This window comes from Teleopsis dalmanni, chromosome X, assembly GCF_002237135.1.
Source record: "Teleopsis dalmanni isolate 2A chromosome X, ASM223713v2, whole genome shotgun sequence".
NCBI lineage: Eukaryota > Metazoa > Arthropoda > Insecta > Diptera > Diopsidae > Teleopsis > Teleopsis dalmanni.
The window spans coordinates 30,823,449-30,967,627 of NC_051848.1; the positions used below are offsets into that span (position 1 = coordinate 30,823,449).

General features: G+C 28.4%; 4 protein-coding genes and 1 non-coding gene across 5 annotated transcripts; 4 read left to right on the forward strand and 1 right to left on the reverse strand.

The window, feature by feature from the left end:
- The first annotated feature begins 5,656 nt into the window (after positions 1–5,656).
- LOC119662757 (ATP-binding cassette sub-family G member 1) lies at positions 5,657–74,472 on the forward strand. Its single transcript, XM_038072503.1, has 12 exons — positions 5,657–5,959; positions 29,388–29,751; positions 29,900–30,017; positions 39,220–39,415; positions 41,869–42,014; positions 52,307–52,545; positions 52,704–52,838; positions 57,274–57,557; positions 61,299–61,467; positions 68,153–68,253; positions 73,765–73,923; positions 73,988–74,472. Exons 2-12 carry the CDS (start codon positions 29,472–29,474, stop codon positions 74,330–74,332), a joined length of 2,172 nt encoding a protein of 723 aa, XP_037928431.1. The 5' UTR covers positions 5,657–5,959; positions 29,388–29,471; the 3' UTR covers positions 74,333–74,472.
- Positions 66,393–66,472, reverse strand: Trnal-aag. Its single transcript has one exon. It is a non-coding gene; the product is annotated as a tRNA-Leu (tRNA).
- A 3,657-nt stretch (positions 74,473–78,129) lies between the features above and the next one.
- On the forward strand, positions 78,130–78,750 carry LOC119662759. Its single transcript, XM_038072505.1, has 2 exons — positions 78,130–78,368; positions 78,424–78,750. The coding sequence occupies exons 1-2, from the start codon at positions 78,222–78,224 to the stop codon at positions 78,604–78,606; spliced, it is 330 nt and encodes a 109-aa protein (XP_037928433.1). The 5' UTR covers positions 78,130–78,221; the 3' UTR covers positions 78,607–78,750.
- Positions 78,751–79,669: 919 nt separating this feature from the next.
- Positions 79,670–81,934, forward strand: LOC119662758. The gene is made up of 4 exons (XM_038072504.1): positions 79,670–79,706; positions 81,135–81,201; positions 81,280–81,375; positions 81,455–81,934. The coding sequence occupies exons 3-4, from the start codon at positions 81,298–81,300 to the stop codon at positions 81,821–81,823; spliced, it is 447 nt and encodes a 148-aa protein (XP_037928432.1). The 5' UTR covers positions 79,670–79,706; positions 81,135–81,201; positions 81,280–81,297; the 3' UTR covers positions 81,824–81,934.
- A 7,549-nt stretch (positions 81,935–89,483) lies between these two features.
- On the forward strand, positions 89,484–137,849 carry LOC119662756 (ATP-binding cassette sub-family G member 4). The gene is made up of 9 exons (XM_038072502.1): positions 89,484–90,140; positions 130,943–131,060; positions 132,463–132,652; positions 132,718–132,863; positions 132,926–133,164; positions 133,301–133,435; positions 135,421–135,954; positions 137,005–137,261; positions 137,329–137,849. The coding sequence occupies exons 1-9, from the start codon at positions 89,507–89,509 to the stop codon at positions 137,671–137,673; spliced, it is 2,598 nt and encodes an 865-aa protein (XP_037928430.1). The 5' UTR covers positions 89,484–89,506; the 3' UTR covers positions 137,674–137,849.
- The last annotated feature ends 6,330 nt before the right edge of the window (positions 137,850–144,179 follow it).

Here is a 144,179-nt window from a genome sequence, read left to right on the forward strand (position 1 = left end):
TAGTTGAAAAATTGTGAAGGATTATGATGTACTGTAAGATGTCTCGTGGAGGATATTTGGATAATGTTAAAACTTACACTTAATTGCAAAATTCATACAAATCTAAATACGTTTTATATTCGAACCACAGAATAATCCAATTTATTATGTCCACGTGTGTTTGAAAATCGCTTGTAGCTGTTGATGTCCGATATGCTCGCCGACATTAGGGTTGAGTTCTTGCTACAGCAGCAGATACCAGACATAAACAAGAAAAAAAATGATCGTGCTATACCTTTTAAATCAGATCTAAGACAATATGCTAATATGCGGCCCGATATGCTCGCCGACATTAGAGTCGAGTTCTTGCTACAGCAGCACACAGCAGACATAAACAAGAAAAAAGTGATCGTGCCGTTCCTTTCAAATTAGATCTAAGACAATATGGTAATATGCGGCCAGATATGCTCCACGGCATTGGGGTCGAGTTCTTGCTACAGCAGCACACAGCAGACATAAACAAGAAAAAAAATGATCGTGCCTTACCTTTCAAATTAGATCTAAGACAATATTATTAACCTAATCCTTATAATCGTGCTTTATGTTAAAATTTATCTTTTAGTTTTAAGTTGAAAGTATCATGATTCGTGTCTATAAATGCTTTCTCTGTAGTGGATATAGCAAATAAATTTAATATAGGCATTTTCGGCCTGTGAAATAATATTAACTGTGTGTTTGATAAAATAGTTGCATACAAGATCACAAAGTGCAATCAAAATCACTTTCTTTATTTAGTTCTAGCAAACAAACTTTAGTGCAGATCTCGTTAAATATTGACATGGTAGGAGTTGAAAGTGAATGGAATATTTTGCACACTATTTACACATGCACAGTAAGCAACATTAGGTAAGACTTATTTTTATTATTAGAATAACAATTTTTTGTAAACATTTGAATGACTATTGAATGACTTCTAAATATTTGTCATACCTTTGAATCCGTCAGGTATTAAAAAATAGTTCTAACCTTTAAAGTCTTTATAAATAGTCTTTATTAGTTAGTGTTGACTGGAATACTATAGTAGGATACAGATTTTCCTTAATATTAGATGATGTTAATATTAGATGTTATATGGTGTTATTATATTTATAATTATATTTATTTTTATTCTATTACATTATATATATGAAAGCCTCATCAAAAACTTTCTGCATTTGTAAAATCTATTTTAGTATCGCTTGGGTGAAAAAGTTTTAGTCTTCTTTTAGTCTTCTAGCAATTTTCCCATTTAATAATATAACTATTATATTTTTAGTTTTATACTATTAAAAATAATATACCATATATGAACAATTGTGTTTAAAACATTCATAAAATTCCTTTAAGTCAAAAGTGCGGTGTGAACTCTATAATGATATATAGCGTTTATTTCTATACTCGTACACATACAATAAAAAACAATATATATTATTCAAAACATTTCTAAAAAATATTACAATCTGTGTAATATATCTTGTTTATACAATGTGATCTAATCTCATATAATTGTACCTAACAGAGAATACTGAATTAGTGATTTTGATTTTTATTAATCAATTACAGAAATTAAAGATTTTTTTTTTTAAATGTAATAATAATTAATAAGCATTTGTATATAGAATAATAACATATAGAGATTAAAAGAACATAGTTCAAACCCATTGTACCCTTCAAGGGGAATAGATTATCATTTGCATTCACTATGGAATGATATATAAGACTGTAGGGCACATATTTAGGTACATACATGTTATTAGATCAAATGGAATATATTATTACTAACATTTTTAGACATTATTGAAATAAAGTTTTTGATTCGCGTATTAGAATTGCAATGCAATTAAGCAATATTATGTCATTCTTCACTTCACTTAGGAGGCAAATACCTATAAGAGACAGGTTACAAATTCTAAGAACTATATCATCGATACACACTTGAAAATATGTAAACATTGGAATTATTTCTATATAATACTATAAATTTTGGTGGTAAGCATTTATAAGAGACAAGTAACAAGTTCTAAAGACGATATCATCAGCATACAGTCAAATATATATGTAGACAGTAAAGTTGTTTCTATGTAAAATATTAACTTATTTCTATTTCATAATTATTTATATAAAGCTTATATTATATTATTATTTATGTTACTTATGTGTTTGACATTATGAATATTTGTTAAAGAAGTATTAAATTATATATACCGCTAAATTATACATCTTCTGCTAAATATGCAGATAGTATAAAATAATAATGTAAAGTTTATCAGAGTATTTTTCACGATAAATTCTTGAGTAATGTTCCCATCGAAGATGACAGGGGAAACTTACGGAGAACAAAACAAGTGTGGCTTCATTACTGGTAATAAAACTTTTAACAGTGTTATTCCTTCATCAACTTCACTTAAATGGCTACTGAGAAATAAAAGCTCGGAACAGTCAAGTGAAACTTCAATAAAAGAGGTTAGTATCTTCAATAATGTTCCCATCGAAGATGAAAGGGGGAACTTATGGAGAACAGAACAAGTGTGGCTTCATTAGTGGTAATAAAACTTTTAATAGTGTTATTCCTTTATCAACTTCACTAAAATGGCTACTGAGAAATATAAGACCGTCAAAGCCAAGTGAAACTTCAATTAAAGAGGCTAGTAACTGTTCTACACTTACCTACACTCGACAAGTATAGAACAGTTATTGTGATATATTATTTATATATAGCAGTCTAAAATACTAAAAGAATATCTGTTCACCGAAAAGAACATATTATTGTTAAAATTTTAAAGCAGGCAACTAATGACTAGAGGGGAAAACATCCTACCAAAAGTCATAAGCAAACTGTTCAATAAATTTGTGTTAAGCCGCATAGTTCTATTAGAACAACTTAATGTTAATTAAATATTAGTTAGTGTTAATTAAATATGCAGATAAAAAATAAATTGAAATAATACGTAACAACGTTGTCTTGCCTATCTGTTATAAGTTTGTGCATATTAATTTAATCCCTTTGAGTGCATATTGCGAAACAGTACAGTAATCCTATTGGGTGTGGTTCAAGATTAAGATTTTAAAAGATAATTATTGATTCACAATATAATTCTTTAAGTGAAGCAAATACGCAGGCAAGTTCATTTAGTAATTAGAATATTTTCAAAGAATAATTTAATTCCTTTACTCTTAGTATACGATTTTGCAATTAATTATTATTCTATATAGTAGAATATTATCGCATTGCTTTAAATACGATTGTTACTCAAAGAATTCTATTAGCATTAAAAATTATGCATTATAAATGTTGTTAATATTTAACTTAAAAGTATTTTATAGGACATAAATGTATATATATGCGTATGAAGACTATGTCCTCTCATTTATATAGTCAGGGGCCAAAAGAATAATGTGCTCCCCTAAAATGTATAACAAATATATAATATTTAATTTATATTTAAATATATATTTAATGCATATATATAAGTAACACAAATCAATTGTTACGTTATTTAATCTTGCATTATAAGAAGAGTGCTGGTGTACCAAAAGTCTCTAAAATATAAAAAGGGAAAGGAAAGGAATGGAAATAAGATTTAGCCTATTTTAATGCAATGAAAATAATGAATTTTTCGTTCTGTATGTGATATGAAATGAGTGATTTTAAATAAAGATCGTTTTTTATACTGCGTGTGTGTCTTTTTTACTTTTATACATTTGGTTGGAGTTTAATCAACTTGTTCACTTCACCAGAGATACGGTCAATCTCTATGCCTTTTTCTTTCAACTACAGCTTTAAATGTCTCTTCACTGGATCATCTTCATCCATTCTTCATCCATGACATGAGCAAACTAGCGAATCTGCAGAATTTTAATTCGTTGAAATATATCAAAGTCGTCTCTTTAAATGTCTCTTTCACTGGAGCGTCTTCATCCAGTCTACATCCATGATATGATCAAACCAACGAATCTTCTAAATGTTAATTCGTTAAATTATATTCAAGTCATCTGTTTCATGTCTCTTTCACTGGAGCGTCTTCATTTATTCTTCATCCATGACATGAGCAAATAGCGAATTTGTTGAATGTTAATTCGTTGAATTATATCAAAGTCGTCTCTTTCACTGGAGCGTCCTCATCCATTTCTCAGCCATTCTTCATTTATGACATGACTAAACCAAAAGTTCGTACAGCTTGTGGTTAATTCAGATACGACAGTCGTCGCCAACTCGTAAAGGCCACGGATCTTACGAAAAACTTTTCTCTCGAAAACTCTCAGTGCTGCTTCTGTGTACAGCATTCTTCTGCGTTTTTTTGTATGTAATGTGTAATTTTGTAATGCATTGTGCACAATTATGTTTACATTATGGATTTTTAAATTCTAACGTTTAAAGAAACTTTTCAATATTATTATTTTACTGTTTATTTCCGATTGAAAATATCCTGAATAAAAAAAATATGTTGATTAAAACTAATGTGTGTGTGGGGTTAAGCAGTGTTCAGGTTTCTGGTTATGCAAGTTGCTTTCTTATGTTCTTTTTTATTTGACAGCTGCCGTGGGTTTTTTTTTTGTTCAAAAATTAAAAGACAGAAACAATTGATTACCATTTTCAATTAATACAAACCTCAAAAAAAAACCCTTAATAATTCAAAATTTTAATATTGTATATAAAGAAATATTAAATAAAAATATTTGAATAATAAGTAAATAAACAACACTGTAATGCACTCCGAATTCACCGAATGCCGTACTAATAACAGCAGTTGCATATTAACAACACAAGCGCTGCACGTAAACAGTAAATTTTAAAGAACGCATCAGAAAAAAACGTAGCATACAGAACAGAACGATCCACCACAACGTAAACAGAACTAAAACCGTTTTGTTTAATTTTTGTTTTCTGATTTTTGTTTATGTATTTTTATAAACAAAGTGAAGTCAATGCTTGGTGGCTCTTGTGCTGTGCGAGACTCTGAATATTATAAGAGAAACAGCAGCAATATATTTCAGTTTCTCAGCGGCAATTGGCGTGTTAGCATGGTTCAAGCGAAAGAAATAGTTTTGTAATAAAAAACAAAAAAAAAATCGAATAAATCGGGGAAAAATTAAAAATTTAAGTATACACCATGCGTAGAAAATAAGTTCAATATAATTTAAAATTAAAACGAAATTTTTAATTAAATGCAAATGAAAATGCATTTGTGTTGAATAAAAAAAAATATATATTTCGAAAAAGTGCTACAACAATAACAAAACAAGAGGAAATTTCAAAAGGAAAGAGATGTTTAATTTTTTTTTGTTTAAGGAAATAATAAAATTTGAAGTATAAAATAAAATTTAATTATTCTTCCTACAAAAACAAAAATATTTGTAAAGCATTATATTCAAATAACAAAATAAAAATTGTGATAAGTGTTATTATTGTTTTGCTCCTTAACAATAAGGAAAATATGTAATGGTATACAGTGTGTTATTGTTTTTAAAATTTCTCTGTTAAAAAAATGTAAAAAAGCAAAAATAAGTGCAATTTGAATTTTTTTTTTGTAATAATAAATTTACATTTCTCCTGCGAGCCCTTATTTTATTGCATTTTGTGTGTTGTGTGATTGATTATCAATTTTTTATATTTCTGCGCAAAACTGTTGCATACAAAAACAACAACAACAATCGAACACGCATCGTTGTTTGAAAGTTTATATATGTATCTATGTATATATAAAAATAAACGCACCGCAAGCAAAGTGAAGTAAGAACAAATTCTTACCAATAACAATAACAACAACTCACAGCAAGAACAATTCGCTGTAAGAGCAGGAACCACAAAGTGCAGTCAAGAAAATAATTACCGTAAAAAGAAAAGTTGTTGTAGTAGAGAAGAAGAAGCAACATTAATAACTTTTGATATTCTAAAAGCTACAGCTACAGCTACAGCAACTGCACAAACAAAAACAAACAGGTTAGTTCCTTATCATAAGTATTTGACCTGCATGTATGTATGGTATATAACAGCTTGAGTTTTTCATTAGGGCTGTGAGGGAAGAAGCAAATGCCTAAGAATTTCTCCGCATTCACATGCGCAAATTAATCAGTTCTATATGGAAAAATGTAGGGCACTAAGCATAATTTTATGTTTTGTGTTTGATTTTTTTTTGTTTTTCTTTTTGTTTTTCTCAGTTGATATTTAATTGCTGTTATAAGTGTAAAATAAAAAGCAAAGAAAATATGAAAATGTGCATGTTTCTTGTGAAAGTTTGTGTGGAGTGTGGAAAAATTTTGTTTTAATAGCTGGCAGACAGTCAGGCATGCCTGCTTGCTTCATAGTACGAGTATCGAAAGAAATATCTTGGCATATTTGTAAAACAAAATAATAATGTAAATAGTTTAACATGTGAGTAAGTTTGAATAAATGTCAAGGTGAATTTTTCTAGACTTTATTTGCTGTTCTAATTATTTACTTATACATATATAAAAATATATAAAAACTTGCAAATTTAAATTCCTGAATAAATTATTTTTTTTACGTTTTACAAATTTCTTTCAATTTATTAGAATTGTCATATTAAAAAGTAATTTATTAGAATTTTCATATTAAAAAGTAATTTATTAGAATTTTGCAATTATTACAATTTATTTTGATTTCCAAATAAATTTCCAAACATATTTGGAAATTGCAATAATTGCTTGAATTAAATGAAATAAATTTCAAAACTTGGAAATTGAAATAATTGATTGAATTGAATAAAATTCTACAACTAAGTATCCAGTTCAGTATTGTCTATGGTACAATTGTGTTAATGATTATCAACTCCGAAGAATACATTTTCTCTCTATGAATTTTTCGGAGTCGCTAATAATTATATTATTATTGACAAAGGAATAAATAAAGAACTTAATCTATTTACATAGGATTTCCACAAATCTTAATTTCTAATTATATGTCTTAACTCATTAAGGCCATGTGCAAGTTCGAGTAAATTGGTAGTAAATTGAGGGAAATAGTAAATTATGTCGGTACGGCAGCGAATGTTGGTATTTACCAGAATTTCGAGTAGGGGAAATTAGGTAAATTACGTAAATTAGATATTTCCATTGTAAAAATTTTATAAGATGTTTAATAAATAAATAAATAAATTTAAAAACTTTTAACAGAAAAATAATAAATAATTGTAAATAAGTGCAGTTCATGAAATCCCTAAGAAATTTCAATTTACTTTACCTCAATTTACTCGAACTGTCACACAGCCTAAATGTTTTATTCGTTTCCATATTAACGTTTCTACGCCATATTACTTTGGGGCGTCCGCTTTTTCTTGCACCTTGAGAGTTCCATTGTAGGGTTACATGTACTATTTCGTTTGCGTCCTTCCAAAGGGTATGCACAATTCACTTGTATTTCCTACGCACTATTTCTTTCTCAATAAGAATTTGTTTCGATATTTACCACAAATGAGCATTAGTTATCGTACGGGGCTACCAAATACGGACTATACGTCATAAACATCTATTTATAAATGTTTGTAATTTACGAATCGCCTCTTGTTTTAAGTACCATGTACCGCTGCCGTAAATTAGCACAGATTTGACGCAGGAATTAAGTATTTGTATTTTCGTTTCTCGTTTTTTGGTGTTTTTTTGACCATATCCGAGAAAGACCGGAGAAGGTACCAGTAGCCTTCACTATTCTTTTCTTTATATCTGCATCTGTTCCGCCTTCAGTTTTTAGTGTGCTTCCAAGATACTTAAATCCTTCAACGTCTTCTATGGTCTTCCCGTATATTTTAAACTGATTGTTGTCACGTGAGTTCAGGCGCATGGGTTTAGTCTTTGAGGTGTTGATTTGAAAGGCGATTTGTACAGAGTCGCTAGCTGCAGTCATAAGTCTCTCTTGCTAATAATACATCCTTAATCAATTTTGTTATATAGAAAACATTTTCACCAAAATATTTATTTAGAGGGCTGCGTTGGATGGTCAGCCAAATTTTAATAAATTAACTAAATTTTTTGTTCTACTCTTTTCTTTGTTATTCAAATCCGTTTAACTTTTAAAAAAAAAACTTCTTTGTCATTATAAGAAAGCGTAGCTTTTTCGGCAAATCTAATTAAAACTTTGAAATATTTATTACTAAAAAATTTTAACTAAAAATATTTAATAATAATTTTCTATTAAATTGATTTTTAACGTCCGTTTTGACAAAAATAGTTGTTAAAATATTTTTATTAAATAATTTTGACTAAAAAATTCTCAATAAATAATTTTCTATTAAATTAAATTTTTAATGTCCGTGTTGACAAAAAAAAACTAAATTCTTAATATGAACTATTGTTTTCAATACAGATGTATTTTGAACAGCAGTAAATTATTAAAATAAATTTTTTATTATTTATTAATTAATTGAGTTTCTGACTGACCATACAGCTGTTTTGAATATTGACAAATAACATACCTATCTTTTGTGATCTTAGAATAATTTCTTATATTTAATTAATTGCAAATAGTTTTTGAGTAGTAAATAATTTTCACAAATTTTTTTTTTTGCGGTTTTTAACTTCAGTTATGACGAAAGTATCTATTTTTTACTAAAAAATTTTCACTATAAAAGTTTTCATTAAAAAATTTAGATTTACTTATTTGTATATAATTGTTTAGAATGCAAATACTAAGGGTTGAACTTGAACCCTGTCTAATTTGAAATGCAGTCTTACGAGCTAGTCACCCAAACCAATACCGTATCTTGGTTTGTGTTAGTCAAACTTGGAATTTCGTCAAACTGTTGTTATTGCTTCATCAACATATGCACTTGCTGTGTTGTTTTTAGAACAAGCGTTTACAACAACAGTTATATGTTAGTATACTAAATTATTATTACATTTATTGTACTGCCATATTTTATTTTTTAAAAGTATTATTTTTTACAACTAATTTAACTTGTCTATAACACTCCCGAAGGAGAAAGACAAAAATGTATCAATTCAGGTGTAGCACAAGGATCTATTCTGCCTATTTGCATATTTGAAACTAGACTTTAAGTTGACCTATCGACCTATTGGACTGCAGCACTTCGGGTAGCTTCTGCTTATTAAACTGTATCCGAGCCAGCAGTTCTGGTGATTAGTCGAACCATCCCTATCGATATCCAGGCACATGAACGGAGAAAACGCTAGGAACAGCGATCGACAAACAACTCAACAGGTCTTCAAAATATAAGAAAACAAACTTTCCAGAAAACTTTGATTTAAGAGGAAGATGGACGACAATGTTAATTCCGAATATAAAGTCATGGACGGAATGGAATTTCGGCGAGATTGACAATTATGTCACATAGTTCCTACCTGGTCATGGATAGTTTCGAAAATATCTATACAGAATGCAAAAAGCAGAGCAGCCCAACTGTATATACTGCGGCTTAGTTAAGGACAATGCTGAGTATACTTTTATCAACTGCGAAAGATGGCATCAACCGTCACTTCATGGTTGTGTATATCGTTGAAAAAATGATAGAACGAGCAGAAAATTGGAACAAAACCATTTCATTTCATGTGCTAAGGAAAAAGAAGAAAGACCTGGGTGCAAACTAATCTAAAACGAAGAGCAGTCTGATGATTTTCCAATTTGGATGAAGAGTGTGAGCCTGCACGCAGGTTTTGCGAAAAGCATATGGCATGGATGGCCAACTTATAAAGGATCCTCTCAGAAGTATTGCGAAGTGGGTGTGTTTTAGTTCGTATACTACAAAGTAGAAGTCGTACACACCATTCCAGCGACGGTCGGTTTAATGGTGCATAAAGCATTCCACCTCATCCCCACCACAAAAATAAAAAAATCATTAATTTAAGTTATATAATTAATGACCGTTAGAACGATTTTTTTATTTTAGATTATAAAGTGTATGTAACCTAAAAAAAGTCGTAAAAATGTCTCTTGTTATTTATTATTTGGACTTCAGTTTTGTTAATCTGTATAACAATATTGTGAAATGTTCTTAACAATGTTGTAAAAATAAATTCATAACAATTCAGTTTATTACACCTCATCGATATGTGCAATAAATTCAATATAGGAATTTATTGTAAGTATACTTAAAATAAACTTATAAATAATTTATTATTATTTAATTCATAAGTACAATGTGACTTTAAATTACAATTCAGTAGAATTAGGTAATTTTTTAATATGGGTTATCCATACATTTCGTAAATTTCATTTTTATAATAGTTTACAATCTTTTTAAGTGGAAAATATTTATTGATAGGTAAATAATTATTTTTTTATAATCTGTCAAAAAAGTTAGGATAGACTAACCAAATCGGAGATAGACATTTTGTTCCATCACATATGGAAGTACTGCTTCACACAAAAATTTTTTTGTGGGTTTATGATTGTGCAAAGCTGGTGTAATATTATAGTTGGTTTTGCAAATTGCATATGTAAGATATTGCATACTTTGGGAAAAGTTAAAGTGAAATTTCCAAATACATTATAAATCAAATACACTATTTGTTAGGAATTCCAAAATAGTTAAAAACTAATTACACCTGAAGAAATATTTTCGCTGTTACTTCAAAAATTGTAATCTTTTGTTAATAAGTATGACAAACTAATTTTGCCCAAATCACTAACTACGACAGCTACTAAAAACTTGCATTTTTTTGTGGTTTTTTATTTAATCTTTAAAAAGTAATCTTCAGTTATTACAATAATAAAAGTTTTTCTTGCTTGTTTTCGAGTTTTCAGTAAAAACAATTTACTAAAAGGGCTACGTAATCTATTCGAATATAATTAGTACATATATAACGTTTAAGTATTATAGTACAAAGTATTATTAAATATTGTATTAAATTATAATTGCACTTCCAAAGTATGGAAATAAAATCATTGAAATTACATAAAATCAGTCTTCACTTTTGTATATTTACAAGCACTTTATTTTTGGACTCAATGCTTTTAGCATAGATGCAAGTAAAAAACTCTTTTTCAACGATCATATTTGCTCATAATTATTGAAGCATACACTTAAGCACAAGAGCAGTCATCAAGGTATACAATTACACATACACATTAGAAGAACTAGCACCTGATGCTCGTGAATTGCTCATAAGCGTACGCATGTGCTATTCATGAGTAAATGCTGGCTACGAGTGCATAAAAATGATGCTCGTGAATTGCTCATAAGCGTACGCATGTGCTATTCATGAGTAAATGCTGGCTACGAGTGCATAAAAATATGTTTTTAAATTTATTCTCGCCAGCTCATTTCGTACACAGAGCGGACTTGGTAACGAATAGCTTAAGAACTTAAGAACTTTAAGCTTAAGAAATTTTTTGGAGTGTGCGGGAGCGTTTACTTATACTGTTCATAATTTAATCGAATTGTATATTTAATTTCTTTTATTTCTTTTTAAAAACATAAATCAAAAATTTCTAAGATTAAGATTATTTAAAACTATACCTTAAGATTACAGTACTCTTTAAACATCTATTATATCTGTAAAAATGCCGTTGGCATGCAGTTTCCAATTTTTAGGAAGTAAAGTTCATAGCGAGAATGGGACCTAAAAGAAATCCGGTCAATATATTTAATGCTAATCCGATGACAACAAGGATTAGAGGCAGAACGAAGCTGAGATGGAAGGAAAACGTGTACGAGAACACCAGGAAGCTCGGAGTTCTGAATTGGAAAACAACTGCACAAGTTCGAAGCAGGTGGAGGCAGGTTGTGAAGGAGGCCAAGGTTCACACTGGCCTGTAGTGCCGAATGAGAAGAAAAAGAAGATAAAAGTTCCTTACGAACTTCTCTAGAAGTTTCTTCTAGAAGAAGAAGATTAAATATAAAAGTTGTTACTTTATTTTTTGGTTGTTCATGCAAAGATATCATCTTGCATATAGTATATGATAACTTCGTTTGCCTTTGTACATCTATAAGAACATGTTTTTACACATGGATGTACGTTGTCTAATAAAGACGTTAATTGCAAGGAGTATTACAATAAGAATGAACGGCAAGTATTGCGGGCTAAGAATCTCTGTTCTAGGACAACAATATAATTCAAAAGTAATGATGAATGATGAGAGCTGATATCTTCACAGCTGAAATTAAACGCTATAAAGAGTTTAACAAATACGAAATTTTACTGAATAATTTTAGTCAGTATAGTGGAATATTTATTGTTATGATATATTTGTATAATTCTCTGCTATTTAGATCTGAGTGAACTAAAGCTTGTTAATGATTTTTCCTAGATTTCTCAAATACTCTGTAAATAAATAAAAGGTTTTAAAAGGCTTGCCTTTTGTTAACAGATAACACTTTGGTATGACATGACTTTAAGCACAATGTAAAACTATTTTATGGTAGTAGTTCATCGTATGATACATTATTTAATATTTTTGTTGATTACAATAACATGTGTTATTGTTTAATGAATAAACTCACTGATACTTATGATGTCTATAAACTCATAATCAGTGACAACAAAAAAAAAAAATTCTTACGTCAGTTGATTATTGGATTGAAATTTATATACTAAATATAACATATGTATGTGTATCTATCAGTTTCTGCTTATAATTCACTCAACTTTTCTCCTGTGAAATATATCATCAATATGCAATTCATTAACTGTAATTATTTCACATAACATTATCTCAAAACACACAATTAAACGTCTATGGATAAATGTTTAGGCAGTAACAAATGTATCTTTCTTCGATAGCAAATTACATATGCAAAGTATCTTAAATATAGCTTTGGCTAAATAGAAATTAGTTTGATTTTCTTTTACATTACGATTTGAATGATTTTTTTAATGATTTTTTCAATGATTTTTTCAATGATTTTTTTTGTTATTTTCACTAAATGTCGATATTGCGAAATTGTGTTATTTTAACTTTTTTAATTAAATTATTTTTATTTCTTTAGCTATAGCGTTGCTTAAGCAAACTTAATAAAATGCAAAAAACAATTGACAGCAAATTTAAATTCATTAGGTTCAATGTAGTCAGCAACGTCGCTCTGAAGAAAGTGAGATACAAACATGAAAAATTCAATATTAGTTTGCAGATACATGAATACGAGTTTATTTGTATTTACAAAGTATTCGCTTACGAGTAATTATTTTTTATTTGTTGGATTTGTTTTGTATGAACTGCCAACTTTTTGCTACCACATGTGGAACTAACCTACCTTAAATTTTTTTCACGTTCATATACATATATCTCAAAGACTTCTGTTTGTAAGCAAATTGCAATTATATTTATTATGACAAATTTTATATGAGATTTATTATATATATTCGGTTTTTTATGGTGTTTTCTTTAGAAATTTTTCTACATTTTTCTACATATATATATACGTAGAATTTTGATCTTGCATCACATATGTATATTAACATATTGAATGATTTTTAAGTAGAATTATTTGAAATTGAAACTAATTGACATCCGACGAACTTTGCTTATTGTTAAATTTTTTTTTGAGTTTCTTATGTTATTCTTTTACGAAAATCATATAACTTAAGTTTTTACTATATTTATTTTTATAATTGATTATTTTGTATAAATGGAGAGACATTTTATAATTTAATTGAAACTAAATAAAGAAACGACAAATGAAAGGTCGTTAACAAATGTGCTTTATGTGAGAATTATTGCTTTAAAGTCTTCGAACATAATGTTATTCTAACATAATACTAGAATTCGAACATTTGGATCGAATGCTTTAAAAATGCTTAAGCAGTTCGAGTTATTCGAACAGCAATTCTGCTTCAAATTCGTAAACATTTTCTTATATTTAAAAACAATGTACGAGTTTTATTATTATTATTTATTATTAATTTAAGGAAATTCGTATAAAATTTTGCATAACTTTTCCTTAACATATAATTCTAAATATGTAATTTAGATATTAAAAACCTTTTGTAATACTCTTCTCCAGATGACTCTACCGTTCGAGCATTCTCTAGGCCCATGTTATCTAGAGTGTCACGTATACGTCAAAATCAAAATTGTTGTTGCTTTCAATGCAAGTTAAAAAATTTAAAGTGAGAGAAAAAAACAAATGTCGGTTTTAATTCGATCATGAGAGCCGAGTTTATCTGTACCTCGCCACTTAGTCAAAGAAGTATTGTATGTATGCATATATTTCCTTTAAAAGTTAGGCACAACAAAAAAGTATATAAGTAAGAGTATACGAAAATACGAAATAGCCAAATTTGACGTGCCCGTGACATTTTACATAACATGGGCGCTAGTCTGCTTAATTATTTAAGCAGAGATAAAGTGTTCTCTCATGTTTTCTTTCTCTAGCTGCCTCTTCAAATACTTTTTAATACAATATCGATTTCATTTGTAACAACATAATTCCCTGAATGGTATCATAATAAATCTCATATATGTATATTTATTAACCATATATATCCTATGGTAGATTCTAAAATAAATATCCTTTAGCTTGTAGAAAACTATATATCTTACGTAGACTTATTGCCTGAATAATCACACTACTTCATCATTTTGTAGTATCGTCTATGCTGTAATATGATAATAATATGATTTAAATTCCAATTAATAAATTACTGAGTAATATCAACTGAAACTAATATAATTAGTAATGATAAAATTATTACAGTTCACATATCAAATGTCTCATTCCCCCGAAGTGACAATTTTATGAAAGTTAATAATAGTCTATTCTCATGTTGAAAGTAAATCACGATCCCGAAATCTAAAAGAAAGTGCTATTCTAACAACATTTCTCTAAATTAATCAGTACTCGTAATGAGAAAAATAGCATATAGAGAAACTTTTAATGTCACAAAAAACAATGTGATATTGAAGAACGGGCATTCATTATTATCAGTGGTCTTAGGAAATATTCGAAATATTTATAGTCCATATATAATTTGTTCGGGTTGCAAGTGTCAGGTTTAGAACTCGTGCCTGTCAAATTAAAAGCGATGATTAATCGTTGTAAATAGTTGTAAAACTATTCATATATCTAGCAAAAATAAAACTTTTCTCAAGCTGGTTGTATATTTTCGTCATTATGCTAAAGTATGAATTCTGGCATTGTCTTTCTCTTAAGAAAATACAATACCCTTACATTTATATTTTTACTTTGCATATACAAAGTTGAAGTACTTCAGCGTTTTATATCTTCGCTAGCTGGCGTACCACAACTGTATCTGGCACAACTCTGTTGTAACAATTATGTATATTTCTTATATTTTTTTGCCTTTATTTTTTTTTTGCGATTCATAGAAAAAGCCATTAAATAAGAGATAAATAATTTCAGTTCCATTTTGCTTGGCTGCATAAAAACAAAAAAAATATAATTTTTTCGCAAGTAGTAGCACAAAAATAGAAATAATTTTCTATAGTCGAGGTCTTGATCAAAAGATAAAAGAAATTTATCCGTTCATGGTAATGATTTTTTCACAATTGAATGAATTCTTTATTTATTATAAGATTTTTACTTAAATGCATAAATCAAATAATGAAATATGTTTGGGTTGAAGCATCATAAATATTTTAGCAGAAAAGTGAAAAGTAGTAAAAATAATATTTGCCGAAACTATAACCATTTCAGAATTACCTATGATCTTTTCATAGATAGTTTTATCTGTGATGTGAGTACTTATTGTGATTATAACTTTTTAAAGCTGTTTTTGAAATTTAATTGTAATAGTCTTGAAAGAAAGATGATACTAAAGTAACCCTAAAGCTAAATCGTACAATTGCACGATTAGATCCAGTTTTTTCAAATTGTTTCCAAATTGAAATAAGGTACATGGTAGTTTATATAGTGATTTTTTGAATTTTTCGAAGGTTATTAAATATAGGAGTATCTTCATCTAAGAGTTGCAAATTTTATTAATCTCATAATCAATTTTATAGATTAATTTTATATTGCATTTATTAAATAACAAATAATAGTTTAATTATATACACTATTTTTATACCAATTTGCGTCTGCCATTGTTCTTGAAGGTCTTCCAGCATAATTTACAGAAAGACTGACAGCAATAGGTGAATTTATGCAGAGAACCTTTAAACATAGCCTTATGTAGCCTTACGCCTGAACTGAGCAAAAAGGTTTCGGAATACAATTGAAAAAATTGGGTGGCGTAAAGGTTTAAAACCTACACTGACAGAAATATCCATATTGTGAAATTGTGTCATAATAAGCGAGTTGATTCAACGAACAAATTTCTATTGAAGAACTTTTCTTCTATTGAAGAAAATTATGCGTTTCTGGTCTTAATACTCTTATGGGTAAAGTTTCTTTATTTGTATCTATATTTCAAATCAGGGCGAAGGACCTATAATCCAGTTTCTTATTCTTAATAGAATAGAATAGAAATAAACAGGGTACCGTCTCCTAACGAAGTTGATCTTTTGTGCTGCTACAGACCCTAACCGACATTCCGCTCTTCGAATAAAAGTCAAAATGTCAGCCGTTGAGGACCTCCTAATGCCAGAAGAGGAAGTAGTTCTCTATCCTGTGATCTACTCCCGGCTCAGATCAAGACTGGACAGTCTTAGAGAATGTGACTGGAAGTCTCGTCTGCTTCTAAGCAGAGTCAACAATCTATCTCTTCGGACAGATCCATTAATTTAAGCTTATAACGTAGTCCGTAGTAACCCGTTAAATATCCCACCACCAGCAAACCCAACTCTGTTCTGCTGAGAAATGATACCTTATCATAACTTTAGGGACGAGCCAGCTCTTATTCTTAGTTAACTTTAAAATTAATTTTAGTGTTAACTCACAAATAATTTTTAGAACTTTTTTTTCTAGCAGGAAGAATAAATATGAACTTTGTAGTATCAGAAAATAAAAGTAATAGTGTTTATTAATCACATCAGGTAAACCACCGGTACTAAAACATACAGAATAATTTATTATTTTACAGCTTCTTAATATTACATATTTATTTAGTCGTAATTGTTTTTTGCTTAAAGTAAATAATTGCTTATTAAATATTGATATAACATAATAAATTTTGTCAAGAAACCACAAACGGCTATTCGTAACTATAAATGAGTCCGTAGGAGGTAGTATAAAATTAGTACTTTTTCACTTAATTTTAATAATTTATAATAGAATTTTATAAATTAAGTTTATTTAATTTTTATTTTTTATTCAAATATTTACTTAGTATACTATAAGCAAATATTTGTATATTTACTACTTAGTATACAATTATAGTATACTATAATTGTACATTAAAATGTTCTAACTGCTGATTTCATATATTTGTCTTTTAATTTTGAAATTTTTTATAAATCATTACAACATTCGGTAAACACATGTAAAGATCACATTTCCATATTTCCAATATACTTAAATAATAAATTAAAGTGCTATATAAATATAAAATAAAATTAATAATTATTAAATTAATAAGTTAGATGCCTAACTAAATTTTTTTGGATATACTTTGAAAATTGTCAAGATAGATAGATTAAGAGCTTCGAAAAAGAGTTATCATTGTCAATAAATACTACTATGTACTTGTAGCTGTTAATGGCACGGTGGCAAGCCCACTATGCTTGCCGGAATTGTAATTGAGTTCTAGCAGCACACAGCATATGTAAACCAAGAAAAAAAATGATCGTTCCATTCATTTTAAATCTAGATCTAAGACAATACCACACAATAATTATTAACATAATCCTTCATTAGTCCTTGTTGGGCCAGTCCATATGAAACGGTCCTCCCTTTCTACCTATGATTTACGATGTGACTTAAAGCGATTTATCGTAACTTCCTTAATTCTTGATTGTCTCGTCAGTATAGTCTACATTTATTTTCGTCGAAACAACGTCTAGTGGAACACTAGCACCACTAATACCATTAGCAATTTACTATAGGTATAGACATGCCGCTAATTGAATAATGTTCACAACAAAACTTTTTTTTATTCAGTTGTTTTTAATATATATAATATAATATAACTATGTCTAACTAAATTATTCGGTCTATAGAGTTTGGAAAAAGAGTTATCATTATTTATATAGGTAATACTGCGAGCTCAGAATTCGACTGGGATATAGAACTTTTTCTCAACCAATAAAACTTCTCAACTGATTCTAGTATATGTTAGATTAATAATCCTATCGGTGCTTTCTTATGACTCAGTTACTGGTACGATAACACAGCATATTAAGGCAGTAAAAGTAGTGCACAAGAGAAAATTTTCTTCCCACGACTGCTGTATACATAAAATTTATTACCTGTGTGGGTCTTACTACTTTTTTACCATACATGTCATGAGGATAAGAGAGGTTTGTTCATCATATTAAGTTATATTAAAAAGACTTAATTTTGGTTTTTTTAAATAAGACAGGCAAGAGAGAGGTTTTAGGTCTTGTTTTATATTACTAAATAAATAAAAAAAAGATTTATTCACCTATATGCTTATAAAGTAGGTTTTAATACATATAAGATTTTTCAACATATCAATCCGTATTATTAGAAAACTTGTAACTTACGAAGGTTAGTAGATCGAAATATTTCTTTAAATTCATATGCTTATGGTATGACCCAGTTGAAATCAGATAAGAACGAAGAACGTATCAATTGATTAATTTAGATTACATTTCAATAGGAGGACTCATACAATAGTTACTGTCGAAGTTATAAATCATTATAGGATAAGAAATATATTATTTACTTACAATATTCTGCCAAAGTCTATGGGTATTAGTGACATTATTCGGTTTAGTAAAGCTGTCTTGGCATAATTGTTGTGAAGATATGGTATGTCGTTCAGACTAACTGCCTTCTTGACTTAAAAGTACTATATTAACCTCCGCCTACACCGTACCTTAGCTTCAAGTTGTAGATAAATTTGTTGTATTTCATAGAATTTTAGAATAAATTTGAACTGAAAGCAAATGTGTTGAGTTGAAAGTAGACTGAATTTGATTACGAATTAACGTTGAATAATTGAACGTTTCGTTGGCATAAAAACCTAATTCTGATTTTTAATATATAACAAGTGAGCAACACTAAGGAAAAAATAAAACAGCAGATCCACTATTTGCTGATCCACATAGCAAAGCAAATGTGAGAATTAATAGAACACGTAACAAAATACTAATTATTTATATGAAAAATTGAAAAAATATGTAATTTCAAAATTTATAACTTTATATCATATAATTACGCCTTCTGTTTTTTAATTATAGGTTCGATAATTAATCACTACTTTGAGTTAAGATACATAAAAATGTATCTAAATGTCAGCACCTTTTCTACCGTAACTGCTTAAGATTACTTTATTTAACGTTTTTATGATTTTAAATAATTTATTTGTTTGTAAAAATTAAATAAAATTTGTTAGTTAATATTAATATTAAAAGTTTAGTAAAATCATTTCAGTGTCCAATTATTTATTTAATAAATTGATTTATTCATTCGTTATAAATATTCATTCAATAAAGTTATTAATCGTTTTTCTCGTTTTTGGCGTTTTTTTTTTCATTTTTGACATGAATTTTGGTGTTATAAAATTCGTGGCTCCATCATCAAAGATACTGACCTAACCTACTAATTTTGGTGTTAATCTATTGCTATCGCATTGTATCTGACACATTTTTGACTATTTATAATTTGGATTTCTAACTTTTAATTTCATGCAAATTGGTTAGTCACAACAATTAATTAATGTTAATAATAAACACATAGATAAATGCAAATTATCATATTATTACTGCTCATGAATGCTTTCTGTTGATGATTGAAACAAAGATGGTTTTTTTTTTAAATTATAATATATATTACTATATATATATAATTTATATTATACATTAAAAATACTTTTAAATAATTTCCACAAAAGGTCATCACCGTTCTGCTGTAATTACTTTTAAGTATGGTATGAGAGATATATATGACAGTTCACAATAATATATCTATAAGATATAATGTATTTTTATTTCTTTGTTTATTATTAATAAATTTCAATTTTATTTAATAAAAATAATTTTTAACATTTGTACTTATATCATCTCCATCCGTTTGATAGTAAAAATACATAATAGCTAATCTATATAATTACGTAATAATCTATACTGGGCAAAGGCTACCTACAAATTGTCTCCATTTTTGACTTCTTACTGCGACTTCTCTGAGCTCAACAATATTGATCTGCCTATGATCTGCCAAAATGTGTTATCTGTTGGTTTCGTTTAGTATTGATCTGCGCCAGATAATCTTAGGCATTTTTCTTCTTGTACTGCTTCGCGGATTATACGTAAGGACTTGAAAACAAATTTTATTCGATGGCTTTCGTAAGGTGTGACCAATACAGTCAAACTTTCTTTTGCGGATATTTATGTTGTTTATCGTAAGATATAGAATAAAAATTATGTCAAAATACTAACTTTCGTAAAATTCGAGTTTATGCGAAAATCAATTTATTTTTTCACCACTATGTTAATTGTTGTTGCTGCACTCCATAGAGATCTATTAAGTAGATAACATCAAAGTAATTACAAACACGTATACATAGGTTAGAATGTGGATAGGCGATGATGGTGCGAAATGGGATGGAGTTGTTTGGTAGTAAGAATGCATTGGAGAGAAATAATTAATTGATTGGTGATTTTTGGAAGTCCATTTTTTAATATTTTCGAAGGAATTAATAAAAAAAGTTATGTAAGTAGATTAGAAACTTTTTTTGTATAAGAAAAATTGCTGTTGAACAACCAACAAACAACTTGGTTTATTGGAATGATGTTGGTTTAAAGAAAATAGTTATTATTAATTGGTATGGTGAATTTATACAAAACCTCACACAGTTTCGCTCTGTTAAACACGCTGGTTGAATATATAAGGTTGTTACTTCGGATCACAGAAAAATATATAGAATATATTTTATATGAATTTTTGACTATTAGAAAGCTGTTCGCAAAATGGGTACCGCGTATTTTTCAAGAGAAGATATTGTTAATTATTAGATTCTTTAGTAGCTATTTAAAGAAAGTAAATAATAAATGAGTATAAAGTTATATTGAAGAAAGTACTTAAGAAAAGGCAACTCAGAATATTAAAGAATTAGTAAAATTAGAATTAGTAAAATCAAAAAAGTTAGTGAATTAAATATAGAATTTTTTTGTGAAGAGTCGGAAAATATCAGTTTCATAAATTCCATTATAAGCACAAAACAAACGACAAACTTTTTTAATAATCCTAAGAATAAACACATAAAGCAAATCAATGATTTGATAATTAAAAGGGTCCTCTTAGATAATGTACATACTTTCCTTTGATCTCCTTTGAACAGTGCTTTCTAATTACCCGGATAATATGAAATGAATTCGGAAACATCGAGCGAAACTAGGAAACTAGCCAGGACCGAAAAAATCGCGTTAAAATCATATTAACAGTTTTTTTCGATTATCATGATGTGGTCCATTTTTTGGTTTTTGCATCACAATAATGTATCATTTTAGACTACAACAATTCTTCGGCACCATTTTGCCAAAAATTCAATTTATATTGTTTTTCAACCATTGGATTTAGCATAATGTGTCTTCTAATCGTCCCCTAAGTTCAAGAAATCACTCCAAGAACACCATTTCAATATTATTGAGGAGTTAAAAACTTGATCGTTCGGCGTTTGAAAGCGATTCCGAAAATAGATTTTAGCATTTGTTTTAAGTATTAAAAAAAGGGAGTAAAGCAGTTTGAGAACGATGAAATAGATTTAGAGGAAAAAAAATTTACAGAAGGCTTATGTGTATCTATAAGAAAAATGTTTATAAATTGATTTTTGTTTTTATTTTTGAAGAATTATCTGTAATTTTTATAAAGGGATGTTTATACAGATAACTATGTAAACATAAAAATAAAAGTAAAAACCAATTTATAAACTTTTATTTTAAAGATTCATTTAAGTGTGTTTTAAAACCAAATAAGTACATAAAAATAAATAAGCACTATTCTAAAAATTTAAAAATTATTAACAATTTCATCTTAATTTTTTTATTGTACTATTACGTATTAACAATATTATGAAATAAAAATTTTTAACTTGTTATATGTAACGTCCGCTAGTAACAATACTTAATTCTGGTAAAGATCGTCAAAAGTCTTTCGTAAAATCTTTGTAAGATCGATCTGGAAGACCGTTTGTAAAATTTTAGGTATTCTGTCATTTTCATATGCCTTATTTTTACATCTTTATTTTCGAGTTGTTAGTTTTGTGAGTAGACCATGGAATTCTTCACACTCTACTATAGATCCACATTTCGAAGGTCTCAATCTTCAGTCTGTCTAATTTTTTTTTTGGTTTACAGCGCGAAATTTTGTAGATTTGGTTATAGTTTTATCTTTCTATATTTTTATAAGTTTCGTTGTTGCAGATCTTGCCATTATTATATACGACGTTTAATTTCTTCAGATCTACTGCAAGTGTTAGTTATGAGGGATCTCAAGTAGTTAAATTTATCTACTACCTTGAAATCTGTAATTATCGTTACATTTGGTTGGGTGTTATTTTGTCTATCAACTATCATAACTTTTGTTTTGGAAATATTTATCCCTAGTTTAGGGAGGCCAAGGTTCACACTGGATTATAGTGCCAAATAAGAAGCAGAAGACCCCTAGGCTATAACGCCGACTTATGGATGTCAATTTCTTCATTAATAGGGTGAGCTCATTTTTATTGGATACCAAAATGAGTGTGTCGTCCACACAACGCAAATTATTAATTTTGTTTTCCTCCTATATATGTATATACCGCTGTGGCGTCTACGTGTCTGACCTACAACATAAATTATTTGAACATCGCGTTCGAACATCTTGTTCGAACATATGAATGATTGAAACAATTAAAGTAAATATTGTAAATAAGTACTTGAAATGAAGTACTACTACTTTCTGGAGTGTGAACGAACAACGAATTACATGTTATTTGGTTTACTCGCACTTTTGCTTCATTATTATCAAAAAGGATTTTTATCAGATTGAGCAGGTGGTTTGGTATACCAAGCTCTTCTGAAATCGACTATAAGTGATTCTACTTAAGGGAATCAAACGCTTTAGTGTAGTCCACAAAACAAAGCTATATTCTCTTGACTTTTCTTTTATTATTTGCCGGATGTACTCTTGTGCTTTTTTCGGAGACAAATCCACTTTGCTCTTCTGCAAAGTATATACATATTATATATATTATATATAAATAAATATGTAAAATATGTATTTTAGGATTTTTATAGAGCCAGTATAATAGTATATCAATACATTTACGTTTACGTCGTATTAACAACGAAGTTAGAAATAATTGTTCCATTTTCACAAATTTTAATTAATTAAATAATTTTTAATTTTTATTTTAATTTTTATTTTAATTTTTATTTGAATTTTTATGTTTATTTATTTTACATAAAAAAAGTTTATACACGAAAAACACAAATAAAATGTTAGCTCATAAACGAAAGATTCGATCAATAGCAGATCTTTCATTTGGTCTTTAGAAAGACGGAAAAGCTTGCTGTCTCGCAAAAGACCGGTACCAGATTACTAAAGATCTTTCAAACGATCTTTTTTTGAATGTAGTGAGCTGAAAGATTGTTGCCAGAATTGTCCTGTTAGTTTAATAAACAGCCAAAATTGCAGTTATAAGAGATAATATGGTAACCAACTACCTAAGACCAACTACTTAAGATATTAAAAAATATTTGGACTTAATGGTTTATTTTCCTGAGTATTCAATTTTATATAATGATTATCGCAGAACCTTTTTTTGGATATATTTTTTGTAGTATTTGAATAAAAGAATTTATAAATAAAATAAAAACAATCAAAATGTAAACATTGTAAGTGGCAATTAAAATAAATATTAAACAGCACATTATTAAAAACAAATTGTTTATATCAACAACAATAAATATAAAAATAAATGAAATAAAAAACTTAAAAAATTTGGTTTGATGCGTTTTTTAAATATTTAATGGATTTATAAACAAAATTGCTCATTATTATTAGAATTGAATAAATATTTGTGTTGTGTTTCCTAGGGAAACGTGACAATTTTGTTGACAATATATATTCTTAAACTTAGAAATTTTTTTTTTAATTTTTTAATATGTTAATTTTATTATTTGACACTAAAATATAATAAAATTTGCATTTTATATTGTACATGCGCCGTTAGTGACTTTATTTCGCTAGACATCATCTGTTAACTTGGATGGATGTTTTTTTGTTTGTCACTCTTCAACAAAGATACTGCCATTAAAGTTAACTCATTTTCTAGTAATAATGACTTGGCAATATGTTAATAGAAGTATTTCACCAGTTGAAGGGCTTAAATGATAATACGCTGTGTATATTAATTTTATGAGCAAACACGCAGACAATCTGTTCTACATTTTATCGGCAATTTCTTTTTCTTTGCTTTTTTTTTTTTTTTTTTTTGTAATATGTTATAAATTATCAACTCAAATTATACAATTTCATAGTTCAAGGAAACATATATGTAAATTTGTAGACTTCTCTTATATTACTTTTATAATAATATGATATGTTTCTAATATATATATATCTATATATATATAGAAACAAATAAATATTTTTCTTTATAATTGTTTGAATTAATTATTATGTTATTACACTCAATACATTCTGCAGGAATTTTCAAAATTTCAAAATGTAACCCTAAGAAACATATTCTATACTCCCTGCTGTTGTGGTGTGGTTAGCATTCATTTAGGAAAATAGATCATCATTTCAACAATTTTGTACGTTCTCTAACATAAACACAAACGATGAAATGAAGATATGACAATTTCCTTCATAGTCTAAAACAAAAATGGGTTTCACATTTAAAGTGAGGTAGATTACCATACGTCGATTGTATTACATGACCTATTAGAAATAATAAAGGTAGTAGCTGTTAACAACTCCATTAATGTACAATTCATAATTTTTCTACTTAATAAAATAAACTTACTAATACGATTGTTTCTCAACCCTATAACTAATAAAATTAGTGCAACTCTAAAATGTTTTGACTAAACCAACTTACTATGTTTTAAATATCCCTGTGAAGGGGACATTGCTCTGACTGTGTTGACATCCAATCCAATCATTCAGTTAATTAAAATATATGGACAAATTTTTTATCAAAGTGAAATTAATATGCCATTGTACTTTGAAAAATCGGAGCAAATTACAACTGAACATAAAACCTAAAGATAACATAATAACTGAGATCCTTACCTTCAAGCTTCATTATATCTTCTTCAATTGTTGTTTTGAATTTTTTCAAATACGAGAAAACGTCATTTTTAGGTTTTTCCAAAACTTTAATCAATTTTCGTTTTCGTATAGCGCCGTTTTGTGAACACGTGCAAAGATATTCCGGGAAAACACTTTACATTGAAGGCTATAAAAAAACACTGTACATAGTACTTTAGTACATAGTACATAGTTTCCAATAAATTCTTTAGTAAAAATTTTCAAAGTTTTTTCTAATGCCTGCTTGTTTACTAATGACTTGAAGTTTATATATATTTTGTTTTTTATTGACGACATTATTTCTAAACGGCACAAATTACTAGCTGCAGAGAGACCCCTTCGATTCTTGGAATAAGAAAATTTTTTACGTATTAAAATTTAATTTTATCTTAGAAAATTAAATTAGGTTAATAGGAATTATGGAGTAAATGTGATATGTGAAATTGTTGTTGTGTTCTATGTAAATAAAAAAAACCTTGATATTGACATTAGTATCATCATTGTGACAGTGACGAAGTTTTCTAAACCATGCCACGTTAGTTATAACAGTGTGGGTCTTTTTAATTTGCTTTTTACTAGCAGGCATATGAGCAGATCCATACACAAAAAGTATTACCTTTCAGATATAGGCACAATTAAAAAGTATTACAATAGTTGTAGCAGTACGAAATTGATAATTGAGATTTGATTGGCTATATAGACGAATCACACAAATTTATCGGGACCTTAGGATATTTTGGTAAAGAATGAAGTAAAAAATATAGCCAGAAAATATCATGAAAAAATACAAATTCATTCCAACTCTCTAGCTTCGAGTTTGATGTCCTTCTCAAAAATTTTTACGAAGCTGAAAAGGAAAACATTGCTTCAGATGTTATAATAAAATCAGATGTTAAAAAAAAGGAGTAGCTTTCCACAGAAAGAATTACCTAAATTGCAAATTATCAGGTGTCAAATTTTATTTATCAAATAATTGTAAATGTGAAATATCACAACATGAATCAAGATAATATTTTTTACTAATTGTTAACTCGTGTGTTATTAATTGATTGAAAAGTTAACTGTGAAACTATTTGCTAGAAGTAGCTTAACTATTAAAAGTTTTAAATAAATAAACAATTAAAATCTAATGTATATATCATTTTTATATGCTAATGAACTTTTATAAATCAATTATTCACTTGTGTAAATACATCGTTTGACAAAATTATTACATTAAAGTACCAATAAGTGAATTTATAATATTAGTATATTAGTATATAATATATGAAAATTTTTTTTTTGAATTTAGTATAGAATTAATCATATCCCATGTATTATTTATAATTAATTATATGTAATTTATTATGTATAATTAATTAATTATATATATATAATATTATTATTTATAATTAATTATATGTAATTTATTATGTATAATTAATTATATATAATTAATTATATATAGTTAAATATATATAATTAATTATATATAATAAATTCATCTTTTTCATTATTTATACGTTATTACATCAATAGTCAATTTTTGTATAACAAACAAAATTAAGTTTTACTGTTAATAGCAATTATTTATATAAATTTATATAAATTTAATTTATATAAATTTTTAAATATCACATTTGTTATTGAAAATAGGCTTCATACATATCTTAAATAAGTACTTGCTACAAATAATTATTAAAAATGTCAACGTATACTTTATGTAATAGAATTAATTATATATGCTCACAAATGTTAAATGTTAAAGAATAAATAAACGGTTTTACTCTATAATTATTTATACATTTTATGAAAAGATTGTTGCCCATCACAGAAAAACTGTTAGGAGTAATGGTTATAATTATATCTCGATTAGATCTATTTGTTTGCTTTTGAATATACCATATATAAATATACACATGAAATAATCTTTAGATTTCACTGACAATATCAAGTAAAAAATATTAATATACATATTATAGTTATATATATATTATGATTCACACTTTTATTTACTTTGGCAAAGTGTTTTTGTTGCAGTATAATTTATTAAATATGTATTATATAAACCATACAGTTATACCCTATTGCATATATAATTGCACTATTTCAGTAATAATATAGATAATTTGTGTAGCAGATAATAACATAGCTATGTGGGGCGTTAAGTAACAACACATATGTGATTCTAAACAAATAATCCATAAGAGTTTTGTTTCAATATGCATTTTTTTTACCATTTACGAACTTTAAATAAGGGTTCGCACACACACACATATGTATATCAAAGAATATTGGAGTATTTCCTAGAACGACTATAGCGAAATACTATAATAACACAGCTATGTGGGGCGTTAAGTACCAACACATATGTGATTCTAAACAAATAATCTATAAGAGTTTTGTTTCAATATGCATTTTTTTTACTATTTACGAATTTTAAATAAGGGTTCTCACACACACGCATATATATATCAAAGAATATTGGAGTATTTCCTAGAACGACTATAGCGAAATTCTATAATAATAAAGCTATGTGGGGCGTTAAGTAACAACACATATGTGATTCTAAACAAATAATCCATAAAAGTTTTGTTCAATATGCATTTTTTACCATTTACGAACTTTAAATAAGGGTTCGCACACACACACACATATATATCAAAGAAGAAATATTCTCTACACAATCTTTATATACATTGTGACCGAAAAGCTTTCGGAAATTCTCATTTAAAATTCGCGCGCTGTATATTTTTCGATATTTTAAGTTTATGTAGTTTGGCAGCACTGTCCTTAATTACTATGCCAAAAATGAGCGCGATCTGTCAGACAGTTCGTTTACGGCAGCTGTTGAAACCAGTTCACCTCAGTAGTGCGTTGCGAAAAAAACAATGGAAAAAAATATTGAACAAAGAGTTTGCATCAAATTTTGTTTTTCGAACGAAATTTCGTGTGCAGAATCGTTGCGAATGCTACAAAAGGCTTATGGGGAATCAGTTTTATCGAAAACTCAAGTTTATGAGTGGTACAAAGCCTTTCAGGACTGTCGTACGACCGTCGAAGACATGCCGCGTTCTGGACGACCTTCGACCTCTACCACCGACGAAAACATTGAAAAGGCAAAGGAAATCGTGTTCAAAAATCCTCATGTGAGTGTTAGAGAGATAGCACGAGAGCTAGGCATCGGTCGTGAGATGGCTCGTTTGATTTTGGTGGACAATTTGTGTATGCGACGTGTCAACGCCCGGCTTGTTCCGATTCACCTCAATTTGTTCAACATTATCAACGATTTTAAGGCCAAACATTCAATAAATACCATCGAACAGCCACCGTATTCACCTGATCTTGCACCGTGTGACTTTTTCCTGTTTCCCAACCTCAAATTACCACTCAGAGGAACGCGTTTTGAATCCATAGAAGACGTAAAACAGAATTCGCAGAGGGAACTCAAAGCCATACCGGAAAGCGCCTATAAAAAATGTTTTGATGATTGGAAGAAACGTTGGCATTTGTGTATCGCTTCTAATGGAGCATATTTTGAAGGAGATAAAATAAATATTGATGAAGATTAAGAATTTTGCGTTTTATTTAAAATTTTCCGGAAACTTTTCGGTCACAATGTATTGGAGTATTTCCTAGAACGACTATAGCGAAATTCTATATTGCGGTTTTTATTTTTTCAAAACATGCGGCTATTACTTTTTTGTATTCACATTTTTGATATTTAATTTGTTTATTAATTTTATAATTAATTTAAAATAGCAGTTTCATTTATTTTGAATATTACATATAGGCTTTAAGTATTCAATATTGCATAAGTTGGATGAGATCGGTGTTTGATGAATTGGCTAGAAATCATTCCATTATTCATAGAATCTAAATAGATTAACTAGTCGTTAAAACTTCCATTGCTACCCACAAATAAATTCATTGAAATCCCATTAAATCCCATACAGATACCCTTAATCTTTATGACAATATATTTGCAATAAACTATAAATGTTAAGAAATAGTAAATAACTAATAAAATATATAACAAATCGTCAGATTACAAAGTGCAATTAATCATGATTGTTGTTTAATTGTATAATTTTCATGATATGTTTATATGGTGGAACTATAAAAACTGATAATAAAAATATTCTCATTTTCCAGACTAGTTGGTTAAAACGCAGTTGATTGGGAGGCTCGTGTTAGAGATAATCGTAAAAATTTATCGTATAAAGTGTATAAAGTGCAATGACTCTCCTGCATCACGATATTAAGACCATAGATGGAAATGGTACTGGGGGCGGAGGTGGTGGCGGAGGAGGAGGTATGAACTGCTGTTCAAGTGCAGGCAGTTCTGAAATATCCATTGATGAAACTGTCAACCCACAAGTAAATAAGGATTTGCTCCAACAACAAACTAAATATGAAAATATTGAAGCAAATTTTCCACGTTGCAATGAAGTTGATATTGAATTCGAAAATGTTAAATATACAGTGAGACGATTTTCATTTGCAGAACGTAAATTTGGTAAGTAAAATTATTAATTAATTAGTTGATTAATGTGGATAATCAATAGAGATTATTCGCAGTTACTATACATATTTTCTTGTGTTCTGTGTTACCATAATAGCTACATAGATATATATTTATAGTATAAATATTTTTTCAAATATAGTTACAAAAGAAATTCTACATGGCATTAATGGAGCTTTCCGTTCTGGAGAATTAACTGCTATTATGGGTCCATCAGGTTCTGGCAAAAGCACACTTTTGAATGTTATGACTGGATTTCGGTAAGTCTAAAATAACATTTTTTGCATTTATTAAAAATATAATATATGTATATATATTTTTTTTTGAAATAGTTCTCTTAAGTATTAATATACGAATCTAGTTCTTATTAGAAATAGTAAGTTTCCACTTTAATCATTGACTGTGGGTTATGTTCTAGTGTTTATAGTAGTCATAACAAATTTTTGATGCAGCTTTGGCATGGCCTTATGCCAAGAATCCGAGAAGGGTTATATTTTGTGGCCGTAAAGGCTAGAGTCTTATCGAAATGAGTATAAAACTCAATTTTCCAGTCATTGTTTACTTTCTTTCATTTAAAAGTTTCGTTATCCACAACTTCAATACACTGTCCATACCTATTTTTGTGTTTACACCAGAGGAACTAAAGCATTAACCTTAACGCTACGGTTTAAATACTCTAACGGAGAGCGATCATCTAGCGTTATGACTTCTAAATTTTTGTTCAATCTTTTTGTCAAGTAAATTTAATTAACTACTTTATATAAAGTAGTTGAATAAAACGATTTGAGATAAGTTTTTGGTATGAATGCTTCTTTTTTTAAATATGGTATTTAAGTGATTTTTAAATAAATTAATAAATTTACTATTACTACACATCTATTGTTACTTTTAGCAGTTATCAATTAATATAATGAATTTGGTTTTCAATTTAATCTTTTGAAATTCATAAATGGTTTTAAGTATACTTATAATTATCGCTATCTTCAGTGTAAACAGCTTCTGAAATTTAAATTATATACTTCCAATACAAATATTTGTCCACTAATAAACCAACTTCAATTTTTATTTATTACCATACAATCAAATCAATACAATACAATCCATTTTTGGCGGCGACACCAAGTAAAAATGTTATTCAAAAATAATTTTAAATTAAAAGATATAATTTTTTTGAATTATTAAATCCATAATAAAAATTCTTAACTGTTTGTAAATTACGCACCTCAGAAGAGAAGAACAAAAGTAATTAAAATTCTGGACACGTTTTGAAGTACAGATACATTTTGAATTTTGTCTATTCTTTTCTTTTTTTATACTCGTATCGCCAATATAAATCGTTTATAAATAATCCAAAAGAATGTATAAATTGAGGTATTAAAAACATTTTAGGATAAACAAAGGATTTCAAATGAATCCAAGAGAATATAACGTGACGAATTTCTTAATTTTTAATAATGAAATAATGAAAATATACAATATATATACAGCAAAACTGCGTTACTCGGGATCCATTATAATTGGGATCAGTCCGGATTACTGAGATCAGTTCGGATTGCGGAAATCATATTAAAACTCCAGGAAAAGTTTTATGTATATTTATGCATATATTTAAACAACAGAGACTGAATTAAAACTGAACAGTAATACGTTGCTAATTAAATGAATCCATTAATTAAATGACACACTCAGGTGATAATTGATAAAGTGTATAAGTAAATAGCAAACAGAGTGAATAAAAAATACAAACGTATATGTATATAACCCACGAATGCAATTTAATGCATAAATCTATCGAGCAACCATGTTTTTTGACATGTGATCCGAATTAGTGAATCAGTGCTTGATCCGGACTTCGTTCCACATAATGTATGTTTTGCAATTTCTAACTTTGTTCAGATAGTAGTTAGTTTGCGTTGAAAATGAACATCATAAGGCCACTCGTTATCATTTAGTTAATAATTTATCTTGCCTTTAATCAGTTAAGCTACAGTTAATGTCTAAAATTATTAAATAATGACTAAAAGCGACACTAAAATGACAGAGCGTCTTCAGAATTCAGAACCTGAGATATATATATTATTTACATCTTTAATGCTTCAAAGGCAATTTTTCTTTTTAAAACTTCAATATAGAATATGCAAAAAGTGATAAATGTGTATAAGATTTTAGTTATTAAAATTATATTATTGCAATATTAAAATATGCATAAAGTTATAGTGTGTATAAGACAATATTTAGTAGTCCTAGTTAGTTAGTTGTGGTGGAGAGAAAATCAAATCCTCCTCAATTAGCTAAGAAAGCCATCTTGAATCCAGAAATCCTTGTTACAATAGATTAAAAAGAAAAGGTCAAGATATGTTAGAACCAGCTAGAGGCAATAATAAAAACATGATTCTGTCCAATGCTAATGCTGGAGATATCGACGAGTGTATTAAAGAACGGTGACATCAGAAAATTAAGCCTGGTTCTGGCCAACCCTGAACATAGACACAGCAGGTGTTCTGGTATTCTTTCTTCAAAAGCTAATAAACACATATTACAGTAGATACCACAGGGTAGGCCAAGCTTAGCTTCATAGCGTCCTATGATCCAGTGTCCTGTAAAGGCAGAAACCTCTGAATTGCATTTGCGCATCAAGTCAGAGGTTCTACATTTGGAATAGATTGACCATGTAGTCCTTGACCTGACTGCTGACGCGGCATGGGCCCACTTACTATTTGCTTGTCGCAAAATATATGCTTGTCGCAAAATATATGCTTGTCACAAAAATATAAATTAACCTCCGATCGTAACTGGCAGTGGCAGGGATTGAAATAGGGGTATCTGCAGAACAGGCGCCCAATCTAGCAAGTTCGTCTATGCACTCATTTCCTACTATTTTAAAATACATTTAGACTTTTAGTAGTCTTCAAATTCACTCATTCTATTCACTAAATTCTAAAAAATCGACATGCTAGTTCCGATGTTCACGTACTTAATTTTAATTTCCCATAAGAAGACATAAAATTTTCTCATATTTCTTAGAAAAAATGTAAATGATATCTTCTTCAACTTGTTCCAGTTCGTTATTACATTATCTTAGTTATTACTAAGATGGCCAGTTTTTATGACTTTCATTTTGGACTTAATTACTAGGTTGCAATAGTATCAGCTGATGATTGATAATTTTCTCATTAGTAAAACATTTTTTTTGCAAATGCTCTTAGTATATACTAATCTGTATCGATTAATTCCCTAGAAAATGATAAACTAGCACCATTATATTAATTTTTGGATTGAAGAAAAGGTATTGAACATTTTTTAGTAATAATTGACATTTTTGTTTCAACAAATATATTATTGTTTCGCATATTACCCATATTTTTAACTATCAACACAGTTTTTTAACTTGACTTTAACTAAATTTCTTGAAAATAGGATGCTGTGGTTTTATATATGAAAAATTGATGTGACAACTTTAGACACTCTATTTCTGAGATTACTTTCACTTTAGCAAGAGAATCTTTAAAAAATCTTTATATACGTCAACATTATACGTTAACTGTATTTGAAACTGGACCTTAGTTTGTTAGTTTGTCAACTTCTGTCAGTTTACCAAAGTGGATTGGCTTTGTCATAATGAAACATAGCACCTTCTCTCTTTATTAATTCCGCCCTCTTCATTTAATTTCAATATTAATTATAATTGTTAACAGTAGACACTCGAATCAAAAATTTTGTGGATAGCTGTAGCTTATGATAGATACTGCTCTTTCAAACCCATTAAAGACACACCATGACCTTACTTAGTCGTCAATTTTGGCGTTGCAACAGTATGTGACAGTTTTTATTTAGCAGTGCCGTATCTAATATACTTTTAACCACTTGTTATTATACTTGGCATAATCATAGAGGTTGTAAAAAGCTGTCCTTACATTTTCATATATTATTATAATTATTTGGTTTTATGATTTCTAAAAATGTTAGAAAATATACGAAGTCTGGAATGGGCAGGCAGCACTTGAGAGAGAGAGAGAGAGAGAGAGAGCATTGTGGAACACTAACGGCGCTTTATTGACCCTGAATAGTTTATCTATAAGTGTAAATGTTTCGCATTCGTTTCATACCCAGTTTAATTTATTTGTTATATATTTTATATTTTGCTGTGTGCAAAAAAAAAAATAAATAAATATTTTTGCGTCGTTATTATTTGTGTGATAAAAGTTATGAATACCACATGCTGATATATGGTATAATATTTTCTGTGAAGAACCTAGCTTTTTTGTTTTTTGTAAAAAAAATCTATTTTTGATTATTTTTCTATTACGTACAGTAAATTCAACAATTGTTTTTATCAAAACATCAGTACCCCTCACACTCTTTCCTTTTCAGTAACAAATTTATGATTCAACAATAAATTCCATGCTATGAGTAAAAATTTCTTCTAGATATTTACTTCGGATCAATCCATTACATTCTTATTGTAATTTGAACTAATTGAGTAGGAGTCATAGAAAATGGATACACAATTACTGATATCGAAACAGAATCGTGAATCATATCGTCGTGTTGATTGGAAATATGTTATATAGGTATGGTAACCGATGTCTATATTTTTTTATTGAATACATTTTTATAAAGCTTGCACACAATTTATTCAAACAATGTTTATTTAATGCATAACAATTTATTAAAAATATTATTGCAATAATATACGCCGTCAAATACGCCCTCAAATTTGGATTAAATGAATAATACATGGAAGTAACTTGGGAACCAATAAACATTTTCAATTTGGAATCAATTTTATTTATTTATATAATTTTGATGTTAATTTAATCACTCTGATGCCTTCTCAAGATAGGTTTTTTGCTTTCGATAATCACATATTATAGAAGCCGAATTTTTTCTTTAGTTCATTGGTTCTTTGTCTGCAAACAAGTAATAGTGATTGCTTGTAGCCAGATCTGTGAAATTTGTTGGATACAGAGAAGTAAATAAAAGTGCAATACATGCAATTTCGTCCGTGAATGGCCATTCTTATTATTAAAGTCTAGGGTTTCCTGCATATGGAGTAATAGTTGTTTGTAACTAAGATTACTTGTGGAACTGTGTTAGTAATTACTTACGTTGCGATGATTTACACATTTTTATTATCCATCGAGTAAGGAAAAAATATAGTTAACAGTTTGTTGACGATTGAATTTCTAACTGCTTATAGAGAGTGAAGCATCACTTTATCGTAATTGGTACTGATGGAATATATAGTTTCTAACACTAAATAGTTTTGGAATTGTACTGGCAGTAGATTTAAAAATATGACGTTTGTTTGAAGTTCAGTTTCTACATGTCACGTACCTCAATGTGATAATGATCGTGTAACTTATTAAAGTCCAACAACCCGATTATAGATAGAGTGTCTGAACGCAAGAACTTGTAATATCGATTAAGTTATCAATGTTAAAGGAATATTGCTTGCTACTAAGAAATCTTACAGTATTTAATCTAATATTAAATTTTTTTGTGAGGTATTAGCAATCTGGATTAATAATGAATTCTTTATCAAAAATAATTTTTAAAATGTTTCAACAGATTACACACTTAATAATTATATTTTTCAAATTAAGATTTGGATTATTATTCTAGTATATACTGGTAAATATACACGATTGCACACATATATATATGTATACATACATATATGATCAGCTAATTGTGCGATAATGATTATTACAGTGATTAACAGTGACTGTGTTATACTATAATCTACTATGTAATGTAGACACCATACTTTTCGAATCAAATTTATTATTTCGAAAAGTATAGTGTGTCTTTAATATTACGTAGTAGAATATAAGACTGTACTAATCAGTGTTATAATCATTACCGGACAATAGCTGATCTTATTTATTCATTATCATCTTAACTGTATGAATATACGCCAATCGATTACATATAGTAAATTTGACCTGAGTGAGATTGACAATATTTAATTATATATATGCATATAAAAATTTAATATAAAAACGTGTTATAAAGCAGTTTTTTTTTACCAAAATTAAAAAGAAATATTCTGAAAAAAAAGAATGATGATAAATTTAAAATGAAAGCATTTCGTTCCAATTATTTTTTCTTTCAAATTTAAACACATTATCTATTTTTTTGTTGTGTTATTGTTTGATTTTACTTGTATTTTGAAATCTACTAACCTGTGAGGTCACATACGTTTAATGGGTCAATGTTAACCTTTTTAGTTGCGATAATTGCCAAGGAAAGTAAAGTAAATGATAATAAAAACGTAAAAAGAATTTTGGAAATTATATTCTTATGGAATAATTTATAATAAAAATTTTGATTTTGCGTTGTCAAAGGTAAACAAAACCATTTTAAGAAAAAAACAATAATTAAGAAAACGATATTTTTCTAATTAACATATAATTTATGTGATGTTTATATTAATATAATAAATTTTGATATACACTTAAACCGACTCTACATAAATCCAAAAAATAGATTGAAATAGAAAGAAATTGAATCAATCTTTTCAAATTGTGTGCTCCATTATTTGATGGATTGTCTTGATGGATCAAATATTTATTCCTAAAGGATCTATAAATTCTCCACAGATTTCGTATTTAATTGCTTATAAATATAATTTACTCTTAATAGAGTTCTGAAGTCTTCTTCACTTTTTAATGTTATGTACCTTCTGCTCAAAAACCTCCTGCTCCGGATTTTGTTGTTTGTTAACTACTCCTTAAGTAATAGACCTTTTTCAAAATTTTTTTTGTTATGTTGTTACACCCTTTCTTGACATATGGTACAAATTTGAGCGCCTTCTGTCAATTAGTTTGTTTACTGCAGCTGTTAATGTGAGACTACCTCATGTGCATTTAGTGATTTTTACTATGGAAAATTCTTGTTGTACGCGTTTTTTTGACCAAACATGGCACCACTGTCATCGTTCAGGTACCATATTCGTCAGATCTGGATCCGTGCGACTTTTTCCTGTTCCCGAAACTCAAATTGCTCGTTCGTGGTAAGCGTTTTGAGTCGATTGAAGCGGTAAAAGAGAATTCACTGATGGAACTAAAAGCCATACCTTCACGGGCCTACGAAAAGTGTATTGAAGATTGGGTTAAGCGTTTGCATATGTGTATCTCTTCAGAAGGAGCATATTTTGAAGGAGATAAAATAAATTTGGAATAAATTTTAAATTTATGTGGTTTTATTTACAAAATCCGGATGCTTTTTGAACAGAATGTATGACTGTTGAGCTATATAAATCTATAGAAATAATATTTTGGAATATTTTATTAATAAAATTTAAAATAAATTTAAATAAATTCTCTAATTCATAGCTGTAGTGAATACGATAATTGCCAACTTCTAAACGAATTTGAACCAAATATCTATTTCAGTACTTAACATACGTGTAATAGTAGTTTTGTTTGCTTTGAGAGTCCATACGTTGCATCCATACGTCAGTACTGGTCTAATTAGGCATTTAGATATACGCAGTTTTTGTTGTCTTGATAAGATTTTAGATTTAAAAAAGTTTCATATATAGGTGATATTTCTTATTTGCTGCCTGAATTCTATTTTATATCGCAGTTGATGTGCCTTATTTATAATTCAGTACCACTCAAAGGTATTTCATATATTTTGTTTTTTGATGATTGACTTTTAGCCTGCTTTTTTAATCTAAAAAAAATCTTAACTGTTGGGTCTCTTTCCTAACACTCTTCCCTAAATACACCACTGTATACAAATATGATTTTTTATCGAGTCGGGATATTTTAATCTTAATTCTTATAACGTTGTATTAAGACTATTAACAGTGAAATAATAATGGAATAATGTAATTTAAAAATAATAATCAGAATGTGTTTTGAGGTATGAGTTCTTGGTTAGGGTGGGATGTTTCAATAACTAATCTTATAATGATTAATTAAGATTATTAACAGTAGAATAATGTAACTTAAAAATAATAATTAGGAGGTATTTTTGTGTATGAGTTCTTCATCAAGGTGGGATGTTTTAATAACTGATCTTATAATAATCCTATGAAGACTATTAACAATGGAACAATAATGGAATAATGTAATTTAAAAATAATAATTAGAAGGTGTTTTGGGGTATGAGTTCTTCATTAGGGTGTGATGTTTCAATAACTAATTTTATAATAATCTAACTAATTATTAACAGTGAAAAAATAATGTAATTTAAAAATAATTATCAAGAGGTGTTTTGTTGTAAGAGTTGAATGTAGGTAGTGCTGATACTGTCAGTATATTCCTTTCTGCTTGTTGTTCTCTTATTGCTCTCTAGTGTTAATCAATTGTTGTGAGTTCTGACTTTATGTATTATTTTAACGTTGTCGAAAATCCCTGCTTATTTCGTATGTGTTATGTGTTAGGTTAAAGCTGTTAATTCTTTACCTGTTTCGGTGTCGTTTTTGTGTATCTCTACTATATGTGTGTACTTTTTTTTATTTTTATATAAAAAGTTCACTAAGAGTCTTACACAAAAAATTATTATTTATAAGAAGTGAATTCAAAAGAAACAAGTAATAATAATTTATTGTTTAGAAAGGTGCATAATTAATTTTAAATTAATTGATTTATTTGGGGATTATGTCTCTATAATAACTGTTATTTTTAATAACTGTAGATGTATTCATGAAATATTCTTTATGGCATTGCATCTGTGGAAAGTTTTTTAGCATAAACTTGTCTCAAAGTAGTTGCATAAATGTTTTACAGTATATAATTTTGATATGTAGCTCTTAAACATATGTTCCTACATAATTATACAAATTATACAAATTATACTTTAATGCTTCCTTAATTCAAGCAAAAATTTCATTTAATTTAAAAATAAAACTGCATTGAAAGAAATCATACTACCTTGCACTCACAATACACGTTATTATGCGATTATTATGTCCTCTGCAGTTCATCTCATATTCATAAACCTTTTAAATATTTTGCGACTTTGACATCCAACCCGCGTCAACCTTGAATACGAATATATATTTATTATTAAATAATCCCAGCAAAAGTTTATTAACTTGAGCAGTTATGAAAAAACTCTTTGTGATTAATTTCCTGATTTGCTTTTGTTTCATGAGCCATCCATGTTATTTGTTGTTGCTATTATTGAACTGCAAATATACAAATTATAGTATAAAAGTTGAATTCGAGATAAGATTGTCATGGCGACTACGCACAATGTTTGCACAGAAATAATAAAAAAAAATGCTCACATTATTTAAATGCCTTTAGTAATATATTGAAAGTTTTGATTAATTGTATATATATTCATTAAATATGAAATAAAAATAAAAATTGAACACTTTTCAGTCGTTTGATTGTAAACTCGAAAGTGTTCAGTATAGACATTTAACCCTCAACAAAAGTTCTCTAATTTATTACCATAAATTCTAAGTATTCATTTTATAAATATTTTTTTTTATTTCAGTTCTACTGGCGTGACTGGTTCAATATCAGTAAACGGAAAATCTATATCTACAAATTCTTCCAAATTTCGTGAGCTATCCTGTTATATACATCAGGATGATTTACTACGCCCACAGTTGACTGTAGGCGAAACAATGATGCTTGCCGCTCACTTAAAGTTGGGATATAACGTCACCAAAGAACACAAACTTAATTTGGTAAGCATTTTTAAATTATAAATAATTAAAGGCTCAGTTAGACAGTACATACCGTAAGAACTTAAGCGAACGTAAGACAAAGCGAAATGCACAACCAACCATACCTAGGTATTTCGCTTTGACTTAAGTTCTTACGCTACGTACCGACTAACTGAGCCATAAATCTTATAAAATAGTGAAAATGAAAATAACAAAAATAAAAATTTTTGTCAATATTCATCATTAGACAACCTAAGTTTGTTCAAGAATGAGGACCGATCAGTTGATGATGAATATTCAGCATCACCCAACCTTTGTTCTCTAAAGAGTAATATTCACTCAAATTGGATTAGATATTATTAAAAAAAATCGGTTTTAGAAAAATTGTTCACCAAAGAGGAATATTTATTAAGAGAATTTTCACCAGAAAACAGTTGTAATATGAATATAATGTAATATATTAGGTGTAGTCAAAATAAATCCATTATTTTGTCAATAAATAGCTTTAGTTATCCGTATTAGTCCGATCGGATTAACTGGATGACGCTAGAGAGATGAGATTTCGTACTAAAAAAATAAAAAAGTAGACACTAGCAAAGAAAAAATACGCCATATTTTACAGTTTTTCTTTGATAAAGGCATAATAGTGATAACGCAAGCCAGGCGGCTGAAAATGTGAATAGTATTTATGGTCTTGTAACAGTCAATCATGCGCAATTTTTGTTTAATCTACTCTGTTCCGGTAATTTCTATGCCCAAACTCACAACGTACGGGAAGGCCAATTTTTGAAGTTATCGATAAAATCATGGAAATTGTCGAGTCCGACAACCTATCGTCATGTAAACATTGTTTCGTTAGCTTAAGAGCTAAACCATTGCATGTTTGGAACCATTTGAATAAGATTGAATACAAACAGAAGCTCGATGTCTGGGTTTCACACGAGTTAACGCAAAAAAAACTTCATGGACCCAATTTCCATCTGCGTATCGCTACTCCTTTATGGTAAAACTTTTAAATCGAAACTGTATTGTTCTTCTGAATAATTAGACCATCTAAAAGAAATTTTTGTCCAAAGACGGTCAGCTTTGGATAATAGGAGAGAAATTGTGTTCCCTTAGGACAAAGCTAGGCCACACATATCGATAATAATGTGTGCTCGCCAAAAGTTTCGTAAGCTTGGTTGGGAAGTTTTTATGTATTCACCTTTAAGTTCAGACCTGGCACCAAGTTATTACCATCTGTTCCTGTCCATGGCGCACTATGGAAGATTTTTCTGGTGAAAAATTCGCTTTAAGGAAGGCTTGTGAAAATCGACAGTCTCAATTTTTTGCCAATAGAGACGAGGACTTTTATGAAAGAGGTATAATAAAATTATTTTCAAAATGGTGACAAGTTGTCTTTGTTCGAGAACTTCCTAACTGGGATAAATAAGACTTGAATTTCATGAAAAATTATGGATTTACTAGACCTATTATTATAACGTTAAATATGAACAATTAACATTATAATTAATTAAAAACTGTTTAAAAGTAAAAAGGTTTAATGTTATTCAATTTTGGCATGTTTGAAAATGATAAACTATAATTTATTTAATCTGATTATAGTCTGAATGATGACAGTGTCACAGTGTTACCCGGTGTTATTGATATGTGTATATGTTCACAGTAAAAGCTGCTTACTAAATAGTTCCATTATGAATAGGTGTTTAAAAAATTTTTTATCCTGCTAACATATCACTTTGTGGAGTCCATAACTACTGGTAATTCTGCACTTTAGACGAGATCGTTCAGCCAACGTAGTTTTAATAGGATTGTAATCTATTTGTTATTGTTATTGTTACATTTTTATCTGTGAACAATAAATTTTTATCTGTCAAATCACATGATTTCAATATAATCGAAAGAGTATCTTATATATGTACCACACTTTGAGCAAAGGTCGAAAGAAATTTATTGATGTACCACAACCGATAGATTCCATCATATATGTTTATCAAAATGATTATTTCAGTTTTTTTCCTTGAACTTAAGTAAATATAAATGTCTCGTGCGATAAGTTTAAGACTAAACAAAATTCTTATATACATGTTAGAATCTCATCTAACGTACGTCCAGCATTCTTAATTTTTTTTTTAATCGATGATTAACTAAACGTTATCAAACATCAAAGTCACAACCGGAACTGTAAAATTGTGTAATAATGAAAAATATATGCCGGCAGTTAATTTATTTTATAATGAAATTAAATAATTAAATATATATATTGTTCATTCTCTAATTTTTTGTATATATAATATTAATATAAAAATGTAAATCTGTGATTTAATGTTACTGCAACCATTTGACATTCACTTATTTAATATCCGTTTACGTAGCGTGACTAAATAAGCGTGCTGCTCTTTTCAGCTATAATTATTTTTATGCATTAATATAACAATAATATTATATATTATTTTCATTATTCTTATTTTTAGATTAAACACATTTTAACACTCTTGGGTTTAGAACACCGTTACAATGTATTTACAATTAAATTATCTGGTGGGCAGAAGAAACGTCTTGCAATTGCTTTGGAACTGATAAGCAATCCACCAGTGCTATATTTAGATGAACCAACAACGTAAGTACAAATTAATAATATACATATATATATATATATATGGAACTTGTATTATAATCTGTTCTTTTTTTTAATATTTGTATTGGGTGAAATTGAAAATTTACGACTCTTCTTTTAAAACACAAAAACTTATTTTAAAATCTAATAGATACATTCATATACATTGTGACCGAAAAGCTTTCGGAAATTCTCATTTAAAATTCGCGCGCTGTATATTTTTCGATATTTTAAGTTTATGTAGTTTGGCAGCACTGTCCTTAATTACTATGCCAAAAATGAGCGCGATCTGTCAGACAGTTCGTTTACGGCAGCTGTTGAAACCAGTTCACCTCAGTAGTGCGTTGCGAAAAAAACAATGGAAAAAAATATTGAACAAAGAGTTTGCATCAAATTTTGTTTTTCGAACGAAATTTCGTGTGCAGAATCGTTGCGAATGCTACAAAAGGCTTATGGGGAATCAGTTTTATCGAAAACTCAAGTTTATGAGTGGTACAAAGCCTTTCAGGACTGTCGTACGACCGTCGAAGACATGCCGCGTTCTGGACGACCTTCGACCTCTACCACCGACGAAAACATTGAAAAGGCAAAGGAAATCGTGTTCAAAAATCCTCATGTGAGTGTTAGAGAGATAGCACGAGAGCTAGGCATCGGTCGTGAGATGGCTCGTTTGATTTTGGTGGACAATTTGTGTATGCGACGTGTCAACGCCCGGCTTGTTCCGATTCACCTCAATTTGTTCAACATTATCAACGATTTTAAGGCCAAACATTCAATAAATACCATCGAACAGCCACCGTATTCACCTGATCTTGCACCGTGTGACTTTTTCCTGTTTCCCAACCTCAAATTACCACTCAGAGGAACGCGTTTTGAATCCATAGAAGACGTAAAACAGAATTCGCAGAGGGAACTCAAAGCCATACCGGAAAGCGCCTATAAAAAATGTTTTGATGATTGGAAGAAACGTTGGCATTTGTGTATCGCTTCTAATGGAGCATATTTTGAAGGAGATAAAATAAATATTGATGAAGATTAAGAATTTTGCGTTTTATTTAAAATTTTCCGGAAACTTTTCGGTCACAATGTACATCTAATTTTAAAATATTTTAACTTATAGTAAATTAAAATCGATTATTTATATCAGGGCTGTCCAGACCATATAAGATCACAAGCAAATTCAATCACTGAATAGATTAGAGGGCCGCAGAAATAGGTACATACATTCAAAATTTTGCTGGAGAAAAATCAAAATACTATACGAAAAATATCTTATTTCTAATGTAGTCATTACGAGGCACTGGATACGAGTTTTTTGAACCAGTTGTACAAAGAAATATATACTAAACTCTTCGTCAATTAAGTAAATTAGCACAAAGTGTGATAAATTATTTAAAACATTTTATTTCATTTATTTGGAATACCATAAAAATTAAATAATGTAATTACTAAAATACAACAAATTTAAATATGCCTAATTGTAATAGATTAGAAATATGTAGCGGGCCGCAAAAAGATTAGCGACGGGTCGCATGAGGTCCGTGGGCCATGCTTTGGACAGCCCTGATTTATATGGTCAAAATAAAGTTTTATTTTTTTTTTTAAAAAGGCATATTTGTTAATTAAAAAAACTCTGCAAAAAATTATGAAATACGTCGATACATTTTTCTAAATACTCAACACGTTACGCAGTATGGGTTCAAAAAAAATTTGCAGAGCCTAAGTATAAGATTTTAAGATATAGATAAGATTAGATTAAGACATTGTTTGTATACATTTTTATACAAATCACATACTATACTAGAAGTAGTTTGTTGTTTAATGTGGGAGATAATAATAATAATAATATAATATACAAACAACAATTGCATTTCTATATTTAAGAATCTAATACGACATGGTTTTTTAGAACCGTTTATCAGATTTTAAGTATTATTTAATACGAATGGTTTTTTATATATTTGCCTTTTTTTACAAAAAAAAAGGTATTTACCTTTTTTAATTCTACAAGACTCAAACCATATAATACATCAACCATTGAAACCATTGATACATTGAAATTCTTTTATTATTGAACATTTTCTAAAAAAATATTATAGATCTTCCAGTTCATTAAAATTAGTTCAGTATATTTCTATTAGATAATAGATTATAAAGCTCGAAAGTGGAAAACTTAATTATTATCTGGAAGTTTGGATGTGAAAAATTTGTTTCATTATCTTTAGAAAAAATAAATAATACTTTTAGTGTAAACTAAATTGTTAAAAATTATACAATTGACGTTTTTTGGGTTTAGTCGTAAATTTTTTAATTTCTTATATAAACGCTGGCTCAATTTTAATATATCGCAACTATGTCATCTATATGGCACTCGACAAAACAATGAATTGCTTCCTAGATAATTGATACTTTCTCAGCTTCAAGCGGCAAATGTCGCAAACTAGTAGGTTAGAAATAGATGAACGCAGGTAATATGGAGGACTAGCTTAGGTTTGAATATTTTAGTTTAACAAAATTCTTAAGATTGGAATATTTTATTTTTCGTAACAAAACTTTTAAGTTAGAAGAAAGCGTCATTGCAACTTTTGCAGATGATACAGCAATCCTTACTACTGGAAATACCATAAAGGAATCAACAGAAGCAACACAATACTCCATTAAACAAATTATGAGTTGGACTAAAAAATGAAAAATTGAACTCAACTAAACGAAATCTGTCCATGTAAAGTTCATAAACAAAAAAATCTACTATTTGCCGATAACTATGTTTTCAGTGCTGGAAAATCATACTCAAATACAGCTAAATACCTTAGCATGAACTTAGGTGCAAAGTTGAAATGGAAAGAATATTTAAAAAATTAACGAGTTGAGCTAGAATCAAAATATAAAAAATATATTAGCTTCTTGAGAAAAAATTACCCATCTCTCTAAGCAACAAATTAATGATATAAAAACAAGTCTTAGCTCCAGTGTGGATATATTGAATTCAGTTATGGGCTATTTTAAGAAATAAGTTTTAATAATAATAAAAATTTTAAGAAATTTAGTCGACGCTCCGTAGTTCATTAGGAATACTGACTTTCATCGGCACTTGAAGATCGAATCTGTAGATGCAGTGATACAAAAGTTTGTGGCAAAGCACCAGAAACGGTCACAACAGCACCCAATTGAGACAGCCCACCATCTGTCTAATGTCTAATACATCTGGCCTGCTGAGGAGACTTAAACGAATCAAGTCTTCAGATCTACGCCCGAATTATTAGTCGAATAATAATTTAGATGGAGTAGTAATCTAGCACGAAGTCTTTGACAACTTGACAATTGTAAAACTGCTTGATTGTTCTCTGCACTTGAACTAGTGTTTCAAATAATGAAAAAAAAAAATTGTTGAGGTTGTAGAGAAAATCAGCTTAATAACTGGAGATAATTAAGGAGAGAAAATCAATCTTTTACTATTTCTGTTGTGTTTGAGATTGTATTATTTTCAGTATAACATATAGCATTTGTGTCTGTAACTCATTGGAAGATTTAAAGCTACGTAATAAAATTATTAAAATCTATAGAGAAAACCAGATGGTTTACTGGAGATGATTAAACAATCCTAATGGGATTACAACAGCCCATGGATCAATAAAATTCCCAATACCTTTTCTAGTACGGGTTGGTACTGTTATAATATTAGTTTATTCTGAGAGGATAATAATTCTGAGAAGATATATTTCTCTAAATCCTATGTGGTTGTCAATTTCTTTTGTATTACTGTCAGTATAACCGATAGTATTTGTATCTGTTAACTTATTGGAAGATTTTAAGCTACGTAATAAAATTACTAAAACCTGTAGAGAAAACCAGATGGTTTGCTGGAGATGATTAAACTTTCCTACTGCGATTACAACAGCCTATGGATATATAAAATTCCCAATACCTTTTCTGGTACGGGTTAGTACTGTTATAATATTAGTTCATTCTGAGGGGATAATAATTCTGAGTAAATATATTTCTCTATGAATGTTACCTAAATTGTAAGACATAAGACATTGTTTAACTGAAGGTCAATCGATTAGTTCTTCTATGAGTTTTTAAAAGTGTAAACTTTATTTCTTTTTGATACTGAAGCCAAACTAACATTTTCGATTGTTATTTCCGTAATTATAGAATATCACCTATACATATTTCTATGTATGTAAATTCATGATGTAACCTTAAGACTATTTTATTCAGTCGCATTCTATAAGTCAACTAAACTATACAGCACATTAGTCATTTAATCAAATTCACATTTTTAAGTAGCAACAACGTGGTTAGAAAACAAAAAAAAATCTATATAAAAAAAATTGACCTATTCGAAATAATAAAACCATTCGAACACATTTGAATATTAATTTTATTTCATTTGAAAAACTTTTACAAAAAATTTATATGAATCGACGGCGTAACAAAGTTCAGTCCTCTACGTCAGTGAAAAAATGTAAAAATAAATAAATTATAAAACTATTTTTAAATAAGAAATATTTTCATGATATACAAGTATATATGCATATGAACATGTGTATATAAATATGTTTATATTACTTTACTATAATTTTAATTTTAATTTTAATACGATATATACGTATGTTAAATATGAATTATTATGTAAAAAATGATTATTTTGGTTGTAAAAAAGCTGTAAACGTTTCTTTTAGTAATAATAAAATATTTTATAAAAAAATGCTTATAGCGGTGATAATGACCAAGTAATTAATTATTTGTTTTTAAATCTTTAGAAAATTTGCGATTAAGTTAATTGCAATATTAGTGGTTTGTAATGACATGAATTAAAAAAAAGTAATTAATGTGAGCAAATAATTCTTCATGTATATTAAGATGAATATCGGTTTTTGATATTATTTTTTTAAGCATTATTCAATTTTATTTTTTATTTTTTTTTTTTCAGTATTGGCTTTAACAATTAATTTCGAAAACCTAATTGTTTTGAAATTAATTCGTTAAAAATTAAAAGTTTTTAACGAGTTCATATAAACAATAATATTATTATTAAAACTATGACGTGAAATCGCCCAGCAGCCGGTACTACAGCCAGAAGAGTCCTACTGTACCAATTTCACTATTGATTATTTATTATTATTATTATTTACTGATTCAAAAAAATTCATACAGCACTTGCAAAAATTATAGAATTTTATTATAATATATATTTTATTTTATTATAATATATATTTTATTATATTAATACTTTATTATACAATTTTAGTATTGATTACACAAAGCTCAGAACTAAATCTAGAGAAGAGCTCTTAATCTGTTCTTGTGACAGAAATTCCACATGAACCAAGTTTCTTCTGTGTGTTATTAAAGCTGGACAGTCACAAATAATATGAATAGTAGTTTTCTCATCTTCGAGGCATAATCTGCATTCTGAATCAGTAGATAATCGTAGTTTATGAAGGTGATATATCAGACCTGTAATGAAACCCATTAGCAACCTTAAATCACATTTTGAAAATTTAAGAATGTTTTTGTAGATGTACGGTTTGATCAGTGCTTTGCTTTATCTAAGTCCTAGGAAATCTTCCCAGTACACCAGCCACAAACGATTCTTATTTGTTTATTTAGACAATATAATTATTAGATAAATTTATAACATTTTAGATATTTCATTAAAAATTATATTATCAAATTTATTTATAACAACTGTTATGTAGGTTAATTTTCAAAATAATCACAATGAAATTGCTCTGTCTATTAAGAAAAAATTGTTAGCTATTTCTAGCAGACGAAAAACATCGATGTTTTTTTTCGTGGTCTTGAGAGCAAGGGTTTCTATTAAAAATATTTATTAACACCTAAGAACTGTAACAACTTATCCAAAGATTTTTTTTCTGATGAAAATGGCTTATGAAATTATTTTATTTAGTTTTTAAAGAGGTTTTTCGAACAGTAATGAACTACAAAAACAAAAATTTATTTTTTATATTATTTTAATTAATTGAATTTTTGGCTGACCATACAGCTGTTTCTAGTATTGCCAAATACCCATCATCAGTAGTCTTGGAAATAATTCTTGTATTTAATTATTCGTAAATAATTATTTTTGAGACTGCAAGTACCAGAAATCGAACTCGTGCTCTGCCAAATTTGAATCTCAGAGTCAGCGTTCATTAACCAAGTGATCTAAAGCTGTACTTGACCTCTTTGTTCGCATATTTTTCTGGAGTTTTGTTACTTATTTATTTGTTATTTAGTTTTTAATTAATTTCTTTATTGTTTAAAAATATATTCAATTTTAATTTTTATATAAATTTTTTTTATAACTAATTCTTTATTAAATATTAATAAAGAATTCAATAAAATTTTAAAAATTTTCTGAGAGATAATCAAATAAACAGTAATTAAGTGACTCACTAAAAGCCATTCGTAGTTTTTTAATGAGGTTTACGTGAACAGATTAGACACACTTCGAATTGCGTGCAATTTATCTTTAATTTGAAACACGGTTTTCTAACAAACTCAAAACATATTAAACTTAATAATTCTATATAATTGACTTTAAGAGTTAAAGTTTGCGCAAATATGTACTGACCATTACAGTTTTGTTTGAAGATAATCTACAATTGAATAATAATTTCATTTAGATGATTATATCAGTTCAATTTGATGACTAAATTATTTGATTATGAAAGTATATATAAGCAGTTTAATAAGCAAGAATAATAGAATTTGAAAGACTTTCATAAAAAGTTTTAAAATCAATTTATACTTTTTTTCTACACCAATTTAATTATAGTAATTATTTATTTATAATAATTGCTGTCTCAAGAAAAGAAGTATCTACTACTAAAGAATCATAATTAAGCGGAAAAATATATAAAAAAAAAAATAAAATAAAAATAATAAACCTTACTCGACGTTAATGATTTCGAGCAGCCTCTTATACAGCCTATGCCCAGGCTGTCTATAAGTCGCTCCCACCTTTCGCGTCGGAACGCTACGTCCTTTATATCAGTAATGTTACTTATTCTTCTTTCTAGGGGCTGCAAAACGCTATTTATATCATTTAACGTTGATCGACTTTCTCAATATTGTTTTTATGGCGACCTCTGCATCTGCTACCTTGAGGGTTGTATACCAACACCTGTTGTCAAATTTTGGTATGAGCCTTTCGAAGTGTATGCCCGATCCATACAAATTTTATTTTGCGAATTCCAAGGTTGTCATCCCTTACATTTGTTCTGGTCTAAAAGTGTTGATTTGATACTCTGTTTGGCCAGAAAATACGCAAAATTCTGCGGAGACAGCGGTTGACAAATCAAGTTTCGCAATCATACAGAAGAACTGAAAGAACGCATGCTTTAAAAGGTTTTATCTTTGTGCGTAAACTATATGTATTGGAGCTCTAAACTTTACGAAGCCTTGTAAAAGCGTCCATGGCTTTTTTTATTCTACATATCACGGAGAAATATATTTTAGATGAAGTTATTTCATTGAATACTCGTAATATTTTTTGGTTGAACAAATTGCTGTTTCAGTTATTTTCCAAATATCTGTCAACAGCAATCTTTTAAACTATTTTTTGTTTATATAGTTTTGATATGGGTGCTAGTGGTATGATCTTGAACTTTTATAAATCTTAAGTTTTATTAATTATTCCATACTTATTTTCATCGCATAAATCCCCGGATCATATTTTAGCAGATGTCAAAGGCTTAACCTTAGAAATTATTTTTCGAATTGAATGTCTAATCCATTAATGTACCAGATCTGGACTTTAGTGATTGACAATGGGTTTTGTTCACAAAGCTGAAAGTGTGATTTAGACATAACCAAATTTTTATTAAATAAAGCAGTGGAAGATTTCAAGAAGTTGAAAGACTGTTTCAAGAGTGTAATTAGAGATTATGTCGAAAAAAAAAAATTAAGTGAAATATATTTCTCAATATTGGGTGTAAAACTTTTTGAACATATATTTATATTTATGCACATATGTATGTATTTTATTATTTATATATATGGATGGATATATATGAACGCTACTTTTACTTTCTATGTGACCGGAAAGCATCAATAAGACAAACTGAAATGGAATGAAACTAAATGAATAAGAAAAAACTTTAATAATTATTGTGAAATCAATGCAAATGTAATTGCTATAGAAAAGCAACACCTTACAATTACTCAGAATAATGACTAAGTCTTATCTCAATTACTTGAAGTGACTAAGTTACTGTACTGTGTAATGAAAAAAAATACTGAAAACTGAGATTCGGTTCAGGTGCAAAATTTATTGATATTCTGATTGAATAGACTTTTCTTATAATGTTATGCATTTCCATCACAATATTTTATTTCAAATGTATTAATTAATATAGTTTATAATTACGTTTTAATATGATGAGTTATAATGGAAAATAATTGTGGGAAAATTTATATATTGTAAGCAGGCACGAGAAACGTCAATTGTACCCATAGTCTTAATTTTTTTTTAATTTTAATTGGCCACCAAATGATTAAGTAGCTTTGATAAATGAGTGAGAATTTTTTCTAGGAATCTCAAAGGTTGAATAAAATTATAGTAAATTTTATTCATATAACATTTTAAAATATATAAATTTTAATTTATAGTTTAGTAAATCTTATATTAAATAACAAACAACGATTATATATGGTAATATATAAAAAAAATAAGTTTAATTATAACATTTTCTGAAAAAAAAAACTTAATTTTTTGTTTATAATTAGTTTGCGAAACGCTATCTATTTGTCAATAAATAAACCAAAATATCGAAAAGGTTTTTATACATCATCCTTCATCATGTTTTATATAATCTATAAAAAACAATAAGTTAAATTTAATCGTTTTCTGTAAAAATATTCATTTTTTGTTTACACTTAGTTTGCAACACGCCATCTATTTGTCAATAAATGAACCTTTAAATGATTTATTAATTTATTATATCTGTAGGAACCATTTGATGTTAAGTTTGAAAGGATAAAAATCAGTTCACAAAGAGATTTAATAGCAAATAAATACTTTAATTATAATCATATTAATTAAATAACTCAAAAACAACAATAATGATTACGCAAACGATGACATGCCCCTCACACGCATGAAGCGCTCCAACTTTAATCACCTATTTCTTGAGCATAGTCACCTTACACACAAATATCTTTTTGACGAGTCCCTTTTATTCAGATGTCGGTTTTGTAACATAGAACCTTCTACGTCAATTATTTATATCCTTTTCACTTGTCCTCATTTCTCCCGTCATAAACACAATAATTTCTGTTATATCTCAATATCGAAACCCACAGGGAAAACATTAAAAACGCAATTAACTTTCTCATAATAGTTAGCGTATACTATCAAATATAACAATTCTGTATCATATTTATAATGTTATTATTATAGCTAAAAATTAATGTACAAAGTAAATTTAGTAGCAATGAGGTCTTATGCTATTGCTCCTATAAGGCCTTATATGTAAATAAATAACTCTGTTTCCTTGAAAATAATGGTTTGCAATGGTTAGTGGGCTAGTGTAAAAGTGATCGTATAAGTCTTTAATAGCATCAAATTGAAGGACGTACAAAACTATATTAATACCAAAAATTATCACATATAGTTTTGGAAGCTAGTTGATTTACCAAAAGAGATACAATAAAAGCTTTAGGCATTTTTCTAGAAACATAGGTATAGTCAACAAAAACGATTTTTCAAAACGACAATTTTTTTCAGTTTTACTCAACTTCAGTTTCTATTTATACTTTTCGTCAAGAGAAAAAATTGAATTGTGACATGGAAAGTAATTATCTATGTTATGGTATATATATGGCTATATATGAGCCATATCGCGATGCTCCTTCCAATTAAAAATAAAACTAGTGAAACTATACTTATTGCTACAACAAAGTAATGGTGGCGCTACCTATATGGTACGCCACTTGCAATAACATATATAACGACCGATTCACCAACTTTAGTTCCCTCTAATTTTTGGATAATCTCATACCTCCAAATATTCTTCAGTGGAAAACGATTTGCATTTAACAAATATGTATTAATTGCAGTTGAACTACAGATATGTAATTTATGAATTGGATGATTGTCGATATAAGTGCATTGAGGAAAATTATACAATCCTAGAAATAAAGTCAATTCAATTATAATTAATTCATTTCTGTTTCAAGAACTAGTATCTTGATAGTTTATGAAACCACATTTAAGATATGTTTTATTTTTTGTAAAACTTAAAAAAATGTCTTCTAAAATTGTATGCATACTTTCTTTCCAGCGGTTTAGACAGCTCATCATGTAGTCAATGTGTTTCACTGTTAAAAAAATTGGCATCTCAAGGTCATACGATTGTTTGCACCATACATCAACCTAGTGCATTGTTATTTGAAATGTTCGATAAGCTATATACAGTTGTGGAAGGAAATTGTATCTACCAAGGCAAGGTACGCGAGCTGATCCCATTCTTAAGTGATCAGGGTTTAATATGTCCAAGTTATCACAACCCAGCAGATTTCTGTAAGTATAAATATTCGATCTTTTCTACATATGTAAATACCTTTATCTAATGTATAAATGTCTATTGTTTATAATTTAATTAAGTACTTACTTAAGCCTTCATGTCACATATATAAAAACACATTTTTATCATTTTTTTTTATTTATTCCATATACAGTATTGGAAGTTGCTGTTGGTGAACATGAACGTGATTTGAATAAACTAATTAATGCGGCGAATAAAAAGTATTACGAAGACGTCGATTTGAATCAATTAAATAGACGCGTAACGCAACTTATAACCAAAATACAGGGTATGTATATTTAAGTTAAGTCTCTTTAATAATGCAAAATAATATTCAGAACTGCAATATATATTATAGATATATAATTGAACTTGCATTCGGCAATAAGCGCAAGATAGATTTATGTCTTAGATAGATTTATGACATTTCTAGCTCCTGTAAAGAGCATATACAATATGTACAGCAGAAATTTGGTTTTTTTTATATGTATCACTTGCCGACAAGTGTTTTGAGTTACTTAAATGGCCTTTGGGACCATTCAGCACTCTACGTTATTTTGGGTCTTTGGATCTCTTTTAAAGTCTTGCGAATTCCAGTGTAGTATAATTTTAATTATTATTATTTTTTTGGTTGCATATATCTAATCCATTGCAATTATGATTTTTTGTTTTCATTTCTACGATAATTGAAATGTGCTTACTGGCTGTTGTTATTGTATAGAAGAGATATTGTATTTTAGAATTACAGTGACTACTTAAGTCGTATATAGTAGTATTAATACGATTTTTGTAAGTTTCAGTTCATCATCAGATGTGTAACTATTTTAAACTTTTTTACATTTATGCATTAGTATATTGTAGCTCCCCCACAAGTTCTTGACAGAACTTGCAAATTACATCAAAGACGATATCCAGTATTTTTAATAAATATTCTTCGTTTTCGATTTTGTCGATAGCTTGAATATGGTCTTGAAATAATTTTGAGTATCAAAAAATGTCAAGTAGATAATTTAACACGATTTCATTTAGAAATTCTGTACAGATTAAGGTTTCCATCTCTGGAGATTTGTCTGATGATAAGTAGACGTCTAATAAAAGGATGGAAAAAAAATAAAAGTTCAGAAACATTGTAGGGAGACTGTATTTTTTAATTGGTGTGTCTATGCCTTTTTGCAGACCTTTCAATATTTAATGCACTGAAATGAAATATTTGTTCACAAATCTCAAGGTTTATTGTTCCAGAGTTTACGTGGAGATATGTCTGATGATAAGTAGACGTCTAATAAAAGGATGGAAAAAAAATAAAAGTTCAGAAACATTATAGGGAGACTGTATTTTTTAATTGGTGTGTCTATGCTTTTTTGCAGACCTTTCAATTTTTGATGCACTGAAATGAAATATTTGTTCATAAATCTCAAGGTTTATTGTTCCAGAGTTTACGTGGAGATATGTCTGATGATAAGTAGACGTCTAATAAAAGGATGGAAAAAAAATAAAAGTTCAGAAACATTATAGGGAGACTGTATTTTTTAATTGGTGTGTCTATGCTTTTTTGCAGACCTTTCTATTTTTGATGCACTGAAATGAAATATTTGTTCACAAATCTCAAGGTTTATTGTCCTAGAGTTCACGTGGAGATATGTCTGATGATAAGTAGACGTCTATTAAGTACAAAAACATTTGTAAGAGCATGAGAGCATGATTTTCACAAAAACAAAAAAAAAATATGAATAAACTTTGAAAAACTTTTATTAACAATTTCAAGATAAAGAATTATTTTAGTAAGTTTGTATTTAAAGTTACAATTTTTTATAAATTTATTATAAATATTTTTAAACTACTCAAATTCAAAAAATCTTGTTATCAAAGCAACAAGTTTTTGAAATATTATTCCACTGTGATCATGACTACGTATTAACAGAGCTATGAAGCGATGCTCAGCAATTTCAGTAATTGCTGGGAAGACTTATATAAAGTAAATTAGTACATCAAAAATATAATCTTAGGGTTTTTTTTATTTACTTTTTAACTTCAAATTACAAATTATAAGATATTAAACCATTGAGACTGTAGTTGTCGATGGCTTGTCTTGTGCAGATTGTATTTTCATCATTAAATCAAACTGGTTCACAGTTTTGTTTATTAATACTTTACCCAATCTGATTTTCAATAAAGACAATAATCAATTTCAAGACAATAAGTGTAGTTAAGGAAGTAAAATGAGATAATATTGAATTTGCTCTACGAATTTTACAGAATAAGATGCTATTTTAAATTTTAGAATCAATCAAATTCATCGATAATGTAATAACGTAGAAAAAGGTTAAAAAATTAAATAAAATGATATGTCTAAAAAGATATTATTAGATAAAAGATATTAACATATATTATTTAAACAACACTTCAATTCAATGTGATATATAATATGTACTCTTATTTTCTTGTTATGTGATTTAGATAGCCTAAATACCATCTTTATATCATCTTAATAATATTATTGCAATACTTTTCGATAAACAATATTTTTGGTTGTTTTATTTTTAGAATAAATAAATACATTTTTTAGGGCCTCCATTCTTCAGTAAATGATTTGAAGAATATAGATTTTTCATATTTGCTCTAACACTTATTCCTTAAGCCAGTCAATAGCATTATCAATATTTTTAAATTGTTCTTGGATAATAAAATGCGTAATTAATTTTTTTTGCTATTATTGTAGTCTCATAACAATTAAGTCTATACGACTTTCATAAAGTTCATTCCTCTTAAGTATTTCCTGATTTCTTAGCAAAGCCAATTACACTGTTCTGAATTTGCTGTAATAAGATCTGTACCCTGTCTTACTATGAAAACTCGTTTTTTTGTGGAATGCATTGGCTTGCTCTTTTTTCTGGATCTGTATAGACGCTGACTTTGGCGCCCCTGATTTAATAATTATAAACATTATATAAACATTATAGTTAAAAAATTATAACTATAAACAGTTTGATACTAACTGTTTATAGGTTTGATTATTTCAATAGCGTGAACATGTCTTGTATATATAGCTAACCTTTCTATTTGGAAAATGTTTTGATATTTTTTTTACTGGTGCTGTATATTTAATTCTTTGCACAGTATAGAACTAACACAGTGCAATATGATATGAGGATTATTATTATTAAAAATAATGTCATGAAATCCCCCAACATCTGGTACTGCAGTCAAAAGAGTCCTATTGTACCAATGTAATATGAGGATACTATATATAATACAACCGATTTTAATAGTAGATTCATGCAGCGAAGAAAATAATATAGAGTTGTTATTTACATAGTTACATAGTTAGTATCATTTAAATAATTCACTTTTAAGGGCAATTTCTTGGGCCATTTTTTGAGAGTTACCGGTTATTTTATCAGCAGAACAAAATAATTGGTTAACAAAGTTTCGCTATACTTTACAATTTCTAAAGAAAACCATTGTAAAAACAATTTCAATGTTGAAATATAGATCTATTTTATTTTATTTTTATTTAACATTTTGCTTCTAATTTGAAATTTATTCTAATTAGCCTTCTTATTATACATTCAGTAATAGAAATAATTAATTTTTATAGCTTAACCAATGCTGTATTGATATAGTGTAATAGAAAAAAAACTTTTTCCAAGTTTTATATTGTTTAAAATTTTTTGAATATTATAAAGCTAATTTATTATTCTTTATTAATTTTAAGTGTAATATTATAAAGCATGTTAGTTAAAATAATAAATTTAATGATTAATTTTAATTATATCAAAATAATTAAAAATAAATATAAATAAATATATGTGTATAAATAAATACAAATAAATTAAATATATGTACATAAATAAATACAAATAAATAAATAAATTAAAATAAATACTTAAAGTAATAATTTAAATGATTAATTATAATAAATTTAATTTTGATTTTAATATTTTTATTAATGTATTTTAATATTTTTTTTAGATAATAATTTTAATGATTAATTTTAATTAATTCATAATAATTAAAAATAAATATAAATAAATATTTGTACATAAATAAATACAAATAAATAAATAAATTAAAATAAATACTTAAAATAATAATTTAAATGATTAATTATAATAAATTTAATTTTGATTTTAATATTTTTATTAATGTATTTTAATATTTTTTTTAGATAATAATTTTAATGATTAATTTTAATTAATTCATAATAATTAAAAATAAATATAAATAAATATTTGTACATAAATAAATACAAATAAATAAATAAATTAAAATAAATACTTAAAATAATAATTTAAATGATTAATTATAATAAATTTAATTTTGATTTTAATATTTTTATTAATGTATTTTAATATTTTTTTTAGATAATAATTTTAATGATTAATTTTAATTAATTCAAAATAATTATAAATAAATATATGTACATAAATAAATACAAATAAATAAATACATTAAAACAAATAAGTAAATTAATAATTAAATAATAATTATAATAATAATTAATAATTAAATAATAAGTAATAATTAAAATAATATAATAATAATTAAATTAAAATAAATTAAATTAAAAATAAATACAAATAAATATATGTACATAAATAAATACAAATAAATAAATAAATAAATTAAAACAAATAATTAAATTAATAATTTTATTGATTAATTATAATTAATTTTATTTTGATTTTAATATTTTTATTAATGTATTTTAATATTTTTTTTAGAGAATATTGAACACAAAAATTGTAGCAAAAGCAGCGGAACTAGCAAAAGTTTAAAACCCTTCTCATCCGGTCGTTTAGCACAATTTGCAGCCTTCGACTATGTAAAACCTAATGTGGATGAAATGGCTTTAGAGGAAATCAAAGCACTAAATGGAACGGGAACAGGTGGTAAACAGATAAATAATATCGAAAACATTCATCGGACTAATATGCAGCAGGCTTCGTTTCTAATGCAATATTTGCTTTTATTAAAGCGTATTTTCGTGTGTTCGCAGCGCAATTGTGTAAGTAAATTTTTAAAAGTTAAATTAAAACTAAAACAATTATTAAATTAAAATTAATGTCGAAACTAATAACAAAACTAAGTAATTAAATATAGCAAAAAATTAACTGCATTCAAACGAAACTATCAAGGTTTTTGATTGCAAAAACTAAAAAACTGAAAAATATAAATGCGAAAAAACATCAAAACTTTTTTTAGCAAATATAATACTGACGTGCCTGAAATGCCGGTCGAACGGTCGAACGGTCAACGATCAAGTTACAAACACACAACTGGTTACCGAGCTACCAAGCTACCAAGTTACCAAGTCGTTGGCCAAGATCAGCGACAACTCCACCATCAAATTCAATAATTCGTATTAACCAACTAACTAACGAGTACGAGCATTTCATGTATATCCAAAATTGGATTTATGGGATTTTAAATGCGTTCACATGACGAGTGGCTTGAACATTTCTCAATGGTCTTATTTTCAAACCGGCGTTTTAGCAGCGGCGTTATGGTGCTAAAACGCTGTCACGGTAATACGTTACGCTATTAACCAAGAAGTGTGTACACAATACAATTTACTATTATTGCCAGCATAATATCTGCAATTGTTTTCATTTGTTTACCTCTACCTCTGCATATATATTTGTCTACAATCGTGTTTGCGCGAATTTTTAATTCAATACGAACCATTTTGGAGTTTCTTCATTCAATTATTTTATTTTGTATCTTTTTTATTGTTTGTATCTTACCATTAAACTTTGAAGTTTAGTCATAGAAAAATTGCCTTAAAATTGTCCTCTTTTACATTGCCACAAACTCTAATGGTAATAATATCAACGCAGCTTAAGTAAACGTAATTGCGGTCTTTAGATTTTATAACCATGTTTCATCTTTTTTATTACCTTCATAATTATTGCGTACTATACTAACTAAATATGGACATATTTAAACCTTGTATTTAGGCAATAATTAGCACATTAACTTCTATCAATTCGCAACTGTCATTGCATGAGTAATGAATATTCACAACTACTCTGAGTACATACTCGTACCAATAATATTAATATAGTAAGTAGTAAATAAGTTTTGAAGATGTAAGATAATTACTATGTAAACGGCTTTCAGTGAAGTAAAACACTACAAAAATAGTAGATTTTTTTTATGCTACAATTGACCCCAACGAAAGTCTATTCACAGTGTAGGATTTCAACTGGTCTAAAAACTTCTTGTGTCCGGATGGAGAGCTCCTTTAGTAACAACCATTAGATAATGCGACTGAAGTGACCCCAACTATTGAGCAGATTAGAATATCTTGTGAAAAACCCTGCTTTATTAAAGCTATAGAATTTTATGTTAAAAGACAACAAATACAACAAATATAACTTAAGAAATTGATACAAATAGGTACTTTTTAATTCAGTTAGTAATTTTACGTTATTAAGGATCAAAAATAGTTTCGATTAATTGATTTTCATGGTAACAAGTTCGAAACTACATCTTAAAACTAAAATTTAAAAAAAATATATCGAATAACATATATAAGACGATAACTCGCAGAGGCTGCACTCAATGGTTGGTTTTAAGACTGGTTTCTTTTTTGACTTGACTGTAACATACCATATATACTAATCACTTAAAACGCATTTCACACCACAGCACCATTTCTGGAGGTAATATAAACATCGAGTACTGGTCTTAACTAACACAGCACCATTTCTGGAGGTAATTTAGACATCGAGTACTTGACTTCACAAACCATTAATATTTCTTGCAATAATATGCTATATGCTTAATAAAAAAGACATACAAAGCATATTTACCCACACATTAGAAAATAAATTGTTATCAAGGCTCTAAACAGGGCGCCATTGACGGTGACGATGAGTACTCAATTTTCTTCATTTAAAAAAAAAAAAAGTGAAACTATGTTGTCAGCCTGTTTTCTTCTTCTTTGCTTCATCAAACGCGAGTCAAACGCGAGAAGTTTTTCTCAGTAGTGGCTGTTTACTCCACTGTAATAAGAGCTTCGTTAAATTCTGATAATAAATTATTCAAATGATTTTATATAATGTATATAAATATACTTTGAAGACTAGCATACTTTCCTGACGAAATACGAATATATATTGCATTAGATTTAAGATGATACATTTCCGAATTAGTGTGCGCTTCCACAGAATCGAACAATTTCAGTGCTTGGTCTTTGATATATTTTTGCACACTCTCGACTTTCAGATCTTTGTATATGCCTTTATTTCTGATGTACCGTGGAGCTTTTAGTAAACATCTCAGTACAAGATTCTGATAAGTTTGAAGTTTTCTAAGGCGCGATGGAGCAGCATTGCCATAAGTAATACAACAATAAAGTAGTTTGGGTCCAAGTATTTTTTTATAAAGAATTTTATTAAGTTTTCTTTTGTTAATGGTTTAAGAGCATTCAGACTTATATTACAAGCCGGTCTGTAAACAGTACTTAACAGTGTATTTTTTAGAGTGTATCGAAGCGCCTTATGTCTTTTTTTAATCAAATTTATGACTATTTTTTAATTAATGGAATTATGACACTTATAGGCTTTGAGTTTTTTTCGTTAGCATAATGGATCAATAGATCTGTGCATATCTACTAAGATAAGTAGAGTTTTTACTAAGATAAAAGTTAACTTTGTAACTATTATGGAGCTTTTGTAAATTAATTATTTCTGAAAAATATAATATAGGGCAAATATAATTATTATTTTTTGACTTTTATTTTAAAACGCTCATATGACTTATAAGGATGTAACTTTCATCGATGAAAACGATGGCAAAATTGAACAAATTGAGCTACGAATTGCTGCCGCACCCACCTTATTCTCCAGATCTGGCCCCCAGCGACTACTGGCTCTTCGCAGACCACAAAAAGATGCTCCGTGGTAAAAGATTTGGCTCAAATGATGAAGTAATCGCCGAAACTAACGCCTATTTTGAAGGCAAAGAAAAATCGTTTTACAAAGGCGGTATCGAAAGATTGCAAAAGCGTTGGAATAATTGTATCTCTCTAAAAGGGGACTATGTTGATGAATAAAAACGAATTTTGGCAAAAAATGTGTTTTAATTAGTTAGTCACACACATTATTGAACGAAGTGTTAATACCAAAATTTTAGTAATTTTTCTTGATTAATACTTCGGTAAAATGAAATTTTTCGAATTAAAACTACATCTGCCTTCTGGCTTGAATTGTCAATATCATGTGATGATCGATTAGTTCTTTCTCTTCGTTTTTAATCCAATGAAAATTGCATAAAACCTGTATGAAGTATTTTTTTTCCCATCAGTATTTTGAGCTAAGCGTAGAACCATATTGCAGAAAAATCTGCAATCAATGAAATTTAACTATGATAAAATTTTTTCATAAATTATGTTTTAATTTATTTAAAATGTTGACAGTTCATTAAATCAATATCGACACAGTTTGGCTAACCTTCACACAAATTTCACTTGTGTCAATTTTGGATTTTAAGAAAAAAACTGGTAATTGGACTTGCATGTATCGCCAATAAAGTGGCATTGCGTATTTTTGTCTGCATCAGATCAAATGCACCAAGCACTTGCAGTAAGCAGGCCGTCAAGCGTGCATAGTTTTTATCTTTAAGATACTTTAAATTTTTTTTGCTTTTTCACTTAGCTTTGATTACATATAAGTTCTTAACTGATAATTCACGATATTCTATTTGGTAATTTTTTATCTTTTTTTTTATCTTTTATTTTCAGTTTTTGCTTTTGGCCCGACTTCTGTCGCACATTGCTATTGGCGTCGTCTTTGGTTATTTGTATCTGCAAGTGGGTGACAAAGCTTCCACCGTTTTGGGTAATTATGTTTATCTCTATGGTACGATGTTATTGCTGGTTTATACAGGCAAAATGGCTGTGGTTCTTACATGTAAGTATCGAAACTAATTATTAACTACATATTTTTCAAATATTTATGGATCGTAAACTTAAAATATTGGTCAAGAAACCAGTTGTTATAGGAATTAGGTAACATACTAACTACTAGTCACACTAATTTTTGTGTTTAACTTATATGTTATAGATGCCGAATATGTAGGAGTGCACTAAATACTTAATACTTCAAGTTAAAAATATTGACGAAATTTTTTTAATTAGTTATTGCATAAATGAATTTTATGTTTTTTAAATTTTTCTTATCTTTAAAATCTTAGTATAAAAATTTGACTTAGAAATTGAGTATTGTTTACTCGTATTATTTTTATTTTAAATGACAAGCATTCTATAAGATCTATTGTGCTCTCCCCTTCAATTTCAAACATTTCAATATCCTCTGATTCATTCAACTTTTCATAACTTTTTGGATTGAATGAAAGCCAAATTAGTGTTTCAATTTTAAAAGATCGTTTTAGTTGTTGTGTTCACAATATTTTATCCATTCCTGAGGAAGTTCACTTCCTTATCTTCCTTTCGTATGGAACTTGTCACATGTGGGTAGGTAGTTCTGTAACACGTGAAGGTAGTTAATAAAACTATATTTCTTTTAAGATTTAGTTATTAATTTAAGTGTGTCGCGTATAGCAAAGCTGCCGACTCTACTATTCAGAAGCTGTAAGTTGCTCAAAGTCAGGTTCTCCGAAGACTCTTCAAAGTGTCATGGTACATCCGCACGAATGGCATGCTAAGAGACCTTAGAATAGATCCGGTCAACAAATACATAAGGGACAGAGTCCTGAAGCTATATGCGTAAACCAACAGGCTGCCCTGAAGCACTAGCTAATCTCAGAGTAATCACTAACCGAACGGGGCGGTACGCAGATCTTAGATCAGTCATTGAATAATGACGAAGCTTATGAGGAATACACATATAAGTCAGTACGATGGGTGGGACTCTGCAGAAACCCCCAAGCCATCAAAGAGTAAAAGTGCCCAGATGCACTAACTCAGAAGAGGCTCAACATTAGACATTAATCTGAATGAGTGATCTCAGTCTGTAGTATTGGCTGATGTTATGTAGACGTCATATCAGTATAGCCAATTTCACATTTTTACTACTTTTCGGTAGACATACTCACTTTCAATTTGGTATCAAAAATAATCAGCAAGAAACTTCAGAGAGCCTTTAAAAATGTTTATTTTGTATTATATTTTCTTATAATAATTGTTAATACTACTTACAAAATTACAGACCTTTCCTTAAAATCGGAAAGTGTAATAACAAACTAGGTTTATTGGCTATTGTTTGCGTTGCTTTCTGATATTGTTTCTTCCAAACGTATTAAAATTGTAGTAATTTGCTTGTAAAAGGCACAAATTCTGACATTTATTACTGAACTACATTGGTTTGCCTAAGTGACGAGGTACAGATATATCCTTGACTTTCATGACGGAATCTGAATCGACATTTTGTTTTTTCTCTCACTCTCAATTTTATAATTTGCATTGACAACAACAACAATTTTGTTCATGCCGTACCAGTGACACTCTATATAACATGGCCCTAACAGGTTACGTTAAGACTTACTCTCCTGGTATTATTATAAAGATATTCATAATCCATTACACATTAGGTCTGTTACATGAGCTTCTCGTAGTAAAACTTAAGTAAAACACAAGTAAAGTGCAAACTGAGAGCGTAACACAAATAAAGGTCCAAATAACGCTCTTTTCATAGATTTTGATGGAACAGATTTGTGTGAATTATGAATGCCGCATAAATAAACTATACAAAAATTTAAATTCAAACCAAACAGCTGATTCACACATCAACACAAATTTTACTTGAAATAAAATGTACGAGAAAAGTCTGTGTAGCATTTTCAAATTTCGACAGGGATGTTACGCTCTTTCTCTCAGATGCTCTCATTCTCTCGAAAATTTGCTGGTGGAACGCATTTGTGTATACATAGTGTTACTCAAAGTTACTACGAGTAGCACGTGGAACAGGCCTATTTTGTTGTCTAATTGATCACCATTTTAACGACACCTTAATTTCATCTTAATCAATAAAAGATACATAACAATATAAATTAAGATTATCTTATGTCATTTTAGGAAAATCACAAAAAAAAAGTAGATAATACTTACAAAGCCTGCTATCAGGTTTATGAGCAATGTTAATTTTAACCGTTATTGGTTTTTAAAAGGCAATTGTTTTCTACACCTCAAGAAAATGATCGTCCGGTCACAGTTAATTTATTCTGAACAATTGCTTGTTGGACAAGATTTCTTAACAAATGCATTTGTATTTTGTATTTTGTAAATAAAAAATATTAGTTTTTCTGAAAAAAATTCGGTTGCAAGTCTCTTAATTAGCTGGTCTCCGAAACTGGTCGTGTTTACATTTACTAATTCTGAATTTTCGGCTAGTCAATTAACTACGCTCTAAGCTCTTGTGATCTTGCTACCTTGATCGATTTCGTGAGTTCAACAAACTTAACAGATGTGATAGAACATAGGTTGACTGTGCTTTTGTGTGGTGTGCATCGTTAGTGGGGCTTCTAGTTTCTTAACTTTTGTAAATATTTTCTACCAACAATCCGTAGTTCGCATACACTTATCAAACGCATGGAACCGCAGCGAAAGTATGTCAAATCGCAGCTGTTTTCTGTTTTTGAGTTGTTTTTCTCAGCTACTTTACAGTATTTTGTTTAGTTGTTTATCACTTGGCATTTGGCTTTCTTTTGTATGGTAGCAACTATGTTGTAATAGATATTTTTGTTGAATCATGCAAAAAAAAAGAGAATGTCAGCTCAAGGGAATATATGGACGCGGAGTCTATAATAGGAAAATTGATCATAAGAGATTACAATTACTCCTACAGATTATGAAAAAAGATTCAGAAGATTCAGCCTTTGTATCTATATAAAATAAACCGCATTAAATCAAATATATACAGGCACGTAGATAGGGCAGGGATTTGAGGAGCGGAAGTTCTTTCCGTATTGATTAGTAAATCTGGATTCCATCAATATTTACTCTGAATTTGTCAAATTTTGTTGCACAATCGAACGCTTTCAGAGTATTCTAACATCGAGATTTATTAATCGAAAATAAAAATTGCACTAAAAGTGCAATCTGATTTACCAAATACAATGGCATTTAAATATTGTCTACAGTGAAAATCGAATATAGATTTCGATGCAAAAAAATCACAAATATATCGATATATGTAGACATACATTGATAACTAATTCTCAAAGATTGGTATACCATATATACCAAGGTTTTGAGATTAATGGAACTAATATTTTAGTAATATAATATATCCTGACAACTTGGGCTACTCTATTAATCATAATATTAATAATAAAAATTATATTAAGAAATATATTGGCTCTAAGGGACTTAGTTCCTTTGTTTCAAAAAAGCCTTTTTCGTAACAAAATGCAGTGATGGAAATCAATATATCTCAAAAATAGTTCGTCTTAAGCACATATCTTATATCAACTTTTTGTCTATCAAACATCCTTTTATTTGATGTCAAGTGTACTTCAAAGTTGTTTTTTGTTTTGGAAAGGATTAAATATTTTTTGCGGAATACCTTAGTTTTCTCAAAACTCTAATGATCCTATTATCTGATATCTTATTAACATATCTTACTCGTATTTTTGGTAAGGTATTCTTTATTTATTACTTATCGTTTACTTACAATCGGACTCTGATACAAGATACTCTAATGTCTTAATCTTTTATACTGATATATACTGGTATAAGTATATATTTGTGCAGGTTGTAGTAAAATAGTTGGATAATATTATTCGACAAGAACATTCAAAAGTACATGACGGATAGAGATCTTAAGTTTTTAGAAATTATAAATATCAGAATTCAGAGCGAAACTCATTGAAGACTACTAACTCTTTTGTCAGCAGTGGCACCTGATATTCCAAAAAGAAAAACAATTTACTTTACTTAATATAATCCAAATTACATCTATATTTACCAGTTAATTACACAAATGATCACCTCCACAAGAGACGTAAATTCGATCGATTTAGACCTAACTCTACGATGTCTTTGTCGGAAGTTTGAAATACTTTACATATTCTACATGTGATATATACTTTGTAAACTAATTTTTTTACTTTTTACTTATTAAATTGTTTAATTATATTTATAATTTATATTTAAACATAAAAATTTTGAAATATAAGCTTATTTTCAGCAATTATGGTATATGGTATGTGCATAACATGATAGAATCAGAGTGAATCAGTTTCCACTAATAATCAATTTGATTTGTTTTAAAAATTAAGAGATTAGTTTCTATACTGAACGGACACACATTCGTACAAATAGATGGACATCTATCTCTTAACTGATGGATTATGAAAAATTACAGTCTCAGACATCTGTTTGATTCATTAACAATATAATTACCAACATATTAGAATACATATAGACTAAAAGACTATTTTGTACATTAATTGACGAACAAATAGATATTCACAAAAATAGATTAATTAATAGCTAAATTTAACGATTTCATCAGGAGTAAAAATATTTTGATAAATATAATCACAATAGAGATGCATTCACAATAGCATGAAGAGTATAAAATCAATATTTATTTATTAATATATTTACAAACTAAGAGACTGGACAGATTTTCACACAAATAGATTGACATAAATCTATTCATATTATCAACAATTGAGTCTCAGATAAAGTCATTTGATGAAAACAGTCACAATAGTAATTAATTCACAATAGCGTGAAATGAATAATTATATCCTATATATTATATCCTTAATATAAATTGGTAATTTGCTGTTTAAAATGATTAAGTTTATAAAAATGTTCATATATACTTGTATATATCCTGTGTATAATAAAAAAATTGTAAAAAGTTATTGACAGTGGTGGGATTCGAACCCACGCCCTTTCGGACTGGTGCCTTAAACCAGCGCCTTAGACCGCTCGGCCACACTGCCCGACAAGGACGTTTGAAAAAACGATTTATATAAACAACACTTCAAGCATTGACTTGTTCTTTCTATATCTATGGAACCAATTTCAGTATAATATACTGTTATATATAAATAACGTTAAATTTCTATATAAATTTTCATAGATATTTTTTTTAGAATTTTATGTACTTGATACTTGGATATAACGAGCTATATAGCTATCACATTTCACCGTTCACCGTTCCTACAAGTAATAGAGGGGGTAATTCTTAGCCACTTTTTCTGATAAGCCAATAAAAATTGATCAAAAATACAGAATATAGGTTTTTAAAATCGCACTATAACTTTACTTACGGAATACTTGTTCTTGTGAAATGTTGTCTGAGACAGAACAAAATTCTTAGAAACCTGGAACTCTTTTTTATGATCATAACTAGAAGTTGGGATTTATTCAAAATTCTGAAGTAGATGAAGGGATACAAGTTTCTGATATGAGGTCAACTGAAACGTTGTCATACTATCTTTACAGAAGATGCTACAGATAAAACAAAAGCAATATTAGGTGACTTAGTCAATAACATCATCATAAATATAGCCATTCAGAACCCTAATGTGGTTATGAGGAAAGCTGTGGACAGACTTTTAAAATTTGGAGATATCTTTTAATGGAAACCGACTTTTAATGTAGATCAGAGATATATGGTTTATGTGGCGTTCGTTATTGGTTTTATTGTTACTTTAACATTTTGACAATTTTAATACTGTTTGTGTGATAAAAAAATGTGGGCTTTTCAGTTTATATAGTAGCTTTTGGATGTAATGGAAAATGTAATTCCAAAGTTCAAAAGCAGTTAACAACGGTGGACATTTAAGTCAACAAAACATCTATTCAAACTGGTTTCTGACTAATCTGAATAGATCCAAATTAAGATTAATATAATTAGATTATATGTATATAGATGTTATTTACACATATATACATTTGTACACAAGCCCCATGTGTTTTTGAGTACTAAGATTTATGAGTTGATATTATAAAAAAGATATAATAATCATTTATATTATGTTTGAAGAATATAAAATTTTTACTAAAACATACGAGTATTTTTTTAATACAGTAAAAACTCTTTTAACTATGTCCGTGTTTAACAAAGATCCGTGTTAAACTAACACCATTCTTGGATGGGCAATTTTTCTTGAATTAATTTTTATTTTATTATTTGGAATAATTTAACCCGTTTGGCTGGAAACATCTTTTGAAAGACCTACGGTGACAAACGATAAGTAACGACAGAAGAAAGTTTTCACTGTATTATTCTTAAAAAAAAAAAAATAATTTAAACTCCTTGGTTTAGTATGACTAAGATTTCCATTTATACAAAGAAGCAAAAAGTATTCTTAATTAACTTTTGCTTAATTACTTAAATAAAGATGAAAAATGAACGAGTCCATTGCCCTGTCCGTACCTGTTCAGATGGCGTTTCAGAAAGCAGTTAAAAAATGTCAAAGTTACACTTATTTTCTTTTGTAGTTAACAAATGATTATTTTTTTGTCGATTTTTGTGATGAAAAAATAAAAAATAAAAAAAAAACAATTATTATATATAACCGTCAATTCAAACACGACTGTGTAATCAGCAATATTTTATAAAATAAATGTATTTGGTTTCTATTTCAACTAATTAATTTAATATTTATTTGCAGTTCCATTGGAAATTGATATGTTAACACGTGAGCATTTCAATCGTTGGTACAGTCTGGGTCCGTATTTCTTGTCATTATTATCATTCGAAATTCCATTCCAGGTAAGTGAAATATTATTATTTTTCAGTAAAATATATTTTATTAATAATAATGAAATTGTAAAAAAGAACATCGTCAAAATAAAGACAAATATTGTCGTAGAATTTTGTGACAAAAATTTTACACCTAAAGCACACAGATTTGGGTCACTGTTAGTATCTCTAATATTGAAATACCACAAAGATACAAGAACTTAGAAATAAAGTTATGATATACATTTAATTAATCAATTTATCAGGATCTATAAATTTCTCATGTAAGAGAGGAAATTCAAAAATCAAGTAAGATATATGTAGATAGATTAAATAGACATTCCAATGACCTAGCTGTAAATCTTCCAAACAATAGCCAGTCTGTAAGAGGATTAAAGGGGTTTAAAGTTTTGAATCATCAAAATTAACATACATTTAATATGTAGGTTAGGTTAGGTTATACCGGCGATCCCTATTGGATCTACTTAGGTCTAATGACCCATTGTGTTACTGAATATATGGGAGAAACTCAGGGTTTAAAACCACCTAGAACCTTTGGCGAAGCATAACATGCTATTTATGGTAGTGTCAGGTCCTGTAACTGGTCCAAGTCCTCAAGAAAGGGGATTCCCCAAGTGCTAAGTCGCCGCCGTGGGATTCTCCAAGTGTTAACTTATGTATGTTTTAAAAAATTTTAATAGAAAAAGGAGTAACAATAGGAAATTTTCAAATCCTAAAATATAATTTTTAATTAAGTTGTTTATGCAAGAATAAACACACAGCTGTTTAGGATACTGTGTAATAGCATCATAACTAATTTTTGGAAATATCTGTTGGTTCGTACATAAATTATAGACAACATGAGTCAAGAATTATATATAATTCTATATATAATAATATATAATTTTTTGTAACTATTATTAATTATTAGAAGTAACGCATAAACCACAGCTATATAAGTTTGCGTAACTATTATAAACTGTTGGTATTTTAAACAATATTGTTTATAGAAGTAAGCAGAAATGGCTTACTTCCTCACAAACATTCTGCAAGCCTGTTTAAATAGTTTTGCAAACAGTCGAATTCTATTTTTTGTTTGTTTTGCAGTAGGTGGAAAGCATCGAAATCACAGTGTAAGACTTGAATCCACTAAAACCACCTCTTAGGAATGAATGGAGAAGATTTCTACAGTACTAGGGTCACGAAAGCCGTGGTTATAAAGGGGAATGGTGTGGAGATTACCGTCGCACTCATCGAAGTAGTGAGACAAGTATTGGGGGGTTTTTAGCGCAAGGCTTGCATGAAATCTTCAGGTATTGGAGCCGGTTGAGGTATCTACGGGCCCATTCTACAGTCGTTAAATCAGGCAGATATTTAAACAACAATTTTTAGTATCTCGTAGTCTAACATCTAATTTGATATTTAAACAAATAATGGATGATACTAATTAGTAATGTATGTAAATTTTTTTTTCTACATTTGCCTTTAAGATTAATATACTACTTTAAAATCGTTTCGACTTGCTTTTCGCACTCTATGAATACTCTAAAAGGTTATTGAATATATAATTGCAACAATAAAATACAATATTGATTGCAATAGTGCAGTAACGACGATAACTGTGATAATAAGATAAGATAGATTGCAATAAGTTATGAATTAATTATTTCATTAACTTGTTGTTTGTTTAGTTAATCGCTGCTAAGTAAGTTAGTTGTTAATTCATTATTCCGAGTAACGCACAAGTTAATGAATTTAGATTCGTGATTAATAAACATTAACTCGGAATGCATAACAAATCCTCCTTTTTAACACGAGAGACATGGCATGACAGCCAACGGACCGGACCTCCTACACGAAACGCAGCTCTAGTGACGTGAAATTGCATCTCAGTCATTTTATTTGAATATCAAACAAAAATAAATGCATGTTTGCTATTTTATTGTAAACAATGAAAAATGAAAAGTTTTAGAATAAAAAATTTATTCTAGAATTTGTTTTATATTATATTTTTTATTATATTTTTTATATTTTTTATTATATTTTATATTTTTTATTATATTTTTTCGACTACAAACAAAATCATTTATTTACAAATATTTAATACAATTGTTGTTGTTGTTGTTGTTATTTCTCAATTGTTTTAAAAATTTCTAAATTTATTTAATTAATTTCAAATCGTTAACTTTTATTGAATATTAACTTTTTTATTTAAACTGCCACTTGAGCCGAGTATTTAATTTCAGTCACTGAACCCGGCAACAACGGCATCGTCATCGTCATCGTTTTAATTTATTTCGTCTTGTTTTTTTTTTATTTTTGTATCTGAATATTTTTTTTTAAATTACTATGCTTTAATTGACTACTGTGTCTACTAATATTATTTTATATCTTTTCATTAATATCAACTACATACTCTGTTACATAGTCACTTAACATCAAATGGGAGTCGCGCTATGTATGAGTCACTTGACATTCCGAGATCAGTTGTTTAACGTTAATAAATATTATATATTTTTTTCTCAACTTCAGCTGATCGTGCTAATTTAAAATCAACTTTTATGATTTCTGTTTTGATTATCATAATTTCGTTAAGTTTGTTCAACTTTGCATTGTAGTTACACTTAAATTTGTGTTAACGCATATAGCGCCACGGAATTACATAGAAATTGCACAAAAGATGTTGTGTTTCAATATCTGACATTTCAAAACTCGTAAATATGCAATATATGGAGATTACAGTAGCAGGTAGGTTGCAGTGACAGGCCATTAGATAACTTTCATGTACCTCAATTAGCGATTTTTCGCCGTTATGCTACCACATTACTCGCAAGAACCCTAGTATAGAAGAGTAGAGACTAAATCCATCCCGCCGAATTAAGATAATTTAATAGGTCTTTTGTCTTCACCGATGAACAGTCTGATAAACTATCAAAGAAGTATTTTCCTAAGAACCTATATTTTCTGGAAGCCAAAGCCTGGCATTCACAGACAACTTCTGCAGTCAGGGTTATGGAGAACCACGCGCAGGTCCTCTGCGTATGACCAATGGGATTACTATACTTTGTATCTTTTAGCTGTAATAGCTGTATTACACTATTTCTGGAGAAATGCTCTTTGTGTCTTTTTGTATCTAGATAAATATAATTCTCATTATAGATCTAAAAGAAAAGTGAGAGTAACAACCATCCATAATTCAATGGCTATATACGACTGTCATTAGACGAATACTATTTTATAGCACCACCGTATGTAAGGCCCTTGACAAATCTTCAGTGCAGAACTAAACTTATAGCGCTCTCCATACCTCATCATCTATTGCGTTATACCTAATGATTTAAATGGTATTCAATGCCACTGATCTTATTAGTAAACAATTAGTAGCATCATCTGCTCTGAGACTCAAAGCTATCTTACAATGGAAGGCTAGTAACCACGAATACGACTCCATACTTAATCTTTTCACTTCGATTTCAAATAGCATTGACTACATCTCTCCCATTCTCAATTTCACCAGGAAATTCAATGTTGAGTTTCGATTTTGAGATATACAGCTGTCGGGTCCTTATTTAGAGGAAGGTTTAAGGTAGTTTAAGGTTTAAGGTAGTGGTGTAGGCAGTGAAATTCTCTCAAAAAGGCTGAATAAATCCACTTACTATAGGCTCCCTGATCATTTTTTAAGAGACGTGATTGTCATTAGGGAAGCAATAGCTTGTCTAAAAGTAGATAATATGTTTATTAAAAATATATACGTACTATCAGATAGTCAAGTTGGTTTAAAGTCCTCGAGTTCAGTCCAATTTGCATCCAGAACGGTTTTTGACTGTTACAAGTAATGTATTTACTTTAAAATACATGTTTTCAACTGGATTGTTGAAATTGAAGTCTTTATTTCTTATTTTATTATACAAAAATAATACTTTAGTTTTGAAAAGCATGCTACTTTACGTTTTCTATAAATTTGGAGTAAACAAGTATCAACAATTTAAAGGGCGATGAGTTGATCATGCTGTTAAACCGTTTCTCCAAATTTATAGCAGCAGTTTACAATTATTGCTTAAAGGCAGGGGCGGATTAATACGATTATGTTACTTACACATCTCTAAATGAGATGTCGACACAATTCAATATTTCTTTAATCTGGGTTCCCGGTCATAGAGATATTTTCGGCAATTGCAAAGCGTATGCGGCACTGCCTTATCACTTTAAGGACTTTTTTTTAGGGTCTTGGTCAACTGCAAGACCTTCAATTTAATAGCATTTTAAGCTTTGTATAAGGTTCATGGTGGTTTTTAAGGTAACACAATGAGCCTATAGGCCTAAGTCCTTTGGTTCTCCGGAAAACTTAACCGAAGGGCTTATTACCAGACTTTTTTCATACATAAGTTTATATGTATTAGTTTTCATGTTTAGGTCCCATTTTCCAGATAAGGTTTATTCTTAAAAAATAAGACTGTAAAGTGACATCTTTCTAAATATAATTTTTCTTTCATTTGTGAATAACGATTTTCAAGTTATTAACTGTCTATAAATTCTTTGTTGGTACAACATATTCAATTGATTCATTTAATTATTTGCATGTTTTCATTATTATATAGCATTATTATTATTATAAGTATGAATGTAATACCCCGATCTATAAAATGTATTGTGCTATCTCTTGAGAAAGTCTCAAAAGTTAATTTGAAGACAATTGGTAAACCTAACAGTATCCTGACTTGATTAGGTTCAATGAAACTTAATTTATTTAGTTGATCTTTAAATACTTAGTTAATCTTTAATAGGTATCGTCTTACTATTATCACTAACGACGTTTTAAAATTTCGAGAAGTGATTCTTCGAAATATTAAGTATGTCCTAGTTTAATATAAAACAATAACAATCGCAAGACATGGGAACCTTTTTTTTCATTTTATAAAATATCGTCCGTTTATACTATTATTTACTACTTAATTAAAAGGTGGTATAAGGTAATGATTAATTTAAGTTCCAATCTCTTTAGACTGAAAAGTATGTTAACACTTTTATTATTGAATTGAATGAGTTGCACCGTGGCTTCCTTGATAATTAATATTTTATGTTTAAAAGTAGTGATACAGTTTGATAAATGATAATTATGGAGAAAAATGAATTAAGATGTTTAATATATATGATAGCTATGAAATCTAGTCATTTAATTTTAACCATTTAAATTAAATCAAGAAATGTATACAAGGACTACCGTTGATGAATAGTTGTCGGTATTCTAGACCGCTTCTTCAGCTTAAAATTTTATTTTATTAAAATTTAATTTTGTTTTTCAAAAACTTTGTATTCTAAACATCTATTTTTATTGGAAAAATAGATTTTTTTGTGATGGGATATATAGTTTTTTCTTTCAAATTGTCTACGGAAAATTTCATTCCCTTGTAATAAAAATTGATAGGCGTTGAAATAGGCATATGTATGGCTATATCGATCATTTGTATTTACTAAAGATAGTTCTTAATTAAATTATTTAAAATGTTACTTATTTTATTTTTCATTTTAAATATATTACAGAGCATCTGTGCAGTCCTTTATATGGCTATAAGTGTTTATCTAACAGGAAATAACAGCGATGCAACATTTCGTATATACTATTTCATCATTCTTGGAGTTTTGGCAACATTAAGTGCGCAAGCTTGGGGATTCTTTGTTGGTGCCACATTACCAACTAAAGTAAGTTGTACATCAGCATAAAATATTAATTAAAATATTAAAATTTTCCCTTTTACCCTTATAGATAGCGGTGTTTTTAGGTCCTATACTGGCAGTGCTGTTCTCGGTATTTGGATTTTGTTCGCGTTATATTGATATAACACCTATTTTTCGCTGGATGTGGCATATAAGCTATTTTCGTGCCGGTTTTCATGGTGCCTTAAATGCTATATATGGCATGGATCGTCCATTTTTACCTTGCCCCGAGACGACAATGTACTGTCATTTCCGCAGTCCTAAGGTCTTTCTCAATTACATGATGATCTCGGATGTTAGTATGAGCGATTGCGTGTTGTTAATGGTGATAGTTATTGGCGTAATGCACATACTGACAGTGATTACACTCTGGCATAAGCTCAATAAGCGTTAAGTCAAGAAGTTGGTGTTGGTCAAGAAGTTAACCAAGCAACAGTGCTGTCATGCGGCATATCGACTGTGATGAGGACAAAATATAAAATAATTACAAAACTTGCTACCAAAACAAAACAAAAAGAAAATAACTAAATTTTGTAATCTAAACTTAATTATTTTTACATATTTTTACATTATTTTTACATTTTTAGTTATTTTTTAGTTTTATATATTTTTGTTTTTTTTTTTTTGCTTTTATTTAATTTTCCATTTGTTATTTTGTTTAATTTACTCTATTTTAAATTTAACATTCCTTAAGTTACAAATTTAAATAATATGAAATTGTTCTGAAAGTATTAAAAACCAAGTGAAATCGAAATCATTTCCAAAAGTACTCACTTGTAACACCTTCAGCACAATATAAATGTATTAGTGTACGTAAATTAAGTGTTTGAAAGTAATTAATTATGTTAAAAACCTATAATGTTCACACCGTGGCCGAAACATGATTCCAAAGAAAATTTAGTTAATAAGGAATACGATTTCGGCATCTGTTTTTTTTTTTTTTAAACTCTAAATAACTTAATTTTTACCCAACGAATTTTGATGTTATTTTGATATTAAATTATTTAAAATATTTTTATTTTTTAACCTAAATTTGTTAATCTTTTTATTCGCTCGTTTCTTTAACTTGTTAAATTTTTTAATTAATTAATTAAAATTTGCCCAGAACTTAGTTGGAAAATGATTATTATATGACTTTCCAAACGATAAAATACTTAATATTTTATTTATTGCATACAGATTTTTATTATTATTTCGTTTGTAATATATTTTAAATTTAATTTAAAATAATTATTAATTTTAGTTATTTATTTATTATTATATTTTTTTTTGTGCATTCTACTTTAATTTGTTAATATAAAATATTTATTTTTCATTCTTTATGCAAGAAATTATTAGCATCGCTCAAATATTTTATTAATATTTTACGTTTCAAATTAAACTTGTCACTTTTTACGTTATTTATTTATACTTTGTTTAATTATTTTATTTTTATTTTCTCTGTGTATAATATTACTTTCATACATTAAAGCCAAGCTTGTCATTTTTATATACAGTAATTAAAATAAAATCCATTTAAAAAATTGTGTTTAAAACAAGAATTCAACAAACTTTGCTTAGTCGCAAATGCAGCTCAGATCAAGTGTGTACTGACGTACAATATACAAACAATTAAAATTATTTAAACAAAATATTGGTATATATTATATTGGATATTGAATACAATATTTAAAAATATTTTTTATTTTTTTTCTATACAAAAGTAAAGGTTCATTTAAAATCACTGTTTAGTTTGTGCTAAACACCATTGAAGCTTGCCATTTTCATTATAAAAATATTTTTTTTATGTTAACGCATTATATACACACATATATGTATATATATACTACATAACATATATTTTATATGTTTCAAATAATCGAAATATATATATATTACTATTATTTTTTTTTTTTTGAACATCCAAATATATAGTGCATTATATATAAATATGTAATTTTATGCGAATTAAATATATATGTAATATGCTGTAATATTTTTATATAAACCTTAATTTACCGTAAATAATATTAAATAATAAAATGTAGAATACTAAATTTTTATACATGAGCATAACAAATTATTTTTATTACATTTTTATAACTATATTTTTATACACATTTATGAATTAAGCCCTGTGAACAAATAAATGTTTTTTTTATACCAAAATATTAGTTATAAGACTTAATAATAACTTATAGAAGCGTATTCTAAATTTTGACGTTTTTAATTCTATTGTGATATTAAAAACAAACTAATGATTTTATTTTTATTTTAATGACTACATACATACATATGTATAAAGATATTATTTAATATATAAATAGTTTAAGTTTAAATATTTTTGTTTTTAATTTTTTTCTTGTTGAATTGTTTATTTGGATATATTGTATATGAAAACAGTAATAACTATATTATAATTAAATTTGGTAATAAAGAAATAAAATATGAAATATATAGTTACAATTTTAAATCACAGATTGTGAATAATTAAATGTTTACATTGTTGACCTTTTCTTTCCACCATTCCACTATCCTAGGAATAGTTTAAGTATTAAACTCCAAGTAGTCTGCGCTGGCTTAAAAGAGAGCACCTTAAAACCTTTCACGTACAAATTCTTTGCAAATACACAGCGTGCAGTCCTTAAGCCACATACCAACGTAATGATTTGGCTTTACCAGTGCATCTACTATCATCATCATCTCTCTTAATATGATGGTATAGATTTAAATAGTACTTCCTGAATTAGAACTCTCCATTACCCACTGTCCTTCGCTATGATTCTTTAATGCTGTATTTCTTATGTTTTTAATTCGTGGTTAATATAGCATCAGACCATCGTTTTAGCTTGATAAATCCTTCCTTGACATATAACTACTCTAAGATTATTTTGTTGCATAAACGCCAGGCATTTTTGCAATATAGCCTAATCATCTCATGTCTTGAGATCTAACGTAACTTTTGTGAACTTTTATAAATTTTTCTTAAACGATTTTATTCATATATAAGCAGTCATCATTTATCAGTGAGCAGTCAACACATCCATAGGTAAGAATGCGTCTTATTAAAGTGTTATCCAATTTTCTCTCTTGATCACGCCCCATGTTATTAAGTGTGAAAGCTTTGAATACTTAGTTCTTGTATTCATTCTTGAATAACTACTCTGTGTCTGTATTTGTGAACTCTGCTTTGAGATACATATATATTGTAGGGAATTATTAACAATGAATTAATTCTAAGTTCTTCCACAATTCGGAAGCCTAATTTCAATTTAGAATGAATTATTTTGGGTTCTATCTTAACTGCCAAGCACTCTATAATTTATATGATATACTAGAATATGTCTACTATGTGCTATTACGAGTGTATCGTCTTTACAGGCACATATTTTAAGGTTATTATTGATAATGGTTATTTCAGAATTAGATCGAAATACGAAATTGTACAATATTAAGTTGAAAAGTATTGATAAAGCATTTCTTTCATTGAATCCAACTGATTCATTATTGACCAGATAACCACAGTGCGACAAATCTTTGATAATATCTCGAACCCACGATCTCTTTGTCGATTATAAAGCAGACGACCGCTTGTCTTGGGACACCATTGGGTTGGTGATGACTTAGCAGCCAAATTAAAACTAAATGAACTGCTTATATTAATAAGCGCTGTAGTTATGCGAAAGGAAGCCACTCTAGCTTTAACGCAATAACGGCAGCCGAGAATCGAAGGACGAAAAAGGACCCAAGTCGTTTCGTAATCTAATCCTTCACTTCAGTGGGGCCACTTGTTCGACGTTGCGCTGTTTCAACGTCCCACTATACAATAAACACGTACTATATGATTGTCATGCTTACTGGCAGTTAGTTACAATCTAAAAGGGGAACGAAATACAATACAATAATCATCGACAATCAGTAATCACTTGAAATTGTTTGTCTTGATCTACATATTCTCTAACTCACGGTTTATGGGTCATTACCAATACACACGATTGGCATATGTCCATAGTTCTCAAAAGGTAACAGTGTGTCAGGATATCTTTGTCCTTTCTTATAAAATGTGATTCCAAAAGATATAAATAGGTGTATGGATAAGAACTGTGAATAAGAAATCAAATTTAAAAGATTTGAAAGAATTTTAATCAAGTTCGCTTATAAAAATTTTAAAAATAAGAAAATTTCTTATATGTATTAAACGTTCAAATGAAATTAGTTATACATATACAAAATTTGTTAGAGAAAACACGTCTCTCTATAACACTTTAGAATAAAATACTTCTATATTCTATAGTTGTTTAAAAATGGTCACTATAGAAATTGTGCCAAAACGAAGACGCTGGTATCAAAAACTTTATCTCAAGCAAATTGGTTCTGTTTTATTCCTTGCGTGTCTGATTTGCGTTTTAATCTATAATGTATGCTGGATTCTAAGTGATGTACAGTCCAAAGTAAGTAATTACGTTAAACATATACGGATAATATTTATCTTCTGCGATTTTCTAGATCGAGAGCTTCTGTGTAGATTATTTCGACAATGTAACTAATAATTGTAATTACGATCTGTCAATCCATGCCGGACTACAGAATAAGGTCGATGATGCGGCGGCACAAAGCGCTCTTTCTCTAAGAAATATCACTTGGGTTCTGATGTACATCAAGAATGGAACCAGCTATTTATTTTCATGATGAACAAAATCTAATTTTGAAGATAAAATTTGGCAGTATAAATACAGTAAAATATTGTATTTGTTATTATATTTATTATCAAAGTGACTGAAATATGTGGACTTTTTGGACATTTTTTTGGACTTATTTTTAAAGCAAATAAAAAAATCACACCTCCAAAACTTTTATTTTTATTTTGTCTCTGAGACTATAAACATAAGCAAGACTGACTATCTGTCTTCCGATTTCAATTATGTTTCCGTCTTATTTTTCTATTGTGGATGGATATGTTTGAAAGGGCTTAGGATTTGAGTTAAGCATAAGTTTGTAACAATTACTACTCAAATAATTTATAGGTATGTTGCATTATTGTCTGACTCATGCTATAAGCTAACCTCATGCTATAATGTACACAGTTTTTCTGTGATGTATTACTGCTTCAAAAATTTTGAATACTTTTAATCAAATCGACGCTCACTCTTGGAGGATGCTGCCTTCTCTTCCGTGTTATGAATATTGGCTTAATTTTGTCATTGTTAATATTAAACTTTCATTTCTGGAAGTATTTCACCATGAGGTCCACATTACCCAGGAAGGTGTTGCTTACATTTATGGCATCCCGGTCAGAGTAGATCAAGTACGTGTCGTCTGCGTAAAGCGCCATTGACGCTGGGCTTAAGGTGGGGATGTCTGCCGTGTATATATTAAATAATGTGGGTGACAGTGATGACCCTTGAGCTACATTTGTTATTGTTCGGACGGATGAAAGAGTGCGGTTGATTTAAGTACGGAAAGACCTTTCATGCAGGTAGCTACCGATGATTTTAGTTAGCCCGCCGGGGACCCCAAAATGAGCCATTTTGACTACTAGGCTATCGAATAGTATCATCTCGGTTAATTACTATTAACCGAGAAATTTTTTTTATTAAAAAATCGATTACTTTTCGATTTTTTTAACAGAGTAAGCTTTGAACGTCAAATCAAAAAAATTGTTGAAATTGTTCTTCAAAAATAAAAAAACAAGAAACGTTTAGTAAGAAATAAACATTATTGAACGTAATTTATAAACTTTGGAGCAAAAACAGAAAAGAAATTAATAGATTAAAACGAAATTAAATTAAGTAAGTAAATGTATATTTTTACTAGAAGTGCTGCTGATAATAAAATCAGTGTCCATATCTCTTGGCTAGTTTCGATGAGCGTTGTTTATGCCAAGGTTTTGTGTTCTCCATTTAATTTGACGAAATCATATTTTATTCTTGGTCACGTTCAGGTGCAGATATTCGAATAGTCGGTATTCGGTCTGCGACTATTTTTCAAATGATCTATTGCAGCGGATAGATAATGCTTTGGGCATTATATTAGAACAAAGATCCCCCGATCTTTGTTTGCTGAAATGCAGTTAGTGTTTTATCCAATAATATCCTTATAAAGGCAATTTCTGTAGCCGTACTATTAACTCACATTAACCTCTTAATGTATAGTAAAGTAACGCTATAGAGTATATTGCTCAATTGATTTCCTTTAGTCCTTTGCATTTTCTATTAGATTAATAATTAATTTTTAGTATTTTTGTACGTAGTATTTCATTATGTCAAACTTATTATTCTCGTTGATCAGATCATAGCTTCACTTACTTATTTGGCCATAACAACCCGTAACCGAGTTTCGGCCTGACGCAGCATGTCTCGTATATCAAGTCCAGTTAGTGCTCTCTCATCTTGATCACTCCACCGGAGACACGGTCTACCTCTACGTCTTCTTCCGCCAACTACTGCTTCAAACATCTTTTTCGCCGGAGCATCTTCATCCATTCTCACGACATGACCAAGCCAGTGAAGCCGCTGGATGTTAATGCGCTGAAATATATCAATGTCGTGATAAAGCTCGTACAGCTCGTGGTTCATTCTAATGCGGTAGTCGTCGCCAACTCGTAGTGGACCAAAGATCTTACAAAGAACTTTTCTCTCGAACACTCCCAGTGCTACTTCCTCATTCTGTGATATCGTCCATGCTTCTGCGCCATACAGAAGCACAGGGAGGATGAGCGGTCTATAGAGCGTAAGTTTCGTTTGTCGAGAGAGAGCTCTACATTCCAATAGCCTACTGAGCCCGTAGTAGCACCTATTGGCAATGGTGGTTCTTCGATCAGATCATAGCACATCCATAAAACTTTTAGTATAATATTTTTATAGGTTATGTATACAATTTTATATACATATACATATATATATATATATATATATATATCCATATATCATATGGAGTATATAATTTTTAATATAGTCGTATCTATTTTTCCATATTTGTTTAAGTATAAGCTAAACAGAGCTACAGAGAAAACTCTTCTAATAGACACTTCTGTTAAATGCATATCTCATCTGGGTGCATAATTTCCTATTATCAGATCATTATTGGGCACAATTTAACTCCAATCGATCGGTCACTTTTTCTGAAAGAACAAAAGTTGCTTAACGATATATGTTCATCCAAGACGATTTTCTCTGTAATTTAAATATATCTTTTAAAAATCTTTTTTTTTTTCATAGATTAACAGTTTTCTATTGTATTGATTTTTGGATTTTCGAAATATTTAAGCTGTCTGATCTGAGTGCAGTAAGTAGATTTTCTAACTTATATAGCATAAATAAAATTAATGTCAGTTAAAATTCATTTCTATATATACGTATACAGATATAAAGTGTGCAAAAAATGGATAATTTCTTCTTAAGACTTGGTTTAATATTCCTCTACATGTTTTTATCCTTAGCTCATCGTCTTGCTATGATGGTAAGTTGTTGTAGATTTGAAATGTGAATATTATAAAATAAAATAAATAAATTTTAAAAATATTTTATATATTTTCTAGATTCCAATTCTGGAATTCTGTATGCATTTGTGCGAAAAACGTACCGCTGACCTCTACAAGCGCCTGCACCAACTGGGTGAACAGCGTGACAGTTTCTACCTGCATGACGATGACATGGATTTTGTAGAGATCGCCGCGAAAATGAGGATTACGGCACAATATATTGAAACTAAGGGGAAAATAGTTGAATTGGAGGAAAAATATAAAAAAATCGCTATGGCTGTTAAAATATTTATTTCGATCCTGATTTACTCTTTTGGGTCGATTTTAATGATCTATGTTTGCAGTCAGAACAATGAGAAGCTCAAGTTTAAGGTGAACGTGGTGCAGCCACTTCAAGAAAATGTTGATGTGTTCCCTTTTGCCTAAATCTTTCATTAATGCCATTGTATTGCTCTATATATAGTACTTGCATACGTATTATATATATTCTCCAGACGATTTCATGATGATTTTTTAATGTTGAATTTGAACAAAGAAAAAACCAAATTTGAAAATTGGAAAAAATAAGATTGCATACTTTTAGGATTGTTTCAAATTATTTAAAGAGTTCTCCTTGCTTATACATATTGTATAATTATATTGTAGATACTGGCTTTTAGTATCTTAATAAAAAATGTTAATTTAAAAATTTAATATAACAAATTATGCAAAAAAAGTTTTATTATTAACAAAATTGAATATTTCAATATATTTATCCGAATAGTAATTTTCCCAGCCATCAACGACGACCGACATTCACATATTTAACTTTTTAAACAAAATAGAGTTGCCATGTTTTAACAAATTTAAAAATTCAGAAAAATTCAATAGTATTAGCCGTAATATTTTCTTTCAGAGTAGTAAATAAATAACATTAAGTCTGGTTGATAGAAATTTAAGAGCACTTTTAAATTATGTTGAATGCTTTCGTTTGACATATGCTTTTGGTTGTGTTGTGTATAATATGATATATAAAAATTGTAAATACTAAAAATCATTTAATTTAAATAGAAGAAAACGAAATGAATATTATAAAGGAAATGATTAGCATTTTTATATTATATGTAAATATAAGATATATATTTATATCTTATATATTAGTAAATGAAATGCTCATTTGATTTTGAGAATGACATGAATTTAGAAACATATTTTCAGTACACATTCACAATAGACTGATTTTTGAATTTGGTTTCGCTAAAACTACAGTCTTAAATTTTTGTGCGAGTAAAACCTTACTCTGAGGATTTTAAGAGCATTTTTGTTGCATCAAATGTTTTGTTTTGTAAGTTACGAGTATTTTTTTGCTACTCTGAAAGAACAAATTCATATCATATTGAAATATTTCAATAAAAAATTTGCATTCAAATTTAAATATTTTTCGTTTTTTAACGACTTATTGCATTCTATTGTTAAATAATAGTATTAAAAACACGAATTCTTACGCGTATGGGTACAGAACATTAATTATCTTGCAAACTTATGACTTGATTTTTAAGTTTGAAATACTATAAAGTCAGTTGTCTTTTTCTTCTTCTTGTAATCCGCAGAGATTTACTTGTGTAGACTCTTTCGATTGTATAAAACGGCACTTGGACGTTGACCTGTCCGTTCTATAACATTATACTTGACAAACTTCACCATAGATTAAACACTCCTCCCATCATATAAAGACCACATCCCATTTTGATAATACATATGATGTGATACATAATTTAAAAACTTAGTTTACTTAAAAAACGCTTGCCATTGATATAATTCTGGTCACACCACTGCTTCACATAGAAGTTTCGAACCTGATTGAGGCAATACTAACGTAGTTTCGAGGTAAGACAAGGTCTTTAGAAATTAGAGAGAGGGGTTTAGACTTGCGAGTCGGACACTCACTTTCGGTGAGGATATCAACTTCTCTATTAATGTGGTGAAAACTTTCAATAAACTGGCAGTCCATATATGTATAGGTAATAGGATTTATCTGTGTGAAAGTAATTACATTATATGGTAGTTCCTAATCCAATATTCTCTTTAAATCTAATAATCACGAAAAATCAGTCTCGATTAATTGTCATACACAGATAAATGTGGAACCATTTAGAAACTGAAACTTACATTAGGTAATTTTATAAAATAGATTAAATTTGTTGGGATTTAGATAATGATAAGCATATTATTATTATTTTTTTTGAAACTAAATAGTAATATTAGATGTTTTACAATAATAAATCAGAGTTGCACTTGAATGTTGCATTTAACGTGATTAATAACATTTGCAATTAAGCAAACATAAATGGCTTTGACATGAATGCTCCAATAGAGCGCGTGTCGCAAAATTCGCAATAAGAACCGTAATTTTTTTTTCAGAGTAGCAAAAAAATACTCGTAACTCACAAAAGTAAACAAGTGAAGCAACAACAATGCAGTAATTATTGTTAATTATAATTAATATTATGTAATTACCTATGTATATTTGTTCAACATCCAGAAACTAAAATATTTAAAATATTTCCTAGAGGGCTTTAATGCTCTTACATCATAAAGTCTTAACTGCATCAATGAGTATATTTCCTATTGGCATGCTAAGCGATCGTCCAAAAAGTAATAAACACACATACTCACACATAAACAGCTGATTTTCGTTTACAACAAAAAGTCGTAGCAGTGTTATTTGTCGAGAAGAAAAAATTAGTATGTGCCATGTTTTCAAGCAGTTAAAGTAGTGCGTTTGCTTGACTCTACAGAAGCGGAACGTAAATCGTGAAGTAGCGTGAAATCAAATAACAACAAAGGGTGGTTTGGTTTGTAAAAAGAAATAATATAAATATTTCAAATAAAATGAATCCTTTTTGAAGTAACAAGTCATAACATGGAATATTTTATTTATAATTTTAAAAATATTTTAGTTAAATAAAAATAATATAATAATTTTAAAATACATATACGTCTGTGACTGCAGATTTGCACATTCAATTACAAATAATGTTTTATAAGAAAAAGTGGGACGTAATCGTTTCGAGTGCTTATAATCGCCTTAACAAATATAAATAAAATCATGTGTACGAAAAAAAAATAAAATAAAATATCATATAAGTATATATGTTGTATATAAAATTATTTCCAGATAAGACAAACTAAACGGGCGAAGTGACTGTGACTGCTAAGGAAAATAAAACATATATAAAAAACAACAAAAACAACAAAACCAAGTATTAAAAACAAAGCAATAATAAATAAAATTATAATTTAGTAAAAAGCACGATCCAAGTGTGATGAACCCTATGAACGGTCTATTTGCATTTGTTTTGGGTATTAATATTTTGCAAAATATTTTTTTGTTCAAATTTTATGATTAAATAAATTGCATTTGTATATAGAAGCAAACACCAACCACCAGCCGCATTAAATTAAATATTCAAATTCATTTATAAATTTTATAACAAATATTTAAACAAATAAAAATGATTAAAACAAACAAAAGTAAAAAGTGTAAAATACAAATCACCAAATTGTAAATGACGAAAACACAACAACAAAGAAAAACAAAAATCAAAAAACAAAAAACAAAGAGAAGCAGAAAAGTTATTTTAAACAAAGAAGTGCATCAACAGTGGCAGCACCAGGCAGTGCTGCTGGCAGCAATATGTTAAACAAAAACAATGCTCTGTGTGCACATGTGTATGTGTTAGATTTGTATGCAGTTTCTAAAAACGAAAAAATTATTTCTTTTTTTAATTGAAAAAAAAACACTATTTTTTATGTTACTTCGCTGTTGCAGTAGATCTGCATACCTACTGCTACTGCTATAGATGCTGCTCCTTCGATGTTGTGCTCTGCTCTGGTTCACCAATATGTTCAATGAGTAAAGAAACAACAACAAAATAATGCAATTGCTCTTTTCTGTTTAAACATTGGTTTTTCTCTTACTACAAATGTTTTTTTTTTTATTTAATGAAAATGTATAAATAAAGGAGAACAATAACAAAAATAAGAATAATGCACTAATAAAAAAAACACAAAAATTATAATAAAAGTGGAGATAAAAACAAAAACGAAATACACACACACACACACACACATACAAATCCATACATAAACATGAATTCCATGACTGATCATAATAAAGACTTTGACAAGAAATAATGAAATGGAAATAATGTTTCTAGGGAACATTGTATGATAAAGCAACAAAAAAAAAAACAAAAAAAATTAAAAAAAAAAATTAAGAATTAAAAAATATAAATTTATTTATCTTTAAACAAAGACATTTCTTATAAGTTATATGAGTTAGGAAAAGCATAAAATACAAAAGAAAAAAGAGAGTAACAGTCTAAATGGAGCAAAATACTGTACCCAGAGTAGATCTTTTGTGAAACAACTTAGCTTACTCGAACAGCAGATATTCTAATTTTTTACTTTATAAATTGGAACAAAATTAATACTCAAATATGTTTTTTCTAGTCATATCTTGACCTTAGACAATAGACCTTAGAATATATTCAGTCAAAAAATACATAAGGGACATAGCCCTGAAGCTATATGCGAAAACCGACAGACTGCCCTAGTAGCACTATCTAATCTCAGAGTAATCACTAAACGGACGAGGTGGTATGCAGATCTTATATCAGTCATTGAATAATCACGAAGCTTATGAGGAATACACAATTTAGTCAGCGAGATGGATGGGCCTCTGCCAAAACTTCCCAGCTATCAAAGAGTAAATGTGCCCAGATGCACTAACTCGGTTAAGACTCAACATTAGACAAGAAGTCATATATGCTTCCTTTCAGACATACATATGTAAATACTTTTTACATATTATTAAATTTTCAAACATTTGTTTAAATATAGTTCAGGTGACTCAACTTGATTTGTGTTTGAGTTGTAAACACAATCGATACGAGACGAGATCGTAAGAAGCAAAGGTAAAATAGTTAAGGTGACAATAGTTGGTACGTAGACATAAAAATTTACATTTTTTTATTAACTAATGTAAAAAACATTTAATCGTTTATTGGAATATTTGTCTAGAATTGATTATGTTTCTATCATAAGTTGATTTCGCAGGAGAGAGGTAATTGCTTTTTTTTCATACATTGAGAACAATAGAAGCCAGAGTATAGGAATTGAACCTAGTAAAATCAGTTATTAAGAATACGAAAAAATCAAACATCCATTGTCAGACCATAACAGCCCATATAACAAAACCCCATACAAAGCCTAGAAAATTATTATTTTAAGATAATCATTCCTGTTTGTAGTACCTTTTCTCTCTTTAAATCTATATTGTTTCTGTAGAAATCAGTACTATAGAGTTCCTTTATAGATATGTTATTTTGTTTTTTTGTTTTTATTTTTTAATATTTTAGGTAACGAAAATGTTAATTGTTGTTATGTTAATGTTGTTAATTAAATAATTATTAAAATTAAAAAGTTATTACAAAGTATAGAACATTATGTGTATTAAGCTCGATCAGAATGTTCAAAAAACCTTTTTATATAAAAATAGTATCTTTCGTAATGTATGACTTTAAAATAAAATTTTAATTAAAATACCAAATTAGTTATAATTAAAAATAATAAATTTGTTAAAATATAGAATGGGCCTTTCATTTCTAGTATCTGTTATTAGAAAGTTATTAGAAATATATATATATTTCCAATACCATTCTAATAACAAATACCAGAAACGAAAGGAGCTTTGTATATCACTGAGTGTCAACCAATTTTTCCTCCTTCGTGTACTATTTATTTAGGTTTTCAGAACTTACGACATCACCTCGTAAAGTCACAGTACTTTAAAATAAAACCCCTTGTATGTGAATTTAAAATGTATATTGAAATGTAAGTAAGGTCTTAAAGACGAGATAAACTGTAATGTATTTGTATCGTAATTTTAAAATATTATTTGACATAATATTTTATATTTAAACTGCCATTTTTATGGAATCTAATAAATAGTTTTATGTGCATAGAAACCCACACTTGTTCATCATATATCATCAGCCACATGTGCATCTCTCTGTCCATGCACTTAATTTTTACATTGCTATTCTGCTGCTTGGCTGAAAATTAGAACGAAACCATATGAAACTAGAGAAGTGAAACCCATCGATGCCTGTGAATGTGCGAATCTCCAAGCGGATTACTTGCCCATATCCACAAACTCATTCACATATTCGTCGTCGTCTGTATATTCACTGAAATTTAATATTATCTGTGGTTGAGGAACTTTAGGGGTTGAATACAGCATTTATTCTACTGCAGTTCTAATTGCTTTCGCATTCACTAACAAAAGACTTATTTGTTGGTTGGGAATTGTATGAATTAAGTTTTTTTTCTTATTAAACCAGTAAAAATAAGCAGATTTTGTCTACATCAAAAACGTGTTCTTTATATTGAAGATGAAGTACATACGTATATAGGGAACCCTTGTGGTGTTAAAAACATTAAAATATACGACCTTCGCATACCTAGAGCGTTATATTAGAACTATTAAGTTAATTTGAAAGTTCTTAATTTGTTATCACAAGTTTAAACTTTTTTAAGGCAGTCTAGAACAAAAATAACTTTGAGAAAGTGAGGGAAAATGAGAATTGAAGAAAAAGAGCAGGAAAGTGTCACAGGTGTCATGAGATAATGAGATATTGGGAGAAAAAACATAAAGAAAGAGAGAGAGAGAGGGAGAAATATGACAAGAAACAGGATGAATGTGAATACATTTTAGAAATCTTAAGAAAAAAGTAGATTCATTTATTGAGAAATAATATAACAAACAAGAGAAAGCTATAAATAAAGAGAGAGATCCAGAAATATGAAAATAAAGTAAATAGCAGATTTGAGGTAGATAGAAAGATAATCCACCGGAATTAGAAAATATAGTCGACAAAGACGCGAAAAGGATACATTAATAAAAATATTAGAGTAGTAGAAATGTCAAAGGAACTAAAGATAAAAGAGCAAAACTTTTTATAATAAAAAAATTTATTTAACTTAAAATTATTATGAGAGAATAGGACATATATACATTAAAGTATACAACTTAACTTAAGTTAATAAATAGTAAATTGAACACTGTAACCTTGAAGTGTGCGTTATTGGGCATTAAAGTGTCACCTTGGCATGAAAGTGTCACTTTACTGTCAAATCCATACTTAAATGTGTATTGTGAAATTGATCCTAAGATCATTCAATTCTGTCAACCAGATTCTTAGAAAATAAATTTCTCAATAACTAAGTCATGAATAAAAAAATGGTTTGTATTAAAAGATGTCGTCAATAGCGCTATAGTAAGGGTAGTCTCTAGGCTATCTTCTGTTGCTACGTTCTAACAGTTACGGTAAGACGTAACTCTTCAGAGCTGAAGTTGTGCACAGGTTATCTGACAGGTCAGCATGGCTGCGATACCATCGCAACTAAATAAGTCTGTATGAAAAAATAGAATATCGGCTTTGGTTGGTAGCAAATAAAACCTCTGATCATATTCGTCGATTCTTATTTCCTATCCTCAAAACATATTGACATTTATTCAAAGAGGTGAGTATCTTTTGTATAGTTTGGCCCACCTATTCTCAAAAAGTAAAATATTGACATTTATTCAAATGGTTAAATGTCTTTTATTCACTTTGATTTAGTTTGAAGTACAAAAAATCTACCATGGTCGCAATGCTCCATTTTCTTAGGAATCAACTTTTATTGCTTCTTTAGAAGTCAAATAAGTACATGGGACATATTTACTATATATATAAAATATTTTATATATATCTGTAAATAAACAAATAATTTTTAGTTTAAAAACAAAAATTGTAGTGAGACACATGATTTTTTTTTAATAGCTCTAAGGTGATATATCACAAAATTGTTGACAATAATTGTCATTTTTGGTATTTTATGCTTTTAATAATCAACGATCTGAAAATGAACATTATTAAAATTTTATTTCAAAGTAATTTTTAAAGTTTATTTTTTCTTTTTAAGGCAAATAATATATTTATCTATAGAAAACTAGACCAAAAATTAATGTTTAAATAAATTAAAATATATTAAAATTAAATAATAGTTATAAAAAAAAAAGTAATGTCGCATACAAATACAATTTATTATTCATTCCCAAATGTGGATAAAGAAATTGGAAGTGCAATAACGACATCATCTAGTGTATTAAGTGAATCAAGTGATGATGTCATAAAAATGGATATTCCAAGAGATGATATTGAAATTGCGGCAGGAACCAGCAATATTCAATTAACGCCATTGTCATCAGCAGCAATAATATTCCCATCAACATCAACGTCAGTATCACCATTACCAACAAATGCGATAGCATCAACAGCAGCAACAGCAACAATTGCAACTGCAACTGCAACATCACAAAAGAAATATTCAACAAAAAAGCCAATAAATTTAAATTTAAAAATTTCAAATAAATCTTCTGCTACTGCATCAACAACAAATGCATCATCAGCAACAGTGGAGAGCTATGCAGAAACAGATAATGCTTCACTCTCCAATACCAGCTCAGGCAGCAACAATAAAACATTAAATAATAGTAATAATAAAATATTAAATAATAGGAATAATAAAACAGCAACAACCCCACCTTCAACATCGATAACGATGTTTCCACACGAACAAAATAAGACGATCAAAAAAATTGACATCGGTTTCGCCGATATTAAGTATTCCGTAAAAGCTGGTTTCTTTAGGAGAGGTAAGTGCTTCTATTTTATTACAATTATTATTTTTTTGATCAGAATTTAAATATAACGATCAGATCAGAATTGATTAGAATTTGTTTTTACTCATATTTAGGTCAGGTTAGGTTATGCTAGTAGACCAAAAACGCCACACGTAGACCATTAAGGTCCATTGCGATACAAGATACAGAGTCTTAATTTTTTAGCGATAGTGTGCATCGCTTAGGATGCGCGTGTTATTAGCGAATATTATTAGGATTTTAACAGAAATCTCAGGCATGAGTTCCAGTCCGGTAAAACCTGCAGCACCCAAGTATTTTTGTTGAGTTCTCGAGAGACTCATATATAAATCTCAACTTATAAATACAGAACACATGAATGAGTAAGTCCCAGGACAAACTGTGTCCCCAATAAAGTCGACTTTATGCAATAATATAGGCTTTCACAGTAGCAATATAACCTTTTCATCAGATCTCCTGCATTTCTGCGTCTTTCTTTTAAAACGAGTAATCTTCAGCCTCAATATAAATGTGTTTTTTTAAAATGGCAACACAATTGGTAGAGCAAATATTAATTATTGGGAAATAGATTTTATCAAAATTGTAGATACGGGAGAAAATTAAAGTGCTCAAGTAGTTTGCCCAACGGAATCAATGGTTTGTGGCACAATGCATTGTCTTTGTGATAGAACACATTTCTATTATCATATAAACCTTTTTTTTAGTAATTAATGACTAATGAACTAATATATTTTTTAGATTTCATCAAGGCAGTCTATAAATTTTCTATCAAAATATAAAAGCCTATAATCTTATCCACTGAAACTCACTTTTTTCATTGCTTTCAACTAGTTTCATGGACCTTTTCTTACTTAGCTAATTGCCGTTTTAATTCCGATGTGTATCGTCAAATAGCGTTTAGAAACAACATTTTTTACCGATTTTGGACTCAACTTTCGCATTCTGATCATTTCAAGTTATCAGCTATTCCCGTGAACATCATTTTACAGCCATTCAAGCTATTTTTTTCAATTTTTTTTTATGTAGTGCTAGATGTTGGGAATTAAGTCTTCATTTTTTGTTAAATGACCATAAATAAAATTCTATTTATAATGTCTCTAAATAGCACACGATACCGATTTCAGATTGTTATAATTTCAAAGTGTATTTTCCATTTTAATGATTTGTATACTTCTTTAGAACTTAAGGATTCTATGCCATCGTATCACTAATTGATTAGAGAATCTGATTCAATTAGACTCAATTTTTACGAAAAAATAATGAAGACAATATCATCAAACATATGAATTAAGATTTACGTTTAATAACTGAACTTAATAATTCATTTGTATATCACAAATATGGTTTATTGAAGCATTTTCTTAATATTCAATACCTTAATCCATATAATTAGAATGTATACCATAATAGGTCGTATCAACTACAACGTTGGTTTGATTTTAATATATTAACTGAAGCCATAGGGTTCTTTATTCTGAAAGTATACATCATCCAGACGATTGGGTTAAATTTTACTTCCACAATTATTGAACGTTAGATTTATAAAACTAATACATATTTATTTAAATTTTTATATACATCTATCGAAATTATTTATTAATTTCAACCTTAATTCCATTATTTTTTAATTACTTTAATTACATTATTTATTAATTATTTTATATTATTTGTATTATATATTATTTTAGTGTTTCTATTACAACACTGCAAATAAACTTAGACCTAGTAAGTTGATACCTAGTGAGTTAGAGTTATTTCTTTATAATGGTTTTTATATAGTATTTTTTAATTCGCCTATAGGTCACTTTTTGTTAAATAATTCAATCTTTAATATTCTTTATTGTATTCTATATTTAGACTCTTCTTGAGAGTCATCGTCAGGATCACGATCTACAAAAAGATAATTATAAAAATTTACAATATTACATTACCTTATAAATCGTGATCCTGATGACTCGCAAGGAGAGTCGAAATATAGAATATAATAAAACATATTAAACGTTGAATTATTTAACAAAAAGTGACCTATAGCCGGATTAAAAAATATATAAAAACCACTTGAAGCAATCTGAAGTACTTGTTAAAGTAAAATTTTTGGTATTACCAAGAAATATATAAGTGTGTATATACAATTATATTTTTGTAAATAACCAAATTGCTATATAAATCTGTATATATTAGACATTTTATGTGTATAACACAAATATATGGTTTGGTTTCCGTGCTGCAAGTATGGTATATAGTATTTTAAGCAGATTTTCTCAACTACTATAGTATATATGTATTATTTTTTCGATACATATTGAAAGATTTTATTTCTTGACATTTCGCTATTAAATAATAAAAGTCACATATCCATTAAATGCGGTTATTCCGATTGTTATGCTTTCAAATGGAAACAATTTTACATTATCTTATCTTGAAGTCGTAATAATAATTTGTGACTTTTAATATTTTAATATTTGTTTGCATTTCATAATGCATAAAACATTGTACAATTGCCTCAATGACATTTTTGTTCAGAAAACTATTCCTACATATGTATATGTTTATATAAAATATGACGAATATGAGAAATTATTTGAGTTATTTGAATATTAAAATACAGTGAAGACTCGTTCATAAAGTCAAATTATTTTTATAGTTTTTACTATCATCAGTAGTACGTTTGTAGAATCATTAGTGTCTGTTAGTCTCCAGATAGACTAAACAAGGAGTAGATATAAACTACTACTCCTTACTCCTAACACTGTAGCCGGCTTTTATGATAATTTTTAACGCAGTCAGGAGATTGCAATCAAAAATAAATTTCTTATTGCCTATTTTTAACAAGTCTCAATTGATTAGCTCATTTTCTTTAAATCAGTTATAATAAAGTTGGCACTAGAGTTGGTTTCTCTAATGGATTGCATTCAAATAGAATATATAACATTATATTATTTATAACATTAACATTAACATAGATATTAGACATAGACATAGACATTAACATAGATGGTCAAATTTGTACCATATGTCAAGGAAGGGTGTACCAACATAACAAAAAAAAATTTTTTGAAAAAGGTCTATTACTTAGACCTGTAGTTAACAAACAACAAAATCCGGATACTTCTTGAGCAGAAGGTAAACCTTTAATCAAAATTTGGGATTGAAATTGAATTTTGGTGTCTAAATTTTAGGCCAAAATAACGGTAGTTATATTTCTTACGATTTATTGGATACTTACCCCTAATTTTTTGAAGAAATTAGATTTAAAAGTATTTGAAAGGAGAATAGATCTCAATCAAAAAATTAGAGTCTCAAAAATCGTTGCCTAATTTATGGATGATTATTATTATTTTTCAATCTACAGTATTTTAAAGAATGCGTGGACTCAAAGTACCATTAGGCATATGGTTTCTTGGTAACTTTTATTCACAATGCTTTACAAAATCATGTATTGATATACACTTTAAAACAAGAAACTAGAAAAAAACATCCTAGGTTCACCGAGTATATTCTGGCTTTTGCGCCCCTATTCATCTTTGACCCGTCAATATAAATCAACACCATTTTTTACAGGATTGAAATCTTCCCTTATGACAAATGTAGTTGCAAATTTATTATCAAAGTATAAGTGAGGAATATTTGATCTGATTTCTCAAAAAATAAAACTAGACCTAGCGACCTAGTGTCATTGAGAGCTAAACGTTTAAGTTGTTAAGCTTTTGTTTAGTGATTATAGCCGTTTATTTAATGATAAGGTCGCTGGGTTGCAAGTCCGGCATAAAAGGTAAGATCCAATTACTGAAATCGTTGTCTCGTAGCACGAGCGCTAGCCTTGGAATAAGGTATTGGTTATTTGACTAGGCTTCGTCAAACAAGACATTCGTATGTTAGAATGGTTAGAACGAGAGCTGTAAATTTCTAGTCCTTAATATACTACTCTTTACATGGGTAGAAGACCACACAGTTATATATATTAAATTAAAAATAAAATATTAATCATTGATTAATATTGATTAATTACTTTATAAATGTTGTTGATTGACCCTTAAGTTGAATGAATTGTTATTTTATAAAAGCATTTTAAGTCTAATTAACTTTTTATGTTTTTTTTAAGCAATTAAAGCAATTTAATACTAATTTCATTGCAAATTTAGACATTTAATTTTATTTTACTTTGAATAAAATTATACGAAAGTATTTATTACCATTTAAGTATGTCAAATCCCATATAAAAATACTAATTTTTATATTTTACTAGTTAAGAAATTTTGAACAATATCGTATTGGTAGTCATTGTGCAAAGTTTAATATTTCAGCTTGCTTTTAGTAACTAAATTTTTTTAAAAAGGTGAGGTATTGCACTTTGATATTGTTTGATACTGTTATATCGTAAACCCAGGCTTACGAGATGTGCTCACTCGTACACATGGAATGGAATCGAAATGGAATCGATAACGCCCTTTTATCTGAAAGTGTATCTGAAGTAATATTTTATAGTGTAAAGAGAGGACATATGATTATGTAGTTTTTTAAATGTAATAGACCACTAGCAAAGACATTGGCATACGATATTTCAAATAAATTTTTCCAACAAAAACCAGATAATTTTTAATCTAAGGCTGTTTGTTCTACCAAAAGTAAATTCATAATTAAAAGAATAATAGATATCCAGCAGAACTTCAGTGATTCTTTTTCCTTAAAGAAACAGTTTTTTTTTGACTGACACGCAAGTTGTCAGGAAATAGCTTGATATTCAGATGTCTGAGTTGGTGAATCAGCATCTTTACTCTATTTTATCTGTGGACAGCTTTAAGTCATACTACGAATAACTGAATACGGGGCTTTATAATATGATGGATCTGATGTCTTTGTATCTGCCTGTGTTTATCAAATTTCGCTGTATTTTTAGGATGCTGAGAGTTGGATTATTGTGACTGTCAATTATATTGAACAGTTTCAGAGCACGATCAGAAAATAGCAGAGATGCTATATATGCTATATATTTGGGTACAACATATATTAACGCAAAGTAACTTGTTTGACCGAATTACTATAAGTGACAAAATATTTTTGAAGCAAATCCTTACGGTCAATGTAAAATACCATAGATTAAAAACGAGAATATACCACGCAAGCGATCGTGATCAAAGGCCGGTAATCCTCCACAAACGACTTTAAAACCGGAATTAACGGCACAAAAAGTTATAGTGAGTGTTTAGTGGGAGTGCTAGGAAATTGTGTATTAAAAGCTGCTTTAGCTATGTTAATTTCAACAGCTCTACTAATCAAAAAAAACAATCAAAGTAAAGCGATCAATAGAAAAGAAGTTGCGTACCATCACAATAATGCCAGGCTACACCATTTTTAATGCCTCGGAACAAATGGACAGTAATTGATTGGAAAGTTTTGATGCATCCAATGTATAGACTGGACCTTACACCGTGTAATTACCATCTGTTTTGATGTCTACAAGACTCTTTTAATAGTGACAAATTGACAAACCAAAAAATCGCTAAAAATCTTTTATAGCCTAAGTTTCCGCCAATAAAACGGAAAGTTTAGAGTTTTACACCGATGGAATTAAAAAGTTACCCAAAAAATGACAAGAGTTAATATGTAGGTAGCAACGGTCAATATATACTTAATTAAAATTAATTTTTAATAAAGAAAATTTTTATTCCAAAATGTGTATAAAAACCTCGGATGGGAATGGCATAACAAAGAATACTAGAAAGTATGCTTCTGATATAAATCTTAGTTAAATATGATTCTTGTGAAAGATACTGTTTTATTTACTGTTTTTGCATTTTCCAAAGTAGTCTCAATGGCACTATTTTAGACTTCCATTTTATTTTCGCCATGTAACTGCCATGTACTTAACATGTATTGGCTTGACTCCCCGGTTTTTGCGATTTGTGTGAAAAATTGCAAAGATTATTTAATCTACTTCAACAACAAACTTTCAAGCATATATATATATATATATATATATATATATATATATATATACATAACTCATTTCTATTAGCCACTACTGTTGGTCGCAAATACAAACAATAAATTTCTGTTTATTGTATTTTATTCTAAATGTAAATGAACTGCTTCTTCTTCTTGCTAAATTTCATTTCATTTATCTACACAAAACTAAATTTTTTTAAAAAAAAATTAAACAATCAAAAGTATATGTATAGTTGTGTGATTGTATATATGTACTTCTAATATCCATAAATATTCACAAAAAAATATGCCTAACCAGACAATTCTGTACGGCTGGGTTGTTGCTATTTGGTCTTGTAAATATTTATTTTATAATTTTGTTTTCTTATCTGTGGATTCAACTCATTAAATAAATTTGCCTCTTCTGACAGTTTACCCTACTTTCTGTATTTATGGTTTTAAAGCAATAATTAACATATTAACACTTACACTTAAGGCATTTAGCAAATGAGATACACGCTGGTCCATCAAACGCTCAGGTAATATGAGTTCTAATTAAGGAATTCTATAAATACTCGTACTTCACTAATTAATTTGTCTTGAATGATTTTATTTAAGTTTTTTGAAATTAAATTCAATGAACTTTATATAAGTATGTTACATATATGCACATATTATATCAGCATATAATATATTACATATGTTTGTCTATACTTAAATCTGTATTACGGTCGGTCGTGTAAAACTTTAACCTGATTCTGGTATTATTCATAAGGGGTATTCACTCTTTCTTGCAAACTCATTGCAAGGTGCACGAAATGCACAGATTGCGCAAACTTGCAATGGACAACAACAAAACACACACATAAAATTTGTTGTAGTTTTGCTATACTTCAACTCATGTAAATATCCTTGCAACAAAACATAAAACACAAAAAGGAAAAAAACAGCTGTTTTAACATCTGTTACTTCTCATTTGAATGCGGTATGCTGCAAAAACAGCTGTTTTATTTTGATGTTATATTTTGTGCATCTTGCAATGACTTTGCAAGACAGGGTGAACCAATACTCTAGTTGAATAAACCAATACGAATTAAACATCCACTTTTTAAAATTATAAATAATTCCTTAGTTGATTTACCTACTCCAATTAATATTTCTTCTTGATGAAATTTTGGATCTTTATTAGGATTATGTTTAATTATTCAAATTTTAACTGGATTATTTTTTTCTATACATTACACAGCAGATATTAATATAGCTTTTAACAGAATCAGACATATTTGTCGAGATGTAAATTGTGGATGATTATTACGAACGCTTCATTTTTTTTTATTTGTATTTATCTTCATATCGGACGGAGAATTTACTATAATTCTTATAAATATACACAAAATGGTTAGTTGGAGTAATTATTTTATTTTTAGTAATAGCAACAGCTTTTATAGGGTATGTATTACCATGAGGACCCCTATATTATTTAGTAAGGAAAACACTTGATAACATTAATACATTTCAAGATCGAACTACAATACCTACAATACAACAGAAGTATGTAATATTGTGTCAAGGCCGTGGGAATAATAAATGACCTGATCACCAAGAGCATAATATACTTTTTAGAACTTTAACATATATATGGACTTTCTATTATATACTGGCTTCTCGTGGAAGCCATACGGAAAAATAGAATAATAGAATAATATTATAACCAAAAATGAGTATAAAGTTAATTTATAATGCAAGTTGTAAACAAATATGGACAAAAATATCTTTTCCATTTCAAAAAAGTTTTGTCAACATAGATAAAATTGCAGTTTTGAAATAATAAACTTGACATATATTTTAAAAATTAGATTTTTTTATCAAACCTAACTTTTTTATAGCTTTCGAGATAAAGATTTATGATGTGTGAAAAGTTCCCTTATAACACATTATTTTGGGTTTGTAATAAACGTTAGCCAATATAATCTGAGGCTAATATTTATTCGAAAAAGTTTTTTTTCATAAAAAACATTACTATTGCATGGTAGGTAGGATCAATTCTTGAGAAAGATTTTTCTAATGCATAAAATAATATATAAAAGTTAATATAATAAATTTTACTATATTATATAAATAATATGATTAATTAAGTTTGATTAAAAAAAAGGCCCTATTAGCAAAAAGATCTAAGTTTTCGAAATAGAGCCATGGCACCGTTCTAACAAAATACCAACTCGCCACCATTTCATAAAACTCGTGTGAATCAAGTATGGTTAAAAATTTATGTTCCACACTTCATTTCGTCCACACAATGGCTTTCGAATTTGTCAGGGGCAAATTCGATAGACTATTCCATCTGGGCTATTTTGGAGAACAAGATGAAGACTAATAAATATGTCAGTATGAATGTGCTGAAAAAAGCCATTGTTCTGGAATATTAGCCAAAATATCGGAAGATCATATTTGTGAAGCATGTCACTCATTTTTTTAATCGTTTGAACGCCATAGTCAGACAAAAGGTAGTCACATCAAGCTAGAGTGAATGGATTCTGAAATTTTGATTATTTCCACAAATTTTTGTAATTTCAATCAATAAAAAATTATTTCACACGAAAAAGATATGGTCGCTTGAATAGGTAACACTTCAATTGTCTAACCTAAAAAATTATGTTGGTTTCGATATTTATGTTAAAGAAAATAATTAAAGGGGTTAGGTAAAAAGTAATCCAATTTTCGTAAAATAAGAGCTACCCTAGTGTAATATAATTCGGTATCTAGAAACTTTATCAATGCATTTACAAACCACAATAAAATTTTAGTTTGTTTAATCAAAAAACATTGCTATTCGATATAGTTTTTATTTATGACATCAATGCAATAGATTTTAGATAATGTATTTGTATATCTGCGCATTGATACTAATTCATATCTGTACTAACGTGCTGGAATATTAGTATCTGAACTTCAAGTAAGTATTAACTTTTAATATAAATATTTTTCAAAGTGGATTGTATAAATTATTATTTCCCGCATTATATTTAATTGTAGTGATAAAAAGTTCAGCGATCAAATTATAAATGTAACAGATACAAAAGTATTGATAGAATATTTCAATAATGTTGCTAACAATAGAATTACTGTAGTCGTAAGTTTGATTTTGTTAACAATTATTGCATTAGCCACAATTAACTGCAATTATTTTTCTATCATAACACATATATATTAGTAAAATAATGTATCTTTAATTGTAAATGAAATTTGTATCATCTTTTAACATTAACAGATAGCAGATATGTCAGTGATAAGTCAGAGACATAAAATGTTAATTTAAAAACTAAGGATTTATATGCTAGATGATTCCAGAACTTCAAGACGTTATAGGTTTGATTTTGTTAATAATTATTGAATTAGCCACAATTAACTGTAATTATTTTTCTATCATAACACATATTTATTAGTAAAATAATGTATCTTTAATTGTAAACGAAATTTGGATCATCTTTTAACATTAACAGATAGCAGATAGTTAATAAGTCAGAGATATAAAATGTTAAATTAAAAACTATGGATTTATATGCTAGATGATTCCAGAACTTCAAGACATTTTTTGTTTGCATAAGAAATGAAAAATATTACATAAAACGTGATGCCAATTTTCAATATTAATCTATAGGTATATAGACCACTGTACTAGAATCATATATTATATATACAGAATACTGAAAAAGTTATAAGTGATTTTTATACATTTTTTTGATTTTTATACATTTAAAATCAACGCTATATGAGGAATATTATTATAGGTCTTATGAGAATATGACTGTTCCAACCAATTCCTTTTTTTTTTATTTCAATATTATTATACTATTGGTTAGTAATAGTGCTTTATGCGAAATTGTTCTAGGTCACCATATTTTTTACACATATTTAAACTAAAAACATATTATTAATTCCAAAGTCGAAAAGATATGTAATACCATCATTATCATGGTGAAATCCAACTTTCTCGGTGAACTTTCTAAAGATGTTATGTCTTAGATGTTATCATCAAACCAACGTATTACTAGTTGCACTTGAGTTGATATGGATTTAGTAATTTATTTGATCTTTTGATGTAATAGTATGTTTCCACTGTTAATAGTGTAACTTACTAAGTAAATTTCATTTACCATACAAAAAGCTTCCGTGCTTTTTAACTTACTTAAAAATAAAGCAAGGAAAATTAAACCAAAAATGGCGAATGCAACCCTTTAAAAAAATTCCCACAAGGGAAATCACCAAAATTGTAAATATTTGTCATATGTTTTATATGTAAAATATAAACAAAGAACAGCTGAGCTGTAAACAAACGTACTGAGAATATAAGTATTTAATAAATTTTTTTTTTTTTGATTAATTATAAATTTTTTTACATAAATGATTTAATGTATAAATTATATATTTAATTTTTTTTTGTGATAGATTTTAAAGTGCAATTTTTCTAAATAGAAGCTCTCTAAAAACTTTCTGACACATAAAAGGTGTTTGATATGCAATAAGTAACTTATGTCAATGGGAACGACAAAATTTTAAAGTTACTTAGGTAACTTACTAAGTAAGTGGAAACATGATATAAGTGATCTAAAAACTGGGTCGATAAATTTATATTATATACTACCCTCAGCAATACTACCGTAAATGTTTTGTGTTGAATTTTTATTTTTTTATTTTTATCAAGTTTAGATGATTATACAATTTTTTTTAGTAAAAATATAATAAGCTATATTTCTTTTAATTTTTTTAAAAGAAATTTGAATCTAACTGCTAATATTATACAATATATTTGTGTTGGAAACGACCTTCTAGATGACCTACTTAATTATGTCATGAAAAGTAATTATTTGTACTGTTACTTTATTCTAACATGTTTTGCAGTTTTTGGCATCATATTTCAAAATTCAAAAACCATTTAGATTATTAATTTTTATTTAAAAAATACTTAAAAGTATTCTTTTTAAAATTACAACTTATACGATTACTCATAGTTTTACTAAAATTGGTTAATATTTTAATATTTCATTTAAAACTGGCAAAAGTACTTTTAATCAATAAGCAAGCATATTTTTTACGCTTAATCTATATTTCCACGAATTTCTAATCCACTTAATCTAAACAGAAAAATTTTTAATTGCTATTCTATTATACTTATACTTTTCGATTGATAACTTTCACAAATTGTGTGTTTTTGAACATGAGGTCTTAAAATTGAATTTTGGAGCTTTTAGTAGATAATTCAAACACAGGAAACTACTCTACAAAAAAATTAATATAGCCAGATAAATATTTCCTTCCTCTTCGTTATTGCGTTACCTTATCATCTTTTGGGTTATATATAATATAATGCGGAATTGTGGAAAGGAGCGAACATACAAAGCGTCGAAAGCGAAATCAAAAAACAAAAATGGCAATGGATCGATCATCCGTTACGCAAGTCGAATCCCTCCATCGCTAAGCAAGCCCTAAAGTGAAACCCGCAAAAAGTCGCTGCTCTGGTGCTCCTTCAAAAATATGGCGAAGGACAATTGATGCCGAATTAACATCAGCGCGCTATTCATGAAACGACAACTGCACGGAAGTTCCAAATAGAATACGGTTCAGAGAAATTGTTGTGGCCCTATGCTCCACTGGAAGTTAACGGAACAAACAAGAAGAAGAAGAAGATATAATATAAATGTAGTTACGTAGTGAATGAGATATTGATAGTGAACGAATGAATATATTTCGAATGAGTAAATGCTTGAGACGAATCTAATGTCTATAATGATAAGCTTCAAAATTAGTTATTTTTATTATATATTAATTTCCATTGGTCTATATCTTTTGACAAGCACTATAAATCTTTGATTTGAATTGTCTTATTTTTAATAATACTAGCTATTATAAGTTTTTGTCTTGTCTTGTTTCAGTAATAGAATACATATATATATTGAATTTAAATTCAATATGTAATATTGTCTGCCGAAGGAACTGTAGAACATTAATTGAAGTATGGACAGTTCACTGTTTGGTCGCAACACATGCGCACAAATTAAACTTAATTCGCAGCGTTGCTTAGAGGAAATGCAACTATTTGGATGCAAAGGAAACTTTGGAGCATCTACTGTGTAACTGCCCGGCTGTCCCGAGAACTCAACAAAAATACTTCGAGGCTAACAATTTTACAGGACTGGAGCAGCACATATCTGAGATTGCTGTTGAACTCTTAATACAATTTGCTAATAATATTATGTATTCGCTATTAACACTCGTATCCTTAGTGATGCACACTATCATTAGATAGTGATCTGGTCTGGTATCGCAATAAACCTTGATGGTCTGTGCATGGCCTTTGTGGTCGCCAGCATAACCTAACCTAACCTAATACAATATACTATATTAATGTTTATATTATTATTAATGTTTATATAGTTGTTGTAACATCATACAGGTCCACCGATGAAATGAATAGCAATGACAAGATAACAACAAAAATTTCAGTTAATTTATTGAAGTTTCACTGACCATACAACGCTGTTTTGAGTATTGTTAAGTAGTCATCATCAGTGGACCTGTATGTTATAACAACTATATACACATTAATAATAAGCCCAGCGGTGCAAAACAGAGAAATAATTATTTATTTTTTATATATACCGTTACATATCTCAATAAACATTGTGTCTTTATAGTTTAGGGAAATATATTATTATATATTGTTATATTATTATTATTATTATTATTTTATTATTAAATTTATATATGCATATATATGCTTATATATTCATTTATGTATATATTAATATTTTTTGTGGAAAATTTCCATAACCCAATTTCAGTGTTAAAAATAATCTGCAATTAGCTTATTTAATAATATTAGTTGTTACCTAAAGTTAATAGATTCCTTTTGACTGTCCCATATCTTCATAGTGAGCACTTTACCATATTTTTGTATGAATTTGATATACGTTAGATCTATTGATCTACAAACCAGTTATAGTTAGTTAGTTCGCCTCTAAGTTTTTATGTATGAGCATAGACTCATAAGTAATGCACTATGGACTTATACTCATATTGTTGGAAATCTAGAAATGCGTGACTATATCAAAGTGTCAAAATTTGAAGTGTTTTAGTGCTTATCATGTATTCACTATATTATTTGTCATATCAGTCTTATATCTCAGTATTTGTATGATCATATCTTTAAGAAAGCAATGTTGAACATTAATTTTGTTATTTATCAATGGGATTTTCCTCTTACAGAATTGATTTAAATTATTCATTGAAATAACTACACAATCGTTTTAATTTCCGGCTTTCTAATATGCTGTATATTGGTATATATATTGGTATATATACTCCTAACAAAGCTTAAGTTTAAAGAAATAATTTTTTTTTTCTCTATTTAAAAATACTGAAATATATACTTATTTTATTTCATTTTCTTTTGTAATTTTAATTTAAATTTAACAACAAAATTTAAATATCTCTATAGGTACATTGAACTCAAATAACCAAAAAAAGTAATTATAAAAGCAATGGATTTGATAAAGTTCAATTTTGTCAAAAAAAAATTTTTTTTTTGGTCGTTATCTATCAGAACATTTCATGTCAAAGACAAAGTAAGTATGATTTTTATGATAAAGTCCAATAATTGCAATTCATTTGCCTTGTAAAAGCAATAACAGATATGAAGTTTATAGACAAAGTTTTGGAATTTGAAATATTGTCTCCACATTTGTACTCTAACAGAAGCAGTTTGTTTTTCATACTCGAGGAAGATATATATATATATATATATGATGACTTTGATCTATAATGTAGGATTCCTTAGTAATAATTCACCATGTAATTCCTAGGGATAATACGAATACCTTACTTACTTCCCTAGCTAAGTAAGGTGATAGTAAGCTTCATAATTAAAGTCCGTCGAGCCATATCAGCTTAGGTCTTAAGCTCTTATCAGCTTAGTAGTGTGAATTACTGCGAAAAATTATCGTCTTTGTTTGTACGTCTGTTTTATTCAGAATTTACTAGCATAAATTATTCGTAAAGTAAATTTTTATGTCAAGAGGATCAAATCATGCTTAATCTCTAAACTAGTAACTTAATTAGTTTAGAGTTAGGAAGTTTGACAAATTTAATTCATAATTAAAAAATGCTCTTAAAAAGCACCGTCTTTGAGAATATAATGTAGGTTTTCTTTTATAATAATATGATTTCTCTAATAACTGAAAGACATAGATACAAAAAGTATTCGGAATTTATGATTTGAAAACCTTAACGAATGTAATCAATCAATACTCATGTGATATGACATCGTCTCACAAATTACGATTTGAAGAAATTGGTTTGTAACCAATTGTGATGTTCACTGACAATACACTGAAGCATTTAAGTATAATACCTAAATCAGTCTATAAAATATGTAAGGAGGATTGGCTCAATTTTGATTGACTGATATTTGTCATGATATTTGATTGACTGATATATCTGTATTTCATTTAATATCTATATTTTTACAAAAGCTATATAATAAATAATACCTTTCCATCTTTTTATATTATTTGATTGTTTATAACTGTTGAGTAAATTAAATGTTACTAAATATACCTGCCAAAAATGGTGTCATTTGGATCAGCCGAATTTCAATAAATGAACTAAAATTTTTGTTGTTGTCTTTTCATTTTTATTCGAACCCTTATAATTAAATCTTACAATTTGGCTTATAAAATTCTTCACCCAAAATATAATTATTAGTAGCATTACTGTCAAAAATGTTATTCCTTTCTTCGATCAAAGTATCACATATTAAATTCAATATATTTTAAATGGTAAACTGTATACTATACTATAATCACAGAGATAATTACTTTTGCATGAATGCATATTATTTGCCTTTTTTATTCATATACATATACCTATATATATTATTAATAATTTTTTGATTTGACACATTTCACTCTTTCTCTTCTTCCATCAAATCCAAACATTGAATTATCAATACATTTCATGCGTTCTACTTAATGGCAGTTATCAGTAAAAAGTAATAAATGTATAATTATAGATACATGTGCTTACTTCTATAGTAGACTCGTATACTCGTATATCTACATATGTCTACTCATTTTGGACTAATCAACTTTTTTACGTAAAAGGTTGGCACTTTCAACATCATGTAGTAGTTCTAGTAGTGTTTTTTTTTCTTTAAATGAAAATACTATCCCGTGGTGACTTACAAAACTTATAAGAATAAATGGATTTTTGTTTAGATAAAGTCCGTTTAAAAACGATTCATAGTACTCTAAAACAACTTTTTATTTGTTTAGTTAGTGTTAGAAGAAACTCAGCAGGTTTCACATAAAACTTCAAATTATTTAGTTTCGAAAATAAGAGCATATATCATTTATAGAATTTGAAATGTATATAAGTATATATACTATACTATTATGTTGTTGTTGTGATTTGAGTTAGTGCTATTGCGTACTTTTACTCTTTTGTGGCTGGGGGGCTTATCCATGCTCCATACTAAACTTTAACTATACAAGAATGATTATCATTTATTTATCTTCTAATTGATGACGGACCGTAGATCAGCATATCTTCCTGTACAAACATTAAGTTCTTGTCAGGGTGGGGTTGCGCAACGTATAAACTTTTGTGAATAATTTAGGACTCTGTGCTCGATATATATTTTCACTGAGTCGATTCTTAGATCTCTATGCATGTCTGTTGTTCTAATATACCAAGGAATCTTAATTAGTCTTCTTCAAGCCAGATTTTGTGCTATCTGTAATTGCTTTATGGAACTATTTGAGGCTTTGCTGTATGTTACACATCCGTACAGTAGTGCTGACCTAATTATTTGAGTATATATTTATTTGAGTATATAGTAATTTTCTATTTTTGAGGTTAAAGCGATTATTATTAAACAGCGGCTTAAGGAGATGTAGAATTTTAGAGCAAATATTTCGTTTGCATTTCATATGTTTATACCAATTAAGCCGTTTGTCAAAAGTCACCCCTAAATATTTTATGCCTTCCTCTCACCATATCTTCCTCTCAGCTGACTCCTGGAGAGTGTTGCTATCTCTATACTATACTATACTATACTATACTATAATAAATTTTAGAATTTAAAAATGGAATTAGTTTATTTAGAAGCCATCATTTCAACCTAACCTAACCTAAACTAATTTTGGGTACTTAGAAGAATGATGAATCGCAGCTGAATTATTAACTTGTTTTTAAGTTTAATTAATCATATGTTAATAAATCATTTTCGGGTTTCCGACTGACGTTGTATTCTCTCCAGTTACTTTTATTGTGTGCAATCTTAACTTTTGTGCTTTAATAAATTTTTGCTCATTATGTCAGAAGAGTACCAGTTAGCTAACTTATGGTATATATGGGAAACTTGAAAATTTTGACTATAATTTTTAAATTTATTTAAGTATAAAAGTGTTATATTCAATAATATTAAGTTGACTATTTAGTTGAATAAAACCGTTCAACTGTCGTAAAGTATGACCACCTATAGAATATTGAGATTTTCTTATAGAAAATATATTTACCCTAACCTTTCTCTTGACATCCTTGTCTTTTTCTTTTTAGTCCAAGAAATCACTTGTTTAAATCACTTTCTCTTGACATCCTTGAAGTGAATGATCTATAAAATGACACATAACAAATAGGTTATTGTCAATTTAGATTTTATGTAAAATACTATAATTTCTGTAAGTGCTGTATGAATTTTTGAATCAATAAATAATAATACTGATCTGTAAAATGAAGTATACTGTATTTTAAATTCAAGCATATATATATATCTGATTTTGGTATTTCGTCTATTGAAAACAGATGAGTCTGATTTAGGTTTCGAAACAATATATATATATATATATATATATATATATATACGTGTTGATAAGAAAACACTTTTTATTCCTAAAATATTCAATAACTTTTCACATGCTTAAGTGGTCTGTATGTAAGCATAAACTAACAATAAACTGTTGCCGACTGTAGAGTACAAAGAATTTTTTCAATTTACGCTAAATAATCTTGTATGACGTGTGTTATCTATCTTCAATCTACGAGTATTTCACTGTATGAGTGCCCGCTTTATTTGATTCACTAATCAAAGTTTTCACTTCCAATAAATGAGGTTTCAATAATTGTGCTGGGTATTATGCTTGCACTTATAATTATCACAATTATTTTTACTTGGCTCTGTTTATAATTGATCAATTTAAATCCTTATTTACTCACTTTTCGTGAATTGTTTTCTTTATAATGATAAAATAATGAGATGCTACATATCTGACAGCTGCCGATATTACTTAATTTATCTGCATTTAAGCAACAGAATCAATATTTATTTTTCTGCCTCAAAATTTGAGAATATTGAGGAACGTTCTTTTGTTTTTTGTATCTATTTTTTTATTTATAATTTTAATAATTTTGTTGCCATGTGCGATCTTTTATATGAGAATTACGCTAAACACCACAAAATCGTTTTCACAAACTAAACACATAAATTATATGTTTTTATTTTAGTAGTAAATACAAACAAACCAAACATGTGCAGCATTTTTATTAGTTTTGAAAATAGGTCTACGTATTAGCAACCAAATTTGCTAACTATGACAATTACTCAAGTTTGGTTTTAGGAATATGCGTACATGAAGCTACAAATCCAAAAATTTCAAAATACATATAAGTATATACATACATGTGTCTCTACAAAATATAATATACTTTTAATTTAATACACCCTTCGCACACATCATAATGTTATTATTAAATAATAGGCTATGAATGCATAGCACTCTGATCTAAAATATCTTTTATACACCTAAAAGCCCTACTAAAACAATTCTAGACTATTTATATATCTCGTAATTACTTTGAGGCTTAATTTTACCTATTTGATATGGGAGCAAGACCCCGCTTCCAAGGTAGTGAAGTCTACGTCTTGCAGCTGTTGGGCAGTTACATAGAACATTTTCTAATGTTTATTCTACTCATGACAGAGTCGACAGGTATTAATTTTTACCCCACCTATATTCTTCATGTGGTGATTGAGTCTACAGTGTCCTGTAAAATGTTTAATGTAGATTTTAATATCGTTTCTGCTAAGGTTAACGATAGCGTCAACCTTGATCCAAGGTAGTGAAGTCTACGTCTTGCCGCTGTTGGGCAGTTACATAGAACATTTTCTAATGTTTCTTCTACTCATGACAGAGTCGACAGGTATTACTTTTTACCCCACCTATATTCTTCATGTGGTAATTGTGTCTACAGTGTCCTGTAAAATGTAGATTTTAATATCGTTTCTGCTAAGGTTAACGATAGCGTTAACCTTGATCCAAGGTAGTGAAGTCTACGTCTTGCCGCTGTTGGGCAGTTATATAGAACATTTTCTAATGTTTCTTCTACTCATGACAGAGTCGACAGGTATTACTTTTTACCCCACCTATATTCTTCATGTGGTGATTGAGTCTACAGTGTCGTGTAAAGTGTTTAATGTAGATTTTAATATCGTTTCTGCTAAGGTTAAGGATAGCGTCAACTTTGATGTGCTCAGGATTAATTAATCTTCTAGATTGTCGCATGTCTGTTTGGGCGTTCCAGTGTTTTAGTAGATTCAAGATTGTTTATGAAGTTGTTTGTTACTCCGCAGAACGGGTCTGGATCAATTAAAAGAGTACATGCACCCTTCTTTACTAGGGAGTCTGCATTTCATTGCCCCCATGTTCTAGTACCTGCATAAGAGTAATATAGTTTCTTGATGCTAGGGTATTGAGAAGTTGAAACCATTCACAGATCAAAGTTTTAAGAAGAGCAAACATTTTAGCAAACTTGTAAGTATATAGTTTTATTCCATTTCATAAATGATCTGTATATCTATTTATGTTGTAGCATACATAATATAAACAAACATATCCGTTACTAATTTCGTGTGTGGTCCATTTCGGAAAAGTATTATTTTACTTATTTTAAAGTCACACTATATACGCAACAGTATTAATAGCTGATCTTGCAATAATGAGTCCAAGCAATTTGAGCTGATGGCTCTTAGAAGCAGAAACATTCGAGATATTGGATTAGCCACAAAGATTAAGCTATCCTAAATATTATTATACGTTCTTACAAACATAATATAAAATAATCTGTTTGTGTCTATATTGTTAAACGTAACTTTTTTCAAATAGTATGAAAAGAGTATAATACGTTGTCAAGGAGTTTGTGACACAATACAGGATCCTGTATCGGAGACGTATACAGAGATTTATTTTTAGTGGGGCATTGAAAATTCATTGAGAGTTCACATGAAAACATTTAATTAAAAAACTCTAATAAAAAATGATACGAAATATTATAAGAAGATTTGAACCTTAAATTTATCCCTTCTATAAGCCGCAGTCTATATGAGTATATTCTTAATCAGTAAGTAACACAATGGGAATAGCTTTAGGGATGTACATATGCTTATATGTATATGTCTAACTGTTCGTCTGTCTATATGGTATATGATATATGGACAGATAAAGATAGATAAAAATGATAATCTTCACTTTACTGATATTGTGCTTATTTCATACAATGGCAATAAAATTATTATACTAGATGTACTATATCTATTATACTAAAGTCAAAATTCTAATAGAATGAGATGTATACGAGAATATTTTTGATTAGTAAGCAACAGAAGGAGAATAGTTTTGGGGTATATATCTGTTTCTTTTTGGTATTTTTTCACATATTATTAAAACGGTATATAAAGTTAAAAAAGTATTTATAACACGATATAGACTGTAGGGCAGCCTATATATAGATTAGCAGATGAAAAAAATTTTTTTATACCAAGTCATACTTAAGTTTTTCAAAATTCGTATTTTATTTTATTATCTTTAAAGTGTATTTGAAACTTAAAAAACTGGTAAGCAGATCTGCTGACACATTTTCAAATTTTTACTATCAGAGGTGGGACTGCTTGGTCGTCATAGTTCTAAAGCTGCCAATTCAAACTAATAACTAAGTTATTCTTTGCGGGATATGTGTCCTAAGTATAGAAACACTGATACAGATTATATACATATATTTATGTTCGGGCTGGCAATTCAATCAGAATGTTAGTATCTGAATGTGTATCTGAATGTTAGTAAACTATTTTTTTAATTATATGAAGTTAATTAAATGAAACATTGTACATGAAGTTTTTCTTTATCAATGCAAATCAAGTCGCTGAATAAATTAAATAACTCACCTATTTTGTATAGTCACCACCCATAGAACTCTGAGATTTTTATTTTGTTTTGAAAAAAATTATGCAGTTGCTTTTCACAGTTCTCTTTTGAGATCAATTTAATGTCAGCAAGAAATAAGAAAAAAATTGAAATACATGATAAGCTGACGATAGAATGTCAATATTTTGACATGTATGTTTATTTGAAGATATATGTATGACCATATTGCTATATTTATTGACAAAATATATTTGAAGATATTCTTACGAGTGCAGAAAACAAACAATATCAGTGTGTCATCTACACTGCTTTTTTCAAAATTTTTATAGGTTTTAACTTTCTGAAATCAAGATCTGTTAAAATAATTAATAAAAATGTCTCGATTTCATTCTATTTTAATATCGATATGCAGTCAATTTGGTGCAAGTAGTTTAAAATAGTGCATGGTGTGGTTGCCCGCATTAATGATGTCAAACTATTCGCATCTCTGTTTTCTTAAATCCTATCCATAATTTCAAAAGAGCTCGATCAAATCATGAATACCTTACCTAAATTCTCAAACATCCAAATTACCAGAAAGAAACTGAAGGAATCTATTTTTGTCATATAATTGCAATATTGAACTTTCGTTAACATGCCTGTGGAGCATTCCTTTATTTATCAAAATATTCAAATATTCGTCAATAATGTTTGCATCTGTTATCTATTAAACAAAAAATCTAAATACTACGGCTAGCTGTACCGTTCCTAATTACGTTTCAAAGAGAGTTTTTCCAGATATATTAACTAATTTGATTTTGATTCGACAAGCTGAAGTTCTTTTAAGTCTGGAAGCAAAATTAATATGGTATATAAGTAATGATTGAGATATTAAAAGAGAGAGAGAGAGCTTAAAGTGAAGAGTTAAAGTGAAGTGAAGAGAATATTTTTTCACCTTCTTCAAAGTAAGCAGAGAAATTCTACAGAGATTCATGCTTAAACGCCACAGTTCATCATTGGGGACAGATTTTATAGGTAGAATATTAGAGGTTACATATTGGTGATGGATGAGATATTTTCGTTAAATTCATAATAAATACTTGTCAAGATTAGAGAGCTGTGTAAATCAATAGGTACATGTTTTTGCTTACTGCATTCCAAGTATATTTTCTTCTTAAATACATGGATTTTATTCGTCTATGCGTAACTGATTGTCTAAGAAATTATAAAAGTTAAGGGTGTATGAGAGAGTATTTATTAATTGTTTACAGAAAAGTAATAAGCTACTTTGTAAGTTTTTGAGAGAACAGAACAGAGCTCGAAAGCGTTTAAGCTTGTTCCCGAGCTCTATAAGAGTGTTATTTATATGGAAATCTACCTCTGAAACACTAAAAACTTTGAAACGGTCCCAATTTTGATTTATAAAGGCAATAACAACATTTTTTAAAGGGCTGAGTTGCGGTTCTGTGTACTATAATTGGTAATACTAAACCTATGACGAAGATTAAGCTCATTAGAAAATCTATTAAATTTGAATGTGCCATAAAGTATCACTTTGAAGGGAATTAAATAATCATTTAGGATTAAATAAGTATTTTTTATTTAATAAATTGTAATTTAACATCAGTTATGATTGTACTGTTAGAGAGGTTTCGAAAAGCAGTGAACTACAACAACAAAAATTGTTTTTTACGTATAATTAAATATAAGAAATAATTCCAAAACCACTGATGATGAGTATTCGAATCAGTTGTATTGCCAGTCAAAAATTCAATTTAATTCAGTTCAATACTTTCCTAAACTTCACTAAAAAATATTTTTTTAAAAAAATCATAAATTTTCGTAACTTTTTGAATACATTTCATATAAGCAATTCTATGCAATTATATATAAAAATTATACTCAGACGGCTTTTTATACTTTTATATTTTATGTATATATTTACTTTTAATAATATTTTTTAAATCTTTATCAAATTTTTGCCATTTTTGAAAAGAAAAATCTTAATTATTTCACAAAATAATATTTAAAAAATTGCTCTCAGGGTTTCTTCTAACCCAATTATACTAATCAATCTTAATTAAAACTACTTTAAATGATATGAATTACAAGCCATTTTAGTCTCACTTTAATTCATTTGATTATTCAAATTTTTTAAGTAATCAAAGTCTTTTGTCAATGCGGGTGCAAAATCATTAAAAATTTAAACAATTCAAGTAAAAAAACACATAACAATATCATTTTATTAAAATATTTAAGTGAAAAGAACGACTGATAGACAGACACACTTACATCGGCAATATTTTACTAGACACAATTCAATTAATATAAGAAATTGAAATTAGTCTGAAGAGAGCTGATTCTATCAAAACTATTCAAACTCAGCCGTTTAAATATTTTTTTTTACATATCAATCTACATATAAATCAATAAGTTTTTCCACTTTTTACCACAAGATTTATCTATAATATTTATTGTAATTTATTGTATACGTAGAGGCGACACTCTCCTTTTTATTAGAACATATTTAATCAAACGAATAAAGAATTAAGGAAATTATAAGTATTATTAGTTAAAAATATATATCCCAGAAATTAATCAAAAAAAATTTGAAATTTTTCGGAATTTTATGACCCATTCTTGCTACGCCACTGAGTATACGAGAAGGTGTTTGAAAAGTTTTGCTTCCGATATAAAAAACAAATTTTCTTAATTTTCGATTTCCTTTTTTTTCAAAATAATCTGCTACTTATTTAATACTAAAAAAATAATTTCTAGAAAAAATTCAAAAATGTGAAATATGAAATAATATATAAAATAAACTAATAATTTATATTGAACAACGTAATGAACGTTCAGAAATTAAAAGAATTTACTTAACAAAAAACAGAATAATTAGAACATTGAAATAATGTAATGAATGCTTAAAAGCGGAGAAATATAAGTGCAATATAGATAATAGAATGAAGAGGATGGCGCTTAGATATAGATTTCATTGATATTAATTTATGTTAGATCCTGATTCTGATGATGGCTCTCACGAAGAGTCGAAATATAGAATATATAAAAAAATATTAAACAAACGTTTAATTTTAATTTTAACAAAAAGTGACAAATAGTCGGATAAAAAATATATAAAAACCATTATTAAAAAAAACAGGTCTATAACTAAAATCCAAAATTTAAGAGAAACATAAATTTAGTAACAAACACAATAAGAAAATCGTGTAGGAATACATTAAGCTTTTTTTAATTAAAATATTTAAACACTTATTACTCAATTTAATATAATTAATTATATAATTATTATAAAAGTATATTAATTATAAAATTAATATAATTAATTATATATAATTAATAATTAATATAATTAATTATATACAATTAATATAATTAATTATATACAATTAATAATTAAAATAATTAATTATATATAATTAATTAATATTTAATATAATTAATTATATATAATTAATTAGTAATTAATATTATTAATTATATATAATTAATTAACAATTAAATATAATTATAACTTCAATATTAAACTTATTCAAGGCTCAACTCAACAGCTTTATGGTTTTATAAAATTTTTGCAATCCACCATATACTTTTTTTTTATTGTAAAATTAGTTCTTTCTAACGCATACATTTAAGTAAAGTTGAGCACCGATATCCTGCGTGTGTTGATATGTGTTGAGTCGTAATTGTTATGAATTCAATTTAATAGGACAATTCGTATACATTGTGATATTTTCAATGTATGACTTAATAAGTTTAGTGTTTGTTCTTGAGAGTCTTTTTTTCTGATCTTATGTCTCTGGATAAGCTCAAGTGATGACAATTATGTGACGATTCCCCTTTGTGAGTGATGAAATATTTTAAAAAAAATTTATAATTTACGATTTTTAAATCGTTTTAGTTTAATATCTGTCTGTGTGCATGCATCATATGTTCTTTTTTAGTCATCATTTTTATTCTTTTTTCTCGTTAGTTTAATTTTTAATTGAGCTTAAATTAATTTCATTTGGTTTACAGTTTTACGTGACTAAAATTATTAACTAAATAATTGAAGTCCTATTAATAGTAAGTGTTAAGATTTAATTGTATCATGTGTTATCATCATGTGAGTTTTATACATGGATTTATTTATATATTAATTTGTTTATTATTTATTTATTTGTGAGTTCAAATTAAAATTAATTTTAAAGTTAACTAAGAATAGAGAACTGGACTGCTAGATCCTTCATACTGTTATTTAAATAAGTGTATCCGAGTAGTTTACTTACTTACTTATTGCTGTTCTTCTCTCCTAAGTGGACCATAGGGCCACAATGTAGTTATGTTTAATGAAATTATGTATAAATTATGTATCACAAAAGGAGTCTGCAATCTCATGTTCAAGACTTCAAAAAAAACCCTTATAATTGTTGAACCAAATGAATTCTACTACAGTCTACATTACTCTTTGATGTATATTTAAAAAAATAATTTCTTTTAAGGTATAGATTGGTAACATGATTGAGGACTAATTAATCAAGAATAAGAAATATTAGAATATAATCCAGGTAGAGTTAATAGTGCCTGGAGCAGATTCCAGAGGAACAATTTATTTTTCCATGTGTGAATAAAAATGCTTTAAACGCCTTACGGTTCTTGGTTTAAACATGGCTTTACTAAGTATTCTATTGTCAAAGAAAGCAACGTAGTATTCAGGCAAGACCTTATTATTATAAAAGTGTAGAGCGTTCTTTTCTGGAAGTATTTGAAGTTATTGGTCTATGCATCGGAGTTAACAAGGGTTCTAGTCTTAAAAATTGGATGCTTGCATTACGGTTAATTAACTGAAATTTTCTTTCATTTATAATGTCAAAAATTATATTGTATATTGAATAAAAAAAAATTTTTGATATTATTTAAATATTTGAATATTATGTCTGTTTTGTTTTAACTTGAAATCATTTATATATAGACATAAGTACTATATAAAAATGTAACTATATATAAAATTTAATATTATGAAAAATTTTATGAAAATCTATTTGTACTGTACCTCAGAAATAAAATAACTTAAACTAAGAGATTTCAGAACAAACTTAAAGTTTATCTATTTACTTAATAATGCGTTAGATCTTGATCTTTCATATCAATAATGATGCCTTGCTACGATCTCAATAAAATGGATTTATCTGAGAAAACAAAGTATTAATACTGCTTGGAAGCATATGACACCTACCTTCTGCTCAAAAAGTACTCGGATTTTGTAAATAAAACACACAAATTTAAATTTTATTCCAAATTTATTTTATATCCCACAAAATATGCTCCTTCTTAAGCGATATACATATGCCAACTCTTAACCCAATCTTCCATACACTTTTCTTAGGCCCGTGAAGGTATGGCTTTTAGTTCCTTCAGCGAATTCTCTTTTACCGATCAATCGACTCAAAACGCTTACCACGAAGTGGCAATTTGAGTTTCGGGAACAGGAAAAATTGCACGGATCCAGAACTGGCGAATATGGTCTCTAAGCGATGACAGTAGTGCCGTGTTTGGTCAAAAAATCGCGTACAACAAGAATTTTCCACAGTAAAAATCGCTAAATGCACTTGAGGTAGTTTCACATTGACAGCTTGCTGTAAACAAACTAATTGACAGATGGCGCTCAAATTTGTACCATATGTCAAGAAAGGGTGTATCAACACAGCAAAAAAATTTTTGAAAATGGTCTATTACTTAAGGTATAGTTAACAAAAAACGAAATCCGGATACTTTTTGAGCAGAAGGTGTGTCTCTATCCTCTTTCGATATTATGAAATCGTCGATAAGGGACATTTTACCCTTTATTTGATGTGTTGAGTGTTTATTACAGTCGGTTCGCAAATATGTCATTGCAGTGTTCCTATCTATTAGGAGTTATTCTATTCTATTGTATTTCATTCTATTCTATTCTTTTCTATTATATTCTATTCTAGACTTATATTTTATATCAATTAAGTTTTTAGTCCGAATATTTTTTTGTCCTTAGTTTTTATATACTATAATTATTTTTCCACAATAATGGTATATATTATTTATATCTCTTCAATATTTTAGCAGTGCCTGACGCTGATTTGTGTTACATTCAGTAAGCATTAAGTAAATCCTTCACAATACGAGATAAATTATTATCATCTTGATATAATAAATTTTGGCGCACTCTTGAATAACACGATCTGAAATTTAAAATACCATAAATGCTATGTTTTTGTTATAGTAAAATGCATTTTATTAAATGCAATGCATTATAGTCTAGTTTGAGTAAAGATACAATTTCTACCAGCGAACGGATGTTGTGTATTTCCGTGTTAAAAAAATTGTTTACTTTGGATCATTTTTGACACTTAATAAAACGTTTCTGTAATTATCTTCATAATGACAAACAAATTAAATTTACTTGATCGTGTAAAACATACCAATTTGCTTAATGGTTTTGTCGTACACAGAGTATGTTTAGTACTGTGTAGACTCGTAGAGCACAGACAGCTTCTATTAACCAGAAATACATTGTATTTTTTTATTTACTTTAAATCAGTTAATATTATAAAAAAATTTTTAAATTTTTATTCGTCTTTAACTAATCCGATTATATCTTCTTTCTTATGCAAAACTTTTTAAATGTATTTTGCAAGCATGTCACCTTAAGTTTTAAACTCTTTTCCGTACTATTGTAAATAGATCATGTTGAGGCTTGTCCAATATAAGTTAATGTCTTTAAGCTGATAAAAATTTGAAAATCATTTAAAAAAAAAATTGCAAGAAACTGTTGGTTACTGGAAACTAGATGAGCAGACCAATTTGCTGGTTCTTTCACACTCAAACAAAGGTTAAATATTATAGAAATATATCCGTCTAATAGTTCAAATACAAATTGTATTTTATCTATCAAAAATTACATACTTTATATTTTAATCATTTTAACATTCCTTAAGGTGGAATGTACTAACATTTGGCATTTCAAAATAAATAGAGTTTTTCAAAAATATCTATTCGCAATTACATTTAAAAAAAACCAGGTAAAAGAAGACCCAAACTGAACTCTACTAACAGTATCCAAAACAGATGTTTGCATATAAAAAAATATATATAAAAGTTATATACATTTTCATATATTATATATACTTGTTCATATTCATATGATACTAACTATCATATAACATCAAACTGTTTATTCTATATATATAAATATATATATATTATAATTGTATGTTGTTATATTTATTAAGTTCCATAGAGCGGCATCTATTCATCAATAGTATTGTATGTTAGTAATAAAACTTCGATACCATTTAAGTATTTTATCATTTGTAAGATGATAAGGCGTTTAACGAAAAATCATCGTAAAAATACAGAATATGGTTTTGGAAGATCTTCGATTAAGAAAAAGAGCATTCTTAGGCATAATGAATAATATTCGTTCATGGGATTTAACGCCTTTCGATTACTTTTTATGTGGATGGGTTTATGTTAAGTCATTAGTTTATACCGACAAACCAGCAACTCTTGAAGCATTGGAAGTCTTCTTTTTCCAATGTTCATGCTACCATTGACGCCATACGGCCACATTTATTGTAAAAAATAATCAAAAATTGAACTGATCCAATGGACCATGTAACTTGTAGCTGTGGCGGACATATGCCGAAAATCTTTTTAAGAAAATAAGTGTTATTAAATTATGAAATAAATTCCTTTCCAATAATATTTCTGTCTCTGATTGCCATTTTAAGTTCTCTCATGCAGCTAAAAATACACCTGATATATGTACGTGAGCTTAATCAAGTTTAATTGGAAGTAAAATAAATCACTGTTAAGATTTTGTTCTTATTTGAATATTATATTCGCCGAGAAGTAAATGTCTTTATTAAATTTTAATTATTTAGAATTAAAAAAAATAGCACTAAAATAAATCATCACGGTTTGCATCAAGAAATTTTATCCTTAATTAATTAATTACTTTTAATTAAGTTCAGCTTTTCAACCTATTTTATTTGTACTTGAAATTATTTTCAGTATTTGAATTATGTGAATATCTTTGGTAAATTATGTTAAGAATTTTTTTCTAATATTATTTTTAAATAATAAAATTCATACTATTTTCCGGTAAATATTCCGGCAACGAGTTTAATTTGCGTACTTTTGTTTTGAATTTAAAATTTTTATTTATAATTAAAACTTGAAATTTAAAATGATTATTGCATATTTCATTTAGAACACGAGAAGTGTAAAGAATTCAAGTGCATTTTTAAATGCAGCGGAATTATACTATATATGCACTGGACTGTTCGATTTGCTTGGGTTAGGAGAAGTGCATTTGCACTAGAAATGTGCTAAGTGCATATCAGTAGCGTAATAGTTGTTTTTGTATTTATTTTTTTAAATGCTATCTCATTACAATTTCAGTACCTTTAAACCCGTAATTCAAGATTATTAAAATGTTAATAAATGAGCTTTGAAATTATACACTTTTTAATTACACATGCATAATTAATAAATTTGTAACAAAGAAACGACTAAGGACCACATGCCGTGCAGAGGGAAAGTAAATTTAGTTTGCTGACATATTTGTATCAGTAAACTAAATATAATAATCTTACAATTATTTTATTATTTTATTAATAATCTTGAATTGCAATGCGTTTTTTTTTAAATAACAAACTTAAATAATCAACAGCTTGAAGTTGTTTTTTCACTCGGTTTAAAGAAGGTTCTATTTTTTTTAGTTGCTAATCGCTTTACTATTGTATTTTAAATTTTAAATAAAAAATATGGTTTTTATCACCAGCTATGTAACAAATAAAATTAACTAGTAATTTCAATAATCTGTTTTTCTTTATATACATACATATATTTTTATTTTCGGTCAATATGTTTGTATTCATGTTATATCAACACAAATCGGGGTGACGGAAGTCGCAGTATTAGTGTACCGATCATCAGTGGTGTTGGAAATATTTCTTATATTAAATTATTCGTAAATAGTTTTTTGAGACTGCAAGTACCAGGAATCGTAATCGTGCCCTGTCAAATTTGAAGCTCAGAGTCAGTGTCAGATTAGATTATTATGCATTTATGTGCAAAAAATGGCCAGATTGATCCATGAATTAGAAGAATACATTTAGCGTATAAATTATAACCAGCATTATTAAATATCATACAAAAAAATGATAAATCAATCAAATTTTTTTTTCTCTTCTTCAAAGTTGGGTCCATTGTGTACTATAACATATAACTATGCTAATATGACAGAATCAGTCATACATTTTTAATCGGCTGATTCCAATATAGCCTTTAACTGTTTTAGTGAATATTTTTTTTTATAAGTGCAATCGTTTCCAAACTACGTTCTCGAGACATTAATTTAGCTCCGAGAACAAACATTAGTCACACGGAACCATGTCAAAAGAGTACGTTACTTAGTAAAACACATTCGTCACTTCAAGTCCTGCACAGAGATACCTTTATGCCATCGCAGACCAATCAAAAGTATAATTAGAAGAACAACATATGTAAATTCATTGTATAACAGTGTAACAATGTATAGTGCTTCCAACTTACAAAAAACTATAGTGACATATTTTACGGCAATTTTCAAATTAATGTTTTTAAACAATATGTAGATAGTCGGACCTATTCTGTGCATTTTATAAAATTGTCAAACATTGACACTTGTCAATATTGATTTCTGTAAAGGTTTTGGTATCCTGTGACATAAATAAAAAGCTCTTTTCCTTGTTAGTTGTCAATACCTCAAATGCTGTTGACAACTATAAAAATATGCTCTTTTTAAGCATTTTTTATTATTTGCATGCATGACAAATATTCTTAACTAAAATATACGCTCCTTACAAGCATATTTTTTATTGTTATTTGAATGCATGAAAAATGCTTTTGGCAACTTAAAATATGTGCTCTTTACAAGCATTTTTTACGAAAAATTACGAGCAGTTACAAACAATTACGAACAGTTTTCTATACAAAACACTTTACACCATAGTGTGGTGAGAAGCATTAGGTACTTGACCTTTGAAATTTGTCAAGATGTGTCCAGAATACCAAAAAGCTTTCTGCTTTATAAAAATCAAAAATATTAATAAAGAATTTGACAAATCTGTCAAGTGCACAGGTCCAAGTATATATATCAAATTAACAAATCTATATAATGCTCTTTCAATTCATTATTTTAAACAAACATCTAAAATTTCTAACTGTACTTAGGCTCTTATAAATAATTAAAATATTTATATTAATTATATATATATTTGATATTTAATTAATATTCCATGTGTTTTGTTTAATATACATTAAGACCGAAAAGTTTTCGGAAATTCTCATTTAAAATTCGCGCGCTGTATATTTTTCGATATTTTAAGTTTATGTAGTTTGGCAGCACTGTCCTTAATTACTATGCCAAAAATGAGCGCGATCTGTCAGACAGTTCGTTTACGGCAGCTGTTGAAACCAGTTCACCTCAGTAGTGCGTTGCGAAAAAAACAATGGAAAAAAATATTGAACAAAGAGTTTGCATCAAATTTTGTGTTTCGAACGAAATTTCGTGTGCAGAATCGTTGCGAATGCTACAAAAGGCTTATGGGGAATCAGTTTTATCGAAAACTCAAGTTTATGAGTGGTACAAAGCCTTTCAGGACGGTCGTACGACCGTCGAAGACATTTCGCAACGCACTACTGAGGTGAAATGGTTTCAACAGCTGCCGTAAACGAACTGTCTGACAGATCGCGCTCATTTTTGGCATAGTAATTAAGGACAGTGCTGCCAAACTACATAAACTTAAAATATCGAAAAATATACAGCGCGCGAATTTTAAATGAGAATTTCCGAAAACTTTTCAGTCTTAATGTATAGTTACTATTAGATAAGGAAGTATATTTTGGTAAATCAACCGAAAGCTTGATATTCCTAATAATACAATAGTTATTAATAGTTATATATTTCCACTGAACCGTCGATTTTAACCTATAATTATTGAATCTTCGTTTGAACTAATTATTGTTTAAATTTTTTGTGCATTTTGTCATCAAATTATCATCCATGGTTTCTTGGTGTTACAAGTCGTTTTAAATGCTGTAATAAAGCTTAGTAAAGCTTTCTCTTATCTCACTATTATATTTTATGTATTATAAAAACTAAGTCTATTCATAGTACGAATACTGTTAGTATTGTTTAATACATAGTTACTATTAGTTAAGGAAATACATTTTGGTAAATCAACCGAAAGTTTGGTATTCCTAATAATATAAATAAAGTTGTCAGTTTTCAAACTTGTTTAAACTGATAATCTTTATTAAGTTAAAGGTTATTTCTGGAAGAAAATAAATAATTTATTAATTTTGTTTTGATTATTATTAATTATATATTACCATTACACCGTCGACTTTAACCTCTAATTATTGAATCTTCATTTCAACTTATTATTGCAGAGGAGATCTACTAAAGAAGTTCCCTTTTTTGTACTACTCTTAACACTACATAAACGTTTATTATAACATATTACAAAATTGTTCAAATTTTTTTTGCATTTTACCAACAAATTATCATCCATGGTTTCTTGGTGTTACAAGTCGTTTTAAATGCTGTAATAAAGCTTATTAAAGCTTTCTCCTAGCACTATTATATTTTATGTATTATAAAAACTAAGTCTATTCATAGTACGAACATTGTTAGTATTATTTAATATATAGTTACTATAAGGTATGGAAATACATTTTGGTAAATCAACCGGAAGTTTCGTATTCCTAATAATATAAATAAGTGTTCCAGCTTTCATACTTGCTTGAACGAATAACCTTTCTTAAGTTATAGGTTATTTTTGAAAAAAAATAAATAAATGTAGTTATTATAATAAATAATTATTATAAACTATGTATTTCCTATCAATTGACGTCAACAACGGAGGTTGTACTATTTGTTTAGAAGACACAAAAAAATCAGTTCGGATTACTAAAAAATTAAATGTAGACTTATAAATTCTTAATGACTTTCATGAAAACAATGTCGGAATCTTTCAAATTTGAAATCTTTGAAACTGTGCCTTCAAAATAGTGAAGTTCTTCGAAAACGTGACAAAGAATTTAAGCGAGAATAGAAAAATAAATTTTATATTAGTCGACCATTGCTCCAATAACATTTCTCCAATAACTTATTGTTTAAAAATGATGTATATAATATTCAGTGAAAATGTCCCCTTCTATATAGTGCTGCTAATACTATCAAAAAAATTTATATTTATAAAATATATATTTCTTTAATTTTGTCATCAAAGTATAATGAAGTCTCTTGAAAAGAAACCATATCGCGGTTTCAAAGTAACAATTTTCAAAAGATATAACATATATTAAATTATGTCACTTCTACTATTAGTTGACAAGCTATAATAAATCCACTAAATTTTTGAATTATCCAATAAAATATTCACTGAAGTACGCTACGATACTGTACTGTTTATTTTCGTTTTCAATTACCTTAGTCACGATTTAGAATTTGGCTAGGTCATAATTTAATTTTTAATATTTAGTCACATTATTTAGAATTAATTAATTAAGCTATTGATAATTAATCAAAAATATTAGCATTAACAAACTGTATGGGGTTTAATATTAAAAATCATTTCTATAATTTGTTCGTCATTATTAATAAGCAAGAAATTTAACCTAATTCATAACTTAATTATTTAAAAAAATAAATCGACGATTCACTTTGCAATTTGTACAAAAATTAGAACTTCTAATACATATCAAAAACCTATAATTTGAATGATAATATACAAACTAACTGAGAAAAGATTATACGAGTATTAAGTTAACCAAAATGTTTATAACGCAAGAGAAAGGAGAACGGTATATATATTGTAGAACGTTGGGACAGCGAGTGGTCCCACTGAAGTGAAGGATTAGCCGAAGTAGACCACGAAACGACTTGGGTCCTTTTTCGCCCTTCGATTCTTGGATGTCGTTATTGAGTTAAAGCTAGACTGATTTTTGTTCGCATAACTACATCGCTTATTAATGCAAGCAGCTCATTTATTTTGAGGTTGACTGCGAAGTCATTACCAACCCAATAGTGTCCAAAGACAATCTTCCTGCTGTTTGCCAGTGCTGGACATTGACACAATATATGCACTGCTGTCCCCTTTTCTTTTAGACATAGTCGGCAAGTATCTTCCTCAACAAGAATTATCTTATAGAGGTAATACTTGACGTTTCCAGTAATCAATGAGGTTAGCCAACTTTAGGTGCTCTGCCAACCTCAATTGGCCAGTACAGCCGAACTGTGGGCACCTGGCTCCCATAGTACAGGATTTACACCTTCGGTCGAGTGTTGTCAAGATATAAAAATAAAAAAATGTCATAATCGATGCTCACATCGTTTTGAATCATAATAGCACTCTGTCAACAACTTTTATGCAATAACATAAACATTATTATTTTGTGTTCATAATTTCTATATTTTTGATTTTCTTCTAAATTTCACTTTTTTTAAAAATAAAAAATAAAGTTCATTAACATTTTTAGCTCACAACTTTTAGTTTTTTTCCGATATAAAATATTAAATTAACTGCGAGTAGCACAAGAAATAAACTAGAAAACCACGCGATCGCCTACTTACAAGTTGCCACGCGTGTGTGAGTAAATAAATTAGGTTTTTAACTCCAATACCAGTTTTATATTGTATTAAGACAATAAAAGCTTTGGCTTTGACGAACTGAAAATACCCTGCACACAGAGTTCTTAATAACTCACTAACGAAAGACGTATTCACTGTATAAAGTAACAAGCTTGTTAAGCTAATTACGTAGTAAGTGCAGTGCAAAGTGTTAAAATTAAAATACTTCTATCAAAAACATCTTAACATGTTACTATTTTATCATGTTACTCGTTTATTAAACTCGTTACTCGAAGTCTTGAATACAAGGAATCCTTTTGCAGATTAGAAATAAGCATACTGTTACAATTAAAATCACTACAATTAGATCAAAACGCAAAGCTAAAAAGGAAGTTATGTTACCAACACATTATTCAGTGATCCATGAGTCTAACTATAAGGAATCATACTATGCAAAGTCATGATTTTTCTAAAGTGGAAAATTTCAAATAAGTGTCAAAATATCATAACATTCTAATTACTGATTATTTATTATAAACATTTGTTTGAGTGACGTTACTTTTAGTAACCGTATTAAATTCAAAACATATCCAAAATGTCCTGAGATTATTTCATATGCTCGAAAAGTTAAGTTGAAAAACCCTATTGACACCTTAAAAATAACAGAAATCAATATTATCAGTAATGGATACCCATTTTCCTCACAGTAAACCTAACCTACTATTATTATAATAATAATTCCTCATAATAAATTATTAACATTATAAAACATTGCTTTATTATAATTGTTATTAAAATTATAACAACAACCAGTGGCAAAGTACCAGCTTCTTAAGAATAACATTGAAGAAAGAGAAATATATATTATTAGTTATATATATATGCTGTTAGGATATTAAAGTTTCATATATAAAACTGATTTAATAATTTATATAATAAGTATATAAAAACTTGACCTAACTTTATCTACTTTTAAACTAAATGTTTCATACAACTCGTCGGAATAGTGTACCCGACTCCCCATAACATATTAATATAACAGTATAATATCCATAACATAACATATTAATATGTACTATACGGACTAAAACACCTCCTCTTCGGAGATACTTATTCGTCACCGGAATCGATTTAGCATTATTGCGGGGAGGATCTCTTTTATATTGGCGTTACAAGCCATGCTCTTTTGAATTTTGAAATGCGTCCAGACCTTCAATTGTTCACAACTCATAATATTAACTAATTTAATTTTATAAAAATCTCTATCTAAAACAGCATCTATATTTAGATTCAAACTGAAGTGATTAAGATTTTGGAAATATATTTAATAATGTAGATATTCCAAACAATTTCAGCAATTAAGTGTTATGTATAGTTTTCGGCTATACCGACTTTGGTTTTATTTAACTTAAAACCCTGGATTTATATTAAAGTATTTTATATGTATGATTAACGATAACTCCTTAGTTGGATTACTAAGAACGTCGCTTTTTTAATATAGCCTCTTCAACATGGATGAAGAGTATAGAAAAAACAAAAAAAAAAAAAAATAGTTAATACTTGATTTTCGATTTTATTTCAACTTATACTTTTAAATATGTATACTCTTTAATATTAAGATGCGTTTTAACAACCAAACATTAAAAAACTAATTCAAAATATATTGAGTCATTTATGGTACTACTGTTTTAATTACAATATTTATATAAAATATAAATATTTAATACTTAAACTCTTGTTGTATATAAGGTTGAATTCAAAGACCAGCTTTTGGCACCTACATACATACATCGGTAAGTTAGATTCTTCAATGATATACTACCATAATTTCATAACATTTGGACAAATAAAAGCGACGTTATTGCTTTCATATTACTAATTTTAAATTATTTTATTTTTTAATCTTTTTAAGACCACAGAAGGTTTTTCTTAAAAACCAAAACCTATTTATCTCTCCTTATCTACTACAGCGATTACATTCCTATATAGATTATTATTCATATATATTAAGGTCTATTGATTATCCAATTGATATCACAACAAGATTATCACCTACAGGCTTAGCTAAAATAGAAGTAAAATTATTTTTACTATTGCCAAGAACCTGTTTTTAATAGCTGTTATAAAAACTCTATAAGTACTACAATGAACAAATGGCCAAAACACCTGTTTCTCAATATATAGAAAACAAATGGTTAGATTAAAAACAACAACTGCTAACAATAAAATTCACAAAGACCTTTAAATTCACCATAATACCAGAATAAGAACGATTACGACAGCTGAGGTGATATCAACTAAAGCGATAAGATGGCTTTATTGGTCATAGCAATAAGTCAGTGCGTACCAGCCAATGGACTATACAATACACATTACCTGGTTTATTATTGCAAATACCCTTCCTCACCGCTTCCAACCTGAAGCGTTCCAATAGGTGTTTAAATGACACTGTTATTAAATAATGAAATTGTGTTTATTTTTATATATATTTTGTTTTTTTTTTTTCTTGTTTAAATATTCGAAAACAAAGGCGAAGAATACGAAAAGCTATAGTCATATAAAATAAAAGCCTTTTATTATGCCGGAACAACAATGTTGCAATGAAAAGAGCGTTTACATATTATAGCTAATCTCAATAAGGTATAAAATACTTTTATGACTATTAACACTAATCTCATTAATTGACGTTTCCAATTTCTATATTTATATATGCATATATATATAGATTATATTTACGTGTATGTATACTTGTATATACTAAATATGCATAATATACCCGTATATAGAAAAAAATATATATTAAGAATTGTATCACTAATATCAAGATCATATATCACACATAGATACAAAACATTATAGGTTAGATACCAGGTGTGTTTAATATAAAATCTATATAAAATATTAATATATATAAATAATATATAAAATAATATATAAAATATTGTTTTTGCCTAGTAACAGTGTTGTTAAATATTTCAGTGCCCAGTGACTAACAACTTTAATACTTATATTTTTTCTATCTAAATATTTTGAGATCACAGATCTCTTCTTTAAATATTTAAATTCTTATATAGTAAATCTTCTATAGCAAAAAACTTTTTTTTCAATTTCAACAGTTTAAATGACATTTTTATTTTCCTTCTAAATTTTTCTCTTTCTCACTGTCGGTCACTTTAATATGCTTATAATCCTTATATAGAAATTGTTTTCTTTGAAAATTTTAGAACATAGTAAAACATTTATTCGCCAATTATTTTGTTCTGCGCTAACATTGTCATTGCTGCTCTTATTGGATTATTATGCATTATAAGTGCACTTAAAACGTACTACACAATTGGCATTGAGGCATTTCTAGAATAAACAACTCTACACATAATCGAATTCCTTCTTCCAAAGCGTCTTTCCTACATGGAGCGCAATTATGTAACTTTAAGGATAACTTTAAAATGTTACCTCGGAGACCTCGGAAATAACCTCGATTTTTAAACTTTAACGTAAATTATTATTATTATTATTATCTGCTACAAAACTATCTAGCATTAAAATTGAAAACAACCTGCTCTTTATTAAGGACTCAAATCATAAGGTAATAGTTGAGGTTCCGTATTAAATAGTAGTGTTACTGTAGACGTTAGGGTCTAAATAAATTAGTCAATAATATCGAATTCCACAGTAATTTATACTAACCTAATCTAATAATAATCGATATAAAAATAAATGAAAAAAAAATTATGATGGAAATACACTGAGAAAGTATATACTAGTAAAAATGGAAAATATCTATTTTGAAAAAATGTAATCAATCTAATTTCTGTTTAATATCTTTATGACGAAAAGAAACTATTTAAAGACAGATTCGAATAGCAAAGAAAAGACAAGGACAGCAATTTTATTTAATTTAATGAAATTCGGCGGACCATACAACGCTGTTTCGAGTATTTCCAAGTACTTATCATTAGTGATCTATATATTATCCATTTTTGAAATCCAGATTAATATCCATTAAATATTAATCCTATTCATTGTTCATATATTATCCACAAATTGTCCATATATGGTAATACATCCAAATTAATACAATTCAAATTAGTATTCATAATATATTAACTATGAATATAAATAACTAGCATAAAACTGGTTCTACACTATAAAACTGATTGGATTTTAAAGAAGACTACTACTAATTTATACAATTTGAACATAAACAATTTGAAATTCTCGGTAAATTATTTCTGTTGATAGTTTTGGCTATATATATCACATAAGATATAATAATATATTAAAAAAGATATATAAATGAAAAATATCACAAAAGTTGTGGTGGTATAGGAATCTGTTGAGAACGTACAAGAAAAGATTTGACAAGAAAGATTTGTACTACGAAGAGATAAGATCTAATAATATAGATCGATATTATTTCTGTTGATAGTTTTGGCTATATATCATATAAGATATAATAATGTATTAAAAAAGATATACAAATGAAAAATATCACAAAAGTTGTGGTGGTATAGGAATCTGTTGAGAACGTACAAGAAAAGATTTGACAAGAAAGATTTGTACTACGAAGAGATAAGATCTAATAATATAGATCGATATTATTTCTGTTGATAGTTTTGGCTATATATCATATAAGATATAATAATGTATTAAAAAAGATATACAAATGAAAAATATCACAAAAGTTGTGGTGGTATAGGAATCTGTTGAGAACGTACAAGAAAAGATTTGACAAGAAAGATTTGTACTGAGAAGAGATAAGATCTAATAATATAGATCGATATTATTTCTGTTGATAGTTTTGGCTATATATCTTATAAGATATAATAATGTATTAAAAAAGATATATAAATGAAAAATATCATAAAAGTTGTGGTGGTATAGGAATCTGTTGAGGACGTACAAGAAAAGATTTATGGTAGCAAGAAGGATTTGTACTACGAAGAGATAAAATCTAATAATATAGATCGACCAAGAAGCAAATGGCAACTTGAGGATAATTATTTATAAAATAATATCAAAATTGAAATGGACGCAACTGGTCACCACGAACAACAATGGCTATATAATAATGGATCATTTCAACAACATTTAACAGGTTTTGCTACATCTGTGCTGTTGTCCGATCTGGTGGGTTCTATAGACAGTTCTACAAAAAACTAGTCACATCTACCTACGTATTTAATAACTTAATAACTTTAAACAATTTATTGTCGATTAGTACAGCTTACTGATTTTGATATTTAGATGATAAAATTTTATTAGGAATTACTGCCCTTGCCATACTTTATTGCTTTATACATTGACTATACATTTTTATTATTTTATAATTTTGTGGTTGTTTTGTTGTTGTTATTAGAATTTGATTTAATGGAATTTTGAACGGTGCGAGTTGATCTTTCCTATTATTCCATCATTATAAATCATAATTAACTGATTGTTCAGTATTGTTCAGTAATTGTTGTAAATTTTTTGATAATTAGAAAGCTAAGTCGTTTACGATAGTTAAAGATTGTTGTTGTTGTTGTTGTTCAACTCATAAAAAGATTTATGCGATTATAGAATTTTTTTTTGCAATTTTAAGCACTAAATATTTGACTAAATTGTTCGATAGAAGATTATCTAGAAGTACGTAAATATATATACATATACGTTTATACGCTAACAATATATTTGAGTGTATATGACGATTAGTATAGTATAATTACTGTATTTGTTAATCGTGTATGAATGACTTCAATGGACTTCCACATATCGTAACTACTCATTTATTTTCAAAACGCGATTAAAACATATCATTTTTTTTTACTAATAATTTACTAATATTACTAATAATATTATAATTTGTTAATCACACGTGTAATAAAGCAAGTGTGCTTAAATTATTCAAACAAAAAAGGTAATTATTAGCGATTTAAAAATTAAAAAAGTTATAATGGCTTTACTATATAGTATATCGAATAAAGTCCAGAAAGGTCTAAAATGGTTTCTTCAAGTATTTGTTTTCATTATTTTTTTATTTTACAACTAGTTTTTAACAAAAAAATTAATAATAATTAATTAAATTTTAACTTAAACTATTAAAAATAATATTTTTGCTATTCTGAAGAGCGGTTAGAGTCATTCTCTAGAATATAATCATTCTCGTGGGATGATACTAAATAAATACTAAATATTGGTACCACTTTATACATTAAGAGTATTGGTAGCGTTTATTATTATTAGAACCCGTTTAATGTTATTAATTCTGATTTGTAAGTTATGTCTCAGTACAAAAATGATATTAAATTTTAACAAATCTTATTCGATAACAGTTATACTATATATTCAATTGTCTTATCGGTTAGAAGTTTGTATTTATAAGTTCACTATAACCAATTAAATATAATGCCCTGGACACAACACAACTCTGGGTTCTAACTCAACGTCTGCAGTTGTGTTGTTTTGTTGTAGGATTTTCGAAGACAATAGACTGTAAAAAAAAGTTTCTGACCAGGTCCTTATATGATGCTATACTATCCATAAGCGACTCTTTGCTTTGACAACAACAAAATTTTATTATTTATTAATTAAATAGATTTTTGGTTGACGAAACAACTGAACCATATTCCTTGTATTTGACTATTCGTAAATAATTTTTTAAGACTGCTAGAGTCAAGGATTGAACTCGTACCCTGCCAAATTTTGGGCTCAGAGTCAATGTTAATTATCCAACTGACCCAAAACCGTACTTAACTTGTATGATCTAACTTGAGGTTTTGTTAATTTATTGTGAAATTTTGGTTAGTCAAAAGCTTTATTAATCAATATATTAAAAAGTTTCGTTGTTGTAATTTACTATGTTTAAAATACCTAAATATTAAATATAAAATTTTGCAATTTATTATTATAAACTATTTCATTTAATAAATTAAATGCAATATTTTGTTTTGTACATTACAATATTTTTAACTTTTAACTAATCCATGCTTTTCTTTTTATTTCAGAAAACAAAGATATTCTTAATGGTCTCACAGGAGAATTTCGAAACGGCGAATTAAGTGCTATTGTGGGTCCTTCTGGTGCAGGCAAAAGCACTTTACTGAATATTCTCTCTGCATACACGTAAGAAATACAATAATACATAATCATGTGTAATGAAAATGAAAATATAATTTTATTAATTTTATTCAAGAGCTAATTGTTTTAAGTTCAAATCACATAAATAAATAAAATATAAAAAGTGAGATTAAAAATCAAAATGAAATTTGTTAATCCTAACAAAGACTATACCATAAATAAATAAAAAAAATATAAAATTTATTTTTCTTAACAGTTCTGTGGTCAGCATATCGGTTAGGGGAAAGTGCTCGGTATATTGGTATATCAGCGACTATATGTATCCTTTTATGTATTCTAATTAAATTTTTTATGCAGATAGGCTCAATTTAAGAGCGATCAAGATTTTTAAATGTCTGTTGAAGGTCCTTAAATATGTAGACGAGCGGTCTTTGTTGTATTGATTTGACATTCTATATATTTATCACATTGTGGAACATTGATTGTTATTTAATGATTTTTTATATCTGTATTGATAACTTCTTATAAGATCGTCTAGAAAGACTATAATTCTTATGTGAAAAAAATCTATAAATATTTTCCGTCCTACATTCATCAGTTAGAGTGTCCTATATTTATGAGGGCCTATCTTATAGTCCATCTTATAGATAGAAGTAGTTATGCTAAAGATGGGAACTTTTGAGAGCTTATACATTTATATGATTTTGTTCTCCGTATTTTAGTAGTTCAGCTAAAAGAATCTCTACCTTCTTTCATTGTTTCCAGATTTCTGATTACTTCAAGGTTTGAGTTCTCTCAGATTAAGATGCTTATAGAGGATATTTGCCCTCTCAGACTGAGATCCTTATATAGTATTTAAGCTCTTGCCTTTAAAAATCATTTCAGGCTTTATTGAATATTTTAAATGGGTTAATTCAGTGCTCCAAATATTATTCGAGTTTCTCCAAATAAACAAAATACCGAACAGATTTTTTATTTGAAAGCTCTAGCGCCTCGAGCATTCTAGCACATTAAATGTATTGATGGTTGATATAAATTTATGAACTTTAGTAAAAAGCTACAACTACTTAGATGTCATAATACTCGAACACTTTCAATTTCATCAAGTTTAATACGGTAGCACAATGGACCAATGGATCGAAGTGGAAGCCTTGGATTACTGTCTTCTTCTTCTTTTTTATTATAGGATTAAATCCTGTTTTGTTACAACAATTGAATTGGATATATTTTTGTAAAATTATCGCATATTAAATTATTATCTTTCTGTAGAGGCAGAACGTTCAGCATTTACGCCACATCTTCGACGGTTGACCGGGTAATCTTACGGGATTACAGTAATAGCCTAATCCATACTAACCCATCTATATAATATCAATAATATAAATATTCAATATAACTCAAATTAATACAATAATAAAATCATAAAATTAAATTAATTTTCTTACAGACCGTATGGTTACAGTGGTGATATTACTGTTAATGGAAATTTCCGTGATATTAAAGCCTTCAAACCAAATATTGCCTTTATAACACAAGACACTAGTTTACAACCTTTTCTTACCGTGAAGGAAGCGATGCATTTTGCAGCGAATTTGAAAGTTGGCGCTCAAATGAACAAAAGTGCGAAAAGAGAAAGAGTAAGCAATATATTTATTATTAAACATAATAATAATTAATTACTTAATGTCTTTAATCTGAATAGGTACGCAAAATTCTAGAAGCAATCGGCATGTATGAAAATCGTCACACTAGAACTGGTAACTTATCTGGTGGACAAAAGAAACGTTTAGCCATTGCATTAGAACTAGTGAACAACCCACCTGTACTAATATTGGATGAACCTACAAGGTAATTTTACATTTTTTTTTTTATAACCTATTATAATATAAATATCCTATCTTCTATTATAGTGGTTTAGATAGTTCAACATCAAATCAATGCATTTCCTTATTGAAAAAATTAGCAATGGAGGGACGTACTGTTATCTGTACAATACATCAACCGAGTGCATTAACTTTTGAGATGTTTGATCATTTATATGCTATAGCAGAAGGTCGATGTATATATTCTGGTGGAACAGAGAATTTGGTGCCGTTTTTAGCCGAATGTGGTTTACAATGTCCAGAATCATATAATCCTGCTGATTATTGTAAGTTTATAAACACGATATGCCGTCTGTCCGTCCGTTGTAATATGTAAATTAAAAATTTTGATTGAGATTCTAATAAACCTCAAAAAGTAACAAACTATATATGTATGTATATTACATTATTTGTATTTTGTAGTGATGGAAATAGCGACTGATGATTATGGCAAACAAAATGACAAACTAGTTGAAAAAATTGAAAATGGACAAAATGATTATTATAGACAAAATAAAATGGCTAAGAAATCACAAATGGAGGCTATCAAAAAAATTGGTAAGTTCCCCAAAACATAATTGTAAAATATAAAAATACATATCTTAACTTTATTAAACCGTATATTGTTTTTATTCTTCTTTGTTATCTTATGTTGCAAGATTCAATCATTTTAGTTCTAATCAAACTAACAACAAAAGTTTTTTTTTTAATATAGTTGGTTAAATCTAACTACTAGTCAGAACATAAATTTTTACATAATCTAGAGAAATCTAGCCATATTATTACTATAACATTACATAAAGTATTGCTTGTCTCTTTTGAAATTCAAAAATTCTAAATCACCTTTTTTTTTAAAAATAAAGACATAATAAAGATGTTATATTAAAGTATAAATAATGCTACTTAATATTTCTATAAATCAAGTATACCGGCTGTATTGTTGATCTCTCGTACGACTGTAATCGAGTTCTACTGAATTAAAAAAAAATTTACTTATGCTAACTAGGCAGTTTAATTAACAGATAATCAATAGGTCTCTGCCTGAAACCTCTGCTAATGAGAGATGTCTCCCACGTGGAGCAACAACTTTCCTGGCCTTATTGTGAGTTTGATATATGCACTTGTTAAACTCTTCATAGGTTATCTGTTTGTAAATTCCCTTTAAGGGATGGTTAACGACATTTGGTCGTCGTGGTTGACGAGTGGCTCTGGTACGTAGATCCGGCCGTTCTTGGAACATTATCTGTCTCCGGTACAATAGGAGGAGCGATATGTGAAACCGAGTTGAATTCCATATTTCCACCTATCTCTTTTCCTGCTTCTACTTTACACCCCTTTACATCCTTTTATCATCCTTAAACTATAATAACAACATTAACTGACGTGGAGCCATAGTTGCCTTTTATGCAACAGTATCTCTCTAGCAATGTTATCCCCGATGCTTGAACTTAAGAAATTGCATGTGCTATCAGAAAATGTTATGAAACTTTTTTAAAGTAAAGAACTCCAACATCTCTCTCTCTCTCTCTCTCTCTATCTTTTTGGATGAAATAAATACATATAAGAACGTCTATATTGAGCTATCACAGCAAGTACGAGTAGCTTTTTAAGGCGGTTAAATTTGAAGCACCGAGTAGTTATAATCGCAATTTAATTATATTTTAAGTAACCAAAGTTGATGACTTAAGTATCATTTTTAATTAGTTATTAGGCTTTAGCCTACGCATATAAAATCGGTCGTAAGTGTTAGTATAAATAATATGCTGTAGGTTTCAAGAATGTATACATTTCATTGCAATTCCTTATTTAGTCCACACATATCTGTGTGACAGACATGTCCAAAGTATTAAGTGCTTCAAAAGAGGCCGTGGTCATAAAGTAAGCAGCCTATTACGCAACAATATATGTCTATAGTTAGGATCCTATAACATTTTCCAACAAAATAAATAAATATTCTACCGATGACATTGACGAAAAACAGCGACGATAATTTTCTTTACTTTTCTATTTCAAGAGCGGCCGATTTTACGTTTCATGATCATAATTTTACGATCAGTTGTCGTTTACCATTTTCGTTGATCAGTTATATCTGGAACTACAACAATTTCAAAATCGTCAACGGAGTTAAATGTGCTCGTTAATTAATTTCTTCTACATGTACATTATTACAATTTAGTTTGTATAATATATCTTAATATGGTCTAATGATTTCGATGCAGCTTCATTGTGTAGATTTAATACTCAAAGTTCTAATGGCAACGATTTGGAACTGTACATTGGTTGTTCATATGAGGAATAGTATGCACCGCGGACTGAGTGTTCGATTGTGCTAATCCCAGTTATCTTAACTGGTTCTTAGACTTTTATTGTAATTGAACATCTGAGATGATTCAGTATTGTTGTGTATATTATGTGAGAAAACGAGTCTTTCGATAGTTTTGACCAAATATATGTACCATATATCCTACTTGATAACCTTTTAAAAAATTAATGAAATAGCATATTAATATTGTGTAAAAATTAATAGTTTTCTTTTATTACAGATAAAATGATGGCATCTGCTTCGATGACACCAGTAACAGCTCCTGTTTTGTCACCCGACTTAACACGTACTCCAAATCATAATTATTGTAAAGATCCATCGATACGAGTCAAACAATTGACGCCTATTAATGAAATGTCATCCCGAATTTGGGACAGTCGAAATCAATTAGGCGAAAATGGTCAAATTACCAAAGAACAACCACAACCTCAACAATCGGATAGCAATGGTTATAAACCGAAGAAACCAAAATTGCAAATTGATCCCGGAAAGTTATGTAAACGCGAAAATATATATGCTACACCATTTTATCGCCAACTAAGCATACTTTTGGTCCGCACATTTCTAATATTATGGCGTGATCAATCGTTGACTACAATGCGTTTCATCATACATTTCGTCACGGCATTGCTAATCGGATTTCTCTACTATGGCATTGGAAATGATGCTGGAAACGCTTTAAACAATTTTCGTTATGCTTTCTACACAATCATGTTTATCATGTTTTGCGCTTTCTCGTCGATACTAGTCAAATGTAAGAACTGGAATTCATTACTCTGACATTTAAATTATGCTTTTTTTTATTAAATTTATTTAAATTCACTTAATAGTTATATTTTATTGTGTTTTATAAATTGGGGTCTGAGGTCTAAAGAAAATAGGATTTTAAATAGGATTTAGATGTTTAAAGTGAGGCCATCTATTGACAGTTACTTATAGACGCAAATACTACACTTCGATTCATCCAAATCATTAAACAGAAATTTAATACTTAGTTTTCTTAATAAGAAGTAATTAGTTCCTTTAGTTTTATTATTGATCAACCGTAAACATATTTAGGTGAAAATTCTTTTATGCTTCCGCAGATAACAAAATTGAAATTCAGATTTACCTTATGGGAGGCCACTATAACACTCTAAGACCTTACTTACTTACTTACCATGTTCGACCTGACGCAGCATGTCTCTTCGTACACACCTTCACTAGTCTCATATATTAAGTCCGTATAGTCTATGAATAGTACCACGTTACTAGTTCTATGATTTTGTGTTCATTGTAACATGAGAAAGAGTAAGCGAAACTTGATTATTGTGTATAAACGATTTAATCTATGATCAATCATTTAAGCCCTATTGATTTTTAGTTTAGTCCCAATAAAATGATTAGGTTAGTTAAAATCTTGCTGTTGTTGCTGTAACCCGCTGGGATCTGCTTGTAAAATTCCTTTAAAGGGTAACGAACGGTACTTGGTCGTCATGGTTGACGAGTGGTTCTGAGATGTAAACCCGGCAGTACTTGGAATCATTCATTCATCTTGAGTCAAGCTAGTTTTATTTACGAGGGAATCTGAATTACCTAAGATTTAGAATAGCGAAGAACCACTATATATATTATAAGTAGTTAGATCGAGAATTATAAAGCTGATCTTAGCACCACAGATTCTTACTTAAGGATAAATTATGAATAGTTTTTTTTTATTGCAACATAAATTTAATATATTATATATATATTTTTTTATATACGTACATATATAGTTATTTTTAAAAAGTAATTATAATATATCTATTCTATTTGAAATTTTCAGTTCCATTAGAGTTTCCGATTGTGTCACGTGAGCATTTTAATCGTTGGTATTCGCTGCGTGCCTATTACGTGGCTATAACATTAGCTGATATACCCATACAAATGATATGTACTGGTCTTTTTATTGGAACCACTTATTTTTTAACTGATCAACCATTCGAATTTTTACGTTTGGGCTTATTTAGTTTAATAGTGTTTCTAACAGCATTAGTGGGTCAAAGTATTGGCTTAACAGTTGGCGCATCATTAAGTGTACAGGTTTGTAAATTAATTTTAATAATTTTCTAAATAAAAATTTATTAATATTTTTTTGTTTTTATTTTAGCTTGGTGCTATACTGGGACCATTTTTCATATGTCCATTCTTAGCATTTTCTGGTTTCTTTCTACAGCATAAAGACTCACCAATTTACCTACAATGGGTGTTCAACGTTTCATTTCTTAAATATAGTCTTGATGGTGCAATGCTAGCACTGTTCGGCTATGATCGACCGAAATTAGATTGCTCAAGCATGTATTGTCATTATACACGCCCCAAAATCTTTCTAAAGGACATGGATTTGGCCAATGCCAATTATGAAGTTGCAGTTATATTTTTATTATCGCTTTTTATAGGTTTAAGAATTCTTGCATTCTATATTATGTCTTTTCGTTTGAGATTATTCAGATAAATATTATATATAACTATAATTATAATTAATTATATATGAAAAAGAATGCTAAAGCTTAAGTGGCGAGTGTGTGTCTGTTTGAATGGTTAGTAATCTTTTGATTACTATTCGTATGTTTGCACAATAAGCACATAATAACTATTTTTTGATCTTGGTACACGCATGAGAGCACACAATTAAATATATGTATGTTTATATATTTTAATATATATATATATTTATATATATATATATATATATGTATGTTATATTTTTATAATATGTAAAACATTCCGTTAAGTTTGAATAATTTTAACTGTATTGAGGAGGTAAAATATTAATTTAAATAAAAACTGTATGTATATAATCAATATATATATATTCTATCGGATCAATATATAAAATTTTTAATTAATTAAAGTATTCGTTTTCATAAAGCTTATTTAATAATAAATAACTTTTTGCAAACATATCAGTCTCAGTTAAATACAGTTAAAGATACATATATAGATTTTTATAATTATAAAAATCAAATATTTGAAATGATTATGTGAAGTATATATAAAAAATATAAATTTAAAAAAATGTATGTATTAAAAATATATAAAATTAAATTTAAATAGAAGTTTCTAAACTGAAATATATATAATTAAGATTTGTTTAATTTTAAAAAATATTATTCACTGCAGAATTTACTTCAGAACTAAGCTGTGCTCTATATGTACTAACATTATTATATATAGAAATTGTTAATCATTTTTATTTGTGTGCCAAAGTTTATGTATATTTACATATTTATATATATATATATATATATGTATCAAGTTTAGGCTGTCCAATTCATTTCAAAACGGTTATGTGTAGTTTTTATTTTTCGTAATTATATATAAAATTTACAAATGTTGTTTATATTTAAATTACTTCTGTAGAGTTCAATTCGTGATATTTAATTAATAATGGTCATTATTAAAGTTTTATAAGGTTGTTCTAATTCAATGTATTTTATGTGTTAATGAATAAGCATGTTTCGTATTGTAAACTATATTATTTGATTTATGTATATAGCTTTATGTACATATACTATGTACAGTATATATGTATATATATTTACATATGTTATAAATACAAATTATTTTTATAGCAATAAACTTCTATAATTAATTAAAGAGTATAATCTGTTTATATTATTTTATTATTAAACAATATTCACGCTTAGTCATGATAATGTTTTCTGTTAATAATAAATTTATACAATTGATTATGTTAAAACTTAGTTACGACTGTGAAATCGGGCCTCAATGTAACTCGTCAACAATTGCTTATACAACCCGCTATAACGGAAACAGAAAATTTCAAAATTTCCGTGATAAAAAATAAATCTAAAATTACAACACTATGTTTTATTTTTCGAGATAGTTTTGTTGATTTAAGCCCATGAACACTAAATTATGTTACTATAGTAACCTAAAGTTGCCATTTTTATCCATGTTCCAAGCAGGAAACTTAAATAACTTATGAGACGAATTAATAGGTTAGCATGGGGTGAAATGAAATGATAGAGTAGCATAAGGAGGACCGATTCTTCTAAATCGGACATATCAGCTAGCTTACTTTCGACCGTTCTTCTCCATGTTTCGCTGGTGCATCAGGTCTTTAGCTACCTTGTGGACTCCATGCCAACGCTTGCTTCGCTATGTAATCTCTCAGTTGTCTAATCGTACGACCTGTCCACATCCACTTTTACAAAATATATTTCACATTTGTGTTGAAAATTGGAACTTTGATCTGTCTCCTGATTTCACTGGATCGCCATATGTTGTTCAGTTTGCCAAACGCGGCTTTCGCTTTGTTGTTTCGAGTATCAACATCTTTATCAGCTCCGCTTCTACTTGTCACAATGCTTCTCATGTAGGTTTACACATTCAATTTTTTTCTTCAATATTTACATGCAGACCTTTAGAAAAAATATGCGCAGTATAGATCTTTCTGCTTTAGAATGGAACCCTGCTGGATAAAGAAGAAGAGGACATCCAAAGACGACAAAAAGGTGAACAGCACTCACCGAGCATCAACATCTTTATCAGCTCCGCTTCTACTTGTCTCAATGCTTCCCATGTGGGTGAAAGAGTTTACACATTCAATTTTTTTCTCCAACATTTATATGTAGGCTTTATTAGACCTTAAGAAAAAATATGCGCAGTATAGATAGATCTTTTTGCCTTAGAATGGAACCCTGCTGGATAAAGAAGAAGAGAACATCCAAAGACGACATAAAGGTGAACAACACTCACCAAAACATTAAAATCGTTTAACAAGCTTAGATATATGGCACGGGAAAGCGACAATTAAAAACGTTTTGTAGATAGACTAAGTTCTTAGATATGCAATCAGTTTTTAATTGTATGTACTTTTGAAACATATCTTAATAAATATAATAATTGTCTGTATTAAAAATTGTTCATGTCTTTGCCATCAATTATTCGATTTTAGAGTGGACTAGGATGCATCACACCATTGTTCTTTTTTCCATTCTCAAATATTTCCTCTGGTACATATTTAGAGGGAGAATTCCGCCCATATACCTTCTTTGGCTAAGCCCATCTTTAAAATTTACTTTATTTGAATCTACTCTAATATCATCTAAATAACTCATTATCATAATTCTCTAGTGTCTCTGGTTACTGTGGATCACACAAGTGGTCACAGACACTATTGAGCAAAAGAAAGAAAAAGAAGGAAACAGATGAGCAAGTTATTATATGAAAGAGTTACGTATCTTAATTTAATTAAAAATAAACCGATTTTTCTTAAATGAATCGATTCGTATATACAAGTAGTTTGCTACAATGGCAAACTTAATATTAGTTACTTTTTGTTTTTTCTACATAAGACTTTCTGTATACCATATAGAGCAAGACTGTAGAGAAGCCCGAACTTTTGACGGCTAACTTATGTTAACTAAACCCATGTGAAGTGCAGTTGGAAAGTGAGAACTTGACAGCGAAACTTTTCCGCGACTAAATGTTGTCCCGCTCTGTAATACAAACTGTTATTTTGTAGCTTTTGTCTGTAGATTTCTCCACTTACTCTTGATAGTCGCGACGCATTTTTTGTATGAATGGAGCAATCTAATCAAAATGAATTGTTGCAAATAAAATAAGCAAAACAAAACCAAGAAGAAATTAGTTCCACACATTTGTTTTGTTTATACGCTGAGTTCAGTTGCTTCCAGCCTATTCAATCGCTCGGGCGTGTTTGACGATCCGCAGAGGTCTGTAGCTAACTAATAATTGCCAGTTAAATTATTCGATTTGACTAAGTAGCGTCTGTGAAGTTTATAGGCGGTGCTGGAGACGGTAACGTGGTAACGTTGACGCTATCAATTGATTAAATGATCAGTGTACGAATTGTAATAAATGCGCAAACACCAACAACAATTGCACTCGCTCATTACAAAGAATTCATGCATAGAAATTATTGAAATTATCTTTAATAACTACTTCTGTATGTAAATTACATATACATAATGTGTTAGCAAATAGTCTTCGCACCTCTCCATTACGACTGAATTAAATTAAAATAGTGCTCAATTAAGAGTAAGAAATATCTGCTATTTTAACTTTTTATATATGAGATCTCAAGCAGTGTTCAGAGACCGCGAGTGCGGAGAACGGTACGTAAAGGTATTTTGTGCATTATATATATTTTGCTATTTTGCGAATCAGAAAATATGTATATTTCACGCCATATCAACGTACTGATAAAGCATTTTACAATTAATAAAAAAGATTAATTGTTTATGTAAAATGCAATAATTTGTGCTAATATTCTGAATGCTTCAACCGGCACTTAAGCTTAAATAAATAGTTAGTTATTTGTTTATTAACTTCATCGTACAACCGGTACTTAATCGACGGAATTTTGCAACGTTATAAACTTAGCACGACCTATAATTACAGTGAACTTTCAAACTAAATCTCGTTAAGTATCTTAATTATTATAGAACTTTTATTAAAGGTTGAGCTTTGATCGCAATTATATATCATTTGATGAATTAATACATTAAAAAAAGTGTTATATGTTAACAATTTAATTTTCGAACACTTCATCAACAATAGATTAACCCATCAATATTATTTGATTTGAATCGAAAAAGTCTTATCGCTTATTTAAGATATCTTCTTTCACCATCATATGCAAAAAACATTCAAAATTTTTAATTAATCCGTTTAATATCTCTAAACCACACTCTCACACTATCTGTCTACCAATTTTGGATTCACTCTCATTCAAAGAAACGCAGAGTAATGATAGGTATATTAACTGAATACTTTCACTTTATTAATTTTGAATTCACACTCCTGTGAAGGACTGCAGAATAATGGTAGGTAGGTGCGTTAACTGAATACTTTCAATTTATTAATTTTAAATTGATTCTCTCTTGAAGGACTGCAGAATAATGATAGGCACATTAACTGAATACTTTCAATTTATTAATTTTAAATTGATTCTCTCTTGAAGGACTGCAGAATAATGATAGCCACATTAACTGAATAGTTTCAATCTATCAATTTTCAATTCACACTCCTTCGAAGGACTGTACCAAAGAATAATGATAGTTTATGTGGATTAATGTGCATTAACTCGACATTGTCTGTCTGCAAATTTTAAATTGATTCTCCCTCGAAGGAATGCAGAATAATTAAGTATATTAACTGGTTAGTGTCTTTTAACGGCACATGCTCGCTAGATGGGTTTGATTAAGGTTTGATTGTGGGGTATATAGTAAACCAAAAACACAAGAAAAAGTGTTTTAAAATAAAATACAAATAAAAAAATTTGATATGATCCAATGTAAATGTAACCAAATCCAAATGTAACTAGTCAAACAAGAGACCATCACAACTCTTAAATTCGTCAGACATAATAATAAGGCCCAGACATAGGATAATAAGGCCCAGATTAGCTACATAGTAAACTTTAGTATAAATGGCATTCACAGCCATAAAAGGTGAACTTAAGTACTAACTTTAACTAATAACGTTATGTTGCTGGGGGTATTTTATGAAAAGTATTATATTTTGGCAATTGTGACATGAAAATACGGGGACTATCATTAAAAATGCTTCTGTTTTCTTTAGCTGGATAATATAGATTACTATTATATGAAATTTAAGTTCAAAAGAACCCACAAAACTGGACTATTTAATTTTTATAATATAAGAAAATAAAATTAGTGATATTCTAATATTTGATTTATTCAATCCTGAAACTTAAGTGTCTAAATTTAGGTACTTAATTGTTAAATTTGTTATGTATGACACATATAACTATGCTATTATCTTTCTTCAAATAATAATAGAAACACAGGTTTCTTTCTTGTTTGCAGTCGATAGATAGTTTATTTTAGTATCAGGAAGTATAACTCACTTGCGGACCGAAATAGTAATAAGACAAAAAAGGTTTCAGACACGTTGACTTAACTTACTTAAAATAGAGGTACACATATTCTGAACCGGTTAACCATTCTACTAACCAATAAAACAAACACTAACTATAATAATGTCGAAGCGACATCAGTGAAAGAAAGAACCAAAGTGGATAGGTACCATCTATCCTTTCTTCTTTTTTTTTTTTTTTTTTGATAAACAACAATTTGTATTCGGTTGATATAGAAAACCTCGCTTCGTGCGAATAAAACGGGCACTATCTTTAATACTTATAATAAGATATCGAAGTGATACCAGAAAAAGGAAAAATCTGAATGTATAGATATATAGATATAATCTATCGACGACCATAAAGTGACTGAATAAATAAGTGACATTTTTCTTTTCTTTTTTGATCTACAACTATAACATTATACAGTATTCAGAGTTGTCTATATGTTAGTATTCTCTCTTCGTGTTGTTAGAATAGTCAATAAAATGCTCACAGCAAGTATATGTTCCTCCCCCTAAATATATGTCCCTCCCCCTAAATATATGTCCCTCCACTTAAATATATGTCCCTCTGATGTCCCTCCGCGTCTGAGGAAAGAAGAATTAGAATGGATAGATCACATTTATCGCATTTCCTGATGTGAAAGACTAAATGTTGCGACATTATCCCGTCATTTTTTGATCTACAATTATGACATTAGACAGTCTTAAGTTAGTATTTAACATACCAATTGATACGATAATTGTGTTAGGGAATGACAGGCGAACAAGATGAATATGTTGGTCCATTGTTTTCTAATCAAAGTTGTCTTTTAATAGGTCTAATTCGCCTATTAAAAGTCACGAATGCTTTTATAATTTAACCGAAGCTAATTATTTATTAATATTAATGTTATAGGAAGTGGTATACCACTTCTAATGAACCCATCAACTTTTTGTGCTAGCACAAAAATTCTACACCCCTATACCCTACTCAACTGTGAGCCGATAAGCCCATTAATTTCTATTGTATTCTAATTTCCACGTTATCTATTGCTTCTTTTCTAAATCAGTCATTAAATTTAGTCATTAATTTTTATTGTATTA

Coding starts and splice junctions, on each gene's coding strand:
- LOC119662759 (XM_038072505.1), top strand. CDS start 78,222: ATGGTCACTATAGAAATTGTGCCAAAACGAAGACGCTGGTATCAAAAA. Junction 78,369..78,423: donor TAAGTGATGTACAGTCCAAA/GTAAGTAATTAC, acceptor GCGATTTTCTAG/ATCGAGAGCTTCTGTGTAGA.
- LOC119662757 (XM_038072503.1), top strand. CDS start 29,472: ATGACTCTCCTGCATCACGATATTAAGACCATAGATGGAAATGGTACT. Junction 29,752..29,899: donor ATTTGCAGAACGTAAATTTG/GTAAGTAAAATT, acceptor TTTCAAATATAG/TTACAAAAGAAATTCTACAT. Junction 52,546..52,703: donor TCACAACCCAGCAGATTTCT/GTAAGTATAAAT, acceptor TTCCATATACAG/TATTGGAAGTTGCTGTTGGT.
- LOC119662756 (XM_038072502.1), top strand. CDS start 89,507: ATGTCGCATACAAATACAATTTATTATTCATTCCCAAATGTGGATAAA. Junction 132,864..132,925: donor ATATTGGATGAACCTACAAG/GTAATTTTACAT, acceptor CTTCTATTATAG/TGGTTTAGATAGTTCAACAT. Junction 135,955..137,004: donor CTCGTCGATACTAGTCAAAT/GTAAGAACTGGA, acceptor TGAAATTTTCAG/TTCCATTAGAGTTTCCGATT.
- LOC119662758 (XM_038072504.1), top strand. CDS start 81,298: ATGGATAATTTCTTCTTAAGACTTGGTTTAATATTCCTCTACATGTTT. Junction 81,376..81,454: donor CTCATCGTCTTGCTATGATG/GTAAGTTGTTGT, acceptor TATATTTTCTAG/ATTCCAATTCTGGAATTCTG.